At 41.4% G+C, this 142,151-nt stretch overlaps 7 protein-coding genes, 3 long non-coding RNA genes and 2 pseudogenes across 13 annotated transcripts; 4 read left to right on the forward strand and 8 right to left on the reverse strand.

The window, feature by feature from the left end:
• Positions 1-3,030: 3,030 nt before the first annotated feature.
• LOC309516718 (histone H2B 1/2/3/4/6 pseudogene) lies at positions 3,031-3,644 on the reverse strand (annotated as a pseudogene). The gene has a single exon. The product of its transcript is annotated as a histone H2B 1/2/3/4/6 pseudogene (transcript).
• A 149-nt stretch (positions 3,645-3,793) lies between these two features.
• On the forward strand, positions 3,794-4,420 carry LOC309516717 (histone H2A type 1-E). Its single transcript, XM_082195513.1, has one exon. It carries the CDS (start codon positions 3,931-3,933, stop codon positions 4,318-4,320), a length of 390 nt encoding a protein of 129 aa, XP_082051639.1. The 5' UTR covers positions 3,794-3,930; the 3' UTR covers positions 4,321-4,420.
• An 11,917-nt stretch (positions 4,421-16,337) lies between these two features.
• Positions 16,338-17,515, reverse strand: LOC309516904 (vomeronasal type-2 receptor 26-like). Its single transcript, XM_082195861.1, has one exon. The coding sequence runs from the start codon at positions 17,322-17,324 to the stop codon at positions 16,425-16,427; it is 900 nt and encodes a 299-aa protein (XP_082051987.1). The 5' UTR covers positions 17,325-17,515; the 3' UTR covers positions 16,338-16,424.
• LOC309516464 (vomeronasal type-2 receptor 26-like) lies at positions 17,436-25,033 on the reverse strand (the record flags this gene model as incomplete). Its single annotated transcript, XM_082195231.1, has 5 exons — positions 24,604-25,033; positions 20,669-21,556; positions 19,373-19,600; positions 18,367-18,493; positions 17,436-17,449 (listed from the first exon to the last, which is right to left on the reverse strand). The coding sequence occupies exons 1-5, from the start codon at positions 24,892-24,894 to the stop codon at positions 17,436-17,438; spliced, it is 1,548 nt and encodes a 515-aa protein (XP_082051357.1). The 5' UTR covers positions 24,895-25,033.
• Positions 25,034-29,160: 4,127 nt separating this feature from the next.
• LOC309516858 (vomeronasal type-2 receptor 26-like) lies at positions 29,161-38,482 on the reverse strand. Its single transcript, XM_082195807.1, has 4 exons — positions 38,147-38,482; positions 37,265-37,556; positions 35,870-36,757; positions 29,161-31,751 (listed from the first exon to the last, which is right to left on the reverse strand). The coding sequence occupies exons 1-4, from the start codon at positions 38,233-38,235 to the stop codon at positions 31,608-31,610; spliced, it is 1,413 nt and encodes a 470-aa protein (XP_082051933.1). The 5' UTR covers positions 38,236-38,482; the 3' UTR covers positions 29,161-31,607.
• LOC309516935 lies at positions 32,547-35,796 on the forward strand. Its single transcript, XR_014213078.1, has 3 exons — positions 32,547-33,086; positions 34,804-35,262; positions 35,650-35,796. It is a non-coding gene; the product is annotated as an uncharacterized lncRNA (long non-coding RNA).
• Positions 38,483-38,488: 6 nt separating the features above from the next.
• Positions 38,489-47,074, forward strand: LOC309516932. 2 transcript variants are annotated; one of them, XR_014213074.1, is made up of 3 exons: positions 38,489-39,296; positions 42,995-43,136; positions 46,410-47,074. It is a non-coding gene; the product is annotated as an uncharacterized lncRNA (long non-coding RNA). The 2 variants fall into 2 exon arrangements; XR_014213075.1 differs by having other exon boundaries at positions 42,995-43,132; positions 46,403-47,074.
• Positions 47,075-51,546: 4,472 nt separating this feature from the next.
• LOC309516928 lies at positions 51,547-54,653 on the forward strand. The gene is made up of 3 exons (XR_014213070.1): positions 51,547-51,589; positions 52,097-52,191; positions 54,039-54,653. It is a non-coding gene; the product is annotated as an uncharacterized lncRNA (long non-coding RNA).
• Positions 54,654-54,778: 125 nt separating this feature from the next.
• On the reverse strand, positions 54,779-64,540 carry LOC309516829 (vomeronasal type-2 receptor 26-like). Its single transcript, XM_082195771.1, has 6 exons — positions 64,140-64,540; positions 62,352-62,643; positions 60,944-61,831; positions 60,053-60,280; positions 58,237-58,363; positions 54,779-57,685 (listed from the first exon to the last, which is right to left on the reverse strand). Exons 1-6 carry the CDS (start codon positions 64,358-64,360, stop codon positions 56,787-56,789), a joined length of 2,655 nt encoding a protein of 884 aa, XP_082051897.1. The 5' UTR covers positions 64,361-64,540; the 3' UTR covers positions 54,779-56,786.
• A 2,298-nt stretch (positions 64,541-66,838) lies between these two features.
• Positions 66,839-72,808, reverse strand: LOC309516903 (vomeronasal type-2 receptor 26-like; annotated as a pseudogene). Its single transcript, XR_014224593.1, has 2 exons — positions 72,425-72,808; positions 66,839-69,565 (listed from the first exon to the last, which is right to left on the reverse strand). The product of XR_014224593.1 is annotated as a vomeronasal type-2 receptor 26-like (transcript).
• Positions 72,809-90,676: 17,868 nt separating this feature from the next.
• LOC309516465 (vomeronasal type-2 receptor 26-like) lies at positions 90,677-91,623 on the reverse strand (the record flags this gene model as incomplete). Its single annotated transcript, XM_082195232.1, has 1 exon — positions 90,677-91,623. The coding sequence occupies exon 1, from the start codon at positions 91,574-91,576 to the stop codon at positions 90,677-90,679; it is 900 nt and encodes a 299-aa protein (XP_082051358.1). The 5' UTR covers positions 91,577-91,623.
• A 24,292-nt stretch (positions 91,624-115,915) lies between these two features.
• LOC309516466 (vomeronasal type-2 receptor 26-like) lies at positions 115,916-127,074 on the reverse strand (the record flags this gene model as incomplete). The annotated part of the gene is made up of 5 exons (XM_082195233.1): positions 115,916-116,817; positions 118,790-118,916; positions 120,014-120,241; positions 124,583-125,458; positions 126,913-127,074. The coding sequence occupies 5 exons, from the start codon at positions 127,072-127,074 to the stop codon at positions 115,916-115,918; spliced, it is 2,295 nt and encodes a 764-aa protein (XP_082051359.1).
• Between the last annotated feature and the right edge of the window lie 15,077 nt (positions 127,075-142,151).

A 142,151-nucleotide genomic window follows, 5' to 3' on the forward strand; every position in this document is an offset into this window, starting at 1 on the left:
AAACGAAACAAATACCAGTTAGCTAATTATTTACTAAAATAGCAATTTTACATCCTGGTCAGGCTTACTGGAACTTTTTCGTGATAAGTGCCTTCTTAGCGCAGTAGGCAGCGCGTCAGTCTCATAATCTGAAGGTCCTGAGTTCGATCCTCAGAGAGGGCATGATATTTTTCAAAAACAAAAAAGTGTATTTCTAAACTAAGAAATTTATGCGTAGAGTTAATGCCTTCTTCAGAGGCTGCTGAACACGTCTTTTGTTGACCCATTCTAAGCAGCTCAAAAAGAAAGTATAATTTGGGGTGGGGGGTTAGGACGTAAGACGAACCCAGCTGGATCAACCCAATGGGCCCAGCCCATCTATTCCACCATCTTGTTCTCACAGTGGCCAGACCACGTGAATAAACGCACAAGCAAGACCTGAGTGAAGCAACACTCTCCCCTTCTGTAGCTCCAAGAAACTGGTATTCAGAGGCATGTTTGAAACAGCCTCCATGCTTTCTCGTGTTTAAGTGATGTTTTAAGCCTTCCCTGTGCTGAGAGAAGGACCTCCTTTGTCACTTTCACACTAAGCAATAGGTTTACAGAAAAGCTTCTATACAGCATGTACAGATTTAATCCAAGGATGTGGAAAGCTGTTGGCTTTTCAGATTTTGCTTTCCAGATACAATTCCTGCCTGTTGCACATGCTGTTTGGGGTGGATTAGAGTCCCGTAACAAGATGAGAAGGCCACAGGCTCCTCGCCCCTGAACTAAGCCAAACATTTCACTGTGGGACGCATTTACATTTTCTCTGCAAAAAGATTCGTATATATCACCCTAGGTAGTAGGACTAAGCCCCCTTCCACCAGATCAGACCATTGGTCAGCAATGCCAATTCAAATATCTTCATGGCTTCTGGTATGGGAGTCCTTTATTCGTCTAAGCCTGTTGCAGCTTCCCCATCCTCCAAAATTTCCGCCCAACGTGGGGCCCACGACCCTGAGATTAAGAGTCTCATGCTCTACCGACTGAGCTAGCCGGGCTGCTGGCTAATGGGCCTTTTTTCCATCTCCTCCAAGCAGCTGTTTCTCAAAGCAGCTGAAAGATGCCCTTGCTCCCTGTCTCATAAAGGTAGACATGAAAATCACCCATTGAAACTGATCAGCGGTAGATTCAGGGCAAACAGAAGTCCAGCGGTTTGTGTAATTCATCACCATAAATGTGGTGACAGATTATCAGTGGCTTAGACATGCCTGACACTGGCTACCAGTTATGGAAACTAAATGGAACCTCCAGCTTCAGATATGGCATATCTTTTCTTATGGGAGTGGGGCTAGCGAGGAAATACAGTAGCAGTGCTGTTTTAGGAACATTCGCAGGGAAACCAAAAAGCTTGTTTACAAAGCTATTGTACTAGCAACCTTACTGTATGCTTGTGAAACATGGACCACTTACAAATGCCATCTCCAACTCCTTGAAAGATTCCATCAGCCGTGTCTCCGAATTTTTTTACACATATCTTGGGAAGACAGGCGAACTAATGCCAGTGTACTGGAAGAAGCAAATATCACCAGTGTCGAAGCAAGGATTCTTCAACAGCAACTTCATTGGACTGGTCATGTTGTGTGGATGCCTGGTTATTGTCTTCCAAAGCAACTACTCTATTCCAAAGCTAAAAATGGAAAACGTAATGCTGGTGGTCAACAAAAGAGGCTCAAAGACTCTCTCAAGGCAAATCTAAAAAAAATGTAATATAGACACTGCCAACTGAGAAACACTGGCCTGCGAGTGCTCCAGTTGGAGAACAGGCTTTACGAAAGGAGTCATAGACTCTGAAGACGCTCAAACTCTGGACGAAAGGGAGAAATGTGCTAAGAGGAAGGCACGCTTGGCAAACTCTCACCATGATCAACTCCCGCCCGGAAACCTATGTTCCCACTGTGGAAGAATTGGCCTCCACAGTCACTTACGGACTCACTGTTAAGACTGTGTTCATGGAAGACAATCTTACTCAGCTACGAATGATCGCCAAAGAAGACAGTAGCAGTGCTGTTTTAGGGCACTGTTTATTATGGGATTGCTGAATACTTCAGGCTGACCACTGTGGGGAGCAGAATGCTGTGCCAAATAGACCTTTAACCTGACCAGGCTCTTCTGTTATGTCCTCAAGAGCTTTAAACCCTCCCAAATTATATAGTCACTCTGGACCTCTACTAATTTGTATTTACCTCTAAAAACGATTACCCACACATTGGAACTCCTTGCCTATTAACATCAACCAGGTGCCTTCACTGAACTCTTTTCAGCACCCGCTAAAAACATTTTTTTATTTAGGCAAGCCTATTGAGACATGTCAATGTCAAAATTTGTTTTAATTTGGTTTGTTTTTAGCTTACTATTGATTTTAAATATTTGTTGGATGTTTAGATACTTTTAAACTGATAATTTTGTTAATCTTTTTGTGAACTGATTGGATGTTTTACTACAATCAAGTGGTGCATAAATGTTGTGAAATAAATAATTATAATAATCTTGCCTCCCAAAAGAAACCCAGGGCAGCAAACACACAAACGATAAAATAAAAAATACACCTAAAAAGAATTCCAAAACAGTACAGGTGTAGACTGGGGAAGAGCTATACTTAAAAGGCTTGTTGGAAGAGGAAAGTCTTCAGTAGGTAGGGCTCAAAGTCAGAGATGGCAGGGACATTGCTAAGTACTGAAGAAAAAACCCCCAGACCTAGAGTAAACCTATTTGCAAAATTAGGGTGACTTCCTGAGTTATGGGGTAGTTACAAGATTTTCTGGGACCTGTATGTTGAATAAGATGAAACATTCTACAAATCAGTAAGACAGTAAATTTCTGCCTGACAGCATTTCCCACATTGCAGAGTGGGATCTGAAACCGAGCAGCACAAAAAACGCTCCAGAAACTATAGCGCAATTCCTCAAGTTTTTAAAGTAGCACGAAACAGAATTTACCACTACAGATCTACCTTCAAGTCACGTCCCAAGCTATCTAGTCTCTATAGTTAACCAAAAGAGGCGATGCTTAGCAATATCAGCTCATTTTACTGCGAAAGTAGGTGGCTCTTAAAAGAGCCTTTGGTTTTCTTTTTGGGAAGCCCAATAATCAGTTCTCCGGGGAAGCTCACTTGGAGCTGGTGTACTTGGTGACGGCCTTGGTGCCCTCGGAGACGGCGTGCTTGGCGAGCTCTCCGGGCAGCAGGAGCCTGACGGCGGTCTGGATCTCCCGGGAGGTGATGGTGGAGCGCTTGTTGTAGTGCGCCAGGCGGGAAGCCTCGGCCGCGATGCGCTCGAAGATGTCGTTGACGAAGGAGTTCATGATGCTCATGGCCTTGGAGGAGATGCCCGTGTCCGGGTGGACCTGCTTGAGCACCTTGTAGACGTAGATGGAGTAGCTCTCCTTGCGGCTCTTCTTGCGCTTCTTGTCGCCCTTCTTCTGGGTCTTGGTGATGGCCTTCTTGGAGCCCTTCTTGGCCGCGGGAGCGGATTTGGCCGGTTCAGGCATCTTCCAACTTTCTACCGACAACACCGAAGGAAAGAAAGTCGAGTAACAGCCGCGCTGCGCACTCTCCTATTTATAGGACGCTTATGCAAATGAGGTATCGAAACGCTCGTGTCACAATTGGCTACAATCCTTGCTGACGCAAAAGAAAAAGAGAGGGGCGTGGTCCGGAATTTTGATCTGCGCGCCTGTGAGCTCTCATTGGCCAACCGTTTCCCGCGTCCTCTCTCATTGGCTGCGTTTCAGAATTCCTTCTGCCGCTGGCGTCCTGCACGATCATTGGGCATTGAGTTCCAGAGGCTGACCAATCAGAACGTGCAATCTCAAAACCAGGGGAAAGTATATAAGGAGCGGAATCGGGCACAGTTGCTTCATTCAGCATCGGAGGAGTTTGTTTGTGTGCATACTTTCAACGTCATCGCCATGTCTGGACGCGGCAAGCAAGGAGGAAAAGCTCGGGCTAAGGCCAAGACTCGCTCTTCTCGTGCCGGGCTCCAGTTCCCCGTGGGTCGTGTGCATCGTCTTCTGCGCAAAGGAAACTACGCTGAGCGCGTTGGAGCCGGAGCGCCCGTCTACTTGGCTGCTGTGCTGGAGTACCTGACTGCTGAAATCCTGGAGTTGGCCGGCAACGCTGCCCGGGACAACAAGAAGACCAGGATCATCCCTCGCCACTTGCAGCTCGCCATCCGCAACGACGAGGAGCTGAACAAGCTGCTGGGCAGAGTCACTATCGCTCAGGGAGGCGTCCTCCCCAATATCCAGGCTGTGCTGTTGCCCAAGAAAACCGAGAGCCACAAGGCCAAAGGAAAGTAAAGCAATAAGAAAGGTGCTAAAAAGTAAAAAAGCCCAACCAACCCAAAGGCTCTTTTAAGAGCCACCCACAACTTCATAAAAAGAGCTGATTTTTCTCTTACTACTTGCGAGATGTAAAATCCCATGCGAAGCCTTGAGGAAGAGTTAGTAGTTTATAAAATTATGGTCCTCCCGTTCGCGAGTCTCTTGCTAGAAGGGTTTTACGGCCCTTATAGCAGGCTGCGGTATCTTCCCCGAACAATACATTAAATGGGAAAAAGCTTATAGAAATTGGTGGGTGTGATTTTTTTTTTTTAAAAAATACACTACAGTAACAAAAAACTGTACCGGGATCAATGTTTCCAGTAAGAAGGCAAGTTGAATACACTATTACGGACAGGGAGCTTTGTACATTACTGTAACAAGTAAACGCCACAATTGATACCCAAGTAACAATTTTGAATCTGATTCAAGTTTTCAGTTCGGCACAAAAGTTCTGATGATATAATGTAGCAGAATCTTTTTTCCCCGCTTCCAGGAGTAGTACAGGATAAAGAAAAGGGAGCCGAAGCGGCAGGGACTTCATTGGCTAGTATTTTAGCGCGGGAATTTTGAAAACAGTTTGGACCAATCGTAAAAAGCGCGGGACTTTTGAAAAAAGAATTTGGACCAATCACATACAAGTACGGAAGTTTCCGTCAAAGAAATGCGGCAACTAACCAGGAAATCGTCTCTCTCCCCTCCCCCCCCTTCCCCTTTCAGGGAGCACCATAAAGGTTTTGGGATAAGCTTTCGTGGACCTAACTATTTTTCTGTTAATGTCTGAACTTCTAGAATTTGCTCATCTTCTGCCTCTCCCGCAACATGAAGCTTGTCCCTCCCCCCAACATAAATCCTGGCTACGCCCATAGTCATGGTCATGTTGTCCACAGGATCCAAACAAAAAAAGATTGCCTTCGACCTATTCGCCGTCAGCTTTTTAACACAATCTTTATGCGCCATTACCTGGGAGGAAGTCTCTTTGAATTCAGCGGGTCTTATTTCTGAGCAGCCATGTATAGGATTGCTCTGTGAACGTATTAAATAGGACAATAGAGTAATTTAAGTACAGTGTAATCCAGAAGTAAATCCTATTGAATTCAATAGATCTTACTCTCAGATTAGGATTGCAGCCTTATTTAGGCTCCCAAATTGTGCGCTTTCTAAATATAGAGAAGTGGTAATGCATTGTACGCCGTCCTTTTGATGTTTGATTGGCAGCTTTTGTATCCTTTCAGATCGAAGCTGCCTAGTTATTACCAGGTGCCTTCTTAGCGCAGTAGGCAGCGCGTCAGTCTCATAATCTGAAGGTCCTGAGTTCGATCCTCAGAGAGGGCACATTTCATTTATGCCCTGCGTGTGTCCTCGCCTAAAACATTTTTCTCTCAACAAAGAAAGCAGAACACCACGATTTCCCCGGGTAGTTTTCAAACGTTATTTATAAAATACCCTCTTGCCCGCAGTTTTGTAATCTAGAAGACACAACACAAGGAAAAGCAATTGGAAGGAGGTAAACCTCAAATGCAGACACCCTTTTTGTTCGTGTTCTAACACAGACATTGGTCAGCGACTAGGTCACCCACCATACAGCTCAAAAATAACCCTGGATGCTGTGATCTCTTAAGTGGCTTTGCAAAACGCGCACCTCCATTTTAAATGTAATAAAATCCAGAATAAGAGTGGTGCCCGGGATTGAAATAAAGAAAGAAATCCAACCGAAATATACTTCTTGCATAAACTCTCTTTTTTAGAGTAACGCTATATAGATGGTGATTCAAAGCATTGCTTTCAACAGCCCGGCTAGCTCAGTCGGTAGAGCATGAGACTCTTAATCTCAGGGTCGTGGGTTCGAGCCCCACGTTGGGCGCAGAATTTTTCTCTTCCTTCAAAAAAACCTTTGTTTCTTCCAAAGCCAACAACATTATATTTTTTTTTTTGCGTTACACACCACACGTCGATCGTTGCTTCAGTTCATTGTACACTGTATCATTATGGTATCTTTAGAGCTGCTTATACAGTATAAAGGAACGTTAAGCTCCCTTTTTTGGGGGGAGGGGGTGCTTTTTCATACACGGAAGAAATAATGCGAGAGCCAATCAGGTAGCAGGAAGGGAAGGCAAGGAAATTGTACAGCAGAGTGCTGTAAATAAAATAAAAATGCCAGAAACTGTATTTGGGACGAGGGAAAAAAAAATACTGAGCTAGCAGAGGATGGTTTCGATCCATCGACCTCTGGGTTATGGGCCCAGCACGCTTCCGCTGCGCCACTCTGCTGCACGAGTATTTAGCTTTCATTAAGATTCCTAAAAAGACTGCTCCCGTCTGTGCGTTACATTCTGATTAAGGCTGGAGAAACCTTTCTCACGCTCGCCTTGCAAAGACTCCCTGCCTGCTAATTTTGCCTTGGAAGTGAAACGCTTCTGCAGCCACCCGTACAGCGGGACGGGAAAAATAACCCATCTGGAGTTTTGTACGCGCTACGCAACTCTGTATCCTAACCCGCCGCCTAGGAAAGAAACAAGCAAGGAAATCTATTGGGTCAGGGAAGGAATTACAATTCCTTGAGATCTCACCCCAGCGTTTCCTCAGTGAGCTCCAGGAGGCAAGGTTTCGGATTGCACAGGGCAGTTCTTTCGGCTTGAACCTAAACTCTGCTCCTGTTTTGAGGTGAGGGATGATTTGTGGACACGTTGAGACCCGCAGTGGTTTGGCTACTTTCAGACGTGCGTGTTCCCGTGGAACATGCGTGAATACTTTAAAGTGGGTTTCTTGCACTGATCAAACAGTATTGTTTTTAATATTCGGTTGGAAGCCGCTCAGAGTGGCTGGGTTTTAGCTAGATGGGCGTGGTATAAATTCTTCTTATTATTATTATTAATTCTTCTTCTTATTATTATTACTGTATTGTTTTTAAAAGAATCCTGTCATTTGATTCCTGAGAGGGACTACACGATTATTATTACTTTTACTTACTTACTTACAAACCCTGTTGAATCAGATCACGGATCCATTTGACCTAGAATCTGCCCCCAACCTCTTCCACTGTGGGGAGCCAGATGGTTTTGTGAAATCGCACAAGCATGGCATAAAAGAAACGAACTTCTGCGCGCCTATAACTTTGGTTGCTAGGCAGCAGGTATTTAACGAGATACAATTCCTCTGAACATGGAAGTTCCATTGCACTATCAGAGCTAGCAAGAGTTGCTTTAGCAGGAAGATCCTCGTAGCACGCCGTGATCGTATAGTGGTTAGTACTCTGCGTTGTGGCCGCAGCAACCTCGGTTCGAATCCGAGTCACGGCAAATTGAGGGCTGTTTTTTTTTTTTAAGAAGCCAGTTCTGAATAAGTGTTAACATGGCACCCTAATAAGTTTATTTATTTAGCAATCTGTATATATCCTTCAACTGAAAGCAGAAAACATCCTATGAAATTAAAAAAACAAGATAGGGAATATTATGTAAAAATAGTAAGAAAAACCAGACATTCAACAAAATTTCCAAACTGTAGATAAAACCAACTGATTTTAATAGCAGATATACATAACCAGGTTTCTTTTATTTGGTGATAGCACTTTCTTGTTGCTCATGGCAGTCATTTTTTGCTGTCCCCCCAAGGCATTTTAATCAATATTTATGATTATTTTAATACACTCACACAAAACCACTGTACACGGTACAATTATTTTCATCTCCCCTTCCTTCTAGCTATGGAGCTTACTTTTTTTCTTTAGCCCGACCTACATCACAGGGTTCTGGTGAGAATAAAATAGGAGAGGGAGAACCAGGTTGAGTTTGTTGGTGTCAGGGTGTGATAAAAACACAATAACTAGGATATTATTAGTGTGTGTGAATCAGTTTAGCTGGTCAGAAATTATTTACTTGCTACATTTGAAAGCACTTTTTATAAACACCAACTTTTCTTGGGTACCTATGTGAACACTGGCTTGCATATGTTGATCTTTATGTGTAAACTAACATGCATGTATGGATGTTTCTCTTGTTGTTAGTGGGCTGAGCTCCTCTTTCATTACAGAAGGCACAATTTTTGTGACGTGAACAATTATTTTATTTATTTTCCCGATAGCAGTTATCCTTCAGGTTACAGAGCAGTACCACTTTTCAGACAGGTAAAAATGGTAAATGCAATGGGAAGCAAGATCTGTTGCCATCCTTTGTGGCTATCCTTTATGCCATGGGAAGGCAAACTAAGGCCCCGGGGGGGGGGGGCGGATCTGGCCCAATCACCTTCGAAATCCAGCTCGCGGACGGTCCAGGAATCAGCGTGTTTTTACATGAGTAGAATGTGTCCTTTTATTTGTTACGGAAAAATCTAGGTGTGAGGCTGCTCAGTCACCCAGCTTGTCGGGCAGAGCCTGCGGGTCCCTGCGGAATAAAGGAAGGAGTCCAGCCACCAACCGGAGCAAATAGCTGTAGACCAAAGTTTATTGCACAATAGGTTCAAAGAGCAAGTTTGAACCCTGAGGATGGGGTGACAAAGACAACTTTCCCACTATATCCCAGAATACAGTTCACTGCTACATCATTGCTACATCACTGACATGTCACAAAAAGGGAGGGGTTAACCTTGGCAAACATGTCCAGACAAGTCCTTGGTACAAGATTAGCATAAGCAGACATGGCAGGGCAAGACTCAGGTATAATATTAGCATAGACAAATATGTCTTAAGTACCCACCACCCAAAAGTACAATAGAACTTCCTTTGCATGTCTGGACCCCTTGGCAAGTCTGGTGATGAGATTTGGCTTCCCTTGGCTAATGATGAGCCCAGCAATTGTCACCTCTGGTACTTCCTGGAGTCCTTTTTCAAGGGGAAAATAGCTTTGGAATGGAGGGAACTGGCAAAGGAGATGATTTTATATTCTTTTTAAAGCTAGGTAACTTCCCTGAGCTGTCAAGTTGAAAGGATACATTCGGTCATAATATTTGTAATATTTAACTTTAAAGATGTGCCCCCCCCCCGTAATTTCCATAACATATTTAAAATGCATCTCTGGGTGATAATAATAATAATTGTTGTTGTTGTTTAGTCGTTTAGTCGTGTCCGACTCTTCGTGACCCCATGGACCAGAGCACGCCAGGCACTTCTGTCTTCCACTGCCTCCCGCAGTTTGGTCAGATTCGTGTTTGTAGCTTTGAGAACACTGTACAATGTAATAATAATAATAATAATAATAATAATAATAATAATAATAATATACCTTTATTGTCAATGTGCCACCTGTGTACAATGAAATTAACAATTAATTACAATGAAATTATTTGTGGGGCATAGGAATTCGTTCATTTTTTTTCTTTCAAAATATAGTCCGGCCCCCCACAAGGTATGAGGGACAGTGGACCGGCCTCCTGCGGAAAAAGTTTGATGACCCCTGCTTTATGCCCTCAGGAGTTGCCCAACAGTATTAAGGTTTCATTTGTATCTTTGGACTACAATCCCCATCAGTCTCAGCCACTAGACTGGCCAGGGATGATGGGAGTTGTAGTCCCAAAGATCCGGAAGTCAGCATTTGGGGCAACCTTTCTCAACCTGGGGTCCCCAGATGCTCTTGATCTACAACTCCCACCATCCCTGACCAGCCGTGCTAGCTAGGAATGATGGGAGTTGTAGTCCAACAACACCCAGGGACCCAAGGTTGAGAGAGACTGGTTTTTTGGGGGCAAGGTTGAATTAAAGCATTGTTACAAATAAGCTCCCCCGTCTTGTGGGATGAGCAGTTCCAGGGGCAATTCTAAAGGATTGATCTTCCATAGGATGAGAGAGCTCTGGAGTCTCTCTGAGCTATTTGATTTACAGTGGTACCTCGGGTTAAGTACTTAATTTGTCCCGGAGGTCTGTACTTAACCTGAAACTGTTCTTAACCTGAAGCACCACTTTAGCTAATGGGGCCTCCTGCTGCTGCCGCGCCGCCGGAGCACGATTTCTGTTCTCATCCTGAAGCAAAGTTCTTAACCTGAAGCAGTATTTCTGGGTTAGCGGAGTGTGTAACCTGAAGTGTATGTAACCTGAGGTACCACTGTATTTGCAAATTTATGGGCAGATGGATTTTAAGCAGAGGGAGATACGCTCCTCTAAGCAGACGGCACAGTCTGCGTTGCATTAGCAGGAAGCAGCTTGTTCTTCCCTCTGCAAGGCTGGGACGCCGTTTCCAGCAAACACCCGCCTTCCTCTTTGAAACTGTTGTAAACAAAAATTGCCCTTTTCCCTTATGGGGTATCCAAGAGCCCATATAGAGTCCTTACATAGGTTCCATATTGGTAGGAGAAAATAACAGAGGCCAACCAAAGAATATTGAGAAGCAAAGCAACTAGTAAGCCTGATCTTTATTGATCTGTTGCAACAGGGTGCTCCCCTCACCCGCAGGAGAGGAGGAACCCAGAAAAATGGCGCGCAAGGCCTTATAAAGACTTTTGAAATTCCCATCCTGTAGATCAGGACCACCCCCAGAAACATCATACATGCATCACAGAAAAGGCGGTCTTAAAACATAAATTTGAATGTTGTTTTTCTCCTGTCGTTTATCTCCTGTCTGGCAGGTTACTTGATTGGATTGCCTGGGGAGCCTGGCCAGTCTTTTGTAATGATAAATACTTAGTTCCTGGGCCAGGTCACAGGCTCACACCCTCTTCATATCTTAAATGTGCCCCTAAGACAGGATTTGTGAGGAAAGAGACAATGGGGAGGTTTCCCACTTTGACCTTGCAGAGAAAACATTTGCTCAGTTTAGGAATCAAAATGGTTCCAGGTCGGTCTTCCTATGCTGATCTATGTATGTGCTTGGTTGGTACACTTATGAACATTACCATATATCTAAGACCTCAAAATTCCTATCAGAAATCCAAACTGCAAACTCGCCATTTCTGGGCCGCCCCTCCCCAAACCACACATCTAGCAGTTCAGAGCAAGCCGCGGCGGCGGCTCCCCAGTCTGCAGAGTGGTCCTATACTGCCACCTTGTGGCCATAATAGAAAGCAGCAACAGTAAAGATAAAAGGGAATGGGCAGAGACGTGGTTCAGAGGGTTCGCTCCTTTGGATAAACTTTATTTTCATATTTGGAACTACAGCCGATTATGGTAAAGGATTTCCATTTTTTTTTGTATTATAAAATATTTTATTCAAATTTCAAACATAGAATAGAGAATCACATAGCACATATACCAACAAACAATATTGAAAAGAGAAGAAAAGAAAAAAAGAAAAAGAAAAATACAACTGTTCATAATATTTTTATATAACTAACTGGACTTCCTCACATCTCCCTACCCTGCATTCTCTATAATAAAAATACCAGCAAATTATTACCTTGTTTCAATTCTTATTTTATACCTCTCAAATATTATACTTCTAATCTTAAAGTAATTTTTGACAATTAGTTAAAACTCAAGTTAAACATAATATTATTTTAAGTTTCGACCTTTTCTTGCATATCACTTAATTTTCTAAATCTTTCAGACGAGTTGCTGGAACCATGCTTTTCTGAGTCGTGCAATTTCTTAACATTCATACAATTTATATTGTTTTTGTAAATAGTCTTTAAACTTTTTCCAATCCTCTTCCATTGTAAGGATTTCCATTTTCAATGCACATGTGATCTTTATGTAGGGTTGTCATGGGGTTTATGTAGGGTTGTCATGTTTCAGAAGATGAAGATCTGGACACAAAAGCTGTTGAGGTTTTTTTTTTGGCAAAGTTGTTGAGCTTTCCCCCCTAAAAGCACACACAAAAAATTGAAACTCGCCAAAAAACAACAATAACACTTCCAATATGGGTTGCCATACCGCCGGGTTCTCCCAGACATTTTCACCATTTTCCCAGCGGGGAATTGTGCAACGCAGCTATGACAGGCTCCCATTAGATCAAGAATTTCCCGCACTTGGGTCTGTAGCTGTTTCTGGATTACAATTCCCATCATCCCTGACCACTGGTCCTGCCAGGTAGGGGTGATGGGAGTTGTAGTTCAAAAACAGCTGGAGACTCAAGTGTTATAAGAAAAAAACTGCTCTTTTATTCCCTTATGGGGTACCCAAGAGCCCATATAGAGTCCTCTTTTTAGGTTCTCTATGGGTAGGAGAAAATAACAGAGGCCAACCAGGGAATATTGAGAAGCAAGGCAGCTACTAAGCCTATCTTTATTAAAGCTGTTGCAACAGGGTGCTCCCACCACACATGGGGGCGGGGGGCAGGGCAGAGAAGACCGTGAGCACACTTGTGCAAGCCCTTATATAGACTTTTTAAATTGCCCACCTTCAAACTCCAGACCACCCCCAAAAACATTATACATACATCACAGAAGGGGTGGTCTAAAACAGAATCCTGAGTGTGTTGTTTATCTCCTGTCTGGCAAGTTATCAGATTGCATTATCTGGGTTCTGGCTGCTCTTTTGTTATTATAATTGCCCTTAAGACAGGATCTGTGAGGAAAGAGACAATGGGGAGGTTTCCCACTTTGACCTTGCAGAGAAATATTTGAGGTCAATTTGTTCAGGACCTAATCTGTGGGGTTTCAGACATGTGGTTTATATATACAGTTATGAACATTTTTTTTTAAATACATGACCTTAAAATTCTTATGACAAAAGCAATGGGGGGAAATGCACTTGAAAGTGTAGCAGAACACTGGCTTTTGACTTAACATGCCCTAACCTCCCTGCAAACTAATCACTCATTAAATAGCCACCGTCATCCAATCAAATCAGGCTGAATGCTCAATAAACAGGTTGTCTGAAAGTACCTCCATAATACAGTAGTGTCATAACAGGGCATGCACAGACATTGTGACCACCGACATAGCAGTGGCCCAGATCCCTGCAGGAAACACACAAGCAAGACCCAGGCACAACAGCACTCTCCCCTCCCTCTGGAGGTTCCCAGAAAAGGGTTTTCAGAAGCACTTCTGCCTCCTGAATGGTGCCCTCTATCTAGCTCAGGTGTGGGGAATCTCTGGCTCTCCAGGTGTTGTGGAACTACAACTCCCATCAGTCCTGGCCATTGGCCATGTGAGCTGCAATTAAACAACATCTGGAGGGTCAAAGGTTCCCCACATCTGCTCTAGATGTTTTGCACTGCACATTCCAACCCCCCCCCCCCGAGAATCTTGCCATGCTGGTTGAGGTTCGTGGGAGTTGTAGTACGAAAATCCGGAGGGCACCATTTTTGGTACGCCTGTTTTAGACGTCTTGCTGTCATGACTGCTCTATTTGCAGATGAAACAAAGCAAAACAAAACAAATAAAATAAATAAAAAATTCCTTCCAGTAGCACCTTAGAGACCACGAATTTAGTTATTGGTATGAGCTTTCGTGTGCCTGCAGACTTCTTCAGATTTAAGTGCAGAGTATAAACAGAGGAGGGAAATACACTCTGTTAAGCAGACAGCACAGGTCTGCCTTGTTTATTCAGGGAGCGGCTTGTGCATCCGTCTGCAAGGCCATAACGCCGTTTCAGGCGAATCTCAGGCTCCCTTCCACCTCAGATTGCAAACTCCCCGTTTCTCACATGGCCACTCATCTCATGTATCTCATCTCGCAGCTCTCGGAGCAGCGGGGGAGCTTCCTTAAAGAGCGGTCCTGTACTGCCACCTCGTGGCAATAAAAGAAAACAATGATTCAAACCAGCGTTTCTTGCCCTCCCTGCTCGCCCGTTTAAGAAGCCTTCGTAGGGGTTTCTGTACTTTCTGGACAAATTGTGGTGGCAAGTCAACAGGTCTCCCACCCAAATCACTCCACAAAAGCTCTTCAGTTAACTTGCACCCCTGCTCCAGATCAGTTCCTCTTGGATTCATACACACCCACTTAATTTCCCCAAACACCTGCCTCTAAATAAATTAGGTCCAGTCCATTAGGTCCAGTCGTGACCGACTCTGGGGTTGCGGCGCTCATCTCGCTTTATTGGCCGAGGGAGCCGGCATACAACTTCCGGGTCATGTGGCCAGCATGACTAAGCCGCTTCTGGTGAACCAGAGCAGCACACGGAAACGTCGTTTACCTTCCCACCAGAGCAGTACCTATTTATCTCATAGGCGCCGACTCCATGGGGCTTGAGGGGGCTCGAGCCCCCTCAAAAAAAATTTTGGGGGGGCTCAGCCCCCCCAATAATCTCGGGCGCCCTTCAGCAGAGCGCCGCCGCCGTCCCCCGCCTCCTCCCCACCTGCTCCCTCGCCAGCCAGCCAGCCAGCCGCGCGCCCTAGCCGGAGAGCCCCGGCCGTCCCCCGCGAGATTAGGGAATCCCCGGGGGCGGGGGCTCCTGCCTCTAGCCCCAGGTTTCCCGCATATCAGCTGTTCCGGAGCTGATTGATAGGCAGCAGCACGCTCTCCCCTATACGCTCACGAGGGGGCGGCGCCACTTTATTTGCATATTCATGAGCTTATTTGCATATTCATGAGCTTATTTGCATTTCACGAGCTTTCCCGGGCCCCCCCAATATTTTTTATAAGTCCGCGTCCCTGATTTATCTACTTGCACTTTGACGTGCTTTTGAACTGCTAGGTTGGCAGGAGATAAATAAATAAATTTCCCCTTTAATCACGAAACTACCCAGACCCTGAGATTACCTTCTGAGGCCCTCCTTTGTGTGCCTCCTCTGTGAGAGGTTTGGAGGGTGGCAACAGGAGAACGGGGGCTTCTCTGCAGTGGCTCCCTGTCTGTGGAATGCTCTCCCCAGGGAAGTTCACCTGGCACCTTCATTATACACCTTTAGGTGCCTGGCAAAAACGTTCCTTTTTAACCAGGCCTTTGGTTGATCCAATTTACATCCTATTCCCTTTTAAAATGTGGTGGTTTTTTTGAGGGGGGGCTATTGGGTTGTTGTTTTTATTTTTATTGGTATTTTGTGCTTTTATATCTTTATTTTATTCTGTGAACCACCCTGAGACCCCTGTGTATAGGGCGGTATATAAATTCAATAAATAATAGCAATAATAATAATAATGAATCACCATATTTATTTCCCCAAACCACCTGTAGGCAACATACTATTAAATTAATTCATTTCCCCAAAATTTAATATATTCCCTACTTACTAAGATCACCCCTTTGTTTAATTTTATCTCAATTTTACCATCTGCCAAGAAACACCTGGGCCACTCGGAAAAACCCTACAGAGGGGGTGGGAAACTCATGGCCATGCTGGGATTGGCTGATAGGAGGTTCCTCATCCCTGGCCTATAGGCTTACTCTGAGCAATACCCCCAATTGCGGTCTGCGCCTCCTACCATCCTGGTTTGAGATCATTACTTCTGTACACGGAGCACAATCATAGCAGCAAGACATCTCCCCCTCCTTCTTTGCCTTGCTGTAACCTGGATGGTGGTTATCATTGCACACTGAAAGGGGCTGCACCTTTGCACAATGCAAGGATAGGAATGGTTCATCATCAGCTCAAGTTCTGGCACTGTTGATTTCCATAGACTTGTGAAAAATAGAGATACATGTAGCACCCAGCTACTCCAGAAGGCACGCCCCCCCCAAAAAAAATGGAATCAAAAGTAACCAGGAAGTCTCAAATCCAGAAAATGGATGTGTGACTCTACTCTTTTTTTATTATTAAAAAAACCCCAAATCTCTGTGTTGGTCTTTTTGCAGTTGTTTCAGTATTGATAAGTGGATCTTAACATTCGTTGATTTTGTGCCTTGCTTGGAAACTGATGCATTGGACAATGGACACAAGCTTAGAAAGTGTTTTTTGGTTTTTTTTTGGTAAACGCAGTAACAGAAATATTTGTTATGAAGATAATTTTTAGGACCTGCACTCCAAATTTAAATCAGATTCAACAGTTAGCCCTAAGAGAAAATGAAAATAGCGCCAGAAATGTATAGAGATCTACTTAGTCTGGATAGGTTTACTACATAAGTCAATGTATAGCAATAAAGAACAGAATATATCAGAACACCTTTCAGCATTCAGAGTTGAACTTTTGATCCCCATGGCCACTAAAACAGCAACTATTTCATAATCACAAAACAAGAGAACAAAATCCTGAAATAGTATAATTCTATTGCACAGTTCCAGTATATTTATAGTTCTATGCAGATACCAAGAATGTAATAAAACCACAGACTCTTCTATCATTTATGTCTTTCTCCGTATTAGATGTTCTCTGCTGTTCAGCTCAGGCCGCAACACAATAATGTAGCATTTGGGGAAAAAGATGCAGCCCAGCAGGCCAGCACTGGAAGCCAAGATGGAAAAGACTTCAACAGCCACCATATATTTTCCTCTTGTGCTCAGGTAAGTTGGGACAAAGGATACCCAAACACTGCAGAAGACCACCATGCTGAAGGTGATGAACTTGGCTTCATTGAAACTGTCAGGCAACTTCCTGGCTAGGAAGGCCACCATGAAGCTGACCGTGGCAAGGAAGGCCATGTAGCCCAAGACGCAATAGAACATGAGGACCAAGCCTTCGTTACACTGCAGGACTATTTCCTCTGTCATTGTGTGCATGTCTAAATCAGGGAATGGAGGAGAGGTTGCCAGCCACAGAGTGCAGATCCCTACTTGAATTTTGGAGCAAAAGAGGACAACGGAATAAGCCAGTCTTTTATCCACCCATTTCCTTATCCTGGATCCTGGCTTGGTAGCCATGAATGCCAAAACCACCGATATGGTTTTGGCCAAGATGCTGGAGAGGGCCACAGAGAAGACGATGCCAAAACTGGTTTGCCGGAGAAGGCAGGTTGCCTTATTTGGTGTCCCAAGGAACAGTAAAGAGGAGAGAAAACACAAGAGGAGGGAGACAAGGAGAACATAGGTGAGACTTCTATTGTTGGCCTTGACTATGGGAGTGTCCCGGTGCTTAATGAAGATGCCAAAGACTAGAGCTGTGATCAGAGACAACAATAGTGCAGAGAAAGTTGAAATGATGGCCAAAGTTTCATCAAAGGCTAAGAAGTTTGGAATCTTAGGAATGCATTGATTCTTGCCATTGTTTGGATAGTGATCTTCTTGGCATACGAGACAGGTTTCCATTTCTGGACGGGAGGAAAGCAATGCGTCACAATCTCAACCAGTTACAGCTATTCTTAAAGACAACTTTTGTGAAGAGTCCACCTAGCCTAATATTTTTCTCCAGGGAGCCCTTCAAAACTTCATGCCTGAAACATTTTAAACAGTTAAGTCGTGTTATCAAATCTGGACTTTTGTATGTGAAGGACGTATGTTCTTTTTAATTCTTGTTTGCCTCGTTCTTTCCCCACCCCTTTATCCTCATGAATCATTATAGCCAAGTACGTTTCCGAGCACAATTCAAAGTGTTGGTGTTGACCTTTAAAGCCCTAAGCAGCCTCGGCCCAGTATACCTGAAGGGGCGTCTCCACCCCCATCGTTCTGCCTGGACGCTGAGGTCCAGCGCCGAGGGCCTTCTGGTGGTTCCCTCATTGCAAGAAGCAAAGCTATAGGGAACCAGGCAGAGGGCCTTCTCGGTAGTGGCGCCCGCCCTGTGGAATACCCTCCCATCAGATGTCAAAGCGATAAACAACTACCTGACATTCAGAATACATCTTAAGGCGGCCCTGTTCAGGGAAGTTTTTAATGTGTGACATTTTAGTGTATTTTTGGTCTCTGTGGAAGCCGCCCAGAGTGGCTGGGGAAACCCAGCCATATGGGTGGGGTACAAATAATAAATTATTATTATTATTATTATTATTATTATTATTCCTCATGAATCATTATAGCCAAAACTTTGAGAGCCAACCCTGCTAATTTTGACAAGACTTTTCAGCTTCTCTCAATAGCCTTGTTCTTAAAGGAGAATCACAATTTCTATTTCATCTCAAGTAAGTAGAACTTGATGGCAGAATGTAGTAACTTCATTTCTTAAAAAAACATATTCTTCAAACTGGTTGAAACTTAAAATTGTATACATATTATTTATAACCAATGGGGGAAAAATGCATAATGCCATCATTAAATCCTTGCCCCGCTTTAATGAGAACAAAATTGCAAAAGAGCTTCTCAGAGATTACTGCAATGCATTGTACTGTTTGATATATTTTAACATGGCATGCCCTACCCTTCTCATTTGAGACCATCCCATCTGGACATGGAACGCAATCATAGCAGCAAAATATAACTCCTTCCTTCTTTTTCTTTCCGTAACCAGGATGGCAGATGTCATTACATTCTGAAAGCGGTGGCACCTATTCAAATATATTTGAAGAGTTTAATATTCAGAGAACATCTAGGAGCGTTCATCTTACATCAGATAATCTACTAGTAAAGCGGAACACTAATATATATTCTTCCTAATTGCACAGGTAGCACGTTCAGGGCGACAATTACCTGCTGTATTAAACATCATCCAAACAGTAGAAGATTAGAATGTTAATACTTAGAATAACCAAGTAGGTTAGAATTCAATCTAATGCCATAACAAAGCAGAAATTTTAATCTGTTATAGTATTTTGACTTTGGTATGTTTTAAAGTAGCTACCTTTCCCCCCTAGATTTTCTTGTTTAGTCTTCTTGTAAAGCACTTTGAGGTTTATGAAACAAACAGTTTATGAAACAAACAGTTTATGCAGTTTATGAAACAAACAAACCAGCCAGCCAGCAAGCCTGCCTCAGGGATTTCACAGAAGAGAATGATGGACAACATCCTCTGACATTAATTGAGTTTTTGTTAGAGATGTTTTTTTTCTGGATGGTGGACTTTTAATATTGTTGTCATTTGTATATTTACTGGTAGAACTTTCAGTACTTCTTAAAGGACAATATCTTCTGCCAGGTGGCTCACAAACATATCTTCATATGAATGTTGGTACAGTGGTACCTCAGGTTACATACGCTTCAGGTTACATACGCTTCAGGTTACAGACTCCGCTAACCCAGAAATAGTACCTCAGGTTAAAAACGTTGCTTCAGGATAAGAAAAGAAATTAGCTAAAGAACAGGTTCAGGGTAAGAACGGACCTCCGGAACGAATTAACGGAACCTGAGGTACCACTGTATTGGAGAGTAAAGGTAAAGGTAAAGGTACCCCTGCCCGAACGGGCCAGTCTGTGCAGTTATTTCCTCACCTGAGTCAAGCCTCTTTGCCATTTGATTCTGTCCTCATCAATGGTGACTTGTTTCCCAGGAGGTGCCTGAGGATCCAGCCTTCCCACTTTGACCCTGATGAAGGACTGATTTGGGAAAGTGACCAAGTTGGTAATATCAAATTCAGCTACTAATTCTCCATGCTCATTAAATGTAATTTCATCTCCAGCGTTGTTGTTGAATGAGATCCTCTGCAGGAATGAATGGAGCTAGGTGGAGAGGTATTAAAAATGTATCTGAAGTGCTGTGATATTCTTATTAAGATTGATCCCTAGCTTTCCTGGATGTATTTAAGCTCTTTTCCTTTAGGAGGGAACACGCGTCCACTAGAACCAAACATTCTGCACTATTTTCAACAGTTTGGCAAGTAGGAGGTGCTAACATGAGCTAACTGTACAGGCATGAGAAACCACTTTTTTTTTTTTACTATTTTAAGTGCTGCCTCTCTCACTGAGGAAGGGACTGATTGTGCTATTTAATAGCTAATTTATCAAAGTTTATTTTGTTAAGTACTTGCATCTAAAAGTATTTATTTACTTCCAGCTCACATAAAATATCAAAGCAGTGCACAGCATAAGATACTATCAATACTATACAAAAACCCACAAAATGACTGGTTCATTTAAAACTGAATGTGTCCCCCCCCCGCCCGCTTTACTGTCTATATTTTATCTTCTTCAATTGCTTTATTACTTTTTATATAAAGAGTGTGTGTGTGTCTATATTTATATATATATGTGACGCGGGTGGCGCTGTGGGTTAAACCACAGAGCCTAGGACTTGCCAATCAGAAGGTTGGCAGTTCGAATCCCCATGACGGGGTGAGCTCCCGTTGCTCAGTCCCTGCTCCTGCCAACCTAGCAGTTTGAAAGCACGTCAAAGTGCAAGTAGATATATGGGTACCGCTCCGGCGGGAAGGTAAACGGTGTTTTCATGCACTACTCTGGTTTGCCAGAAGCGGCTTAGTCATGCTGGCCACATGACATGGAAGCAGTACGCCGGCTCCCTCGGCCAATAAAGCGATATGAGTGCCGCAACCCCAGAGTTGGTCACGACTGGACCTAATGATCAGGGTCCCTTTACACACACACACACACACACACACACACACACACACACACACACACGAATGAAATGGTAAGAAAAGAAAATTATAAGAAAAAGAAAAGCAAACAACTGAATAGGCCAGTTGGCATAACAGAATGCTTTACAAAATTAACCATTGGCCCGCTAAATTCCAGAACGTGGCCAGGTTTTTTAGAGGAAAAGAACGCTACCTGCCAAGGTTTCACATTTTGAGGAGGCAGCATATCCGCAAGCACCCTTCTTCTGTGGTTGGATCCAGCTGACTGCATGGCATGCAAAGCATGTGCCAAAGCATAGACAGCATTATAGATACTGTAGCTGTGGCCAGTCATGCTCATCTCGAAATATGGAGAAGGGATGCTCTCCAGCATCTCCTCTCCAGTACACACTTTATCAGCGTTCATTGTCTCCGTGGAGTTTGAAACTGAACAAGTGAATGCTTGTTGCCAGAAACTATTTATGAAACCATCTCCATCTGTCCAACCAGGTTTTACATTTTGAATAAATTTTTGGAAGTCTGCAAACTCCTTTGAGTGAATTGTGAAAGAGATAGCACCGTGGAAGATTTGTATATCAGTCCCAAGAGTTTTCTGAATGCTGTGTAATGCAAAATCAATTTGGGCTGTTGTAATCCATACTTTTACTTCAGGGGATTTCTTATATTGAGGAAATAGCCACCGAAACATCTTCAATGCCTTTATAGTACTTGCCAACCATAAAATCGTCCCAGTTTTTCCGTATATAACAATTGCCTTGGCTTTGCTTGTCAAAAAAGCTGATGATAAAATTTTTGTATCTTTCATCAAATCAAATACATAACCAGTGAAACGCAGATTGTTTACAACTCTTTCTGTGAATGCTGAACAGATCCCATTCTCAAAAAGCATTGGCTCTATGATCTGCAAGAAATGTTCTCCACCTTCATTATTCATAGTGATGAGCCCAACCCACTTCCATCTGAAACGCAGAAGTAGTTGAATAATTCCCTGGTACTGAAGGGCTTCATTGGGGACCATGCGGTAAAAGGATGGGAACTTAATTAGATTATTTGCTTGTGATTCAAATGAACCATATGAAATCTGAAAAAAGGCAAACATGTAAGAATGGGAACAAGAATGTGGATCACATTGCCATTTAACTGAATATTTTTTCACAGCGCAATTGTATATACTCCACAATTTTTTTGAGAGCAATGCCCTCTCTGCTTGCACACAAATACACAAACACATATAGAAGAAGAAGAAGAAGAGTTTGGATTTGATATCCCGCCTTTCACTCCCTTTTAAGGAGTCTCAAAGCGGCTAACATTCTCCTTTCCCTTCCTCTCCCACAACAAACACTCTGTGAGGTGAGTGGGGCTGAGAGACTTCAAAGAAGTGTTACTGGCCCAAGGTCACCCAGCAGCTGCATGTGGAGGAGCGGAGACGCGAACCCGGTTCCCCAGATTACGAGACTACCGCTCTTAACCACTACACCACACTGGCTCTCACCACACCATATAGTCTTGCTCAACTGTTTCTGAATATATTGATTCCTGTTGTTGTTTTTTTAAATATATATTACTGTTTCACCATAAGGAGCCCAGGATAATGCACAATGAAATGTCAGTAAAATATAAAAACACCATAGCATTTACAGGAAATATTAAAACATCCAAAACCATCAAAACCAGAGGTCAGCAACCTTTTTCAGCAGGGGGCTGGTCCACCGTCCCTCATACCATGTGGTGGGCTGGACTATATATATATATATATATATATATATGCAGGTTTTGGTGTCTTCGGGTGTCTTCCCGTGTAAGAGTCGGGGTGTCTGTGCGACGTTTCGACGAGGTCTCACTCGTCATCTTCGAAACGTCGCACAGACACCCCGACTCTTACACGGGAAGACACCCGAAGACACCAAAACCTGCATTCCTGTACCCGTGAAAATCTACGAAAGCATATATATATATATATATATATATATATATATATGGGGACGCGGGTGGCGCTGTGGGTTAAAGCCTCAGCGCCTAGGGCTTGCCGATCGAAAGGTCGGCGGTTCGAATCCCCGCGGCGGGGTGCGCTCCCGCTGCTCGGTCCCAGCGCCTGCCAACCTAGCAGTTCGAAAGCACCCCCGGGTGCAAGTAGATAAATAGGTACCGCTTACCAGCGGGAAGGTAAACGGCGTTCCGTGTGCTGCGCTGGCTCGCCAGATGCAGCTTTGTCACGCTGGCCACGTGACCCGGAAGTGTCTCTGGACAGCGCTGGCCCCCGGCCTCTTGAGTGAGATGGGCGCACAAACCCCAGAGTCTGTCAAGACTGGCCCGTTCGGGCAGGGGTACCTTTACCCTTAATATATATATATATATATAATGAACGAATTCCTATGCCCCACAAATAACCCAGAGATGCATTTTAAATAAAAGGACACATTCTAATCCTGTAAAAACACGCTGATTCCTGGATCATCCACAGGCCGGATTGAGAAGGCAATTGGGCCACATCCGGCCCCCGGGCCTTAGTTTGCCTACCCCGGTCAAAAATCATTCAAGCAATGTAGCACAACAGTACAATAGCAGTACTGCTGGATTATTATTATTATTATTATTATTATTATTATTATTATTATTATTAATTTATACCCCACCCATCTGGCTGGGTTTCCCCAGCCACACTCTGGGCGGCTTCCAACAAAAGATTAAAAATACATTAAAACATCAGTCATTAAAAACTTCCCTTAACAGGGCTGCCTTCAGCGCCAGATCTGTCTCCCCAGTGCCAGAAGTACAACAAACAATTTTTTGATTGACTCCTGAACGTGAAGAATGTGGGGAAACTTCCTAGTTTCCCAGGGAGGGATTTTCACAATTGGGACACCAACACTGGAAAAGCCCTGGTCCTTGTTATCACCTATTGGCTATGACGTTTGGTAGGACATTAAGCATGACTCCCCCATCTGATCTCAAACCATGGATCAGTGGGTATTAAGGAAAGTACTCCTTAGTTAATGGGCCCTGAACTGCTTGGGGCTTTGTAAGTTAGCATCAACATAGTAGTAGTAGTAGTAATAATAATAATAGTTGTTGTTGTTGTTATTATTATTATTATTATTATTATTATTATTATTATTATTATTATTATTATTATTATTTTATTTATTTATACACCACCCTCACTGGCCAAGGCGGCTAACACTTAATATAAATACAGTAAAAACATTAAAAACAAAACAAAACAAAACAAAACACAAAACCCCCCACAGTTGATTAAAATATAAGTTAGAATACAGTTTAAAATGCAGCTTAAAATGCAGCCTCGTTTTAGTGGTAGCCTATAGATCAAAGACATAAGGGGAAGAAAACGTCAAATATTCACCGGGGCCAACTATCCATGCTGGTCCTACATGGGCCAGCAAACAGAGCCGAGGGAAAATATATATACAAATCCCATATAAGGGGTTCCATAAAATAAAATAATAATAATAATAAACAAATAAATAAATAAATAAATGAGAGGTGGGGTTAGACTGAAACCAGCCCAAAGGCCAGGCGGAACAGCTCTGTCTTGCAGGCCCTGTGGAAAGGTGTCAAATCCCACAGGGCCGTGATCTCCTGCGGTAGGGCGTTCCACCAGGCCGGGGCCAGAGCTGAAAATGCCCTGGCCCTGGTTGAAGCCAATCTAACCTCCTTTGGGCTCGGGACCTCCCAAGTGTTGTTATTTATGGACCTTAAGGTCCTCCGCGGGGCATACCAGGAGAGGCGGTCCCGTAGGTATGATCCCACCTAGAAGTCCCATTTAGCAATCTGTCACCATCAGAATAATCTTTCAACACATATTCTTGAGATCCTCATACATGTGTATCTGAAGACGTGTGCATGCACACGAAAGCTCATACCAAGAAATAACTTAGTTGGTCTTCAAGGTGCTACTGGAAGGAATTTTTTTATTTTGAGATCCTCACTATTTCATACACATTGTAGGGTACCCATATTATATTCCCAAGACATTTCCCATATATTTCAGCTCCTTTTGCTTTTGCCCAGTGTATCGTTCCATATTTATGAATCAACAAATTCCTGCTGGAAAGAAAGAAGAATGGATTAGAGTGCCAAGTCTCTCTGTCTCTGATGCTCAGGTCTTACCTGTGGAATCTTGTACAGACCCAATATGTCTGCCATGCATGAAGTGGTATCAGAACTCAGTCCCCCGATGACTCCTATTACATTTTTCTGGATGCCACATTGGTAGTTGGGGACAAAGTAATTTGTATTAAAGAGCATGTCCAGAGTGGCCCTGTAGGTCATCCTTGAATCAGTATAGCTGTCATAGATGTGGAACCCAAGAGTGACATTGGGTAGGATCCTGGGATTCTCATTGATCTCATCAACAGCAAAGACCAAGGCCAAGATGTGCTGGTAGAATTTTGTCAGCATTCTGCAAATGAAACGACTTGCTATTTGATGGGAAGATAAGACCAAGTTTCATAAAAAAACTTTGTTGTCTCCATTTATACACCGCCCACAACTGAGTCACACATCCATCTGTGTTGTAATTGAGGTGATTCAAAGCATATTTCAGGCTGATTGCTAAAAGGAAGACTTGTAGTAAAATAGCTGTGATTCCTTGTATTTTTTTGGTTTTATTCGAATTTTATTTACAACATAACATAACCCTCCCAATACACAAATCCACCCTCATTAAACGTGAACATAACATACAATGAGCATAACATACAACAATACAAACAACTAAATAAAAGACTTCCTTTATCCTGTATCTGGCCTCCTTATTTGCTTCTTATAAACTGTTTCCTTTATAAATAATTATTAAGATTTTTCTAATTATAACTTAAATATCCACAAAGTCTGCTGCAGACATTAATCTGCAGGTATGTATTTTAGGGCACTGTTTTGTGAAGTATTCTCTGCATTCTCCCCATGCTTTTTGAAACTCTTGTCTAGTGTGATCTCTAATTGCCTCTGTTAATCTGGCCAGTTCAATATACTCTAACAGTTTGTCTTGCCATTCCTGTTTTGTTGGCACAGTTTCTTTTTTTCCAGTTTTTAGCAGTTTGGATCCTTGCTGCTTCCTGCATAGAGGAATATTTTCTGATCTTGCTATACCTGTGTCCATTATTCCTAGTAGAAAAGCTTCTGTATTTTTCATAAAGGTATACTTAAACATTTTTTAAGCTCATCATATACTGTGTTCCAGAAACTTTTGATTTTTTCACAGGTCCACTAAACATGTATAAGTGTCCCCTCTGTTTTACCACACCTCCAGCACAGATTTGTTTTTGTCTTATACATTTTAGCTATTTTGGTAGGTGTTAAGCACCATCTACAAAACATCTTGATTACCGTATTTTTCGCTCTATAAGACGCACCACACCACAAGACGCACCTAGTTTTTGGAGGAGGAAAAGAAGAAAAAAATTATTCTGAATCTCAGAAACCAGAACAGCAAGAGGGGATCGCTACACAGTGAAAGCAGCAATCCCTCCTGCTGTTCTGGCATCTGGGATAGCTGCGCAGCCTGCATTCACTCCATAAGATGCGCCCACATTTCCCCTTACTTTTTAGGAGGGAAAAAGTGAGTCTTATAGAGCAAAAAATACGGTAGATTTTCCCTCAATAGAGTGCCATCTAGTCTACCCCCTGAAATGTAGGAATGAAGGAAAATAGCTGTGATTCCTGCATTTCAGGGGGTAGACTAGATTTGCACTCTGGAACCCTCCCAAAGCTGCAATTCTATGATTCTAACTCCGGTGGTCTAAAGGGGAGGTTGGGTGAGCAGAGGGGAATTCTCTGGTTTGTCCAGGAACCCACTTCCCTGCACAATACAGAACCTAGGAAAGCTGCAAAAGTCCTATCCTAGAACTACTTTTTTCAAAGCAACTGAAGCACCTTACAGTCAGATAGAAAAATATAAAGATAAATGAAATTTTAATGGACCATTTACTTACAAGGGGTTGTCAATCATGACCCGAGAAGGATGTTCATTGAATAAAACCTTGGGAAACACATAATGGATATGAGACGACATCTCACCAATGAGGAGATCACCTGACTCATACCACTCATGATGAATATGTGAAGGATTGCTTTGGGTGCACTTCAAACTATGCTCTTTGCACCCCAGGTTGGGGAGCAGGAACAGCAGCAGCAGCACCACCATCATCCTGATTTCAAACTTTATTCTATGCATGGGCTTTCCTCCCTCTCTGTCTCTTTCCAACATGGTTGCTATTTTCAGTCTGATTTGAATAAGATGGCTTGGTGGCAGCAGAATCTGCCAAGGGATTTCTCAAGTGGGCATATATCCACTTTATCCTTGATTTCAACATTGTCAGAAAAGCATGCCTTGGATATCAGATAAGTAAACCTGATCTGAAGCTTTAGCTATGTTAGGATTATTATTGATTAAATTTCTATAGTGCCTTTCTTCTAAAGATCACAGGGCAGTTTACAACATAAACACACAAAATGCATAACATAATAATAATAAATACCACTACCCCCACTACAATGAAAGAAGGAACCTGAACAGCTTAACAGAGCCTGATCACTCTTTTGTTCTTTATCTGATCTGGCCATGGATTACTGAAGTGTTTATAATCATTTTAGCCTTGCTTGTTGATTTTCCCCTGTCTCCCTACCACCTTCTGGAGCTTTGGCTGGGTGAATTGATTACTGTAATCTTAATAATTACAGGGGAAAGAATCACTACTGAAATGCTTTGGGATGATGTAATGTGTCATCATTTGGCGCTCTGCCAAAGGAAATTTATTTGTTAGAGCAGAGATTATGGAGGGGACTGCCAAGGATATCTAGTCCAACCCTCTGCTGATAGAAGGCCTCCACAGCTACAAAACCTGTAACACATGACCATCAAATATTGTGGTGAGTGGTGTGAGATTCCAGGGGGTTCCAGGCACTTGCCCAGGGTTCGTGTTTCCTTTTGGGAATGAAGAATGGTTGAGATTGTGGTGTCTTTATGATATATGGTTTATTAGCACATATATACAACCTGACATAAGGGATGCAGGTGGCGCTGTGGGTTAAACCACAGAGTCTAGGACTTGCCGATCAGAAGGTCGGCAGTTCGAATCCCTGCGACTGGGTGAGCTCCTGTTGCTCGGTCCTTGCTCCTGCCAACCTAGCAGTTCGAAAGCACAAAGTGCAAGTAGATAAATAGGAACCGCTCCAGCAGGAAGTTAAACGGCGTTTCCATGCACTGCTCAGATTCGCCAGAAGTGGCTTAGTCATGCTGGCCACATGACCTGGAAGCTGTGTGCGGACAAACGCTGGCTCCCTCGGCCAATAAAGTGAGATGAGCGCTGCAACCCCAGAGTTGGTCACGACTGGACCTAATGGCCAGGGGTCCCTTTACTTTTACCTTTTATACAACCTGACCCTGCAATGGAGCATCATCACCCCCAAAGGGACTTGTTTTGCGCATAGCCACAGCCTTGGATTAGATAGAAATGAAACTTTTTTTTTTTTGGAAAATAATTTTTACTTTATTTTACAAATTCATTCACATTCAAAATCACAGATATTAAAAATTACACAAGATTCTTCCGGATCTCAAGACCTCCCCCCTCCCCTCCGTGGGTTCTTTGTGGTGTCTTTATGATACAGTGGTACCTCGGGTTACATACGCTTCAGGTTACAGACGTTTCAGGTTACAGATTTCGCTAACCCAGAAATAGTACCTCGGGTTAAGAACTTTGCTTCAGGATGAGAACAGAAATTGTGCAACGGCGGTGTGGCGGCAGCAGAAGGCCCCATTAGCTAAAGTGGTACCTCAGGTTAAGAACAGTTTCAGGTTAAGAACAGACCTCCAGAATGAATTAAGTACTTAACTCTGTCGGAACTCTGCTTGACCGAGCCGATAAGGCCTCATTTTCCTCCAAGCCGAGCCTTTGAAGTCGCCTCCGACGTGTTTAATGACCTGAGCCTTTGATAAGGCTCCAAGCCCATTCTATGCAGCAGGGTTCCCAGCACAGGGAAGAATGAGATAGTATGAGCTACATTGTAAAGAGTTTTATTTCTAAACTACGCAGAACAGAAAAGACATCCTCTCTCTATGAAACTGAAACAAAGGAACAAAGGAAACGGGAAACCACTAACGTCACATCCTATCTCCTTTCCTGTGAGACTCCAATAGTATGGAATCCCAGGAATGTAAACAGAGTCCTGTGACTCCACGCAGCTGCTCAGTGAGAAAGAGAAACTAACATCCCCGAGGTACCACTGTATATGGTTCATTAGCATATATATACAACCTGATATTGTATTGTAGGCTTCACAGCATCAACATCCCAAAAGGGTCTTGTTTAGCCCATAGCCTTGGATTAGATACATATGAAACATTGCCCCTCCCCCCATCTCCAGCTTTTCACGTTTTTCCTCCATTTTACATCACTGCCCTCCAAACTCTAAACTCTGGCTTTATCTGTTGAGGGATGGAGCCCCACCCATTTCCCTTCTCACACTGAGCCACTTAATCCTTCTTAATGACTCATCACCCAGGTGATCACCTCATCAGTAAGGGAGCCTGGCTTATATTTGCTGGACCCTGGGGTTCAGGAAGCTAGCCTGGCTTGATTAACTTTTAACACTTGCTGGATCCAGGGATTAGAGGGACCCCAGTTTAGCACTCCAAACTCATAATAATATGAACAGACCCCCAGCTTACACTAGATTTTCAATATTTTTTAATGGGAAAAAATGACATCTTAGGTTAGAACAATGAAAGACAAAACAATGCAACAGAGTATCATGAAAAAAGAACAACACTTTTCTCTATGTGTCTAGTTTTCTACTGCTGGGCTACATCCTTTAACCAATGTAACAACCATAGTTTCATTCCTTCACATGGCTCCTATTCATTAACACCTCTATGATGAGGGTTCATGGTTAACCTACATTTTGTGTTTGTAACTGGATAAGAAGCTCACCAAACCTGCAGTGTACTCTGGGTAATCACCCCCTCTGCTCATGTCTTTCTGACCCTCCCGAGCAATTGCTGTGTGACAGGGGCCTTAATAATTAAATGACTGAAAATGCTGAGTCGCAATGATGATGATAATGAAATACATGAGCAATGGAAACATCCCTGAATGCAGATTTTACAACTTGAGAGCCGTGTCTCCAGAGAGAGGCTAACTCAGTCAAATATAGACACGTAAATTTGGGATGAGTAAAACTATAGCATGCCATGGGGCAAGCCTACCTATGTTCCAACCCATCCTCGTTGCATCACATACATGCCCACTTCTGGTACCCAAAATCCTATAGAGAAGTTCAGATTTTAGCCCTGTTGGTCACTATTCCTATTTCTGGGTCCTGGGTCCAGCATATCCTTTTTCCTTCTTTCCTTTTTCTTTTTATTATTATTAAATATTTATTAGTTAACAAAAGTATGTGCAAAGTCTCTGTTTTCAAGTTACGTTTTCTACAGGTCAGTTTCATTTGTTGAGACTTTAGTGTTACATTAGGAAGGGAAAAAAGGGGGGAGGTGGAGGGGGACCATGGTGGGTGGGGTTGGGGTCTGGTGGCGATGTTTCTCTTTTGCTTAATGTATGTGTGGGGTTTTGTGTTAAAACACCCACCCACCCCACTCACTCACTCATGAAAACAAAGCTCACCACAGCCAATCACAAACAAGCAACCACAGCCTAGGCCAACCCCAACCTCTCTCACCACCAAAGGAACACAAGCGAATAGCAAAGAGAACCGACACAAACGACGATGACATAAAAGTGTCACATCCTTATGCCCACACAGCTGCAGAAGTTGCTCTAGTCAGTGGTTGGATAGGTAAACTCTGCATCGATCACTATCTTCTTGGGAGCAGAGCTGGCCCAAGACATCTGGTGTCTGAGATAAGCCACAAAACGGCATCCCCATCTTCTCCAGGGATACCAACAACATAAGTGAAACTACAAACATGTCTGTTGACTACATATTTCTCTCTATCAGCTGCTTTCTATTGTTGAATTCAGGCCATTCCAAAATAATTTAACTTTTTAAATTTAGCTTTTTAAATTCCTATATCACTTAGTCAAAAAATATACTGTAATACATATATTATCTCTACATCTCATTCATATTAGCTGTCTAATCAGAGTAGCTATAGAGTAATGTTGATGTTTCTCTTTCTCTTTTGGAGTTTCAGTTTGTACCCACATTAGCTGAACATTTGCCTCAGTTGATCAGAAAGGGCTCTTAAAAGAACAGGCAACCATTTTGCAGTTTAGAAACAAAGCACAAAATTGTTGAAATAGTTTCGTTTGGTCACTTTGTCCTCATTCATTCACATTTTTGACATTTCGCTGTAGAATACCAACTTGCAAATCACAGATTCTAATATTATTTATTATTCATCTTTCTTTGTATTAGATGTTCTCTGGTGTTCAACTCAGGCCTCACAAGAATAATGTAGCATTTGGGGAAAAAGATGCAAGCCAGTAATCCAGCACTAGAAGTCAAGATGGAGAAAATCTCCACAGCCACCATGTATTTTCCCCTGGTGCTCAGGTAGGTTGGAATGAAGGAGATCCAAACACTGCAAAAGACCAGCATGCTGAAGGTGATGAACTTGGCTTCATTGAAGCTGTCAGGCAACTTCCTGGCTAAGAAGGCCACAGTGAAGCTGACAATGGCAAGGAAGCCCATGTAGCCCAAAACACAATAAAACATGAGGACTGACCCTTCATTACATAAGAATATAATTTCTTCACTCATTGATTGCATGTCCAAATCTGGGAAAGGGGGAAAAGTTGTCAGCCAAAGACCACAAAGCCCTACTTGAATTTTAGAGCAGGAGAGGACAATGGAATAAGCCAGTTTTTTGCCTATCCACTTCCTGATTGTGGATCCTGGCTTGGTAGCCATGAATGCCAAAACCACTGATATGGTTTTGGCCAAGATACTGGAGAGGGCCACAGAGAAGACGATGCCAAAACCTGTTTGTCGGAGTGGGCAGGTTGCCTCCTTAGGTGTTCCAATGAACATCAAGGAGCAGAGGAAACACAAGAGGAGGGACACAAGGAGAATGTAAGTGAGGCTTCTGTTGTTGGCTTTGACGATGGCAGTGTCCCGGTGTTTAATGAAGATGCCAAACACTAGAGCTGTGATCAGAGACAACAGTAGTGCCGAGAAAGTTGAAATGATGGCCAAAGTTTCATCAAAGCCAAGAAAGTTTGGTATTTTAGGAATGCAATTATCCTGGTCTTTGTTTGGATACTTATTTGCTGGGCAACTGATACATGTTTCCATGTCTGAAAAGACAAATGTTTAGGAGAATTTGAAACTATGAAGAAAATTCTTAAGAATTTTTGTCATCAGGGGTTCACCTAGCTAATGTTATTTACCAGGACAGCTTTCAAAACTTCTAGTCCAAAGACATTTGCCTGAGATATATCAGAAATAAATCTAATGTATCAAATCTGGAATTTCTACATAGAGGACATCTCTATGTGTTAATGGCCTTCCTCCTCCTTCTTAGAATCACAAGGTGCTCTGTAGTGAAAAGAGAGCAACATTACAGCTGAAATCTTGTGAGCCAAGAGAGGTCCACTGAATGAGACATTCACTCTATCTCCAAACTGCCTTCTTCTTAGAGAAGTGACCACCACTTCTATTCCATCATAATCTAGTAGAATTTGTATGTAAAATGCATTACATTCCTTTCTAAAAATGATGTCTTCAGGATGTATTAAAGATTACATTTCAAACAATGAGAACAATGCAGACATCAAAATTGTAGCCCTTTCACCTCCAGAATTTTAACACCAACAAAATTTTAAGGATCTAAGAATTTGCTAAATAAATTGTGCAGTTTGGTCTATCTTAAGATGACATTTCTCACCCTTTTCACTTGAGTACATCCCGCTGGGACATGGTTCACAATCATAGCAACAAAATTTACTTGTCTCCTTTTTTTTCTTCCCATAACCAGGGTGGCAGTTGTCATTACATACTGACAGGGGTGGCACCTATCCAAAAATATAAAAATAATTTATTTTTTAAGAAAATGTCTGGGGGGACTTAATCTAACATCAGGGGGTCTATCAGCAAAAGGAAGACCGATAACATGAAACATGTGATCTGTATGTGCACAGGTGGTGCATGGAAAAGGATAAAAAGCAGTTGTTAAGCATCATACAAGCCCAATAAGGTTCGGGTAAACATAGTTGGCATAGCTAAACATACAACTTTATTAGAATTCAATAAACTGGCTATGCCAGTTGTAGGAACCACAGCTGTTTCCTTCAGGAATGTCACTTGGTGTCCTTATGACGCAAATCAAGGATTTGGGAATTGGAGGTACTATATTATAAGTGTTCTTCTCCTACCTGCAGGGTTGTTACTAGAAAGTAATACTAGGAGGGTATTGCTTAGTTCCATGGCTTTTGGGCTGTGTTGGCCCACGAGGTTTCAGGTTCAGTCATCTTTGTGATTCAGCATTTATATGGAAGAGGGCCTATTTCCTAGGAATCTGGAGAACAGTGTCACTGAGGAGAAGCAGTGAAGGTGGTGCACTGCTATCTGAAGGTTTTGTTGGACAAGATGGTGGCTGAATCCTTATAAGTCAAAAGTGCTTTGGGTGAGTGGTTTCTCTGTGTCAGATTTATGTGTAGGATCCCTTCTGGGAGGGATAGGAGTCACTGTGAAATAAGACGTTTGTATTCTGGAAGTACTTTGAGATTCCAGCTCATTACTAGGGTCTCAAGTGGCTTCTGTGGTTGGGGGCTGCTTATGCCCATCTGAGGGTTATACACTAGCTACAGCTATGCCTAGATATATACCTGCTGCACATAGCATCATACATTTTATTTGAATTATAAGATGTTGATTTTCTTGAGTCAAAACGAGAGTACCCCTAAACCTTTTTTTTAAGAGAAAAAGCACTGCCTAGATATATACCTGCTGTACATAGCTTCATTCAAACTACAGAAGATTATAATGTTCATTCTAAGCCCAAGCGATGCTGTAACAAGCTTGGTATTCCATCTGTAACAAGCTTACTCTTCTATGTTTAGGGAAGCTTTTAATGTTTGATGGACTATTGTATTTTAATATTTTGTTGGAAGCCACCCAGAGTGGCTGGGGAAACCCAGCAGGATGGGTGGGATATAAATAAATTCATCATCATCATCATCATCATCATCATCATCATCATCATCATATTCCAGATTCCACTAACTGGAGATCTGCCTCTAGGACTTCACAAACAAGAATGGCTGACAACTCTCTCTGATAGCCACTGGTCATCCTTAACATGAGATTTCTTCTGTGCATGCTGCTCATTTTGTATTGTGGTTCATTTGTTTATTTAGTGATAGACTTACAGTATTCCTTAAAGTATATTGCTTTCTCTTTGGTGGCTTACAAATATGCAGTAAATAAAAAGGGAATATTCATACCATATAGAATATAATATAACACACCAAACAGAATGCAGTCAACATCAGCTGGGCAACAAGTAGGATCTCTTAAACTAGTGTGCAAGCATGCTCCTACAAGGAAAGCTAATTGTTTAAACAGAGATTATCTCCATTAAAATACTATCCATCTAGATATGGATGTCTTCTTCTTAAAGCCCGCTTTTCTGTACCAGTAAACTTCACATTTAATCAGGTGCTAATTGAAAAAAAGCCTTCTTGCATCATATTTTATGGGATAACCATGAATGCTGATATTAGATAAATTAATTTCCTCACCTGAGTCAAGCCCCTGTGCCATTCAATCTGTCCATCATTAATGGTGAACTCTTTCCCTGGAGGGGCCTGAGGATCCAGCCTTCCCACTTTGACCCTGATGTAGGATCTATTTGGGAAAGTGATCAAATTTGTAATATCAAAACCAGCTGCTAATTCTCCATGTTCATTTAATGTAATTTCATCACCAACAGAGTTGTTGAATGAGATCTTCTGTAGGAATGAGTGGAGCTAGGTGGAAAGAGAATCAAAAGGTCTATAAAGTATTAAAACATTCTGATTAAAATTGTTGAATAGCTTTCTTAGATGCATTCAAGATCTTTATAATTAGGGGTTATAAAGTTTTGATTCAACGTATAGTTTATGACAGTGTAGAATTGGCAGAACCATTCTTGTTTTCTGCAAATGAAGGAATTTATACCACACACACCACACATGGAGGAAAAATTACATGCTGTCATGTTTAAAGACTTCTTTTATGCCCCTTTTCCATTTCACTTTTTAATCAGTATTGTGTGATGATATGTTCTTGGATAACTGGGACCAATCAGCACATACGAAAATCTTTGCAGTTGTTACTTCATGCAAATTTCTCATGTCTAAGAGGAAGATGTTCTAAGGATCATATCTGGAGTGGACATGAGAACAGAAGATTTTTAAAAAGTTAACAGTATTACAAAGCCTCCCAATGATTTATGTTCTGCTTAAGGAGCATAGCCTGCAACTCAGTAGGAATCTTCTTTTAGATTTGAAGAGCCCATTCAAAAGTCTCCATAAAAGAAATCAGGTAGGATATGTTGAAGAAAATTCTTTGTAAGCAGGTATTTCTGTCACTTCCTGCTATATCAAATGACAGACACATCTTCCCAGCAAATAAATTTAAACAATTATGCTTCACCTAAGCAAACTTGCTTGGGATATCTGTTATGACCACCCCATGGTGACTACGCACCTGAAAGCTACAAAAAGTGTCTAATTAAATGCCATTTGAAATATTGGAAAACACTACTTCCAATTCCTTCTCAGCTGCTGTTATTTAGCAGCTATTCAGTCTTCAGCTAGCTGCTAGGTAAAGGTAAAGGTAAAGGTAAAGGTGAAAGTACCCCCGCCCATACGGGCCAGTCGTGTCCGACTCTAGGGTTATGCACTCATCTCACTTAAGAGGCCAGGAGCCAGCGCTGTCCGAAGACACTTCAGGGTCATGTGGCCAGCGTGACGAAGCTGCTCTGGCGAGCCGGCACCAGCGCAGCACACGGAAATGCCGTTTACCTTCCCGCTATAAAGCGGTACCTATTTATCTACTTGCACTTAGGGGTGCTTTTGAACTGCTAGGTGGGCAGGAGCTGGGACCGAAAGACAAGCGCTCACCCCGCCGCGGGGATTTGAACCACCGACCATACGATCAGCAAGTCCTAGGCTCTGTGGTTTAACCCACAGTGCCACCCGCGTCCCTGAGGTAGCTGCTTATAAAAGTCTCTCATCCAGAGTTGGTTTAGTAACATTTTAAGAAATATGCTAAGTCCGATCTTTGATATTGTATCTATTAAAGTTTATTTCTGTAACTTAATATTTTTCATTCTTTTTTTGTAACTAAATACCAACTCACATAAAATATCAAGTCAGGGCACAATAGTGAACACTTTGTAAACCAAACTCTTTGTAATAGCAAACACTACCTTCCAAGGCTCTATATTCTGAGGAGATCGTCTGCCTGCAGTCTCCATTCTTCTGCGGTTGGATCCAGCCAAGTGCCTATGTAAGGCATGTGCCAAAGCAGACACAGCATTATAGATACTGTAGCTGTGGCTGGTCATGCTCATTTCAAAAAATGACGCAGGAAGGCTCTCCAGCATTTCCTCTCCTGTACAATGCTTAGCTTTCTTTGTTGACTTAGTAGAGTCTGTAAGTGAACAACCAAATGTTTGTTCCCAGAAACCTGAGATAAAATCATCTCCCTCTTCCCAGGAAGGATTTACATGTTGCAGAAAATCTCGGAAGTCACGAACTTCCTTGGAATGAATTGCAAAAGAGATAGCACCATGGAACATTTGAATATTAACATCAATAACTTTCTGAAGTTCATATAAAATGAAATCAATCTGAGCTGTGGTTATCCATACTTTTTCTTCAGGTAAGTTCTTTTTGAACTGAGAAAATATGAACTCAGATAACTTCATTAACGTTAGAGTAGTTGATAACCATGTAATAGATGCACTGTCTCCATATACAACAACTGCATTTGCTTTGCTTGTTATGAAAGCTGGGGACAAAATCCTTGTATCACGGACCATCTCAATTATGTTACCAGTGTAACGCACATGGTATTCAATTCTTTCTGTGAATGCCGAACAGATCCCATTTTTGAAAAGCATTGGTTCAATGGTATTCAAGAAATGCTCTCCAGCTTCATTTGCCGGAGTGATGAGCCCAACCCATTTCCATCCAAAATGCAGAAGCAACTGGATAATTCCTTGATACTGAAGAGCTTCTTCAGGAGCCATGTGGTAAAAGGAAGGGAACTTAATTTGATGATTTGTGGCTGCTTCAAATGAACCATATGAAATCTGAAAAAGAAAAAGACAACCATTAGAAAAGGACGGAAGAATTAAAAGCAAACCTCTTTATCCCACACACCCCAAATTTAATGATTTTTTGGGGAAAATATCCACCCCCACTTACATAAAAAATACGCAATCAATCTTGCTCAATTTCCCATTTCATATGGAGAGCAATTCTAGTTAACATGTCCTGATCTTACATGATCCACTGATAATATGTTCCAAGGATATTATATGATCCCATCTGGATATCCCATTTATCAACCTGGCACTTTTGAATCAATCTTCCCTTACACGCATTAAGCACACATCCTTTGTAACCTTGCCCCTGTCATGCACATTGTTGGAGACCCCCATGCTATAACATCAACAAACCCATACATTTCAGTCCCTTTCAATTGTCCCTGTTATACCACTCCAAATTTATGAATCCATAGACTGCTACTGGAAAGAGAGCTGAAGAGTGAATTATAGTGTTACATCTCAATTTTCTGATACCCATAATGTTCCTACCTGTGGAATTTTGTAAAGGCCCAAGATGTCTGCCATGCACAAGGTGACATCAGAGCTCAGTCCCCCAATGACTCCTATTAAATTTTCCTGGTAGCCACATTTGTAGTTGGGGACAAAGGTATGTGATTTAAACAGCAGATCCAGAGTGGTGCGATAGGTCATCTTAGAGTTATGGTAGTTGTCATAGATGTGGAACCCAAGAGTGACATTGGGCAAGACCTTGGGATTCTCATTGATCTCATCAATCGCAAACACCAGGGCAAGGATGTGCTGGAAGAACTTTGATAACACGCTGTGAATAAAGTGGCATTATTACGTGAGGAAAGTAAATAGTGCACAAAATCTGAGAGATACAGCTTTCGGACTGTTAGGATATATAAGGAGTATATTCAAAGGCAGCAAAGTTAGTAATGAATTAAGTCTTATTGGAAAGAAACGTCTAATTTTGTTCCTTTAGAATGTTTGGATTGCTCTTTAGTCCAAATCTGCTTTTTTTTAATTCCTCAGAATTAAAAAGGGTCAGAAAGTTTCTTGATTTTAACTACATCTTCTGCATTTCTGAAAATATTGTTCCTTCTCTCTATACAGTTTTATCTAGAAATATGTACTGTGCCATATGAATGTGCTACGGTTTTTGTAATTATTGCTATATCCGTTTGGCAGCAGCTTTCTCTGTAAATAAAAACTTGCATTAAATGATAATAAAGCTGATGACAGCTGCCATTTTCAATGCAAAGTATCAGGTTTTCGAGAGAATAAAGATACAGCAATGGAGAGTTACACATATTGTACTGTAAATTTCTGTATCAAACTGATCAAACACATGTCAGGGAACATTAGCACACCAACCACACAGCAATGGCGGTGGCAAAGAGTGCTTACTTCTCTGCCACTATTGCACTGACAAACAGCAATATGGAAGAGCCTTTATGAGTAGTGAATGGGTATCTGTCATCTGGCCAAGTTAGCATTTCTCTGACATCAGCCTGCTGTAACAATTTAGGGTGGCACTTTGGGGACAATATCACTCAGAGTCAGACAGTGTTTCATATGACAGTAGAGCCTGTCAAATGATATCTAGTGCACTCTCAGCTCCACCTTCTCCTCAGAAATTTGGGGTGTTGGCATCCAAAATGCATATGTAAAGGGTTAATTTCACGAGCTGTAGAACTCTGTGATGTCATACACTTTGTGGCAGTTATGACAGTTATTGCACGTAATTGAAGAGTCTTAACAGTGAGAGCAACAGCTATGAACTGTTATGCTGCTTTCTGCCTCAGAGTTAGCTAAGTATGTCACAGCTTTATCTAAGTTTTAGCTATTTAAGTCTCAGCTACATGCTTTGTATTTAATCTGCAACTGCAAGTATACTGAGTAAATGTTACTGGCTCTTTAAACTTTAAAAAAGAGAGTTTTGCATAGTTTTTATAGGAGAAAAAAGAGAACTAATTGAAGGATCAAACGACCCAGGGCTGACTTTCGCACACTCTGCAAATGTGAACTAGAGTCTAATTCCCACAAGACGTGCATCTGGCAACTTCACTATGTAGCTTTCAGCAAATACTGAAGAGGCAACTCCAGACTCTCCAAGTGTTCCTATTTTCCAGGGATGTCCCTGATAAATCCCGGAATGTCCCACTTTTCCTTCAGATGTCCCTACTTTCCTTGGAGAAATGTTGTGGGGGGGGGTATGGAGTTATCTGACCCCTGAGCCATCTGAAGGCAGCCCTGTATAGGGAAGTTTTTAAATGTTTAATGTAATATTATGGTTTTATATATGTTGAAAGCCACCCAGAATGGCAACCCAGTGTGTTGGGTGGGAAATAAATAGTAAAATTCTTCTTCTTCTTCTTCTTGAATAGGCCGTCCCTATTTTCATCGGAGAAAGGTGGAAGGGAATGAGTCACTGAGTCCTTGAAAGAATGCTAATAGAAGAACAATTGGCCATTTAGTAAGAAAGATCTTGAACACCAACATGTGTAAACACGTCAGCACTAGTCAAAGTTCATATGGGAGAGTGGAAATCACATAGGTAATTTCTTCTTTTAAAAAGCCACTTCATTTATGAATAACTGAGTAACTAAGACCAACATTATGGCTCATTTTGTTTTATCTTAGCAGCCAGTCGTTAGGCAAGTTCAAGGCATTCTCCATTACCTCTTGGGGGAGCAGATTGCATGGTTTAACTATGCAGTTTGTGAATAATAGCTTATTTTGCTTGTCTCAAATTTTTCCACATTTAGAAGAAGAAGAGAAGAGTTTGGATTTGATATCCCACTTTATCACTACCTGAAGGAGTCTCAAAGCGGCTAACATTCTCCTTTCCCTTCCTCCCCCACAACAAACACTCTGTGAGGTGAGTGGGGCTGAAAGACTTCAGAGAAGTGTGACTGGCCCAAGGTCAGCCAGCAGCTGCAGGTGGAGGAGCGGGGAATTGAACCCAGTTCACCAGGTTACAAGTCTACCGCTCTTAACCACTACACCATACTGGCTCTGATTTAGCTTCATTGGATTTCCCCAAGTTCTAGTATTAGGAAAGAGGAGAAAAACTTTTCTCTATCCAATTTCACCACACCATACATAATCTGGTACACCTATATAATGTCACCTCTTGCTCACCTTTCTCAGAACTAAAATGTTATAACCTTTTCTCATAGGCGAGTTGCTGTATCCCATGCTTTGTATGTACAGATGTTTCTCATACAGTTTATCAAATCTTCAAATAATTACAGGCTGTCAAATCAATGCAGTTCTAAAACTATTTGTTCAAAGCATGCTTCAGTCAAATATAAAAATGTAAAGAATGAAAAAAATAATTTTAAAGACTATTTACTTACTGTGGGTTGTCAATCAAGGCTTCAGAGGGGTGTTTATTGAATAAAACATTGGGGAAGACGTAGCGGATATGAGATGCTATGCCACCAATGACAGGGTCACCTGGCTCATACCACTCATGTGGAATAGGTACAGGGCTGGCTGTGGTAAAATGAGCACTATGCACTTGGCACACCATGTTGGGGAAGAGCAGGAGAAGCAGCAACAACAAGGTTCTACACATGGACTCTTCTTTGCCTCTCTACAATATCATCATCATCATCATCATCATCATCAGCCTGATTTGAACAGCATGGATTTAGAGGCAGCTGATTCTGCCAGTTCAGTGCTTAAAGGGACATGCATGCATCTTATCATTAAACTCTGTCGCAAATACCTGCCTTGACTGGTAAATAAGATGATGTGATTTGATATATGACCTGTACAACCACAGAGCCAGGCCTCTCTCTCCTGCATTATTCTAACTGTCTATGGGACACTGGGAGACTATAAACATTTCAGGCTTGCTTGTTGACCCCCCTCCCCGCCCCATATTCTGCCTTCTGGAGCATTGGCAAGGTGAATTAATTACTGTAATTTGAATAATTACAGGGGAGACAATCACTTCTTGCCATTTTTTTTACGACCCCACATTGCATCATCATTAGCAGAGCTGCCAAGTAAATATATTTATCACCTCATGGAATTATAGTTTAGGAAGAACAAGGTTTTTCTTGCTTCTTTTGTGTGTGTATATGCAACCATGTAATGGAGAAGAGTGAAAATGAGGTGATGTTAGATACTGCTCTGGGTGCTTTCGTGGCTACCTTGTTAGCAAGTCTTCAGTGGAAGCAACTTTCTATTTGTGTGAACAGCAAGTTCTCACCAAGAAACAAAACAATGGTTTCCGGGTAACTAGGTCAACTGTATGAATGCAACGGAGGAGGCAAAGTGGATAATATGTGGGGGGAAATTGTAATTTTCTGTTCCTTGGCATGAGGAAAACTTTGTATTAGATTGGTCTGTAAAATTGAATGTTATTGGTATGTTGAGGAAGTGGGGCCTCACCCATTTGCCATTTCACACTGAGGCCCCTTTGATCCTTTGTTCTCTTAATGACCCGTCACCCAGGCTATCACTTCACGGGAAATTAGCTTGTCTGAATTAGCTTGCTGATTCAGGGGATTAGAGATGTCTAATACACAGTTTAGCGTTCCAAACCCTAATTAAATTCTGACACTTGCTGGTTCCAGAGATTACAATGGTCTGACAACCAGAAGCTCAATATTGCTTCATAAAAATAAATAATAGGTTTAATCATCTCTACTCCTCATTCATATCAGTTGACCATTAAGAAAGTTATTGCATTCTGTTGAGGTTTCTTTTTCCAACTCAAAGTTTCAGTTTCTTCAGTTGAACTTTGGATCTGCATTTGAACTTCTGTCGCGACCATTCTGCAACCCGGAATTAATTTTTTTTTATTTCATAAATAAAATGTTCACCATCTGATCATAAAACCCCCTCATTTTCATTTGGCCACATTGTCCTAATTAATTTAAATATGTTGATGTTTTGGTGTAGAACACAAAGAACGTGTTTGAAGCCACAAAGTCTTCTGTTTATAGCTTTCTTTGTATTGGATGCTACTTGTGGAGGATTGAATGACACGGCGTCTGATGATGTTAAATCAAAGTCTATTTAGATTTTAGTAAAGTTGCCTGTCAGTGTGAAGGACAGATATATCATTCAGAAGTGCAATAACTTCAGGCATAGAATTCCTGTTCCTAGATTCTGGGTCCAGCACATCCTTATGCCCACACAGCTGCAGCAGTTGCTCTAGTCAGTGGTTGGATAGGTAAACTCTGCATCAATCACTATCTTCTTGGGAGCAGAGCTGGCCCAAGACATCTTGGTGTCTGAGGTAAGCCACAAAACGGCATCCCCATCCTCTCCAGGGAAGAAGGAATGAGTGAAGATCTCCATCAGGAACAAGTGGGGAATAAAGATCTACACTGGGATCTGCTGCCCCTGTGGATCTTGCCGCCAGAGGTGGTTGCCTCCCCTTGTCTCATGGGAGGGCCAGCCCTGCTTGGGAATCATGCAACACACTGTTATCCTCTATCCCTTTATTTTCCCCTTGTGGTGTAGGAACTTTTTACTATGAGTTTGAATGCATGAGGATATTACTTTAAATGCACCCATAGTTCTATATATTCTGCACTGTACTAATCAATCTATTATTAAAAGATCATTTATTATTTTGTAATAAACCAACTTTGTGGGGAGCAGTCCAATTTGTGAGAGCTCATTTGTGGGCATGAGATAATTTGGGTCAATTCTCAGAGCTGTGTCCAGCTGACTCTAGTAAAAGATCTCACAAGGGAGTTTGTTTTAGGGGTTAGGTAGGTTGCACACACACATGGGGATTCCAATTTACACTTTTAGGACCTCATGTTCCTACATTGATACCAACAACATAAGTGAAACTACAAACATCTCTGTTGATTACTTATTTCTTTCTATCAGCTGCTCTCTATTGTTGAATTCAGGCCTTTCCAAAATAATGTAACTTTTTAAATTTAGCTTTTTAAATTCATATATCACTTAATCAAAAACTATACTATAATACATATATTATCTCTACTTCTCATTCATATCATCTATCTAATCATAAAAGCTGTAGAATAATGTTGATGTTTCTCTTTCTCTTTTGGAGTTTCAGTTTCTTCAGTTGAAGCTCATGTTTGCCTCATTTGGTCAGAATGGGCTCCAAAAATAACATGCAACCATTTTGCAGTCCAGAAAAAAAGACAAAATTGCTGAAATTCTCATTTTTTGATGTTTCACTGTGGAATACAAAGAAAAACACCATGGGACCTCAAATTCTAATATTATTTAGATCTTTCTTTGTATTAGATGTTCTCTGGTGTTCAACTCAGGCTTCACAAGAATAATGTAGCATTTGGGGAAAAAGATGCAAGCCAGTAATCCAGCACTAGAAGCCAAGATGGAGAAGATCTCCACAGCCACCATGTATTTTCCTCTGGTGCTCAGGTAGGTTGGAATAAAGGCGATCCAAACGCTGCAGAAAACCAGCATGCTGAAGGTGATGAACTTGGCTTCATTGAAGCTGTCCGGCAATTTCCTGGCTAAGAAGGCTACAGCGAAGCTGAAAATGGCCAGGAAGCCCATGTAGCCCAAAACACAATAGAACATGAGGACTGACCCTTCATTACATAGGAATATAATTTCTTCACTCATTGATTGCATGTCCAAATCTGGGAAAGGGGAAAAAGTTGTCAGCCAAAGACCACAAAGCCCTACTTGAATTTTAGAGCAGGAGAGGACAATGGAATAAGCCAGTTTTTTGCCTATCCACTTCCTGATTGTGGATCCTGGCTTGGTAGCCACGAAGGCCAAAACCACTGAAATGGTTTTGGCCAAGATACTGGAGAGGGCCACAGAGAAGACGATGCCAAAACCTGTTTGTCGGAGAAGGCAGGTTGCCTCCTTAGGTGTTCCAATGAACATTAAGGAGCAGAGGAAACACAAGAGGAGGGACACAAGGAGAATGTAAGTGAGGCTTCTGTTGTTGGCTTTGACGATGGCAGTGTCCCGGTGTTTAATGAAGATGCCAAACACTAGAGCTGTGATCAGAGACAACAGTAGTGCCGAGAAAGTTGAAATGATGGCCAAAGTTTCATCAAAGCCAAGAAAGTTTGGTATTTTAGGAATGCAATTATCCTGGTCTTTGTTTGGATACTTATTTGCTGGGCAACTGATACATGTTTCCATGTCTGAAAAGAAATGATTAGGAGAATTTGAAACTATGAAGAAAATTCTTAAGAATTTTTGTCATCAGGAGTTCACCTAGCTAATGTTCTTTACCGGGGTAGCTTTCAAAATTCCTAGCCCAAAGACTTTTGTCTGAGATATTTCAAAATTAATCTCATATATCAAATCTGGAATTTCTACATAGAATATATCTCTATGTGTTAGTGGTCCTCCTCCTCTTTCTTAGAATCACAAGCTGTTATAGTGAAATGAGAGGATTATCACAGCTAAAATCTTCTGAACTGAGAGAGGTTACCTCCCTTTCTAAAAATATTTTCTTCAGGGTGTTTTAAAGATTATATTGCAAACAATGAGGACAATACAGACACCACAATTTTAATCCTTTCACCTCCATGCTTTTAGTGACAACAAAAATTTAAGGACTTAAGAGTCGGCTAAATAAATGGTGTAGTATGACATTTCTCACCCTTTTCACTTGAGTATGTCCCGCTGGGACACGGATCACAATCATAGCAACAAAATTTACTTCCCTCCTTCTTTTTCTTCCCGTAACCAGGATGGCAGTTGTCATTACATACTGACAGGGGTGGCGCCTATCCAAAAATATAAGAATAATTTATTTTTTAATAAAATATTTTATGGGACTTAATCTAACACCAGGGGGTCTATCAGCAAAAGGAGCGACCGATAACATGAAACATATGATCCGAATGTGCACAGGTGACGCATAGAATGGGATAAAATGCTGTTGTTAAGCATCATACGAGCCCAATATAATTTGAGCATACATATTTGACATAGCTATACATACAACTTTATTAGAATTCAATAAATGGGCTATGCCAGTTGTAGGAACCATAGCTGTTTCCTTCACGAATGTCACTTGGTGTCCTTATTAATTTTATAATGAATGATTTTAGAGTGTTGTTTGTGCTGTACTTTTGTACTGTTTTATTGTTGTTAGCCGCCCTGAGCCTGGCTTCGGCTGGGGAGGGTGGGATATAAATAAAAATTATTATTATTATTATTATTATTATTATTATTATTATTATGCAACTAAAGGATGTGGGAATTGGAGGTACTGTAGTATAATGATTCTGCTCCTACCTGCAGTGTTGTTACTAGTAAGTACCGTAAATTTCGCTCTATAACACGCAGATTTTTTCTCCTAAAAAGTAAGGTGAAATGTCTGTGCGTGTTATTGAGCGAATGTGTGGTCCCTGGAGCTGACTCGCCGGAGCGCAGGGGAAAAATAGGCAAAAATAAGATGGGGGGGGCGGGCGGAAGAGGGAAGGCAGAAGCTTTCCTGCATTCTGCCTCAGGGTCTTACTGCCCGCCCGCTTCTGTTGCTGCGTTTGCTCAAACTCAACAAAGAGCAGGGAATCCCCTGCCCTCCTGGCAAGCAGAGGGTTAAGGAAATTATCGCGTCCTTCCTTCTAATCTTCCCTAGTCACACTGCGTGCAGGCTCCAGCCCACCACTTCCTCCTCTCCGTGCTCTAGGGACTCGCAGGCAGCCGAAAAGCATGCAGGTGGGAGAGAGAGAGAGAGAGAGAGAGAGAGAGAGAGAGAGGGCTGGCTTGGGTGGTGGTGGGGGAACAACTTTTGCTTTACAATGGTAGGTTTCTCATTTCTTTTCCAAAAGCAGAGAGCCCTGCCCCCAGGCCCCCTCCAAATTACAGCTTCTCCAAGCAATGTACTGCTGGAGGGAGACAGCATGCTTGTTTGGAAGAGAAACCCTGCTTCCCTGCTTGTAAGTAACAGCAGGCTGGATTGCAGAGTGAGACATGGAAATCTCTGGATTTATATGCTGTATATCAAATATCTTAATCTATACTTTCTACACGCGGCTGGTAAATCAGAATCTCCTGAGCCAGGAGGATTACAGCATCTCTCCTCTCCCCTTCATTAAAAGCCTAATACATGTCCATGGCTACAGTCTGTACCAAAAAAAGCACGCGCCCACTGTTGCCTGGGGCTTCAATGGTGCAAAAACGTGGTTACAAAGCATGGACCCACAGGATCTTTGCATTGGGTCACCCCAAATTCACCATCAGATAACATAGCATGTCCATGGCTACAGCCTGCACCAAAAAAATCACGCACCCACTGTTGCCTAGGGTCGCAGTGGTGCAAAAACGTGGTTACAAAGCATGGATCCACATGGATCCTCAGGATTTTTGCATTGGGCTACTCCAAACTCACTGTCAGATCACATGTCTGTGGCCACAGCATGAACCACAAAAATCATACATCCACTGTTTCATTTAGAATATTTTTTTCTTGTTTTCCTCCTCTAAAAACTATGTGCGTGTTATGGTCTGGTGCATGTTATAGAGCGAAAAATACGGTAATACTAGGAGGGTATTGCTTAGTTGCATGTCTTTGGGGCTGTGCTGGCCCACAAGGTTTCAGGTTCAGTCATCTTTATGATTCAACATTTATATGGAATAGCGGCTATATTCTAGGAATCTGGAGGACAGTGTCACAAGTATACTGATGACCTGCATCTCTGTCTCAGCTTTCCGTAGGAATTAGGAGAACCAGTGAAGGTGTTGAACTGCTGTCTGAAGGTTGTGCTGGACAGGATGGTGGCTGAATCCTTTTATAAGTCCAAAGTTCTTTGGGTGAGTGTTTTCTGTGTCTCAGAATTATGTGAAGGATCTCTTCTGGGAGGGATGGCACTAAATCTGAAGGAAGAAGTTTATAGGTTGGAACTACTTTGAGATTCCAACTCATCATTAGGGTCTCAAGTGGCTTTTGTGGTTGGCTCTTTATGCCCAGCTTAGGTTTATGCACTAGGTGCAGCTATGCCTAGCATCATACAAAATCCAGGATATTATAATGTTCATTTTAAGCCCAGGCAATGCTGCAACAATCATAGGATCCTATCAGATTCCACAACCTGGAAATCTCCCTCTGGGACTTCACATAAAAGAATGTCTGACAACAGTATCTGATAGCCATTGGTCCTTCTCAATGTGAGATGTCTTCTGAGCATGTTGCTCTTTTTCGTATTGTGGCTCATATGTTTGTTTAGTGTTAGACCTTACAGTATTCCTTAAAGTATATTGCTTACTGCTTGTTGGCTTACCAATATACAATAAATAGAAAGACAATATCCCTATATTATTCAATATAATATCTAATTCAGGCAAAGTGCAATCAGCCTCAGCTGGGCAACAAGTAGGCTCTTTTAAACTAACCTGTTCCCACAAGTTAAGCCATTTGTTCAAATAGAGATTCTCACCATTAAAATAGTATCCATCTAGATAGGAATTTCCTCTTCTTCAAGACTACTTTTCTCTCCGAGGAAACATCACATTTAATCAGTGCTAAGTGACAAAAATGCCTCCTTGTTTTCATTGCATTCCATTTTATGGGATAGCCATGAATTTGACAAACTGTGCAGTTATTTCCTTACCTGAGTCAAGCCCCTGTGCCATTCAATCTGTCCATCATTAATGGTGAGCTCTTTGCCTGCAGGGGCCTGAGGATCCAGCCTTCCCACTTTAACCCTGATGTAGGATCTATTTGGGAAAGTGATCAAATTTGTAACATCAAAACCAGCTGCTAATTCTCCACGTTCATTTAATGTAATTTCATCACCAACAGAGTTGTTGAATGAGATCTTCTGTAGGAATGAGTGGAGCTAGGTGGAAAGAGAATCAAAAGGTCTATAAAGTATTAAAACATTCTGATTAAAATTGTTGAATAGCTTTCCTAGATGCATTCAAGATCTTTATAACTAAGGTTTATAAAGTTTTAATTCAACGTATAATTTATGACAGTGTAGAATTGGCTGAATCATTCTTGTTTTCTGCAAATGAAGGCATTTATACCACACACACCACACATGGAGGAAAAATTACATGCTGTCATGTCAAAAGACTTCTTTTATGCCCCCTTTCCATTTCACTTTTTAATCAGTATTGTGTGATGATATGTTCTTGCAATTTTTAAGAGGTTTTGAACAATCTCTCTGGATGACAATATTTAAGCCCACTACCAATTTATTGAGAAGCTGCAGTTTGTTATTCAAGGATGCGCCTCCTACCCTATGTTTTTTTTTAAAAAAGGTATATTTGAACCTTAAAGATACTTTTTCAATACTGATCATTTGAATAATTACGGTAGTTATATTTTGTGCAATGCCAAACGACTCTGCTGCCTCATTTCACCAATCTCTCCCTTCTCCTCTGCAAATCAATAGTTGATTTTTCTGATGCGTTTGCTGGTGTTGGCAGTGCAGAGAATGTTTTTCAAAGTTTGCATGGGTGAGTCAGAAAGTTCTTAAGAAATTCAAAGCGGGAAGGGGATTGCCTATATTTTTTCTATTATTTGTTAACATCACAAGGTGGCCAAGTGGAAAATGTGCTTGATTTTAATTTTCTTTCTCTTTTTGGTTTATGGCATCCCTATACTTTGCTAGAACAGTGTATACAATCAGAAGGTAGCAAAAGAAAAAAAAAAAGACAGGCACACCTTCCTAGCAAATATATTTGTAACAGCAAACACTACCTTCCAAGGCGCTATATTCTGAGGAGATCGGCTGCCTGCAGCCTCCATTCTTCTGTGGTTGGATCCAGCCAAGTGCCTATGTAAGGCATGTGCCAAAGCAGAGACAGCATTATAGATACTGTAGCTGTGGCTGGTCATGCTCATTTCAAAAAATGGTGCAGGAAGGCTCTCCAGCATCTCCTCTCCAGTACAAGGCTTAGCTTTCTTTGTTGACTTAGTAGAGTCTGTAAGTGAACAACCAAATGTTTGTTCCCAGAAACCTGAGATAAAACCATTTCCCTCTTCCCAGGAAGGATTTACACGCTGCAGAAAATCTTGAAAATCATTAACTTCCTTGGAGTGAATTTCAAAAGAGATAGCACCATGGAACATTTGTATATTAACATCAATAAGTTTCTGAAGAAAGTATATTATGAAATCAATCTGAGCTGTGGTAATCCATACTTTCCCTTCAGGTAAGTTCTTTTTGGACTGGGAAAGTATCAACTGAGTTAACCTCATTATATTTAGAGCAGTTGACAACCATATAATAGATGCACTTTCTCCATATACAACAACTGCATTTGCTTTGCTTGTTATGAAAGCTGGGGACAAAGTCCTTGTGTCACCCACTATATTAAATGAGTTACTAGTGATATGAACATGTTGTTTAACTCTTTCTGTGAATGCTGAACAGATCCTATTTTTGAAAAACATTGGTTCAATGGTATTCAAGAAACGTTCTCCAGCCTCATTAGCTGGAGTGATGAGCCCAACCCATTTCCATCCAAAATGCAGAAGCAACTGGATAATTCCCTTGTACTGAAGATCTTCATTAGGAGCCATGCTGTAAAAGGAGGGGAACTTAATTTGATCATTTGTGGATGTTTCAAATGCACCATATGAAATCTGAAAAAGAGAATAGAGAATACTCACTTCCAAAGGGATGGAAGAATTCAAAGGAAACCTATTTATCTCACATATCCCAAATTTAATGATATTTTGGAAAATATCCACCCCCACTTACATAAAAAATACACAAGCAATCTTGCTCAATTTCTCATTTCTTATGGAGAGCATTCTAGTTAGCATGTCCTGGGCTTAAATGAAAATATTATATGATTACAGTGGTACCTTGGGTTAAGAACTTAATTCGTTCTGGAGGTCTGTTATTAATCTGAAACTGTTCTTATCCTGAAGCACCACTTTAGCTAATGGGGCCTCCTGTTGCCATTGTGCTGCCGCCACATGATTTCTGTTCTCATCCTGAAGCAAAGTTCTTAACCCAAGGTACTATTTCTGGGTTAGCGGAGTCTGTAACCTGAAGCACCTGTAACCCGAGGTACCACTGTATATGATCCCAACTGGATACCCCATTTACCAACCTGGCACTTTTAAACCAATCTTCCCTTACCTGCATTAAGCACACATCCTTAGTAACCTTGTTCCTGTCATGCACATTGTTTGAGACCCCCATGCTATAACAATGCTATAACAACAACAAACCCATACATTTCAGTCCCTTTCACTTGTCCCTGTTATGCCACTCCATATTTATGAATCAATAGACTTACTGAAAAGAGAGCTGAAGAGTGAATTATGGTGTGAAATCTCAATTTTCTCTTATCCAGAATGTTCCTACCTGTGGAATTTTGTAAAGACCCAAGATGTCTGCCATGCACAAGGTGACCTCAGAGCTCAGTCCCCCAATGACTCCTATTATATTTTCCTGGGAGCCACATTTGTAGTTGGGGACAAAGATATGTGAGTTAAACAGCAGATCCAGAGTGGTGCGGTAGGTCATCTTAGAGTTATGGTAGCTGTCATAGATGTGGAACCCAAGAGTGACATTGGGCAAGACCTTGGGATTCTCATTGATCTCATCAATCGCAAACACCAGGGCAAGGATGTGCTGGAAGAACTTTGATAACACCCTGGGAATAAAGTGGCATTATATCATGGGAAAATAAAATAGTGCACATAATCTAGATTTGAGAGATACAGCTTTCAGACTGTTGGGATATATAAGGGCTATATTCAAAGAAAGTAAAGTTAGTAATGAAGTAAGCTTTATTGGAAAGATGGGTGTTGTTTTGTTCCTTGTTTTGTCCCTTTAGAATGTTTGGATTGCTCTTTAGTCCAGATCTTTTTTATTTTATTTACTCAAACACATAGATTGTGAAGAAATCTATACAGAATGGGTCAGAAATTTTTTTGACTTTCAGTTCATCTTCTGTATTTCTGACCATGTTGTTCCTTCTCTCTATACAGTTCCATCTAGAAACATGTGCTGTGCCATATGGCTATGCTACAGTTTTTGAAATTATTGCTATATCCCTTTGGTAGTAGCTTTCTCTGGAAATAAAAATGACAATAAAGGCGATGGCAGCTGCCATTTTCAATGCGAAGTATAAGTTTTTTGAGAGAATAAAGATACAGCAATGGAGAGTTACACATATTGTATTTCTACCAAGTATGCCTACTTGTGAACTAGCAATGATGGTTGTCAAAGGCTCTGATCCCATGTTTACAAAGCACTTTGAATACATTCTTCATTAAACTTACCTCTGCTTCTTTCCAATAAGCATTGGACACCACCATTTTATTTTAATAAATATTCTTACCGCACTTCATGAAGGAAACACGGGCTGACTTTCACTTGCTATGAATCCTCACAAAACCCCCTAGAGAAAATGGAGATTTGAAACTGTATCTCCCTAGTGCTAGTCTGCCATGATAAATGACATGTGGGCAATGAAATAGGAGGGCCGAGGACTAGAACGCAGGTGATGGAAGTTTCCATATGAAACAGATCAAACACACGTCAGGGAACATTAGCACGCCAACCACATGGCAATGGAAGAGGCAAAGAGTGCTTACTCTTACAGCCACTATTGTGCTGAGTTCTTATGCGTAGTGAATGGGTATCTGTCATCTGGCCAAGTTAGCGTTTCTCTGACATCAGCCTGCTGTAACAATTTAGGGTGGCACATTGGGGACAATATCACTCAGAGTCAGACAGTGTTTCATATCACAGCAGAGCAAGTCAAATGATATCTAGTGCACTCTCTGCTCCACCTTCCGTTCAGACGTGTGGGATGTTGGCATCCAAAACGCATATGTAAAGGGTTAATTTCAAGAGCTGTAGAACTCTGTGATGTCATACACTTTGTGGCAGTTATGACAGTTATGGCACTGTATTTAATCTGCAACTGCAGGTACACTAAGTAAAGGTTATTGGCTCTTTAAACTTTAAAAGAGAGAGTTTTGCATAGTTTTTATAGGAGAAAAAGGAGAATTAATTAAATGATCAAACGACCCAGGGCTGACTTCTGCACGCTCTGGAAATGGGAACCAGAGTCTAATTCCCACAAGAAGTGCATCTGGCAACTTTACTATGTAGCTTTCAGCAACTCCAGACTCTCCAAGTGTCCCTATTATCCAGGGACATCCCTGATTAAGTGAAGCCTTTCTGGTTTATGATTGTATCCCGGAACATCCCAGTTTTCCTTCAGATGTCCCTACTTTCTTTGGAGAAATGTTGTGTGTGGGGGGATATGGAGTTATCTGACCCCCAAGTCATTGGACGTCAGCCCTGTATAGGGAAGTTTGTAAATGTTTAATGTAATATTATGTTTTTTATATGTTGGAAGTCGCCCAGAGTGGCAACCCAATGAGTTGGGTGGGGAATATATGGTAAAATTATTCTTATTATTATTGAATAGGACGTCCCTATTTTCATCAGAGAAATGTGGAAGGAAATCAGTCACTGAGTGTGTGAAAGAATGTTAATAGAAGAACAAATGGCAATTGAGCAAGAGTAAGTAGAAAATAATTTGAACACCAACACGTGTAAACACATGTGCACTAGTCAAAGTTTATATGGGAGACTGGAAATCACATAATTTTATCTTATTCTTCTTTTATAAACCCACTTTGTTTATGAATAACTGAGTAACTAAGACCAACATTATGTTTTGTTGCGAAGACCTTACTTAACAGGGGGGAAGCAATCAATTAATAATGATACATGACATGAAATAATAGTTTTGCCTAGTGAAATTTATAGGTTCATTTTGTTGTATTTTAGCAGCCAGTCCTTATGGAAATTCAGGGCATTCTCCATTACCTCTTGGGGGAGCAAATTCCACAGTTTGACTATTCAGTGTGTGCATAAGTAGTTTCTTTTGCTTGTCTTGATTTTTTCCACATTTAGCTTCATGGGATTTTCCCATGTTCAAGAATTATGAGAGAGAGAAAAAATTTCACCACACCATACATAATCTGGTGCACCTATATAATGTCACCCCTTGCTCACCTTTCTCTGAACTAAAAAGTCCCAAATGTTGTAACCTTTTTTCATAGACGAGTTGATCTGATCACCTTTTTCCTGCTTTTTCCGAACCATTTCAAGATGTACAATAAATCTTTTTAGATATGGTGAGCAGAACTGTACACAATATTCCATAATTGGTATAATAGCATTATGATTTGTGTAGTTTTGTTTTTAGTTCCTTAAGGATTTAGTGAGGATTCCTAGCATGGAATTTGCCATTTTTACACTTTATATACACCAGGTTAGCATTTTCAATGAGCTATCCATTACTGTTCCAGTAACTCATTTGTGGTCAATCATCAGCAGTTGAAATGCCATAGATTTGTAAGTGAAATTAAGGCTTTTTTGCCCAAAGGCACATCACTTCACACATTGGATTGCATTTTTCATTTTACTGCCCTTATATCCCATTTCAAAAGATCCGTTTGGACCTCTTCACAATCCATTTCTGTTTTAAACACCTTGAAAAATTTGGTTGCATCAGCAAACTTGCCACCCCCCTTCTCCTTCTCTTACTCAATCTTCTCTTTGCAGAATTGGATCACTAAATCTTAAGGATTCCTAATGTCCAAGTGAGAGTTTAGACGTGGCTTGTATGCACAGATGTTTCTCATACAGTCTATCAAATCTTTCAAATTAATGCAGTTAATTAATTAATACAGTTTATTAATACAATTCTAAAACTACTCATTCAAAACAAAGTATATTTCAGTCAAATATAAAAATGTAAAGAATTAATAAAATCCTATTAAGGACTATTTACTTACAGTGGGTTGTTAATGAAGGCTTCAGCGGGGTGTATATTAAATAAAACATTGGGGAAGACGTAGCGGATATGAGATGCAATCCCACCAATGACAGGGTCACCTGGCCCATACCACTCATGTGGAATAGGTACAGGATTAGTTGTAGTAAAATGAGCACTATGCGCTTGGCACACCATGTTGGGGAAGAGCAGGAGAAGCAGCAGCAACAAGGTTCTACACATGGACTCTTCTTTGCCTCTCTACAATATCATTATTATCATCAGCAGCAGCCTGATTTGAACAGCATGGATTTGGAGACAGCAGATTCTGCCAGTTCAGTGCTTAAAGGGATACACATGCATCTTATCATTAAACTCTGTCACAAAGACCTGCCTTGAATGGTAAATAAGATGAAGTGATTTGAAGTATTGCCTATACAATCACAGAGCCTGGCTTCTCTCTTCTGCGTTATTCTAACTGTCTATGAAACCTTTCAGACTTGCTTGCTGATTCTCCCCCACCCGACATTTTGCCTTCTGGAGCATTGGCAAGGTGACTTAATTATTGTAATTTTAATAATTACAGGGGAGACAATCACTTCTTGCCATTTTTTAAGGACTCCATCTTGCATCATCATTAGTAGAACTGTCAAGTAAATATATTTATCACCTCATGGAATTATAGGTTAGGAAGAACATGATTTTGCTTGTTTTTTGTTGTTTTTTTGTATGCAGCCATGTAATGGAGAAGCGAGAAAATGGAGGGAGGTAGATACTGCTTCTTGTGCCTTCATGGGTACCTTGTCAGCAAGGTGTTGATGGAAGCAACATGATAACTTTCTATTTGTGTGAGCAGCAAGTTCTCACCAAGAACAATGGCTTCTGGGTACCTAGGTCAATTATATGAATGTAATGGGGGAGGGGAACTGGATAATTTTGGGGAGGGGATGTCTTTGCCATTTCACACTGGGTTCCCTTTGATCCTTTGACACATCACCCAGCCTATCACTTCACGGGAAATTAGCTTATATTAATCAGCTGCTGATTCAGGGGATTAGAGATGTCTAGTACATAGTTTGGCATCCCAAACCCTAATTAAATTCTGACACTTGCTGGGTCCAGAATTTATAGTGGTCTGGCAACCACAAGCTCTATATAGCTTCATAAAAATAAATAATAAGTTTCTGTTTTCATCTCAAAGTTTCAGTTTCTTCAGTTGAAATTTGGATCCGCTTTTCAACTGTTTTTCACATTTGGTCAGAACAGCTTCGTTAAAGAAGAGACAACCATTTTGCAATCCAGAAATAAAAGATTTTTTATTACATAAATTGATTTACATATGTTGATATTTTGACTTAGAATACAAAGAACATGTATGAACCCAGAAAGTCTTCTGTTTATATCTTTCTTTGTATTAGATGCTACTTGTGGAGGATTGAATGACATAGCCTCTGATGATGTTAAATAAAAGTCAATTTAGATTTTAGTGAGGTTGCTTGTCAGTGTGAAGCCCAGATATATCACTCAGAACTACAATAGCTTCAGGCATAGAATTTCTGGATCCTGGATGCAGCACAGCCTTATGCCCACATAGCTGCAGCAATTGCTCTAGTAAGTGGTTGGATAGGTACAGGTAAACTCTGCATCGATCACTATCTTCTTGGGAGCAGAGCTGGTCCAGAACACTTTGGTGCCTGAGGTAAGCCACAAAATGGCATCTCCATCCTCTCCAGGGAAGAAGGAATGAGTGAATGTCTCCATCAGGAACAAGTGGGGAATAAAGATCAACATTGGGATCTGCTGCCCCCGTGGATCTTGCCACCAGAGATGGTTGCCTCACCTTTCCTCATGGGAGGGCCAGCCCTGCTTGGGAATCATACAACACACTGTTATCCTCAATCCCTTTATCTTCCCCTTGTAGTGTAGGAACTTATTACTTTGAGTTTGAATGCGTGAGGATATGCACCCATGGTTCTATATATTCTGAACTATGCTAATCAATCTATTGTTAAAAGATCATTTATTCTTTTGTAATAAACCAACTGTATGGGGAACAGTCCAGTTTGTGAGAGCTCTTTACTGGGCATAAGATAATTTGGGCCTATTCTCAGAGCTGTGTCCATTTGACTCCAGCAAAATAGCTCACAAGGCAGTGTGTTTTAGTGACAGCGAAGCTCAGATACTGACAGGAGGAGGATAAGCAGGCACAGGGAGAGGACAGTTAACAGCAGAAAGCAGAGAGGAGGGGGAGAGCAGCTGTAATCTGAGCTCTGACCAAAGGGACAGTCAGATGTGTGAGAACTCCAATAGTTGGCAATACGTTGGAATGCAGGAAACACTCTCTGCCAAATCTCAGGATTTGAAAAGTGGCAGAGACACGCGAAAGATACTGGAAGAGAAGATGGGGGCTTCCGTGCTGGGGAACGGGGAGGAGCTCAGTCCGGGCAACTCCATCTTCTGGGGAGGACAATGTGTAGAGGAGCGCCATCTAGTTTGTTGTTTTAGCAATAAATCTGAAATAATTAACAGCCAGAGTCATCTCGTGTTTGTGGGAGAAACCAAGCCGTAATATTTAGGGGTGAGTTAGTTTGTAGACACAAATGGGGATTCCAATATACACTTGACCAACCTCATGTTCCTAAACTGATACCAAGAACATAAGTGAAACTACAAACACACCTGTCATTTACATACAGTGGTACCTTGGGTTATATACGCTTCAGGTTACAGACTCCGCTAACCCAGAAATAGTACCTCGGGTTAAGAACTTTGCTTCAAGATGAGAACAGAAATTGTGCTCCGGTGGTGTGGCAGCAGCAGGAGGCCCCATAGATTAAAGTGGTGCTTCAGGTTAAGAACAGTTTCAGGTTAAGAACGAACCTCCGGAACGAATTAAGTACTTAACCCGAGGTACCACTGTATTTCTCTATATCAGTTGCTCTCTATTGTTGAATTAAGGCCTCACTAATATAACATAGCTTTTTTATTTAGTTTCTTAAATAATTACTATACCACTTAGTAAAAAACAACTCTAATACTTAACTTCATTTACGTTAGCTGTCTAATCAGAACAACTATAGAATAATGTTGATGTTTCTCTTTCAATTTCAGAGTTTCATTGTCTTCAGTTGAAGTTCAGAAGGTTATGTGAACATTTGCCTCATTTGGTCTGAATGGCCTCTTAAAATAACATGCAACAATTTTGCAGCCCAGAAACAGAGCACAAAACAGCTGAAATATTTTCATTTGGTCACATGTCCTCATTCATTCACATTTTTGACATTTCAGTGTTGAAAATTAAGAACAATCATGGAACTACAAATTTTTATATTATTTATATCTTTCTTTGCATTAGATGTTCTCTGGTGTTCAGGTCGGGCCTCACAAGAATAATGTAGCATTTGGGGGAAAAGATGCAAGCCAGTAATCCAGCACTAGAAGTCAAGATGGAGAAAATCTCCACAGCCGCCATGTATTTTCCTCTGGTGCTCAGGTAAGTTGGAATAAAGGAGATCCAAACACTGCAGAAGACCAGCATGCTGAAGGTGATGAACTTGGCTTCATTGAAGCTGTCAGGTAACTTCCTGGCTAGGAAAGCCACAGTGAAGCTGACAGTGGCCAGGAAGCCCATGTAGCTCAAAACACAGTAGAACATGTGGACGGACCCTTCATTACATAAGAATATAATTTCTTCACTCGATTTCATGTCCAAATCTGGGAATGGGGGGAAAGTTGCCAGCCAAAGACCACAGAGCCCCACTTGAACAGTGGAGCCAGAGAGGACAATTGAATAAGCCAGTTTTTTGCCTACCCACTTTCTGATTGTGGATCCTGGCTTGGTAGCCATGAATGCCAAAACCACTGATATGGTTTTGGCCAAGATGCTAGACAGGGCCACAGAGAAGACGATGCCAAAACTTGTTTGTCGGAGTGGGCAGGTTGCCTGCTTAGGTGTTCCAATGAACATCAAGGAGCAGAGGAAACACAAGAGGAGGGACACAAGGAGAATGTAAGTGAGGCTTCTATTGTTGGCTTTGACAATTACGGTGTCCTTGTGCTTAATGAAGATGCCCAACACTAGAGCTGTGATCAGAGAAAACAATAGTGCAGAGGAAGTTGAAGTGATGGCTAAAGTTTCATCAAAGCCCAGAAAGTTTGGTATCTTAGGAATGCAATTATCCTGGTTTTTGTTTGGATACTTATTTGCTGGGCAACTGATACATGTTTCCATGTCTGAAAAGACAAAATGAAATTACAGACAATTCTTAAGAATTTTAGTCCTCAGGAGTCTACCTAGCTAATGTTCTTTGCCAGGGTAGCTTTCAATCTTCTAACTCAAAGACTTTTGTCTGAGATATTTCAAAAATAGATCTCATGCATCAAATCTGGAATTTCTACATAGAGGATATCTCTATCTTTTAGTGGCCCTCCTCCTCTTTCTTAAAATGCCCTGTAGTGAAAAGAGCAACGTTACAGGTGAAATCTTGTGAGCCAAGAGAGGTCCACTGAATGAGACATTCACTCTCTCCCCAAACTGTCTTCTTCTTCGTGGAGTGACCATCACTTCTATCCCATTAGAATTTAGTAGAATTTGGATGCAAAATGTATTATGTTCCTTTCTGAAAAAATATTTTCTTCAGGATTTTTTAAAGATTATATTGTAAACAATGAGAACAATACAGAAATCAATTATTTAACCTCCACACCACAACAAAATTTTAAGGACCTCAGAGTTGGCTAAATAAATTGTGCATTTTGGTCTATCTTAAGATGACATTTCTCACCCTTTTCATTTGAGTACATCCCGCTGGGACATGGTTCACAATCATAGCAACAAAATTTACTTGTCTCCTTCTTTTTCTTCCCGTAACCAGGACGGCATTTGTCATTACATACTGACAGGGGTGGCACCTATCCAAATATATAGGAATAATTTTGTTTTTAAAGGTTTTATGGGATTTAATCTAACATCAGGAGGTCTATCAGCAATAGGAGGACCAATAATGTGAAACCTATGATCCATATGGGCACAAGTGGAACATGAAATGGGATAAAAAGCAGCCGTTAAGCATTATTAGATTTGAGTATATCTTAGCAGTTTTGCTTCTACTTGCAGAATTACATGAATGTTCAGTCTTACTCACAGGTTTTTCAGTTTCAGATTTACAGGAAGGAATCGGCGCTCTCCGTCAATGGCGACGCGGCTTCACCCTGCGGGCTGGGTAGTGACTCTCAGCACCGCGCTCTCCCGATGCCGTTCCGGAGCCTTTAAAAAGGCTCTTTCTGCAGTAAGGGGGGGCGCTTCTGGTGCCCACCGAGTCTCCTTGTTCACAGGCTTCCGCGCCTGTGATTTTAGGGGTCCCCCGCTTGCCGTAGCGGGTCAGACCCGAACTCGCAGAGCAGTCCTCCTCCGGAGCTCGGAAAGAGGACCGCCATTAATGCTGGCGCCGACCGGAAGTCTAAAATGAAACTCGAAACAGGGGCTATCTTCAAGGAATCTGGAGCACAGTGTTCATATGTATACTGATGATGAACACCGGTATCTTAGAATTCCCTTGGAATGAGGAGAAACAGTGAAGGTGCTGCACTGCTGTCTGAAGGTGGTGTTGGACAGGATGGTGGCTGAATCCTTATAACTCCAAAGTGCTTTGGGTGAGTGGATTCTGTCTCTCAAAAGGATTGGGATCCCTTCTGGGAGGGATTGGACTCACTGTGAAGGAAGAAGTTTGTAGTCTGGAACTACCTTGAGATTCCAACTCATCACTAGGGTCTCAAGTGGCTTCTGTGGCTGGTCTGCTTATGCCCCTTTTAGGTTGATGCACTAGGTGCAGCTATGCCTAGATGTATACCTGCTGCACCTAGCATCATACAAACTCCAGAAAATTATAATGTTCACTTTAAGCCCAAGCAATGCTGTAAGAAGCTTAGCATTATATCAGATTCCACTAACCAGAGATCTGCCTCTGGGACGTCACATAAAAGAATGTCTGACAACAGTATCTGATAGCCATTGGTCCTAAATGTGAGATGTCTTCTGTGCATGTTGCTCTTTTTCGTATTGTGGCTCATATGTTTATTTAGTGTTAGACCTTACAGTGTTCCTTAAAGGACATTGCTTACTCCTTGGTGGCTTACAAATAAACAATATATAGAAAGGCAATTTTCCTATCCTATACAATATAATATCACATACAAAGCAAATTGTGATTAACATCAGCTGGGCAACAAGTAGGATCTCAATAATAATAATAATAATAATAATAATAATAATAATAATAATAAAATTATTTATATCCCGCCCGCCCCAGCTGAAGCCGGGCTCAGAGAGACTAACAACAGTAAAATGATAAAACATTCTAAAATCTAAACTAACATGCTAGCGTGTTCCCACAAGTAAAGCCAATTGTTCAAATAGAGATTCTCTCCATTAAAATACTATCCATCTATATATGAATCTCCTCTCTATAAACCCTACTTTTCTCTTTGAGGAAACATCACATTTAATCAGGTGCTAAATGAAAAAAGCCTCCTTGTTTTCATTGCATCCCATTTTATTTGGATAACCATGAATGTTGGCATTTGAGAAATTTATTTCCTCACCTGAGTGAAGTCTCTGTGCCATTTAATTTGTCCATCATTAATGGTGAACTCTTTGCCTGCAGGGGCCTGAGGATCCAGCCTTCCCACTTTGACCCTGATGTAGGATCTATTTGGGAAAGTGATCAAATTTGTAATATCATAACCAGCTGCTAATTCTCCATGTTCATTTAATGTAATTTCATCACCAACAGAGTTGTTGAATGAGATCTTCTGTAGGAATGAGTGGAGCTAGGTGGAAAGAGAATCAAAAGGTCTATAAAGTATTAAAACATTCTGATTAAGATTGCTGAATAGCTTTTCTAGATGCATTCAAGCTCTTTATACTAGGGGTTATAAAGTTTTGATTCAAAGTATAATTTGTGACAGTGTGGAATTGGCAGATCCATTCTTGTTTTCTGCAAATGAAGGAATTTTATACCATACATGACACAGTCAGATTGATAATTATTGAATACATTCGAAAGAAAGGTTACATATTGTCATATTAAAAGATGTCTATTATGCCCTTTTTCCATCTCACTTTTTAATCAGTATTATGTTATTATATGTTCTTGGATAATTGGGACCAATCAATCACATATTAAAATATGTGCAATTGTTTCTCCATGCAGATACTCTAACTCTTAAGAGGAACATGTTCTAGGAGAGCGGAGATGACAACTGAGGGTTGTTGTTTTTTAAGTTAACGTTATGACAAACGCCCTCTTTAATTCATGTTCTGCTATAAGGAGCATAGCCTGCAGTGCAGTAGAAATCTTCATTGTTTGTTTCTTTAACAGGATACCTTTATTTGTTTTATTTATAATTAAATACCAACTCACATAAAATATCAAGGCAGGGCACAATAGTGAACACTTTGCAAACCAAACTTTTTGCAACCGCAAACATTACCTTCCAAGGCTCTATATTCTGAGGAGATCGTCTGCCTGCAGCCTCCATTCTTCTGCGGTTGGATCCAGCCAAGTGCCTATGTAAGGCATGTGCCAAAGCAGACACAGCATTATAGATACTGTAGCTGTGGCTGGTCATGCTCATTTCAAAAAAAGGCGCAGGAAGGCTCTCCAACATTTCCTCTCCGGTACAAGGCTTAGCTATCTTTGTTGACATTGTGGAGTGTGCAAGTGAACAATCAAATGTTTGTTCCCAGAAACCTGAGATAAAATCATCTCCCTCTTCCCAGGAAGGATTTACATGTTGCAGAAAATCTCGGAAGTCACGAACTTCCTTGGAATGAATTGCAAAAGAGATAGCACCATGCAACATTTGTATATTAACATCAATAACTTTCTGAAGTTCATATAAAATGAAATCAATCTGAGCTGTGGTAATCCATACTTTTCCTTCACGTAAGTTCTTTTTAGACTGGGAAAATATGAACTCAGATAATTTCATCAGCTTTAGAGCAGTTGACAACCATGTAATAGATGCACTTTCTCCATATACAACAACTGCATTTGCTTTGCTTGTTATGAAAGCTGGGGACAAAATCCTTGTCTCTCTCAGCATATCAGTTATCTTACCAGTGACATGCACATGGTATTCAGCTCTTTCTGTGAATGCTGAACAGATCCCATTTTTGAAAAACATTGGTTCAATGGTATTCAAGAAATGTTCTCCAGCTTCATTAGCTGGAGTGATGAGCCCAACCCATTTCCATCCAAAATGCAGAAGCAACTGGATAATTCCTTGATATTGAAGAGCTTCATTAGGAGCCATGTGGTAAAAAGAAGGGAATTTAATTTGATCATTTGTGGCTGCTTCAAATGAACCATATGAAATCTGAAAAAGAAAAAGACAACCATAAGGAATTGATGGAAGTATTCATAACAAACCTATTTATCCCACACATCTCAAATTTACTGTTGTTGGGGTTTTTTTTTGGGGGGGGAGGAACCCACTTCCTCTTACATAAAAAATGCACAAGCCATCTTGCTCAATTTCCTATTTTATATGGGGAACATTTCTAGTTAACATGTCCTGATCTTATATGATCCATTGACAATATGTTCCCAGGATATATGATCCCATCTGTATATCCCATTTACCATCCTGGCACCTTTGAATTAATCTTCCCTTAAATGCATTAAGCACACATCCTTTGTAACCTTGCCCCTGTCATGAACATTGTTGGAGACCCCATGCTATAACATCAGCAACAAATCCATACATTTCAGTCCCTTTCAGTTGTCTCTGTTATACCACTCCAAATTTATAAATTCATAGTCTTCTACTGGAAAAAGAGTTGAAGAGTGAATTATGGTGTGAAAACTCAATTTTCTGATACCCAGAATGTCCCTACCTGTGGAATTTTGTAAAGACCCAAGATGTTTGCCATGCACAAGGTGACCTCAGAGCTCAGTCCCCCAATGACTCCTATTACATTTTCCTGGGAGCCACATTTGTAGTTGGGGACAAAGGTATATGAGTTAAACAGCAGATCCAGAGTGGTGCGGTAGGTCATCTTAGATTGATAGTAGCTGTCATAGATGTGGAACCCAAGAGTGACATTGGGCAAGACCTTGGGATTCCCATTGATCTCATCAATCGCAAACACCAGGGCAAGGATGTGCTGGTAGAACTTTGATAACACGCTGTGAATAAAGTGGCATTATTACGTGGGGAAAGTAAATAGTGTACAAAATCTACATCTGAGAGAGAGAACTTTCAGAGGAAAGATGGGTCTTGTTTTGTTCCTTGTTTTGTTCTGTTAGAATATTTGAATGACTCTTTAGCTCAAATCTTTTTTTACTTTATTTCTCAAAGACATAGATTGTGAATATACAGAATTGGTCAGGAATTTTCTTGACTTTCACTTCATCTAGAAATAACTGCTGTGTCATATGACTATGCTACAGTTTTTGAAATTATTGCTATATCCCTTTGGCTGTAGCTTTCTCTGGAAATGCAAACTTGCATTAAATGATAATAAAGCTGATGGCAGTTGCAATTTTCAATGCAAATCATCAGGTTTTCAAGAGAATAAAGATACAGCAATGGAGAGTTTCACATGTATTTCTACCAAGTATGCCTACTTGTATGCTAGCAATGATAGCGAGTGTACTCTCTGCTTCTTCTTCCCCTCAGAATGTGGGATGTTAGCAACCAAAATGCATATGTAAAAGGTTAATTTCAAGATCTGTAGAACTCTGTGAGGTCATACAAGTTGTGGAAGTTATGACAGTTGACAGTTATGGCAGTTAACTGAACAGTCTTAATAGTTGGAGCAGCATTGATGAACTGTTGTGCTGCTCTCTGCCTCGGAGATGACCAGAACTGTACACAATATTCCATAATTAGTATAATAGCATTATGATGTGTACAGTATTCCTTTTTAGATGAGGTGATCGGAACACAGTATTCCAAGTGTAGTCGCACCATAGATTTTTGCTTTTTCTGAACCTTTCCCAGATGTACAATATATCTTTTTAGATGAGGTGACCAGGACTGTACACACTATTCCATAATTAGTATGATAGCATTATGATTTGGGTGGTTTTGGTTTCAGTCCCTTAAGGCTTAAGTGAGGATTTCTAGAATGGAATTTGTCATTTCTACAGTTTCTATACACTGAGTCATTATTTTCAATGAGCTATCCATTACTGTCCCAGTAACTCATTTGTGGTCAATCACCCCCAGTTTAAACACCATAGACTTATAAGTGAATGAAGGACTCCCCCCCCAAAAAAAAAAACATAGATCACTTTACAGATTGAATTACATTCATCATTTAACTGTCTATACATCCAGTTTGGCAAAATATGTTTGGAGCTCTTCACAATTCATTTTTGTTTTAGGCACTCTGAAATTTTTTGTCACGTCAGCAAATTTGGCTGCTTTATTTCTTAGGTTTTTATGCCGCCCTGTTCTATTCTTACTCAATTTTCTCTTTGCAGAATTGGATCACTAAATCTTAAGGATTCCTAATGTCTAACTGACAGTGCAGACATAATCTGTATGCACAGATATTTCTTATATCATCCATCAAATCAATACAGTTCTAAAACTATTCATTCAAAACAAAGTATATTTCAGTCAAATATAAAAATGTAAAGAATGAAAAAAATAATATTAAGGACTATTTACTTACATTGGTCTGTCAATCAAGACTTCAGAGGGGTGTTTATTGAATAAAACAGTGGGGAAGAGGTAGCGGATATGAGATGCTATCCCACCAATGACAGGGTCACCTGGCTCATACCACTCATGTGGAATAGGTACAGGATTAGTTGTAGTAAAATTAGCACTATGCACTCGGCACACCATGTTGGGGAAGAGCAGGAGAAGCAGCAGCAGCAAGGTTCTACACATGGACTCTTCTTTGCCTCTCTACAATATCATCATCATTATCATCATCAGCCTGATTTGAACAGCATGGATTTGGAGGCAGCTGATTCTGCCAGTTCAGTGCTTAAAGGGACATGCATGCATCTTATCATTAAACTCTGTCGCAAATACCTGCCTTGAATGGTAAATAAGATGAAGTGATTTGATATATGACCTGTAAGATCACAGATCCTGGCCTCTCTCTCCTGCATTATTCTAACTGTCTATGGGACACTGGGAGACTATAAACATTTCAGACTTGCTTGCTGATTCTCCCCCACCTCACATTTTGCCTTCTGGAGCATTGGCAAGGTGACTTAATTATTGTCATTTTAATAATTGCAGGGGAGACAATCACTTGCAATTTTTTACGGACTCCATGGCGCATCATCTTTGGCAGAACTGTCATGTAAACATTTGTTGCCTCAGGCAATTCTCAATTAGGAAAAGTAAGATTTTACTAGTTTGCTAGGTAAATCATTGAGATCAGATGCCAGCCTCACAAACTGGCGCAGGGCTGGCAGTGAGGCGTGAATAGCCAAAGTCGAAGCTCCTCCTAAAAAATGCACCTGGGTCCATCATTCTTTAATTGAACCTTTGACCCTTCTGTGAATCCTCACCAACCCAAAAATATATATGGTAAAATGAACTTGAAGGAAAAAGCAGTCACTATACAATCCAAAACAGAAAAGCAAAACAGATGAAAAAGGGCTGATATCCAACTGCATCCATTTATAAATAGGACAAACTTCTACGAGTGGAGAAGAAAGAGAAAAAGAGCTGTTACACAGTGGTACCACATATGGTTCATGTGCAGAGGGTCTGACATTCAATACCTAACATCTCCAGGTATTGCTGGAAGAGACCCCAGTCTGAAACCTTATAAAGCTGCTGTCCATCATTGTAGACAATATGGAACTAAATGCAGTAGTGAATTGGTTCAGTATAATTTAGCTTCCCTTCCTTCTCTTCCCTCTGCAGCTTCCCATAGGAGCGTACCGATGGTGTGCAGGAGAAGCAGAGGAAAGAGAAACGAGGGGTGAGGGGAGACTTTGTGCTGGCTATCAGGCAATGGCTTTTCCCACCTGCCTTGCCCCACCCTTCAGCCCTAGGAGCCTTTCACAAGACCATGACTTTAGGAACAGCAGAAGCAGGCTTTCAGTCATTTGATGTTGCATAGCATCCATAGTTTCATTCCTTCACACAGACCCTATTCATTAACACCTCTATTATGTAGGTCTATTATGCTTGACCTACATTTTGTGTTTGTAACTGGATAAGAAGTTGAATGCGGGTGGCGCTGTGGGTTAAACCACTGAGCCTAGGACTTGCCGATCAGAAGGTCAGTGGTTCCAATCTCTGTGACAGGGTGAGCTCCTGTTGCTCGGTCCCTGCTCCTGCCAACCTAGCAGTTCGAAAGCACATCAAAGTGCAAGTAGATAAATAGGTAGTGCTCTGGCGGGAAGATAAACGGCGTTTCCGTGCACTGCTCTGGTTCACCAGAAGTGGCTTAGTTATGCTGGCCACATGACCCGGAAGCTATACGCCGGCTCCCTCAGCCAATAAAGCGAGATGAGCGCCGCAACCCCAGAGTCGGTCACGACTGGAGCTAATGGTCAGGGTCACTTTACCGTTTAAGAAGTTGGCCTAACCTGCAGTGTATCCTGGGTAACCACCCCCTTTGCCTATTTCTTTTCCAACCCTCTCTAGCAAGTTGCTGTGTGACAGGGACCTTAATAATTAAATGACTGTGTACATGACAAAGTGCAGTCAAAGAAGGTTATCTTAAAGAGAGTCCTCCTGAATGGATTTCCTACCTTAAGGAAGTTTTGGACACCCAACATGACCAGCTATTCTACTCATCCCACATTTAGGTATATATAGTTGACTGAGGAATACTCTCTGCATAGGTTCGGACAAAATCTCAGGTTCTGAAATCTGCATTTAGTGATGTTTCCACTGCTAATATATTTCATTATCACCATCACTGCAGCTCAGCATTTTCAGTCATAAACCAAAACTGTGGGGAACAGTCCAGTTTGTGAGAGGTCATTTCTGGGCATAAGGTAATTTGGGTCTATTCTCTGAGCTGTGCCCAGTTGACTCCAGCAAAAGATCTCACAAGGGAGTGTGTTTTAGGAGTTAGGTAGGTTGTGGACACACATGGGGGATTCCAATTTACACTTTTAAGACCTCATGTTCCTAGATTGATACCAAGAACATATGTTAAACTACAAACTCATCTCTCATTTACATATTTCTCTCTGTCAGTTACTCTCTATCGTTGGATTCAGGCCTCGCAAATATAACATGGCTTTTTTATTTAGATTCTTAAATAATTCATATATCACTTAGTCAAAAAAACCCAACAACTCTAATACTAATACTCTCTATTCTTCATTCATATTAGCTGTTTAATCAGAATAGCTACAGAGTAATGTTGATGTTTCTCTTTCAGAATTTTACTGACTTTTACTGAAGCTCAGAAGCTGAGGTGAACATTTGCCTCATTTGATCAGATTGGCCTCTTACAATAACATGCAACAAACAGAGCACAAAAAGCTGAAATATTTTTATTTGGTCACATTGTCCTCATCCATTAACATTTTTGACATTTCAGTGTTGAAAACTAAGAACAATCATGGAAGCATAAATTCTTATATTATTTATATCTTTTTTGTATTAAATGCTCTCTGGTGTTCAACTCAGGCCTCACTACAATAATGTAGCATTTGGGGAAAAAGATGCAAGCCAGTAATCCAGCACTAGAAGCCAAGATGGAGAAGATCTCCACAGCCACCATGTATTTTCCTCTGGTGCTCAGGTAGGTTGGAATGAAGGAGAGCCAAACACTGCAAAAGACCAGCATGCTGAAGGTAATGAACTTGGCTTCGTTGAAACTGTCTGGCAACTTCCTGGCTAGGAAAGCCACAGTGAAGCTGACAGTGGCCAGAAAGCTCATGTAGCCCAAAACACAGAAGAACATGAAGACTGACCCTTCATTACATAACAATATAATTTCTTCACTCATTGACTGCATGTCCAAATCTGGAAAAGCGGGAAAAGTTGTCAGCCAAAGACCACAAAGCCCTACTTGAATTTTAGAGCAGGAGAGGACAATGGACTAAGCCAGTTTTTTGCCTATCAACTTCCTGATTGTGGATCCTGGCTTGGTAGCCATGAATGCCAAAACCACTGATATGGTTTTGGCCAAGATACTGGAGAGGGCCACAGAGAAGATGATGCCAAAACCTGTTTGTCGGAGTGGGCAGGTTGCCTCCTTAGGTGTTCCAATGAACATCAAGGAACAGAGGAAACACAAGAGGAGGGACACAAGGAGAATGTAAGTGAGGCTTCTGTTGTTGGCTTTGACGATGGCAGTGTCCCGGTGTTTAATGAAGATGCCAAACACTAGAGCTGTGATCAGAGACAACAGTAGTGCCGAGAAAGTTGAAATGATGGCCAAAGTTTCATCAAAGCCCAGAAAGTTTGGTATCTTAGGAATGCAATTATCTTGGTCTTTGTTTGGATACTTATTTGCTGGGCAGCTGAAACATGTTTCCATGTCTGAAAAGACAAAATGAAATTACGAAGAAAATTCTTAAGAATTTTTGTCACCAGGAGTTCAACTAGTTAATGTTCTTTACCAGGGTAGCTTTCAAAACTTCTAGTCCAAAGACATTTGCCTGAGATATATCAGAAATAAATCTGATGCATCAAATCTGGAATTTCTACATAGAGGACAATTGTATGTTTTAGTGGTCCTCCTCCTCTTTTTTGGAATCACAAGCTGCTCTGTAGTGAAAAGAGAGCAATATTACAACTAAAATCTTCTGAACCGTGAGAGGTGCAATGAATGAGACATTCATTCTCTCCCCAAACTGTCTTCTTCTTAGAGGAGTGACCATCACTTCGATTCCATCACAATTTAGTAGAATTTGGATGTAAAATGTATTACCTTCCTTTCTAAATATTTTTTCTTCAGGATGTTTTAAAGATTATATTGCAAACAATAAGAACAATTTAAAAATCCATTATTTAACCCTCCCCCACACCAGAATTTTAACGACAACAAAATTTTAAGGACCTCAGAGTTGACTAAACAAATTGTGCAGTTTGGTCTATCGTAACATAACATTTCTCACCCCTTTCATTTGAGTACATCCCGCTGGGACATGCTTCACAATCATAGCAACAAAATTTACTTTTCTCCTTCTTTTTCTTCCCGTAACCAGGACGGCAGTTGTCATTACATACTGACAGGGGGGGAACCTATCCAAATATATTGGAAGAATTTTTTTTTAAAAAATGGTTGGGTGGTATTAACCTAACACCAGGTGATATATAAGGAATAGAAGGACCAATAGCGTGAAACATATGGTCCATATTTGCACAGGTGGCACATACAATGGGATAAGAAGCAGCTGCATAGCATCATACAAACTCAAGAGGATTATAATGTTCATTTTAAGCCCAAGGAATGCTGTAACAAGCTTAGCATTCTATCTGATGCCACTAACTGGAGATCTGCCTCACGTATTTCACACACAAGAATGACTGACAACACTTTCTGATATCCATTGGTCCTTCTCAATGTTAGATGTCTTCTGAGCATGTTGCTCTTTTTTGTATTGTGGTTCATTTGTTTATTTAATGATAGACCTTACAGTATTCCTTAAAGTATATTGCTTATTCCTTGGTGGCTTACAAATATGCAATAAACAAAAATGGAATTTCTAAATCGTATACAATATAATATCACATACCAGGCAGAATGCAGTCAACATAAGCTGGACAGCAAATAGGGTCTCTTAAACTAATGTGCAAGCATTTTCCCACAAGCAAAGCTAATGGTTCAAATAGAGATTCTCTCCATTAAAATACTATCCATCTACATATTAATTTCCTCTTCTTAAAGTCTACTTTTCTCTCCCAGCAAACTTCACATTTAATCAGGTGCTAAGTGAAAAAACGCCTCCTTGTTTTCATTGCATCCCATTTTATGTATGCTCCTATGTGATGCCAATAAAGGTTACTTGATTGATAACAATGAATGTTGGTATTTGAGAAATTAATTTCCTCACCTGAGTCAAGCCCCTGTGCCACTTAATCTGTCCATCATTAATGGTGAACTCTTTCCCTGGAGGGGCCTGAGGATCCAGCCTTCCCACTTTGACCCTGATGTAGGATCTATTTGGGAAAGTGATCAAATTTGTAATATCAAAACCAGCTGCTAATTCTCCACATTCATTTAATGTAATTTCATCACCAACAGAGTTGTTGAATGAGATCTTCTGTAGGAATGAGTGGAGCTAGGTGGAAAGAGAATCAAAAGGTCTATAAAGTATTAAAACATTCTGATTAAGATTGCTGAATAGCTTTTCTAGATGCATTAAAGCTCTTTATAACTAGGGGTTATAAAGTTTTGATTCAAAGTGTAATTTGTGACAGTGTAGAATTGGCAGATCCATTCTTGTTTTCTGCAAATGAAGGAATTTATACCACACACACCACATATGGAGGAAAAGTTACATGCTGTCATGGTTAAAGACTTCTTTTATGCCCCTTTTCCATTTCACTTTTTAATCAGTATTGTGTGATGATATGTTCTTGCATAATTGGGACCATTCAGGGACATAATAAAATATTTGCAATTGCTTCTCCAGACCAATATCTCACCTCTAGGAGAAAGATGGTCTAAGGATCATATCTGAGTGGACATGACAACTGAGGAGTTTTAAAAAGTTAATGTTATGACAAAACCTCCCAATGATTTATGTTCTGCTTAAGGAGCATAGCCTGCAACTCAGTAGGCATCTTCTTTTAGATTTGAGGAGGCCATTCAAAAGTCTCCATTACAGAAATCAGGTAGGATATGTTGAAGGAAATTCTTTGTAAGCAGGTATTTCACTTCCTGCTAAATCAAATGACTGCTGTCTCATTTTCGGCAAACCATTGCTATTCTAATCTATCACTTGAATACACTCAAAAGCAGATAAAAGAACTTTGGTCAGAAGAATCCCTTGGAAGTGTTAAGTCTGGTGATAAATTGTTAAAATGAGCATGAACAGGATCTCATTATTCACCTGGATAACAGGACATTTTAGAAACAAATTTTCAGAGATTTTGAACCATCACTCTGAATGACAATATTTAACCTCAGTACCAGTTAATTGAGAAGTTGCAGTTTGTTATTCTTGGGTGCTGCCTCTACCCTTTGTGTTTTCTTCGAGGTACATTGTGACCTGAAACATATTTTTTCAAAATTGGTATCATGGATAATTAGCTTTATCTAGTGCAATGTCAAACTGCTCCACTGCCCCATTTCCCCAATGGCTCCCTTCTCCTCTGAAGAACAAAAGTGTATTTTTTTCTTGCTGCTATTGCTGGTTGTGGCAGTGCAGAGAAAGCTGGTGAAAAGTTTGCAAAGTTTGGTTGGGTGAGCTTGAAAGCGCTTAAGGAATTCAAAAAGGGAATGGAATTGCCTATTTCCTTTCTTATGTTAACATCACAAGGTGGCCAAGTGGAGAATGTGCTTGAATTTAATTTTCTTTCTCTTTTACCTTAAGGTACCTAGTTGTGTACCAAATGCAATAATACGAGTAATTTTTCACTTGCTTGATCACCACTTTGTCTTGGTGAGTGGGCCTGCACATTCCTATGACCCTTGTGAACAAAGCTGCTGGGACTCCCAGTAGGGTCACCCAAGCTGGTAAGGTCAAAGGGGAAGAGCTAAACAAAGAATGAACCAAGAAGTCCTCAGTGGCAGAACAGCTGGAAGATAACAAGCGGTATGTTACAATGGCTGTGAAGGCGGATGAAGGTTGCAGCAGATAAGAATCTACGAGTCATCGTGATAATCATGCCATTGGAATAAAGCATTCCTGTGAAGACTGTGGATTGGTCAGCCTGCACTGATCTACACACATAAAACAAATTCACACTCAGGCATCTTCCAAAAACCCATCCCAAACCCCAAAAGTCCCATGGCAATTGGCAAATGGTAATGGGGGCAGGACCTTGAAATCTGGAAGCCCCTAGTCATGAACTGGCACATGGTTGGTGGATACAGATTCAGTCACTCTGACTCAAGGAATGAGGCAGTTGAGCAGCTCAGCAGCTGTATTCATGACTGAGCAGCCCTATTTAGGATCCACTCTGCTCACCCCAAAAAGGGGCTAGAAAAGGTGTCCTAAACATAGTCTGCCTCCCTTTTTCCCTGAGTGAATTACCGTGCCCAGTGGGGTCACCACCCAGCAGTCATAAAAGACAATTGAACATTGGAACATGAAATATATGGACTTTGTCAGATAACACAGATAATGAATGTCCCGAATGCGGAACCATATTCTATTCCATTGTAGATTTTATTCAGATTTCAGGGCATCCATCATAAACCTGCTTGTGCAAAAAGTGCCAGGGAGGATAGAGGAATACTATTTAAATTACCTCCTGTCCAACCAGAATTCTTATGTCACCAGAAATGTAGCTAGATTTGTGAAATAGCCATAAGTAAAAGAAAGCAAAAGATTACACAGCTGCATAAATCGTCATAAACTGGTACAGTTCTTAGTTAAATCTTTTATTATTTTAAACTCTTATGGTGTTTTATTCCACTGGACATGTATTTCAAGTACACTTAACCACTATATTGCTTGTTAAACCCCATACTGATCATTTTTATTGTTTATGTAGAGAATTATCCATAAATTTTGATTTAATATGCTAGCTGTTTGCCATAATAAACATTGATTGAGCTTATGGCATTATCTCCCAGCAAATGTATTTAAACAATTATGCCACACCAAATTTGGTTTGGATTTCTGTTACTATCCACTTCACAGTTACTACCAGCCCCAAAGCTTCAACAATTGTCTAATCAAATGCCACTTGAAATATAGGAACAGCATTCATTCCAACTCTTCAAATATCTGCTGTTATTTAGCCACTATTTATAACTACCGTAAATACCAACTCATATAAAATATCAAGGCAGTGCACAATAGTGAACACTTTGTAAACCAAACTCTTTGTAACAGCAAACACTACCTTCCAAGGCTCTAGATTTTGAGGAGATCGTCTGCCTGCAGTCTCCATTCTTCTGTTGTTGGATCCAGCCAGGTGCCTATGTAAGGCATGTGCCAAAGCAGAGACAGCATTATAGATACTGTAGCTGTGGCTGGTCATGCTCATTTCAAAAAATGGTGCAGGAAGGCTCTCCAGCATTTCCTCTCCAGTACAAGGCTTAGCTTTGTATATTGACTTAGTAGAGTCTGTAAATGAACAACCGAATGCTTGTTCCCAGAAATCTGTGATAAAACCATTTCCATCTACCAAGGAAGGATTTACATTCTGCAGAAAGTATCGGAAGTCATGAATTTCCTTGGAATGAATTGCAAAGGAGATAGCACCATGGAACATTTGTATATCAACACCAATTGAAAAATATTTATTGCGAAATCAATTTGAGCTGTGGTAATCCATACTTTCCCTTCAGGTAAGTTCTTTTTGGACTGAGCAAGTATGAGCTCAGCTACCTTCATTACGTTTAGAGCAAATGACAACCACATAAGAGATGTACTTTCTCCGTATACAACAACTGTGTTTGCTGCACTTCTCATGAAAGCTGGGAAAACAAAACTTGTGTCACGCACCATATCAAGTATGTTACCAGTGAAACGTAGATGGTATTCAACTCTTTCTGTGAATGCTGAACAGATCCCATTTTTGAAAAACATTGGTTCAATGGTATTCAAGAAACGTTCTCCAGCTTCGTTAGCAGGAGTGATGAGCCCAACCCATTTCCATCCAAAATGCAGAAGTAATTGGATAAGTCCCTGATACTGAAGTCCTTCATTAGGAACCATGTGGTAAAAGGAAGGGAACTTAATTTGATTATTTGTGGCTGCTTCAAATGAGCCATACGAAGTCTGTAGAAGGAAAAGTCCAAGCATTCTGAGTGAAAGAATTCATAACAAACCTATTTATCCCATAGATCTCCAATAAACTGATTTTATGGAAAACACCCACCCACACTTACATAAAAAATAAAAACACAGTCTTGCTCATTCCCCTGCCCTGTAGATATTAATTCCCATTATTACGGAATCAAAGCAGATTCCTACATGTAGATGTTACTTTACTTCAAGTATAGGAGAGCATTTACTCTTTTTAAATTTGCTGCTTTCAACACCACAAAATTAAAAAGCAGTAAAATACAAAAATACCATATCAATCACATCCAGCAAAAAACAAAAGAACTAAAATGAAATTAAACAATACAGAACACCATATAATACTGGCACTGCTAGAAGTGTCTCCCAAATGCCGAATGACAGAACAGTAACTAGAAAACATGGTTTTCAATTAGCCGTTGAATGTGAACATTTTGCAGAAACAGCATAGTTCCCCAGAAAAAGAATTTCCCAATTCTTATGGAAAGCATTCCTAGTTAACATGTCCTGATCTTACATGATCCACTGATAATATGTTCCAAGGATGTTATATGTTCCCATCTGGATATCCCATTTCCCAACCTGGCACCTTTGAAGCAATTTCCATTACATGTATTAAGCACATGTCCTTTGTAACCTTGCCCCTGTCATGCACATTGTTTGAGACCCAATGCTATAACAGCAAGAAACCCATACATTTTAGTCCCCTTCACTTGTCCCTGTTATAACACTCCAAATTTATGAATCAATATACTCCTGCTAGAAAGAGAGCTGGAGAGTGAATTATGGTGTGAAATCTCAATTTTTTGATAACCATAATATTCCCACCTGTGGAATTTTGTAAAGACCCAAGATGTCTGCCATACACGAGGTGACCTCAGAGCTCAGTCCCCCAATGACTCCTATTACATTTTCCTGGTAGCCACATTTGTAGTTTGGGACAAACGTATATGAGTTAAACAGCAGATCCAGAGTGGTGCGATAGGTCATCTTAGCATCATAGTAGCTGTCATAGATGTGGAACCCAAGCGTGACATTGGGCAAGACCTTGGGATTCTCATTGATCTCATCAATCGCAAACACCAGGGCAAGGATGTGCTGGAAGAACTTTGATAACACGCTGTGAATAAAGTGGCATTATTACGTGAGGAAAGTAAATAGTGCACAAAATCTAGATCTGAGACTTTTGGGATATAGAAAAACTATAAGGACTATATTCTTTCCTATGAGCCATAGACATGACCAGTTTATTTTTCACATTTTTCATCACCTTTCAGCAATGAAACATAGGCTGGCTTTCTCTGTTCTCTTTGCTCCCCTTGAATCCTCACAACATTCCCTTGGCTGGAGTTGACCCAGAGAATGGAGATTGGAAGCTGTATTTCCCTAGTGTTAGTCTGCTATGCAACTAGAATGCAGGTGGTGTAAATGTCTGTCTGAAACAGGTCCATCAAACGTGTGAGGTAACATTAGCTCACCAACCACATGGCGGCGGCGAAGAATGCTTACATTGTGGCCGAGCTTTTATGAGTAGTGAATGGGTATCTGTCATCTGACCAAGTTACCATTTCTCTGGCATCAGTAATGGTGCATGAATGAGCTATCCCAGGAGCTCATTCCTGGTCAGTCAGCACCAATTCAAATGCCATAGATTTATAAGTGAAATTAAGACTTACTTTTTTTTGCCCAAATTCAAATCACTTCACTCATTGAATTTCAGTTGTCATTTTACTGCTCGTACATCCAGTTTGGAAAGATACATTTGGAGCTCTTTGCAATCCATTTTTGTTATAATCAATCTGAACAATTTGGTCACATCAACAAACTCGACTGCTTCACTTCTTCGGTTTTTATGCCAGCCGCCTTCTCCTTCTCTTACTCAATTCTCTCTTTGCAGAATTGAATCACTAAATCTTAAGGATTCCTAATGTCCAAGTGAGAGTGTAGATGTGACTTGTATGCTCAGATGTTTCTCGTACACTCTATCAAATCTTTCAAGGCTGTCAAATCAATGCAGTTCTAAAACTATTCATTCAAAGCAAAGTATATTTCAGTCAAGTATTAGAATGTATAGCACGAATGAAATAATATTAAGGGCTGTTTACTTACATTGGTCTGTCAATCAAGACTTCAGAGGGGTGTATATTAAATAAAAAATTGGGGAGGATGTAGCGGATATGAGATGCAATCCCACCAATGATAGGGTCACCTGGCTCATACCACTCATGTGGAATAGGTACAGGATTAGTTGTGGTAAAATGAGCACTATGCACTCGGCACACCATGTTGGAGAAGAGCAAGAGAAGCAGCAGCAGCAAGGTTCTACACATGGACTCTTCTTTGCCTCTCTACAATATCATTATTATCAGCAGCCTGATTTGAACAGCATGGATTTGGAGGCAGCAGATTCTGCCAGTTCAGTGCTTAAAGGGACATGCATGCATCTTATCATTAAACGCTGTTACAAAGACCTGCCTTGAATGGTAAATAAGATGCAGTGGTTTAAAACTTGACCTATATAGTCACAGAGCCTGGCCTCTGTAACCTGCATTATTCTAACTGCCTATGGAAGACTGGGATACTGTAAATATTTCGGACTTTCTTGTTGAGTCTCCCCCCCCACCCCGCATTCTGCCTTTCAGAGCTTTGGCTAGGTGAATTAATTATTGTAATTTTAATAATTACAGGGGAGACCATCACTTTTTGCAATTTTTAAAGGACTCCATGGTGCATCCAGAACTGCCAAGTAAACATATTTATCACCTCAGTGAGTTATAGATTAGGAATGTTTCCCCAAAATCATCTAGTCCAACCTTCTTGCTGATACAATACATCCATAGTTATGAAACAATTGATAGACAGGCATCAGCCATTTCCCTAAAAAACCCTCTATCAAAATACAGTATTTTTTAGAGATCAACCAGCCCTAGCTTCCCCCAATTTGCTAATTTGCTACTACTGGGGCTTCTGTACTCTCTCATGTATGTAACTTTGTTGGGACACTTTTACCACCCCACTAACTGGATCTTGGGAACAGAGCTGGAACTGTTCCAGCATGTAGGGACCCTGGGAAATGAAGTAAACCATGACACCTAGCCACTTTAGAAACAATACATTTTTATTGTCTGAGGCAATCTGGTATGCATGGGAACCTCTCTGGCAGTGCACTCCCTACTGATGGGTGGTCCCATCAGTAATAGTGAACACAATGTGCTCCAGGTCTTGCTAAACTTCAGCTCCCATCATCCACCCATTTACATCCATTTCTTAAATGATTCAGTATATTTAAAGGACATGGTTGGATTGGTGATTAACACAGTGCAATTTCTTTATGGGGTTCTTTGATGTCGTAAAAGGCACCTTGAGAGTGTCAGTGGACAAACAATCTGGGTCCTTATTGCTGGATTCTCATCATACTTGGGTACTTTCCTGAACAAAAAGTGAATGTATTTATTGCCAGACTGGCTCCGCTCAACTGCCTTTAACTTCTGTAGCTTCTGGACTGGCACAGCCAACTGTAGGCACTGGTTTGATTGCTAGTGCAATTCGGCACAGGATGAATAACAAGGTCTCAGGCAAAATTAAACTAGAATTCAATATGCTTTACTAAAAGTTTCATTTTCATTTTTTTCATTAGGTTTACACATAATACATTTTAAGGACACCATATGTTAACCATTCTTATTTTTCTGGTTTTTTCCTGTGACTTCCCATATCACTCAATAAGACATTATATCTCCATTCTCTGTACTGTCCATTCGTTTCTAACATTACACAAAGTATAAAATATAAGCCTAAAAATAACATATTCTTGTTGTTCTGTTACTCAAGATATAAATCCATCTCATATTTCCCTCCTTGCCTGTGCTGGTGTGAAAGCCCCTCCCCCATTTTCTGACACTGAACTTCCTCCTACTGGCTCTGGTGGCTTGTAGGGCTCTTCACCATCCCTGACCCCCTGCTCCTTCTGACTAGCCCCATCTCCCTGCTCTGCTTCGTGCTTCAGTTCCCTGTCTTCCTCTTCTGCCAGTTCCTGCTCAGAACCCTCCCCTGCTACTGATGAAACTGCACATTCTGGCTCTTCCCTGACAATAGGGTGCTATCTGTTTGTGTCCATCGATGAGTAGAAAAGACTTCCATATGTATAGAAGTGAAGGGTCTTAGCTCACTGGTATGTTCTTTTCAAGGTTCTCACAGGACCAGTGGTCAGCGATGATGGAAGTTGTAGGCCAAAAACATCTGGGGACCCAAGGTTAAGAAAGGCTGAATTAGAGCATAGTAGTGAGCTATGTAGATGGGAAGAAGCATCAATCCTGTGGGGTGGGATGTCCGGCACAGAGGAGAGTCAGGTCGCATCAGGCTTTTACATTCTCCTGATGCTTGCCTAAGAACTCCCACCTCTGATCAGGAGAGTTTCAGGAGCTCTTGGGGGAGGGGGAGCACATCTGTGGCTGCAACTGAATAAGAGGAAGGGGACATGTAGACATTCATTCACACAATGTTGGATATCACCCACAGTTTCATTCATACACACAGTGTCAATTCATTTACACCTCATATATTACTATGCTACATATCAATAAAAGAAATGATAAGGCATTCTCTTCTGTTATTTAAATCTTTTCAGGAAATTTCATTTCTAGGAAAACCTTGGTAAAATGACAATGCCAACAAGTCTAAATAGCCTAAATCCCAACAAAATGGACTCCCTCGGGAGATAGGATGGCCATCTGTCATGGATAGTTTAGTTGAGATTCCTACATTGCAGGGATTGGACTAGATGACCATTGAGGGCGGAACTCTACAGTTCTGTGATTTGATGAGAAATTACAAACTATTCTGTCATTACATCTTTCTCCGTATCAGCTGCTCTCTGTTATTCAGCTCAGGCCTCACCACAATAATGTAGCATTTGGGGAAAAAGATGCAAGCCAGTAATCCAGCACTGGAAGCCAAGATGGAGAAGATCTCCACAGCCACCATATATTTTCCTCTGGTGCTCAGGTATGTGGGAATAAAGGAGAACCAAACACTGCAGAAGACCAGCATGCTGAAGGTGATGAACCTGGCTTCATTGAAGCTGTCCGGCAATTTCCTGGCTAAGAAGGCCACAGCGAAGCTGAAAATGGCCAGGAAGCCCATGTAGCCCAAAACAGAATAGAACATGAAGACTGACCCTTCATTACAAAGAAATATGATTTCTTCCGTCATTGAGTGCATGTCCACATCTGGGAATGGGGCTGAGGTTGCCAGCCAGAAGACACAGATTCCTACTTGAACAATGGAGCAGGAAAAGACAATGGAATAAGCCAGTTTTTTGCCCACCCACTTCCTGATTTTGGAATCTGGCTTGGTAGCCATGAATGCCAAAACTACCGATATAGTTTTGGCCAAGATACTGGAGAGGGCCACAGAGAAGATGATGCCAAAACCTGTTTGTCGGAGAAGGCAGGTTGCCTCCTTAGGTGTTCCAATGAACATCAAGGAACAGAGGAAACACAAGAGAAGGGACACAAGGAGAATGTAAGTGAGGCTTCTGTTGTTGGCTTTGACTATGGCAGTGTCTTTCTGCTTAATGAAGATGGCAAGCACAAGAATTGTGATCAGAGAGAATAAAAGTACAGAGAAAGTTGATACAATGCCCAAAATTTCATTAAAGCCCAGGAAATTTGGTCTCTTTGAAATGCATTGATCCTGGTCTTCATTTGGATACTGACCTGCAGGGCACCTGACACATATTTCCATCTCTGTAAATAAAATGTACAAGAAAAATGAAAGAACCATGATTATGTTAAAGGATTTTATTATCAAAAGAGGGGGAGATTTTTTGAAACCATACATAATTGTGCATAATTGCCAGTCAGTAAGGGGTTAAGAGACACAGGGCTGTAAATTTTTAGAAAAGATTTTGATATCACATCTTCACTTTTCCAAGAAGGGAGGAAGTATGTATTATTTCCAGATCCCTCGCCACCCCCAACCCCCAATAATATATCAAACCATAATATAAGCATTCTCTCTTCCAGAAATTTAAAGGCAACAAAACTGCCCAGAATTTTCTAAAATAAATTGTATAGTTTGGTTTATGCTAACACGGCATCTCTCACCCTTCTCATTTGAGAACATCTCATGTGGACACGGATCACAATCATAGCAGCAAAACTTCTCCCCCTCCTTCTTTCTCTTCCCATAACCAGGACGGCAGTAGGTATTACATAATGAAAGTGGTGGTTCCTCATATAGGATATAAGATAAGAAAATGTTTGGGGTAAATTAGTCTAACATAAGGTGATCTATTAATAAATAATGTGAAATGTATAATTCATATTTACAAAGGTGACATGTCCTTTGGAACAAAAAAACTTTCCCTTTTCTTCCAGTGAAATACAAATTTAATTATGTATTAAGTGAGGAACTGCTTCCTTCCCCCACTCACACCCCATCTTATTGGATAACTATGAATGTTGCCATTTGAGAGCCAGAGCAGTTATTTTCTCACCTGAGTGAAGCCACTGTGCCATCTGATTCTGTCGGCATTGATGGTGAGCTCCTTGCCAGGAGGGGCCTGAGGATCCAAACTTCCCACTTTGACCCTGACATATGATCCATTTCGGAAAGTGACCAAGTTTGTAATATCAAAGCCAGCTGCTAACTCTCCGTATTCATTTAATGTGATTTCATCACCAGCACTATTATTGAATGTGATCTTCTGCAGGAATGAGTGGACCTAGATGAAAAGAGAACCACAAGGTCTATAAAGGCAGGGGATGGATGGGTGTGTGTGGGACTCCCTAGTCCTGAATGGAGTAATTGCTCCCCTAAAGGTTGGGTTGTTAAGAATTTCCCAGACATATCCAGAATACTGCAGTCGGAGGTGCAGATAAATTCTGTGATACAGGTTACTGCAGCAGCTCCATCTCTGTCTATGTTTCCTTGGTTCTACATACACCAAGAAATAGCACTCCAGGCCTTCTCCTTAAACGTCACTGCTAAATGCCCCTGTTTGCAAGTCCTGTTCATGAACTTCTGCTTATGAGCTGCAAAAGAGACTGCAAGCAGTTAAGCAGAACTGAGTAGAAGTGCTTGTTTTCTTATCCATCACTGTCACTCAGACCTTCTCCCCACCTCCCTCTGTGGTTTTTTTGTGGTATGTTGTATATTGGGAACAAGGTTACTCTTTCAAAAATGGTAACTCCTGCTTTTGCTTTTGAGGGTGATGGTAGCAGAGAGGCTGGTTAAAGGTTTGCAAGGCTTGGGTGGTTAAGGCAGACATTTGTGTGTTGGGGAGATTGCATATTTTCTTCTTTACCTGAGTTTAATATCACAAGGCAGCCAACTGGAGGATGTGCTTGACTTTCATTTTCTTTGCCTCCTGGAATCCCTGCATTTTACTAGTTCACTGTAGCATGACCCCCCAACCCCCATAGTCAAATAGCCTGGCTCTGTGTGCTGGAGTTACCGTGGAAACCAGAAATTTCCATGGACACTGCATCTGGTTTTGAGAAACTACAGAAAGTCACAAGGGTCATTTCAGACAGTTTGACGTGCACTCGACTTGGCCAATTTGTGCTGTTAACAGTAGGTAAGAGGAAAAACAGACAGGCACACTTAAGCCACAAGTTTCTTAACAAAATCTGTGTCCCCAACCAAAACCTGGTTCAGATTAATGTTACTGCCCACTGCCCCTATCGTATAACAATTGTCAGTTTAATTGCCACTTGATATTTAGGACGACCCTTAGTTCTAACTGTATAAATTGCAGCTGTTATTTGAGAGCATCTTAAAAAGCAGAGGCATCACCTTGCTGACAAACATCCGTATAGTTAAAGCTATGGTTTTCCCAGTAGTGATGTATGGAAGCGAGAGCTGGACCATAAAGAAGGCTGATCGCTGAAGAATTGATACTTTGGAATTACAGTGCTGGAGGAGACTCTTGAGAGTCCCATGGACTGCAAAAAGATCAAACCTACCCATTCTTAAGGAAATCAGCCCTGAGTGCTCACTGGAAGGACAGATCCTGAAGCTAAGGCTCCAATATTTTAGCCACCTCATGAGAAGAGAAGACGCCCTGGAAAAGACCCTGTTGTTGGGAAAGATTGAGGGCACAAGGAGAAGGGGATGACAGAAGACGAGATGGTTGGACAGTGTTCTCGAAGCTACTAACATGAGTTTGACCAAACTGTGAGAGGCAGTGGAAGGCAGGAGTGCCTGGCGTGCTCTGGTCCATGGGGTCATGAAGAGTCGGACTCGACTAAACGACCAAAAAACAACAAGTTCTTCAAGTAGTTGCTGTTATTTTCTTGCTTATGAAAACATATGTAATTTAAATTATTTTTATTCATTTTCTAATACCCATTTGGATACCACAACAAGGTTTAATTTTAGTTCTCAAGGTCTATTCTTTTATTTCTTTACTGATAGTAAATTGCCAATTCACATAATATACTCAAGGCAGTGCACAACAGTGAACACTCTGTAACCTGAACACTTTGTAACAGGAAACTCTACCTGCCAAGGTTCCAGATTCTGATGAGAGAGTCTTTCTCCACTCTCTGCTCCTTTGTAGTCAGCTCCAACCAAATACATGATCTGTAAGGCATGTGCCAAAGCATAGACAGCATTATAGATACTGTAGCTGTGGCCAGTCATGCTCATTTCAAAAATTGGTGCAGGAAGGCTTTCCAGCTTCTCCTCTCCGGTACATGTGCCATCTACGTATTTTGACACAGTGGAGTTTGAAACTGAACAACGAAATGCTTGTTCCCATAAATCGTTGACAAAACCATCTCCATCTGCCCAATAAGGGTTTACTTGCTGAAGAAAACCTTGGAAGCTGTGAGTCTCCTTGGAGTGGATAGCAAAGGAGAGAGCACCATGGAACATTTGTAAGTTAAAGCCTAAATCTTTTTGAAACATATCTAATATGAAATCGATTTGAGATGTTGTAATCCATACTTTTCCTTCAGGTAACTTACTATATTCATGATATAGTAGCAGATTTATCTTGATTGTCATTGCAGCACGTGACAGCCATGAAATAGACTGACTTTCTCCATATATAATAACAGCAGTGGCTTTGCTCATTATGAAAGCTCGTGTGACTAGCTTTGACCTACGCTTCATATCATCTATCATATCAAGCATGTTACTGCTGAAACGCTGATGGTACTCAATAGTTTCCGTGAATGCTGAACAGATCTGATTCTTGAAAAGCATTGGCTCAATAGTCTGCAAGAAACGTTCTCCAGCTTCATTATCTGTGGTAATGACCCCAACCCATTTCCATCCGAAATACAAAAGTAACTGGATAATTCCCTGATACTGAAGTCCTTCATTGGGGACCATGCGGTAAAAGGAAGAGAATTTGATTTGATTATCTGCGGTTCGTTGAAATGAACCATATGAAATCTGAAAAAAAGGAAAGAACCAAACTGTTCAAGTGGAAGCAAGAACTCACAACACACCCATTTATCTAAATATAAATCTTTTTTAACCAAATGTACTCATTTTAGGGACAACACCAATCTCTTTACATAGAAAAATGCACACAAATAATTGTGCTTAATAATTTCTGTAGCTATTCATTCTTAATATTATTGAGTCATCGCATTTGTACACATTGACTGTCTCCAAGTATTTGGTGCATTTATTATTGCTGGTTGTTACTGCTTTCTGCACTAATTGCAGATTCAACAAAACTCCAGTGCGGAGCTGGAGCAACAGAAACTCGCAATAGCCAATACCTGGATGTGGAATTTGGTTTGGACATTTGGGTCTGAAAATTGGGGAAATGCTGCTTTTCAGAATGAAGAACAACTGGAAGTCATTGCAGAGTGAATAATTTGAATAATCATTTTCATGACAGGTGGGCCTTCCTCTTTTATTTCATATCTCTCTCTCTCTCTCTCTCTCTCTCTCTCTCTCTCTCTCTCCTTCTGCTTTGGGCCAGTATTGGGAGTATACACAAATGAAAGTGATGGTTGGTTGGTTGGTGAACCATCCTATATGAAAAGCAAAGAAGGGAAGATCTCCAAGGGTGGAAGACTGGAATAAGAAATAGCTCATAGTTGAGAGCTGTGAGGATCCACCCCTTTCTGTTTGAGAGAAGGGTTATGATTTGAGCCAGCTGAGCCAAGCAACAGCTAAGGATCCAGGAATACCCGCAAGCTATTAGCTGCTCCTTCAGAGAGAATGTAACCCCAGCAAGAGCAGGCCAGCTCCCATTCATCTGGCCAGTTCATTGACTCTCAGCCAGTCTATTACTGAGGCATGACATTGGTCCAGAACACCCACTGCAGTGTAAAGAGAAGTAGAGCAACGTGTTATCAGTATATTGCTGACAACGTACTCCAAAACTCTGGATGACCCCACTCAGTGGTTTTGTGTAGATTTTAAAGAGTTTGGGATATAAGGAACCCAAATTGAAGGCTCCACAAGACTCTGGAAATGACCACCCAAATAGGACTGGAACCGCCTCAAAGAAGTTCTGTCCACCCACAATTCGGAAAGCTGTTCCAGAAGGACACCATGCTTGAGGGTATTGAAAACCACTGAGAGGTTGAGGAGAATTAACAGGGACACGTTTCTCCTCTCTCTGTAGTCAATGTGTTCTGAATTATTTATGCCTCTGTAAGCCAATACTGACTTCATGAATTTACATGGGCAGCTCACAAGCAGCAAGTGCAATGCTTTCAGGATTGTTGAATGCATCTAGGTGCCCTATTTACCAACCTGGTGCGGGGTGACAAGTCTCATAAAACCAGCATGCTGAAGTCTAATTAATGCATGGAGGGGTTAATGCTATAGAGCAAGTTGTTCTGCCAGGCTGGGTCCCCCACCTCACATTGGGGGGAGGGTAATCAAGCCTATTTTTGTCCTTCAGTCCACCTGAGAAGCTTAGCATGTAGAGAGGTCTGAGTTAGCTCACATCACATGGATCTAACAGGCCATACAAATTTAGGGACTTTGACAGCTGAAACGAAGCCAAGTTACTACCTGTGTTTTCTGACTTGGGGAAAAGGGGACTATTTTGGAACTCACAAGGTCATACTTTAAAAGTCTTACAGCTTATATTTCAATGGTTTACTTTGCTGCATGTTTTGTTATTTTAATTCTCTGTTGGGATTCTCTCACTAAAGAGTACTTGCCCCAAACCTGCATCTTGCCATCCAGGGAATCCTCCTTTCTATATTTTATTTCTTACCTTGCCACCAACACCTGGAACCTTTCAAGCGATCTTCCATTACATGCAATAAACATGCATTCTTTGGAACACTTTTGGACACCCCTACACATTGTTGGTTGCCTATGTTATACCTCCCCAATATATGCATATATTGCAGCCTCTTTTACTCCTTTGATTTCACCAGTCCATATTCAGGAAGCAGCAGATCTCTAGCAGTAGAAGAAGGGAATAGTTTCTCTTTTTTTATTCCCATATTCTACCTGTGGAATCTTGTGAAGACCTAAATTGTCTGCCAAGCACAAGGAGGTCTCTGAGCAAAATCCCCCAATGACAGCTGCTCCATTCTTTTGGATCCTACACTACCCTTTTCCATTACCCATTTCAATTTAACCAATAAATTTATGCATCAACAGATTACTAGTGGAAGGAGAAAAAAGTGAATTCTGGCATGAAATATCAGTTTTGTGAATACCCACCTGTGGAATCTTGTAAAGACCTAAGACATCTGCCATGGATGAGGAGGTGTCAGAGCTAAGTCCCCCAATGACTCCTACTACTTTTTTCTGAATGCCACATATGTAGTTGGGGACAAAGTGATGTGATTTAACGAGCAGATCCAGAGTGGTTTGGTAGGTCATCCTTGAATCAAAATAGCTATCATAGATGTGGAATCCAAGAGTGACATTGGGCAAGATCTTGGGGTTCTCATTGATCTCGTCAACAGCAAACACCAAGGCGAGGATGTGTTGGTAGAACTTTGTTATCACCCTGCAAATCATAGAATCATAGAATCATAGAGTTGGAAGAGACCACAAGGGCCATCGAGTCCAACCCCCTGCCAAGCAGGAAACACCATCAGAGCACTCCTGACATATGGTTGTCAAGCCTCTGCTTAAAGACCTCCAAAGAAGGAGACTCCACCACACTCCTTGGCAGCAAATTCCACTGTCGAACAGCTCTTACTGTCAGGAAGTTCTTCCTAATGTTTAGGTGGAATCTTCTTGTAGTTTGGATCCATTGCTCCGTGTCCGCTTCTCTGGAGCAGCAGAAAACAACCTTTCTCCCTCCTCTATGTGACATCCTTTTATATATTTGAACATGGCTATCATACCACCCCTTAACCTCCTCTTCTCCAGGCTAAACATGCCCAGCTCCCTTAGCCGTTCCTCATAAGGCATCGTTTCCAGGCCTTTGACCATTTTGGTTGCCCTCCTCTGGACACGTGAGTTACCATTTCATGAGGGAATTAAACAGTGCATGAAATTCAAAACTGAAAGATTCACCTGCCTGCCTATTCATCTCTATCTTGGCTTCTTAAAACAAGCTGTAGGCAATTGACTGAGGAGGTGTGGGGATCGATCAAAGCCTTGTTGGAGGATGGAGAGACACTATCTTCCTTGAAGCAGGAAATGGTGTCCCCTCCTTCAGAGACTTGCCCAGAATCAAAAAATGTTAAACAACTGTTGCCAAGTGGCAAATATTCCACTTTGGGATGCTTGGCAGAGATTGAATCCTTTATCTGGACCCTTTTTCAGTCTGGCTTCTAAGAAGTTTTAAGGGCCTTCTCTTAAAACTTAAAACTTAAAACCCCCCAAGGTATGGAATCCCCTCTCCACATAAGTATGTCTGGCAAATTCACTATCTAGCTTTCAGTAAACACTGAAGATGTGTCTCTTTACCCTAACATTTGAGACCTGTGAAATGTGTTTCCAGGATCGACTATCTTCCTATGACACTATTGCTTTAACTGATTTTAATACTGAAATTTAAAATGTTGTGGCCCACTCTGGCTCTTGATTGACTGTTTAATGAACACTGCCTAATTAATTTCCTTGAGTTCTAGTATTCCGAGTGAGGGAGACAACTTTTCCCTACTGACTGTCCCCACATCATGCATAACCTTAAACATATTGATCATGTCACCTCTTGCATGCCTTTTCTCTAACTTAAAAAGGGGAGATGTTCTATCCCTTTTATCCTTCTGAATGTAATTTCTAAAGTTTTTCCAGCTCTACAATATCGCCTTTTAGGTGAAATAACCACAACTGTACATTGTGTTCCAAGTTCAGTCACACCAGAGATTAGTAGAACTGCATTATGATATTGAAGTTCTGTTTCCAGTCCATTGAGGGCTGCTTGCTACAATGAATTGGCCATTTTCACAGCTGCTGCACACTGGGTGCACATTTTCACTGAGGTATCCACTCCAAGGTCTCATTCCTGGTCAATTGCCACTAGTTCAAATGCCCCATGTTTATTTGTGAAATTAATAATTTTTTTTGCTTGAATAAACCTCATCTTACACTTGTTTATACAGTGGTACCTCAGGTTAAGTACTTAATTCATTCTGTCATGCCGCCGGAGCACTATTTATGTTCTCATCCTGAAGCAAAGTTCTTAACCCGAGGTAATATTTCTGGGTTAGCGGAGTCTGTAACATGAAGCGTATGTAACCCGAGGTACCACTGTACTTTTCCAGTTTACTGCCTTTTCCAGTTTACTGCCCCTGCCCCTAATCTGCAGCCTGGAAACTGCTTTGTGCTCTCTCTCTCTCTCTCTCTCTTTAACAACTGACCATTTGGGCATTATCAACAAACTTGACTACCTAACTGGTTGGCTATATGTTACAGGGCATTTTTTGTTTTTTTGTTATGCACTTTTTCTTTTCCTGCTCTCTCTTTTCTGTGTCTTTACAGAAAAATGTGAAACACCTTCCATAAAAAACCTTTTTTTAAAAAAGTTCTAAAACTAGCTCCCCCCCAAAAAATAAGTGATCAAAGTACTATAAAGAACACATAAAATAATGTTAACCACAATTTACTTACACTGGAATGTCAATAAAGACCTGAGAAGGGTGTTTCTTGAAGGAAAGCTTGGGGAATAAGTAACGGATAAGAGACACTATTCCACCAATCACAAGGTCACCTTCTTCATACCATTCATGTGGAATATCCACAGGATTATTTCTACTGCAAACAACAGTATGCACTTGGGGCACCATGTAGGGAAGCAGCAAGAGAAGCAGAAGAAGTAACATATTGATCACAAATATCCTTCTTCACATATATTCTCCTTTATCTGTCTACAATGTTGTGACTATCATCAGCCTGACCTGAATAGGAAGGATTTGGTGACAGCCAACTCTGTCAATGCAGTACGTAAATGGACATGTATCCACCTTCTCATTACCTTCAACACTGTCACAAAAAAATCCGTGAATCCTAAATAAGCTACAGTGATTTGAAATCTGTCCTTTACAATGAAAGAGGGGGAAAGATTGAAATAGCAGAGCTTATTTTGATTTTTTATTTCTCATTCTGCCTTGTGAAGCTTTGCCAGGTGGATTGATTATAATAATTTTAATAATTACAGGGGAGATAACCATTTGTGCAATGCTTTTGGACTATGGTGCATCATCAGTAGGAGAACTGCCAAACTAAACATATCTGTCACATCACAGAATCATAGACTAGGAAGAGACCTCCAAGGTCATCATAGTAAAAAACCCCATTTATGGTCAGGCATAATACCCATTTATGGTCTCCCTATAATACCTTGCTTTACACACACTCTCCTATGTAACATTGATCAGACACTCCCATCCACCCTACTAATAGGGATATTTTGGGGAAATGTGGGAGAGAGTCATAACCATGTCCGGATCTCTGGATCCAAACGAATACAGTCTAACCCCTTTTGAAAAAACAAAGAATGAAGCAATGTGACATGCATGAGGACATCCCTGCCATTATTCTCTGTGGTAAAAAATGTAGTTCAGAAGAATGACAGGATGGTCCCATCCATATAGACAATGTTGTTCCCTCTGGATTTTGCTGCATTACAGCTTCCTTCCTCCCTGATAATAATGGTTTGTTGTAAACGGATGGGAGTTGTAGTCCAGCAACAACTGGAGAGGAACAGATTGGCTACCTCTGGTGTAAGGGAAAGTGTGGTTTGGAGATAGGCTTCATCTCTGATGTGATCTTTATCTGCCAGGGATGTGTCATATAATAGATCCTTTTGAGTCTGGCGCACTTGCTAAGGCAAGAACCATGATTTCCCGACTCCTATGCAAACCTCACATCAGTCTAGAAATGAGATTCAAGGTGTTCAGATGTCCTGGTTCACCCTGAGAGCTTTTAGATTGGTTTGAGGTGCGTCACATGATGCGTCATGTGATGCTGCCTGGCATGTGCTGAGTAGGGGCGGAACACACAGAAGGCAATCTCTGTGCTTGCTCGTCCCAGCTGCAGCCCGGCTATTGGGCTGCCAGACTGCTGGGCTGCGGCTGGGATGAGTGAAGCAAGATCATACATGCTTCTCCCAGTTACCACGTGGCTCCTGGACTGCCAGGCAGAAGCTGGGGCTGGGGTGTGTAGAGAGCGCCCAGCCGTGGTGGGGCGTGGCATCCCCCTAAACATTGGGGAAGCTGAAGCCCCCTCTGCCCCCTATACCTGGTGCCACTGATTGTTCTTGAGTCCTTACCAGAGAATAAAGTGAATCTCTTCATTGCCTAATTGCCTCCACTTAGTGGTCTTTAACTCTAGTTTCTGGACTCACACAGCCAACCATATACACTGGTTTAGTTGCTAGTGCAATTAGGCAGAGTGTGGATAACAAGGCTTCAAAGTTGAACTAAAACACAATTAGCTTTTAATACAGGGTGCTTTTGTAATGTGGCAATAGAAACAATGACTGTGAAGAGATCTTTAAAAAAAGAATTTTATTTTAAAACAGTTGAGCACTTAAACTGAAGAGCACACAAATATAGCAAGACTCTTCCCAATAAACAGTGCTTAGATCTGTTCCTCGAATCAGACAAACTACTCTGCCTCACACTGCTATTTATCATATTTCTCAACCTTCTGACCAATCAGAAGCATAGTAGAGTTCTGCTTAGGTTCCCATTAGTCCAAACTATAGTTGGCTCTCTTGTGTATTTTTATGTATCTCATAAGAAGAGTTTCAAGGAAACAATCATTATCCGAAAAACAAACACAACAAGATAGGTGACATCCATTCATGAGTAGAAAACACTTCCATGACAAGAGAAGGGAAGAGTCATAGCTCACCAGCATCTTCTTGTGCTGATGATCAAGCTACAGGTTGAGATATGAGTACAACGCAGCTGCAAACTCGCAGCTCGATGTTTACATCACGTGGTGGAGCTGACCATGGGAAAGGAAGTTCCAGTGAATTCATGGGAAAGGAAGTTCCAGTGAATTCAGAGGAGACTGAACTGAACGGACATGTTTTTGTACAGCTGTAAAGTCAGAAATAAACTGTAGAGATGTTATAGACTTTCTGACTATCTTCTTTCTCTTGCTGGTATGCAAGGGGGGAAGGGGGCGTACATCTCCCACGCTGGGAGATGTCGCCTATCAAGATATTCCTGGCGCAGCGGGGATGCCAGCCAGGGTAGGTCACCAGAGATAAGCCCCGGGAGCCTGGGAGAGGGGTCAGCCTCTCCCGAGGGGGCATATTTTCCAACAGAAAGAGACATCAGTCTTGTGGTGTGGGGTACAAGGCAGGGAGGAGACTCAGGAGGCATCCGGCTTTTACATTCTCTGGGGAAGACATACCCGATGATCAGATATGTTTCAGAGTAAACACAGCTTTTCTAGCCTGATGCCTGCTTCCAATTTTGCCTGATATCCGTCTCCAACAACCCCAGATCAGTTTGCATCATACCACACAAACCAGAGCAACTCAACACGAGTGATCCAAAATCCTCCCAAATAGATTGAGCAACACTCTCACTCACTATAAGGCAGATTCTGATGTTCTCCTTTCCCTTTCCCCCTCTCTGCAGTTTTCTAAGAATTCCCAAAAACTGCTCAAGAGAGTTTCAGAACATCTTGGGAAAATATGGGGGTCACTCTGGGTATGCAGGAGAAGGAGAGTATAGAATGGTTATTGTACAATCAGACTTTCACTCATGCAATGCTGGGTATCACATATAGTTTTATTCCATCACAGAGTGTCAATTTATTTACACCAAAAATGTTTGTATGCTGAATACAAAGAACATGATAAAAAATATCTCTTATATTATTCATCTATTTTCAGATATCATTTCTTAGACAAGCGCAGTGAAACTGAACCTGGCCAGAAAGACTACAAAACCTAAGTCTCAAAATAAATGACAATCTCTTCTACCATTTATATCTTTCTCCGTATCAGTTGCTCTCTGTTGTTCAGCTCAGGCCTCGCCACAATAATGTAGCATTTTGGAGAAAAGATGCAACCCAGTAATCCAGCACTAGAAGCCAAGATGGAGAAGATCTCCACAGCCACCATATTTCCCCCTTTGGTGCTCAGATAAGTTGGAACAAACGAAAGCCAAACACTGCAGAAGACCAGCATGCTGAAGGTGATGAACTTGGCTTCATTGAAGCTGTCCGGCAACTTCCTGGCTAGGAAGGCCACAGTGAAGCTGACAGTGGCCAGGAAGCCCATGTAGCCTAAAACACAGTAGAACATGAGGACTGACCCTTCATTACAAAGAAATATGATTTCTTCTGTCATTGAGTGCATGTCCACATCTGGGAATGGGGGAGAGGTTGCCAGCCAGAAGACACAGATTCCTACTTGAACAATGGAGCCGGAAAGGACAATGGAATAAGCCAGTTTTTTGCCTACCCATCTCCTGATTGTGGATCCTGGCTTGGTAGCCATGAATGCCAAAACCACTGATATAGTTTTGGCCAAGATACTGGAGAGGGCCACAGAGAAGACGATGCCAAAACTTGTTTGTCGGAGAAGGCAGGTTGCCTGCTTAGGTTTTCCAATGAACATCAAAGTGCAGAGGAAACACAAGAGGAGGGACACAAGGAGAATGTAAGTGAGGCTTCTATTGTTGGCTTTGACGATGGCAGTGTCCCTGTGCTTAATGAAGATGGCAAGCACAAGAATTGTGATCAAAGAGAATAAAAGTACAGAGAAAATTGAAACAATGGCCAAAGTTTCATCAAAGCCCAGGAGGTTTGGTCTCTTTGAAATGCATTGATCCTGGTCTTCATTTGGATACTGACCTGCAGGGCACCTGACACATATTTCCATCTCTGGAAATACAATGTACAAGAAAATGAAAGAACCATGATTATGCTAAAGAATTTTGTTATCAGAAGTGTGGGAGATTTTATGAAACCAAACATAATTGTGCATAACTGCCAGTAAGTAACTCCTGTTAAGGGACACAGAGCTGTGAATGTCTATGAAAGACTTTGAAATCACATCTTCACTTCTCCATGGTTCTGTTTGAACCATGCAACTGACCACACACATTAGGTTGGAGCTTCCTAGCTCAGACTACATGCTCGAGTATACTCTCTGTATTTTGTAACCAAGAATACCTTGCCTGTGTTGCCTCTGCTGTTGCATTAAACGATGCAAGAGTAAGACCAGTGATTTCTGTAAGTAAATCATTTCAACAGATTAATGGTTGTGTTCCATTCACTCCAAGAGGCATTGGGGAGAATTCTTAGCACTTAAAACTGGGACATTTAAAAGTCTAACAACCTATCTTTCCTATGATTTGCAAATATTGCATAGATCTGCATTTTAAATTCCACGAGACACTGTTTTGGCTAAAGAGTGAGTCAAGTCCTTCACATTTTCTTCAATTCAGGCAGCTGTTTTTTCCCTACACATGTCCTACACATGTTGGACTTTATTCTTAATTGGTATTCGGTAGTTATTACCCAACAAGAAGTCCACTTTGCATACTGTTTTTCACCCGGAAAAACTTCAAAACTCCTAGCCAGAATGCTTTCGCCCTAGATGCTTCACAAATGAACCCATGTTACAAATGTGGATAAGCTACGTTATATATTTTCACTGGTGCTTTTCTTTTTTTCTCAGAACCTCCAATACTGCATAGTTAAATGATAGAAATATTACAGCTGAAATCTTGGGAGCAAGAGAGGTGATTTTGACAGGACTTTCACCTTCACTCCCCCAAATCCTGCTCCTAAAGAAGGAGTCACCACTTCTATTCCACCCTAACTTCGTCAATGTTGGTGGGAAAAGTCAATACCTCCCTTTCTAAAATATGTTCTTCCAGATTTGTTAAGGATAACATTATATTGATTTTATCTATAAACCATGAGAATAATATATCAAGCCATAATTTAACCTTTTTCTCTTTCAGAAATTTAAAGGCAACAAAATTGCCCAGAATTTACTAAAATAAATTGCATAGTTTGGTATATGGTAACATGGCATCTCTCACCCTTCTCATTTGAGAACATCTCATGTGGACATGGATCACAATCATAACAGCAAAACTTCTCCCCCTCCTTCTTTCTCTTCCCATAACCAGGACGGCAGTTGGCATTACATAATGAAAGTGGCGGTTCCTATCCAAAGATATAGGATATAAGATTAGAAAATGTTTGGGATAAATTAATTTAAAATAAGGTGATCGATTAATAAAGAATGTGAAATGTATAATTCATACTTACACAGGTGACACGTCCCTTGGAAAAAAACTTTCTTTTCCCTTCCAGTGAATTACAAATTTAATTATGTATTAAGTGAGGAACTGCTTCCTTCCCCCACTCACACCCCCATCTTATTGGATAACTATGAATGTTGCCATTTGAGAGCCAGTGCAGTTCTTTTCTCACCTGAGTGAATCCACTGTGCCACTTGATTCTGTCGGCATTGATGGTGAGCTCCTTGCCAGGAGGGGCCTGAGGATCCAGGCTCCCCACTTTAACCCTGACATATGATCCATTTCGGAAAGTGACCAAGTTTGTAATATCAAAGCCAGCTGCTAACTCTCCGTATTCATTTAATATGATTTCATCACCAGCACTATTATTGAATGAGATCTTCTGCAGGAATGAGTGGACCTAGATGAAAAGAGAACCACAAGGTCTATAAAGGCAGGAGAAGGACAGTTGTGTGTGGGACTCCCCAGTCCAGAAGGGAGTAACTGTGTCCCTAAAGGTTGGGTGTCCAGAATTTCCGTAATCTCTAAAAATGTCCAGGGAAATCCGTACGTATGGCAACCCACATTGGTATTGCTGTAATATTTTCTTTTTGTGCGAAATTGGCAAAAAAGCTCAATAACTCTTGGTAAAGCTTTTCTGTCTGGATCTTCACTGTTTGAAATATAGCAAACTTCAGTTCCTAAGTATTACTATTATTATTATTTCATCTTATACACTGCCCTATACCCGGAATCTAAGGGCGGTTCACAACAAGACCACAACATATAAAATCAAACCAAAAGCACATAATACAATTATGGCACACTTAAGCCACACGTATCTAAACAAAATCCCTATCTCCAACCAAAACATCGTTCAGATTTATGTTACTGCCCACCGCCCCTAGCATATAACAATTGTCAATTTAATTGCCGCTTGATATTTAGGACGACCCTTGGTTCTAACAGTTCAAATAGTAGCTATTACTTGAGAGATATTAGTGTTTCAAGTATTATTATTATTATTATTATTATTATTATTATTATTATTATTATATAAAATCAAACCAAAAGCAATAACCCAATAAACCCAACAGGAGTTGCTGTTAGTTTCTTGCTTATGAAAGCACATGTCATTTAAATTATTTTTATTCATTTTCTAACACCCAACTTGGATACCACAACATTAATTAAGGTTTATTTTTATCGAGGTCTATTCTTTTATTTCTTTACTTATAATGCATCTAGCAGGAAACTCTACCTGCCAAGGTTCCAGATTTTGATGAGAGAGTCTGTCTCCACCGTCTCTTCTTTTGTAGATGGTTCTAGCTGAATACATGATCTGTAAGGCATGTGCCAAAGCATAGACAGCATTATAGATACTGTAGCTGTGGCCGGTCATGCTCATTTCAAAATATGGTGCAGGAAGGCTTTCCAGCTTCTCCTCTCCGGTACATGTGCCATCAATGTATTTTGACACAGAGGCGTTTGAAACTGAACAACCAAATGCTTGTTCCCACAAATCTTTGATAAAACCATTTCTATCTTCCCAATAAGGGTTTACTTGTTGAAGAAAACCTTGGAAGCTGTGAGTCTCCTTGGAGTGGATAGCAAAGGAGATAGCACCATGGAACATTTGTAAGTTAAAGTCAAAATCTTTTTGAAACTTATCTAATATGAAATCAAATTGAGCTGTTGTAATCCACACTTTTCCTTCAGGTAACTTAATATATTGATGATTCATTAGCAGAATTATCTTCATTGTCTTTTCAGTCCTTAACAGCCATGCAATAGTTTGACTTTCTCCATATATAACAACAGCATTTGCTTTGCTCATTATGAAAACTCGTGTGAATAGCTTTGAGAAATGCACCAAATCGTCTACCATATTAAGCATGTTATGTTTGAAATGCAGATGGTACTCAATTGTTTCTGTGAATGCAGAACAGATCTGATTCTTGAAAAGCATTGGCTCAATAGTCTGCAAGAAACGTTCTCCAGCTTCATTATCTGTAGTGATGAGCCCAACCCATTTCCATCTGAAATACAAAAGTAACTGGATAATTCCCTGATACTGAACTCCTTCATTGGGGACCATGCAGTAAAAGGAAGAGAATTTGATCTGATTATCCATGGCTCTTTGAAATGAACCATATGAAATCTGAAAAAAAGAAAAAGCCAAACTGTTCAAGTGGAAACAAGAACTTACAATGCACCCATTTATCTGAATATAAATCCTATATACCCAAATGTACTCATATTAGGAGCAATGCCAATCTCTGTACATGGAAAAATGCACAGAAATAATTGCACTTATTAATTTCTGTAGCTGTTGATTCGTAATATTATTGAGTCATCACATTTGTACACATTGATTGTACAAATCCGAGTATTTGGTGCATTTATTATTTTTGATTGTTACTGCTTTCCGCACTAAGTGGATGATTTAACAAAACTCCAATCTGGAGCGGGAGCAACAGAAACCACTGATCCTGCTCTTTTGTTCTATAACCCTTATAGCAGGGGTCGGCAACACTGTATGTTGTAGCAGGACTGGTATCTGAGAGCAGCAAGGAAGTAAAGAATTTCCCTGAGCACCCTGAGTACTTATGAAGTAGTGGGGAAATCAGGCTAATACAAACGCCTCTGTAATATAGGCACTGGAGAAGGACACGCTCTACTGTTTCTATTTGTCCTGAGTCACAGGGGCATTGCCTCTCCAGGTATTCAATCTTCCTGTATTGACCTTCAATAACAGCCGAGGGGAGGGCATGACATCGAGCCAGGTTAAAAGCCCTTCTGTGTTTAGGGATTTCGAGTTTAGTTAGATATGCCATAGGGGAGGCAAAGTACCTGGTGGATTCCTTGGCAAGAAAAGTCCTGGCTAGATCCAATTGACTCTCTGTGTCTACTACACATGTTTAAAATGAGTGCTTTAGCCTGAACATATCCCATGCTAAGTAGAAGACCTGGAAAGAAGCCTAGGGATGAGATTTTAGTTGCCACTGCCTGTTTCCATGTGGATTGAAAAATCATCATTCATAGATAGTGGGGCAAGGCCATGGGGAAATAAGGATAGTTTAAGCCAATCATTGAGTCTGGTCACCCACACTCTAGCCTCCACTTTTGTGAAGCCTGTCTCTAGTCTCAGAGTAGCATTAGAGACACATTTTGGGACTTGAAGGACTGACCTTAGAAATTTGGATTGCACAAGTTCTAGTGGTGCAAAAGTGGAAAAGAGACCCAACTGGGCACCATAGAGAAGTTGTGCTATAGGCTTGGCTTCAAAAAATCTGAGTGCTGCTGGTATAAAAAGACAACCTCTTGTTTTAAAAAAATTAAGAATTGCTGGTAAGCGTCTCTGAGCATTTTCAGCAGCATAGTCCCCATGGGCTTTCCTACTGACAGTAGAATGGAAGACTAATCCCAGGTATTTGAAGCAGGAGACCTGCTCAATCTTGTGGCCATCTATGCTCCAGGAGCAGCTCCTAGGCCTTTTGGCAAATGCCATGATTTTAGTTTTCTGATAATTAAGTTCTAGCTGGTCCTCCTTACAGTACTATATTACTGTTCTCAGAGCACTTTTGAGGCCAATATGTGTTCTTGAAAGTATTGCTGCATCATCTGCATAGAGCAGGAGAGAGATGTGTCTTTCAGCTAGTTTTGGGGAGTGGAAGTTTATGTTTTATAGATGGTCCACCATGGAGATGATATAGAAATTAAATAAGAGTGGGGCCAATAGGCAGCCTTGCTTGACACCTTTCTCAGTTTCAATGACATTGGTGAAATGGCCCCGAGGGTTCAATAAACATGCATTGAAAGATTGTTGGACACCCATACACATTGTTGGATGCCCATGTTATACCTCCCCAATATATGCATACATTGCAGCCTCTTCTACTCCTTTCATTTAAGCAGTCCATATTCATGAATCAGCATATTAATAGAGGAAGAAAAAGGGAAGAGTTTATTTTTGCGTGAAATCTCTCCCCCCGCCCCCCAAATTCTACCTGTGGAATCTTGTGAAGACCTAAGATGTCTGCCATGGATGAGGAGGTGTCAGAGCTAAGTCCCCCAATGACTCCTACTAGATTTTTCCGAATGCCACATATGTAGTTGGGGACAAAGTGATGTGATTTAAAGAGCAGATCCAGAGTGTTCCGGTAGGTCATCCTTGAATCAAAATAGCTATCATAGATGTGGAATCCAAGAGTGGCATTGGGCAAGATCTTGGGATTCTCGTTGATCTCATCAACAGCAAACACCAAGGCCAGAACATGCTGGTAGAACTTTGTAATCACCCTGCAAATGAAGTGAGTTACTGTTTCACGAGGGGATTAAACAGTGAATGAAATGTAGATCTGAAAGATACCCCTGCCTGCCTATAATGAAAGGGCACAGCCAGAAAGTTTAGTCATAAATGAAGTCTTATTAATATTATTTATTATTATTATCAAAATTTCTATTTGTCCTTAATCTGAGGATCAGAGGGTGGTTTGCCATAAAAAATAACAGCACCAAAATAGGCATGGCCACTTATTTACTATATTTTTATACCATTTTTTTTTATCAAGGAAGCTCAGGTCCCTTTATCCTTGAATCCTAACAACAACTCCTACCCTGTAGGTGGCCCAAAAAATGGAGATATGAACCAAGAGCTCTTGTGTGCAGGTCTGTGTCTGAAGAAACAGAAGGACTGGTGGTTGGAGCACAGCCATGTAAATCATGGCATCGATCATGTATGTGTGAGACTGTATTAGGACACTGCAATGTGGTAGTAGTGTTGGCACAGAAAGCTTACCTTTCTACCATGACTGTGTCCACAAGTAGCCATCTGACAGAGCTTTTCCAAGTGGTGAATGGAAAACTGTCATCTGGCCAAGAGGAGTGTTTCGTTGACATCTTCAGAAGCCTGGTGTAATGATTTTAAGGCAATTCTTAAAATCTGTCAAATTTAGGCAAGTCAAATGGTATGCAGTGGGTTGCCTGTTCCAACTTTACAGCCACTTCCTCTCCAGCCACTTTCGAGCTGGAGAGGAGGTGGAAGGAAGCGCCATCACCTTCCCCCAATGAAAAAGGGTAGTACGGTAAAGGACTCCGGGGGGGGGGGGTTGCCTTGTCCGAAACCTAGGGAGGTGAGGGCCTCCGGCACGCCCCCTAGCGGTGACACCCATGGGATCCTAGTTGGCATACTTCAACAGGACTCCCACGGCTGCTGGATAACCCTTCCCGGTCTCCATGCTGGGTAGTCGATAGGAGCCAATGCCTAAGGCCAATACCTTTCAATTCCTGTAATCAATAAAGTTGTGGCCTTTTACGCCCATTAACCTTAAATAATGTGTCCGTTGTCTTCATTTCACATGGGGGGAGTAGACTTGCCACACAATGCCTATTGCTTCTTATAAAGAGGTTCTAAACCCACTCCACCCCCACCCAAAAAGCACACATAAAATAATGTTAACGACCATTTACTTACACTGGGATGTCAATAAATTCCTGAGAAGGGTGTTTCTTGAAAGAAAGGTAGGGGAATAAGTAAAAGATATGAGACGCTATTCCACCAATGACAAGGTCACCTTCCTCATACCATTCATGTGGAATATCCACAGGATTATTTCTACTGCAAACAACAGTATGCACTTGGGGCACCATGTAGGGAAGCAGCAAGAGAAGCAGAAGAAGTAACATATTGATCACAAATATCCTTCTACACATATATTCTCCTTTATCTCTCTACAATGTTGTGACTATCATCAGCCTGACCTGAATAGGAAGGATTTGGTGACAGCCAACTCAGTCAATGCAGTACGTAAATGGACATGTATCCACCTTCTCATTAACTTCAACACTGTCACAAAAAATTCCGTGAATCCTAAATAAGCTACAGTGATTTGAAATCTGTCCTTTGCAATGAAAGAGGGGGAAAGATAGAAATAGCTGAGCCTATTTTGATTTTTTATTTCTCATTCTGCCTTGTGAAGCTTTGCCAGGTGGATTGATTATAATAATTTTAATAATTACGGGGGAGATAACCATTTGTGCAATGTTTTTGGACTATGGTGCATCATCAGTTGGAGAACTGCCAAACTAAACATATCTGTCACATCACAGAATCACGGACTAGGAAGAGACCTCCAAGGTCATCATAGTAAAAAAAAACCCATTTATGGTCAGGCATAATACCCATTTATGGTCTCCCTATAATACCTTGCTTTACACACACTCTCCTATGTAACATTGATCAGACACTCCCATCCACCCTACTAAGTGGATATTTTGGGGAAATGTGGGAGAGAGTCATAACCATGTCCGGATGTCTGGACCCAAGGGAATACAGTCTAGCCACTTTTGAAAAAGAAACAAACAATGAAGCAATGTGGCATGCATGAGAACATCTCTGCCACATTCTCTCACCCTGGTAAACAATGTACCGTATTTTTCGTCCCATAGGACGCTCCGCCCCATAGGACGCACCTAGGTGTTTTTTTTTTTTTGGGGGGGGGAAATAAAGGAAAAATGTTTTCCCTTTATTTTCCCCCCAAAAGCAGGTCGGGGAAACTGAACCAGGTCGAGGAACAGCGGGATGGCGGCGCTGCACCTCCCTGCTATCCCCTGAGCTTGTGGGGCTGGCCGATGTCTGCCCGGCGCACGGGGCGCTCTGCTTCAGCGGACCCCGCCCGCCAGGTGGCAGGCTGCTATCCGCAGTGTGGGGAGCCCTGCGGGGAACCCGTGCAGGGCTCCAACACGCTGCAGATGTCTGCCTAGCGCGGGGGCGCTCTGCTTCAGGGCGCCTAGCCCACCGGGCGGCAGGCTGCTATCCGCAGCATGGGGAGCCCTGCGGGGAACTCCCGCAGGGCTGCCTAGGTTGCGGATGTGTTCCCGAAGCGCCGGGCGCTCTGCTTTCAGCATGCCCGGTGCTCCGGGAAGCAGGCTGCTATCCGCAGCCTAGACAGCCCTGCGGGAACTCCCACAGGGCTGCCTAGGCTGCGGATGTCTTCCTGAAGCCTGGAGAGCGAGAGGGGTCAGTGTGCACTGACCCCTCTCGCTCTCCAAGCTTCAGCGAAAGCCTGCATTCGCCCCATAGGACGCACCCAGATTTCACCTTCATTTTTGAGAGGAAAAAGTGCGTCCTATAGGGCAAAAAATACGGTAGATCAGAAGAATGAGAAGATGGTCCCATCCATGTAAACCAATTGTTCCCTCTGGATTTTGCTGCATTACAGCTTCCTTTCCTCTTCCCTGATAATAATGGTCTGTTGTAAACGGATGGGAGTTGTAGTCCAGCGACAACTGGAGGGGAACAGATTGGCTGCCTCTGGTGTAAGGGAAAGTGTGGTTTGGAGAAATAGGCTTCATCTCTGACATGATCTTTATCTGCCAAGGATAAGTCATATAATAGATCCCTTTGAGTCTGGCACACTTGCTAAGGCAACAACTGTGATTTCCTGACTCCTATGCAAACTCCAGATCAGTCCAGCAGTGAGATTCAAGGAGTTTAGATGTCCCAGTTCACCCTGAGATTTTTTAGATTGCTTTGAGGTGTGTTTTTGAGCATTGAGTTTCTAGTGGAAGACCCATGTGATTTCCAATTTGGTGCACTTTTGAATGCTCCACTCCCATTAGTTTGTGGAGATGAATAACACTTTTTGCCTTATTTGGGGAAATTCCTAATACAGCTCAAAAGCTCAACTACCTTTGTGTCCAGATTTTTACTTCTTGAAATATGGCAACCCAAGCAGACCCTCTTGTAGATTTTTATCCACTTCAAAAGAAGTGTACTACCGGGCTATAGCTCAGAAAAATCTTATTTTTATTAAAGATAGTAGTGATCAACCAGCAGATTGGAAGAGGCATCAATCCCGAGGTGTGGGGTACAAGGCATGGAGGAGACTCAGGAGGCATCAGGCTTTGACCTTCTCCATGGAAGACATAGTTGATGATCAGATAGGTCTCAAAGTACAAACAGGTTGTGCAACGTGGTGCCAGCCTCCACTTCTTGCATGATATAAGTCCCCCAAATCCCTAGATCATTCTGTGCCATACAACCCAAACCAGAGAAAGCCATGGCTACTCCAACTCAATATGACTGATGCCCAAATCCTTCCAAATAAGCATAATTTGGATGGAGACTTGGGTGAATTTAGAGCATGGTCCTGATAGACTGAGCAATGCTCTCACTCAGTATAAGGCAGCTTCCAATGTTCCGCTTCCCCTTTCCTCTCTCTCCAGATTCCTAAGGACCCCCACTTCTGCTCAGGAGTTTCAGAGCCTATTGGGAAAGTGGATGCGGGAGAAGTAGAGTGAGGAAGGTGTAGAAATTCAATACAACCCATAGCTTCTTTCATACATGTAATCACAGTTCATTTACACCTTATATGTAAGTATGCTGAATACCAAGAACATAAATGACAGGACAATCTCTTCTGTTATTTTGATCTTTTCAGGTGACCACCTTTCTTGGAAAACCACAGTTAAATTATCATACCAACAGTCTACACACAGAAACAGCAAACTATTCTGTTAGTTACATCTTTCTCCGTATCAGCTGCTCTCTGTTATTCAGCTCAGGCCTCACCACAATAATGTAGCATTTAGGGAAAAAGATGCAACCCAGCAGCCCAGCACTGGAAGCCAAGATGGAGAAGATCTCCACAGCCACCATGTATTTTCCTCTGGTGCTCAGGTATGTGGGAATAAAGGAGAACCAAACACTGCAGAAGACCAGCATGCTGAAGGTGATGAACTTGGCTTCATTGAAGCTGTCAGGCAACTTCCTGGCTAAGAAGGCCACAGTGAAGCTGATAATGGCCAGGAAGCCCATGTAGCCTAAAAGGCAATAGAACATGAGAACTGACCCTTCATTACATGAGAATATAATTTCTTCACTCATTGAGTGCATGTCCACATCTGGGAATGGGGCAGAGGTTGCCAACCAGGAGGCACAGATTCCTACTTGAATCAAAGAGCAGGAAAGGACGATGAAGTAAGCCAGTTTTTTGCCTACCCACTTCCTGATTGTGGAATCTGGCTTGGTAGCCATGAATGCCAAAACCACTGAAATAGTCTTGGCCAAAATGCTAGAGAGGGCCACAGAGAAGACGATGCCAAAAGCTGTTTGTTGGACTGGGCAGGTTGCCTTATTAGGCATTCCAATGAACATCAAGGAGCACAGGAAACACAAGAGGAGGGAGATGAGGAGAATGTAAGTGAGGCTTCTGTTGTTGGCTTTGACGATGGCAGTGTTCCAGTGCTTAATGAAAATGCCAAGTACCATAGCTGTGATCAGAGAGAATAAAAGTGCAGAGAAAGTTGAAATAATGGCCAAAGTTTCACCAAAGCCTAGGACGTTTGTTTTCTTGGGAATGCACTCATTCTGCTCCTCATTTGGATATTGATCTGGAGGACATCTGGCGCAGGTTTCCAACCCTGGGAAAAAAAAAGATTTTATGACTATTGGAATCAATCCAGAATATATTTAAGAGTTTTTTTAAAAAAAATCTGGAGTCTCCTTAGCATATTGTTTCCATGAGGAAATGTTTCACAACTTCTAGTCCAAATGCTTGTGCCCTTGATAATTTGATTATAAAGTCATGCATGAAATCTGACATTTCCTATATGGGGAAAATATGCTTTTAGAGGTCCTCCTCCATTTTCTTAGAAGCACAGATTAAATGAGAGAAATATTACAGCTGCAATCTTGGCAGCAAGAGAGGTGATTTTTATCAGATTTAAATCCTGTCCCCAAAGATCCTTGTTCTTAGAGAAATGTCCACCACTTCTATTCCATCCTTCCTTCCCCAAAAGTAAGAGTCTTGTGTCTTCTAGGACAGAATGCATGTACAAACCAAAGGGTGGATCTATACTTATGGTGTATATTGTCAAAATGTGTTATTAAACTGTGGCAGCACAGCTGTGAGCCACCGTCAACGAGAAACTTCATTAAACATTAGGGAATAGTATATGCAGTAATGTTTAGAATAGGAATGTATGTAGAAACAGCGATGGAAAAGCTTTACATTACAAATCTTCATGGTATACTCTCTTGAAGGTTAAGATAATTTCTTCATAGTGGCAGCTTTTACAGAGACAGAAGGGAGATAATTCTACTATTGTTAATAAAAAGGTAAAGGACCCCTGACAGTTAAGTCCAGTCACAAATGACTCTGGGGTTGCGGTGCTCATCTCGCTCTATAGGCCAAGTTAGCCAACGTTTGTCCGCAGACAGTTTTTCTGGATTATGTGGCCAGCATGACCAAGCCGCTTCTGGCGAAACCAGAGCAGCACATGGAAAAGCTGTTTATCTTCTCACTGGAGTGGTACCTATTTATCTACTTGCACTTTGACGTGTTTTCGAACTGCTAGGTTGGCAGAAGCTGGGGCCGAACAAGGGGAGCTCATCCCGTCGCAGGGATTCGAACCGCGACCTTCTGATCAACAAGCCCTAGGCTCAGTGGTTTAGACCACAGTGCCATCCGCGTCCCAATACTATTGTTAATAAACAATATTAATTGAGACCCTACAGAGCAAACCTCATTGCCGATTTGCTCAGAATTTACTAAAATAGCTTGTATATGGTAATATGGCATCTCTCACCCTTCTCGTTTGAGAACATTCCATGAGGACATGGATCACAATCGTAACAACAAAACTTTTCCCCCTCCTTCTTTTTCTTCTCATAACCGGGAAGGCAGTTGGCATTACATAAGGAAAGGGGTGGCACCTATCCAAAGAGACCCGAAGAAGTTAATATTAAGAAAATGTTTTAGGGGATTCATATAACATCAGGTGACCTACCAGTAAGAAGATTACAATGTTCATTCCTAGATTGACCATTGCTACAACCATCAGATAATTTGATCTAATACACTACTGGATATTTCTTTTTATGGAACTACAGCCTCCTGCTCTTTGCTGCTGTAATTTCACTTGATGTCCCCTTAGTGAGCTTCAAGGAGTTGGGATTTGGAGGTCGTAAATTACTGTGGTGCTGCTCCTATAACTTATACCATTGGAAAAAAGAGAGGCAGCGAAGATGGTGCGCAGATGTATGGGGTTGTGATGGACTGGCTTTATAAAACCAACTTCATAAAAAACAGGGAACTACAATACAATGTGTACATAAAATAAGTTGGGACTTTTTTAAGATCACAAAGAAGTATATCCAACATTTTTCCAATGACCTTTTTAAAAAATATATGATTTTGTAGGCAACTAATGCTGACAAGCCTTGGACTGAATAAATCAGAAACATTTGTTAAACTATAGCAGCAAAGATCCTTTTAATACTCTCAATATATGCAAAAGAATATCTTGAGACACAAGAAATTGGGAATGGGATTTAGCAAATATTTGGTTAACAATTCAGGAAGGAAAATAGATGTGGGCATTAAAACGTTCCAAAGGTGTTTATTAGTGTGAATCTGAAAGAGAACACTCTTAAGTTACTATCCCAATGGTACTTAACTTTACACAGAATTGATTGATTGATTGATTGATTGATTGGTTGATTGATTGGGGTATAATGGAATTCAGTAAGATCTAATACATATCTTTTGCCTTTTTAAAATAATAATGCCTTTCTGGACCGAAGGACTGAATATTTCACCTTCAGAAGTCAGCTGCTGTTGAACTTTTCCCAGTGCTCTTTTTCTCTACCAATATATATTCTCAAAACAAGAACAATCATATCACTACCTTTAGTTCTCGTAAAACTCAGAACTGCTTGTGAGGATATTGATGCCTTCTATGCAGTGGGGTACCTAGGCTCCCTTGTGCCATTGGCAAGGAGATATATCAGTGCCTCCAAAGTCGGGAGGACCATGGAAGACTTGGCTGGTTGGCTGGCTTCTCCATCCACTGAGCTCTGCCATGGCTGGCAGCACAGGACAATGACAAGCAACTGGATTCCTGTACTGAGGCATTGAGAGGAGCCTGCATGCCTTGTCCACAGCCGATGGAGTATATGGATGAGCAGCCAGGCTAGTAGCCACTCCGAGTAAGGCATGATTTGGGGGGCTACCCCTGGGCCTGGGCCTGTGGCAGGGGCCAACCTGACAAACAATTACGGACATGCCGGCTTCTATCATTTCATCTCGATGCTAGAGTGTCAAGAGGCACCAGTAGATTACAATGTTAGCAATCTGTCTAATACTACTAACTGGAAAACCACCTTGGACCAACAAGCATGTTGAACACTGTCTGATAGCCATTGGTCCTTCTTGGTGTGACATGTCTTCTGTGCATATTGCTCCTTTTGATGACGTGGTTCATTTGTTTAATTATTAGAACAATTATTAGTAGCAGCATTATTAGTAGTGGCAGCAGCAGTTGGGCAGCACCTCCTTTTTCACCTCACGTGGCAAAACTACATGCCCTCCCACCTCCCACCGTGATTTCCTTACCTGAGTGAAGAGACTGTGCCATTGGATTCTGTTCCCATTAATGATGAGTTCTTTGCCAGGAGGGGCCTGAGGATCCAGCGTCCCAACTTTGATCCTGACATATGAATTATTTGGGAAAGTGACCAGGTTTATAATATCAAAGCCAGCTGCTATTTCTCCATGTTCATTTAATGTGATTTCATCCCCAGCACTGTTGTTGAATGAGATCCTTTGCAGCAGTGAGTGGACCTAGGTGGAAAGAGAATCAGAAGGCCTAGGAAATGTTGTAATAGTCTTAAATAACAGAAGGATTTTCCTGCAGGAGTTAACCAGTTCAGTTCCCAATGGAGAGCATCCAAATTTCAGTAGCAGATACAGAGAGAGAGGGAAATCATGAATCAGCACAAACCCAGCAGTCAAGAGGCCTCCAGGAAGATACCTAATGGAGGCATAAGGCTATAGGTGTTTTTGACACTGTCAACCATGCTATCCTCATGGACCATCTTGGAGGGCTGGGGGTTGGAAGCACTGCTATGCAGTGGTTCTGCTCCTTCCTCCTGGGTCATGTCCAGAAAGTAGTGTTGGGAGTTGAGTGTTTGGACCCCTGGGAGCTCATTTGTGGGGTGCATCAGGGTTCTGCCCTCTTTCCCATGCTTTCCCACTTCTCATTTAAACTATAACCAGTGAAGGCAGTAAAAATCCTGTTTGGGTGTCTGAAGGCAGTTGGTGGGTGGGTGGTGCCTAATGGATTGAGATTCAATGCCAACAAGACAGAAGTACTGTTTTTGCGGGACAGGGGGAGGGTAGGTGTGGGGGATTCCCTAGTCCTGAATGGGGTAACTATCCCCTTAAGGACCAGGGGAGCCGTTTTGGACTCACAGATGTCCATGAAGCTGCAAGTCAATTCTGTGTCCAGGGCAGCTGTCTACCAGCTCTGTCTGGTATTCCAGCTGAGACCCTACCTGCCTGTGCACTGTCTCGCCAGAGTGGAACACGCTCTGGTTATCTCCTGCTTGGAATACTACAATGCACTTTATGTGGGGCTACCTTTGACTTTGACTCAGAAACTAAAACTAATCCAAAACACAGCTGCCAGACTGGTGACTGGGAGTGGCTGCCAGGACCATATAACACTGGTCTTAAAGGAACTACATAGGCTCCAAGTATGTTTCCAAGCAAATTTAAAATTTTGATGCTGAGCTTTATAGCCCTTAACCTCTTTGGTCCCGTATATCTGAAGGAGCAGCTACACCACTATCATCCAGCCTGGAATAATTAACTGCCGAAGTCTAGTCGTGGGGGTGGGGGGGTGGGGAGACACCAACCTGGCAGGTTTTTTATTGAACAAAGTGCATATAAAAAAAGGTTAGGGAGGGTAAAAAGAAATAAATTCTGGGAGAACTGAATAGAAATGAAAAGGAATTGATTTAAAAACCAGGAAAAAAGATTCAGTAAAACAGAATATAAAATTGTTACAGACCGAATTCTCAATGGTAGTGAATCAAGAAATCGAATGGGAGATTAAAATGCTAAGGCAGAAAAAAATTGAATTTGCAAACAAACCAGGAAAACTCCTTACTTGGCAATTAAAAAAAGAAACAGGGATTGAATGTATCCTTGAAAAAGACTAATGTAAAAAGGGAATGGGCGACCTATAAAGGGTTGCTAAGGGAAGTAGAAGAACAACTAATTCCGAAGACATTTAGTATCAGACTGGTTGCAATATCACCAATTCAATGATGTTTTTTAAAAATTGATTAGTAAAATGGGTTTAGTAAGGTTTGAAAAAGAATTATTGGAAAACAATGTGAAGTTGCCTTCCAAAATGTGTAAGTTATTGCTAGAGTGGCATACTAAAGATGAAGAAATTAAATCGGTAATGAGACAAGGGGCAAAAGATATTGGGCACACTATCCAATTTTCATCTTGGGAAAAGTTATGGAGGGAGGATTTAAAATTTGCAGCATGCTGTGCATTGAAGGAGAACTAGATGAAATTGATGTATCATTGATATTTTACACTTACAAAATTAGCAAAGATGTATAGAACGGCTTCAAATGAGTGACTGGGTGGCATGTAAATGATAATTTTTGTTGTTGTTGTTGTATATTCTGGAATCCCTGCACTGTGTTGAACACTGTAAAATGACATCATTTCCCTCTCTAGTCAAACAGCCTGGCTCAGTTTGCTCAGATTACCATAGACATTTTCATGCACATTATCAGATAATGAGAAACTACAGAAAGCTACAAGCACAGGCACCATCTCTGGGGGCCCCGGGCCCCAGGCCCCCACACATTCACTGCTACAGCAGTGGGCTCCTACGGAGCAGTGGGAGGGGGTGATGAAGCCCCTTAGAGACTCTGAAGGCCATTAGGAGATACCCTAGAAAGGCCCACGGAGTGGGCAGCTGGGGCTCCTCCCAGCGCGTGACATCACAGGAGCGCGTGACATCACACATGTGCACGGGACACCCACAATGTGGGGAGGAGCATGGTGCAGGTGGCCCCAAGCTTCATTTTTGACAGCTTCAGATACATTCCACTTGGCCACTTGTTGTCATTAAACTCACACAACAAGTTGTTTAATTCCGTGGCTTGCTCCATGGGGTGGGTTCACGTGCTTTTCATTATATATATACTGGAACAGTGCCAGTTTAAATAGCAGCGTATTTTTAGAACAATTATTAACCTTTCAAATAGTTGCTGCTATTCTGTCACTTATGAAAGTCTGTGTAATCTAAAGTCTGTTTAGTGTAGGAAATAAAATAATTTAAGGTTAATCTTTCATGTATTTATTACTATTAATTATTTACTTATAGATGAATGCCAACTCACATTATAGATCAATACAGCGCACAAAACTGAATACTTTGCAAGGTGAACACTTTATAAGAGGAAACGTTACCTGCCAAGGCTCTACATTCTGAGAAGAGAGTCTGTCTCCACCCTTTATCCTTTTGCTGATGGCTTTAGAGGAGTACCTAATATGTAAGGTATTTGCCAGAGCATAGACAGCATTATAGATACTGTAGCTGTGACCGGTCATGCTCATTTCAAAATATGGTGCAGGAAGGCTCTCCAGCATCTCCTCTCCAGTACATATGTCTGCTGACCCAGTGGAATTTGAAAGTGAACACATGAATGCTTGTTCCCAGAGATCGTTGGTAAAACCATCCGCATCTGCCCAGGAAGGCTTTACATTTCTCAGAAAGTCTGAGAAGTCTTGAATGTCCTTGGAGTGAATGGCAAAGGAGAACGCACCATGGCATATTTGTATATTTATTTCAATAGGTTTTTTAAAAAAAGCTAATGAGAAATCAGTTTGGGCTGTTGTAATCCATACTTTTCCTACACGTTGCTTCCTCTTAGATGGAGGCAATAGCAGCTGAATCATATTCCTTGCCTCTATAGCAATAGTTACCCACAAAATAGATTCTGCATATATAACAACCACATTTGCTTTGCTTGACATGAAAGCTGGGGTCAAAATCCCTGTGTCATCCAGCATATCCAGTATGTTACCAGTGAAATGCAGATGGCATTCAACTTTTTCAGTGAATTCTGAACAGATTCCATTCTGGAAAAGCATTGGTTCAATGATCTGCAAGAAACGTTCTCCAGCTTCATTAATTGGAGTGATGAGCCCGACCCATTTCCATCCAAAATGCAGAAGTAAGTGGATAATTCCCTTGAACTGAAGATCTTCATTGGGGACCATGCGGTAGAAGGAAGCAACTTTGATTTGGTCATTTGTGGCTGGTTCAAATGAACCATATGAAATCTGAAAAAGGAAAAATCCAAACCTTTCCATGCGAAAACAAGACTTCAAAACACACTCATTTATCTGAATATACATCCTGTATATCCCATATTTACTAATCTCCGCCATGGCGAACCCCCATATATTGCTCAAAAACCAAACAAACAATATTTTTCATTTAATTTTGTAGATATTAATTCCTATTATTATGGGAGTCATCACAGATGCATACTTGTACACAATGATTCTCTCCAGGAACAGGAGAGCTTTTATCCTTGCACTGCCTTCAACAATACTCTAAAGTGGACCATGAGAAAGACAAGCAATTGATGAGGATCTTAGTGTCTATAATCTTTAAAACACTTGTAGAGAGAGGTTGATGGCATTTGTACTAAGAACTCTCCTGGATCTCCTGGAAATCCTGAAGATTTCCTGGCCATTATGTATTTTATTATTATGTGACCACAATAAACCATATCCTAGAAAAGTAAAATATCAACAAATATTAAGGCAACTAAACAGAAGTCTAGTAATGCAGCAGAAGAACACCATATTGGTAACACTATATCCCTCCCCAAATGCCTCAAAAACAAGAAGAAATTTGTTTTCGATTAGCCTCTGAAAATGGACAGTACTAAACATTATCATACGTATACAGGGAAGGGATCTGATGATTCCTAGGGAGAAGGACATTGTTGTCTCAAGTTATTTATGGCTTTGTAAGCCAGCTTCAGGGGGATGTGGGTGGGGCTGTGGTCAAAACCACTGAGCCTCTTGGGCTTGCCGATCAGAAGGTCGGTGGTTCGAATCCCCACGACGGGGTGAGCTCCAGTTGTTTGGTCGCAGCTCCTTCCAATCCAGCAGTTTGAAAGCACGCCAAAAAGTGCAAGTAGATAAATAGGTACTGCTCCGACGGGAAGGTAAACGGTGTTTCCGTGCAGTGCTCTGGTTTCGCCAGAAGCGGCTTAGTCATGCTGGCCACATGACCCACAAAAACTGTTTGTGGATAAACGCTGGCTCCCTCGGCCTGTAAAGCAAGATGAGCGCCGCAACCCCAGAGTTGTCTGTGACTGGACTTAACTGTCAGGGATCCTTTACCTTTACCTTTTTTTAAAAGCCAGCTTCATCACTATGAATGGGGACTGGTATACCTCTCATGCAGCTTTCAGGAATGATGTAATGTGAAATTTATCAAACTGGAATATTCAAACAATTTTCCATTAAATATACTGTACACACATTCTATAGAACCTGGGTCATTTCATGTACATTGTTGGGTACTAATATTATACCCCCCCAAATATATCCATATATGGCATCCCATTTCCCTTCTCCATTTTACCACTTCATATTGATGTATCAACAAATTCCTATTGGAAGGAGAAAAGAGTGAATTATAATATGAAATAACAATTTTTCAATACCCATATTCTACCTGTGGAATCTTGTAAAGACCTAAGACATCTGACATGGATGAGGAGGTTTCAGAGCTAAGTCCCCCAATGACTCCTACTACATTTTTCTGAGTGCCACATTTATAGTTGGGGACAAAGTGATGTGATTTAAAGAGCAGATCCAGAGTGGTTCGGTAGGCCATCTTTGAATCAGAATAGCTATCATAGATGTGGAATCCAAGAGTGACATTGGGCAAGATCTTGGGATTCTCATTGATCTCATCAACAGCAAACACCAAGGCAAGGAGATGTTGGTAGGCTTTGGTCGTCACTCTGCAAATAAAGTGCCTTATTATTTTATGGGTGATTAAACAGTGCACAACACCTAGATCTGAGGGATACAGCTGCCTCAATTAAATTGTGTTGGAAATATAGAAATTGTTTTCTGCCTTTAGAGCTAATGTTTGGATCTCTCTTCCATCCGAGAAAGATTTTTTTACTTTTCTGATCACATAGATTGAGAAGTGATCTTCACTTGTTTTTCTAACCATGCTGCTTTTTATCACTAGCAACATGCCCCGTTGTTGACATCATTACTACACCCCTTTTGTCAGTTGTTGTCCCTAGCAAAACAAACTGGTATGAAATGAAAATAATTTAGATATACCATCCTTCAACAAAGCAGCTCAAGCTGGTTTTCATAGATTTTCTCTCTCCACTTGCATACTCATGAAAGCCCCTAGGGTGTAGCTGGCCAAGTAAATGGAGATTTGAACCCAGATCTCCCCAATGCAAGGCTGCCATGTGATATTACTGTGGGCAGGAGGATCAATGACTAGAGAGCAAGTGGTGGTGAACTGAAACAGAATCAGCTCAAACATGGTTGAGGTTTCATTTCTGTACCTGGTAATGGAAGGGAAGGGGCAGTGGTAAAGACAGCCTACTTCTTCACCGCAATTGTGTCCACAACTAGCTGTCTGGAAGAGCTTTTCAATGCAGAATATACACTTGTTATCTGGCCAGGAGAGCATTTTTCTTATAACGTTAGCAACCTGCTATTATAACTTTAGAAACTGGAATCAATCAGATTCAGAGTTGCATACCATGATTAGATTCAGGGATGGAATCAATCAGATTCAGAGTTGCATACCATGATTAGAGCCAGTCAAATGGTATTCACAAAAAGTGTCCTCTTTGTTCCATCTTTGCTGGATCAGTTTAGATTATCGTGGCCTGAGGATGTAGTGAATGGGATTCGAGAAATGAAGCTGCCCAATGGACCCCATGACCCTTGCCTATCTTGGCTTTTAAAAACTAGCTATATGGGATTGACCGACAGTGGCAGACTTTGGTACTATAGCACCCTGGGCAAGGCCAAAATTTTGCACCCACTTGGCCCTTCCTAAAGGTGGGCAAAGCTGTGCCAGGCTTAAGGAAGGAGACACAAGGCTCGCTTGGGTAGGATCCAAAAGTCCCCTCCCCCCTGGGGTTCCCAAAGCTGGGGAAGTGCTAGCTAGGCTTTGGGAAGGAAGCAGGAGGACTCCAGGACCTCGTCAGAGCCCATGACTCCTTCCCAAAGCCAAGTGCCTTGCTTACCAGGTTTGGGGACAGCAATCCAATGGCTCTGTGTCCAATGTGTGCACACTGCTCGCAGATGCTAAACATCACCCTTGTGACTACTGAGGTCTAGCAAGTGATCTTTGCTTCATTGGAGGATAGAGAGATACCATGAATCTTGAAGCCGGTTATAAAATAGTCTTATAAAATCTTACTATTGGGTTTCATCTTACTTTGGGTTTCAAAGCAAACCAAGTGCTTTATAGTCAGATATAAATGTAGAAAGAATAAATGAAATGATCTTAAGAGCCATTTACTTACATTGGGCTGTTAATAAAGGCCCGAGATGGGTGTTCATGGAAGGAGATGCTGGGCAATAGGTAATAGATATGAGACATTATCCCACCGATGATAAGGTCACCTTGTTCATACCACTCATGTGGAATATGCACAGGATTATTTCCACTGCAAAGAACAGTGTGCACTTGGGGCACCATATTGGGCAGCAGCAGGAGAAGCAGCAGCAGCAACAACATCCTCATCACAACCATCCTTCTACATCTGGAATCTCCTTTACCTGTCTACAATATTGTAATTGTCATCAGCCTAACTTGAACAGGATGTATTTTGTTACCACTGACTCTGCCAATTCTGTACTTAAAGGGGCAGGTATCCACCTGCTCATTAACTTCAACACTGCCAAAAAAATTCATTGAATGCTATGATTTGAAATCTAACCAATACAATGAAAAGCAAACCTGGCCTCACCTCTCCTTAGCTTACCTTAGCTCTCTATGGAACACCGGGGTGCTTTTAATCATTTCAGATTTAATTATTTTTTTATTATTTCCCATTCAGCCTTCTGGAGCTTTTCCAGGTGAATTGATTACCATAATTCTAATAATTATAGAGAAGATAATTACTTTTGCAATGTTGTTGGACTTGTAGTGTTGCATCAGCAGTAGGAGAACGGCCAAAGTAAACATATTTGTCACATTGCAGAATCAAAGGTTAGGAAGAAGCCTCCAAGGTCATCTTGTCCAATCTGCTTGCTATTGCAGGACATCCAGAACTAAAAACAAAGCGAGAAAAAGAAAAACATTCTACCTGCTGACAGGCATCTATATTTCACCTAAAAACTTCTCTATCAAAATGTGTTTATAGGTGAGCCAACTGCATCCTTTCCCCATTTGTCTAATTTCCTACTGCTATTGGCCCTGACACTCTCTGACATATGTAATATTGATTCTAGTTGCTAGATCTTGGAAACAATGATGGAAATGGTCCAAACCATATCAGGATATAGAGACCCTGGATAATACAGTCCAGCTACTTTTGAAAGAACATGTATATACTGTTTGAAGCAGAGTGACATGCTTGGGAACACCTAAGACAGTGTCAGGGCCTGGATGGACGAGGAGAGTAGTGTCAGCCGGTGGCCCAGGAGGCACCTGAGAGGGAAGGAGACTTTGAACAGGTTCAGACAGGTGGGACAGAGAGGAATCATCAGCAGAGACTGAACAGGAAAGGGAGAGGCTTGAGGTAGGGACGGAGGTGATAGAGAAGGAGTAGGGGTTGTCTTCTGCTCTGCCATACAGAACTGATTCATCTCCTTCCCCTTCCCCATTCTCAGTGCAGGAACAAAGAGTTGAGAAAAGGCTGGAACAATTAAGAATGGAGGTATAAATAGGGGATGAAAGGGACAGGGATTTACTTTCTGCAACTGACCTGCTTAGCTGATGGAAGTGCCATGTGATGTCTCGTTGGTTACTGAGCTATGAAGTTGATTAGTCTCAAGCCCTGCCTTTTTCTGCTTACACGTTGAACCACAAATGGAAGGGCTTTTCTGGCAGCCTTACAGAATGAGGCTTTTGAGTCCATGGGTCGCTTCTGCAACTACAATCTTTCTGTGGTACCCCTGTGAGGCTCAGGACCCCAGTTATGTTACCCGTTGCCTGCAGAGCTGGCAGCCTCCCACCTTTTTTTTAAACACCCGCCCTTGTGGTGTTTTCCCTCAGCCTCCACTCCTCTGCCCTCTCCTTGGGAGTCCTCCAGGAAGCTGATGCTGCTGACCCTGGTTTCTGAGCTGCCCCCTTACCCCAAACAGGGGTGCTTCCTAACACTGCCCTACTGCTGGGAAGCACCCCCTGGCCTGTCACAGAGACACCATTCATCTGGAGAGCATGTAGCCAAGGCTGTGGAACCCTTTGGGGGACCGAGTCACAAGAGGGCATGAGAGGAGGGACGGAAGGAAAGAGGAACAGAGGCCGGTGTTGTCCGCAGCACCCCTGACCATCATTCAAGGCACCCCAGTGTAAGGCACTGATTAGCACTGTTATGGCATCCCGATGTTTTTGGTTTACAGCTTCCACCATCCTTGATAGCAATGGTCTGTTGCAAGCTGGTGGGAGCTGCAATTCAGCAACATCTGGAGGGCCACAGATTGATGACCCCTGGTGCAAATAAGAGTGGGGTGTAGAATAAGGCTCCATCGCTCGGGTGATATTGATCAACTAGGGGTATGTTAGGTATTAGAGACCTCTGGATCTGGAGCAGTCTCTACATATGGCAAGGTGAGTCACTTCCTGGCTCCCTGCACAGTCTTATGCCGATTGAGTTAAGAGATTCCAGAAATGTGGAAATCCAGGTTTATACTGGGAATTCTAAAATTGGTATAAAAAGAGTATCTAAAAGAGGTGTCTTTTCGTGCCTGGAATTTCTAGTGGAATGCCCATATGATTTTCGGTTTGGAGCACTTTTAAATGTTCTGCTTCCACATATAATGAACATTGTAAATGAATTCATACATAAATGTAGACTCGTCAAAATGAATCACACAAAACATGACCCATGGTTTAATGGAACTACTGTTACCATGAAATTCTCACTTTCCATTCATTTCTTAAAATAATCAATACATGTAGGGGAATGGTTGGGTTGGTAATGAACATAGAGTCATTTCTTGATTGGCTTCCTTGAGGTGTGATGACACAAGCTGGAAACTGAATCTTGAGAGTGGCAGTGGGCAAACAATCTTTGGTTGTTACTACTGGATTCTTACCTTCTTCTTCATCCTTCCCTAAACATAAAGTATCTTTATTGCCTGGCTTCCTTCATTGACTTGCGCAAATTTTTTGAAATGGCTCAGCCTCTTTGCTAGTGCAGTTAGGCATATAGTGAAGCCAAAGTATCTCAGATACGATCTGCTGCAATTTTATGGCTGTCTAACATGAACTTAATAGACGGTCACCCAAAATAGGGACATTATGGCTTGGGGCATGGTCAAATCTGGAGCACAGCCCTGCTGGATAGACTCATGGACTTATTATAAGACAGCTTCTCAAATTTTTTTGTTCCTTTTCATCTCTTCTGTCTGAACCCCATCATCTCCTCCTCAGGAGAGGTTCAGGGCCTCTTGGGAAGATAGGGGGCATTTCTTTGGATGCAGGAGAAGAAGAGAAACGGAATGTATAGGCATTCAAAGTTTTTGCGTATAATCCATGGTTTCTTAAATAAACATAATCCTGTTTCATTTACATCTCATACGCAACAATGCTGGATATCAAGAACATAGATGATAACACCAGTGATCCCCCTCCCCCGAGGGGACGCAGGGAGATGCATAACCCTAAACATTTTGTGAATCTAAGTTTGGCCTCATTAAGGGGCAGAATTTCACTATGAGTAGGAAACTGAGAGTACCACTAAACATTTTCTCTCCTTTTTATAAAATAAGCACTGGATAAGACAATCTCTTTTGTTATTTTCATCATTTCATTTCACTTCCCTTCTTGAAAAAAAAACACAGTGAAATTATCATGCCAACAAGTCTACAGAGTCTAAATACAGAAATGACAAACTATACTGTTATTTACATCTTTCTCCGTATCAGCTGCTCTCTGTTATTCAGCTCAGGCCTCACCACAATAATGTAGCATTTAGGGGAAAAGATGCAACCCAGCAGCCCAGCACTGGAAGCCAAGATGGAGAAGATCTCCACAGCCACCATGTATTTTCCTCTGGTGCTCAAGTATGTGGGAATAAAGGAGAACCAAACACTGCAGAAGACCAGCATGCTGAAGGTGATGAACTTGGCTTCATTGAAGCTGTCAGGCAACTTCCTGGCTAAGAAGGCCACAGTGAAGCTGATAATGGCCAGGAAGCCCATGTAGCCTAAAACAGCATAGAACATGAGAACTGACCCTTCATTACAAAAGAATATGATTTCTTCACCCATTGAGTGCATGTCCACATCTGGGAATGGGGCAGAGGTTGCCAGCCAGAAGGCACAGATTCCTACTTGAATCAAAGAGCAGGAAAGGACGATGGAGTAAGCCAGTTTTTTGCCTACCCACTTCCTGATTGTGGAATCTGGCTTGGTAGCCATGAATGCCAAAACCACTGAAATAGTCTTGGCCAAGATGCTGGAGAGGGCCACAGAGAAGACGATGCCAAAACTTGTTTGTCGGAGAAGGCAGGTTGTCTTATTAGGCATTCCAATGAACATCAAAGTGCAGAGGAAACACAAGAGAAGGGACACAAGGAGAATGTAAGTGAGGCTTCTGTTATTGGCCTTGACAATGGCAGTGTCCCGGTGCTTAATGAAAATGCCAAGTACCATAGCTGTGATCAGAGAGAATAAAAGCGCACAGAAAGTTGAAACAATGGCCAAAGTTTCACCAAAGCCTAGGACGTGTGGTTTCTTGGGAATGCACTGATTCTGCTCTTCATTTGGATATTGCTCTGGAGGACATCTGGCACAGGTTTCCAATCCTGAAAAAAGGTGGTATGACAATTGGAAACAATCCAGAATATGCTTGAGCGTTGTTTTTTTAAATCATGAGTTCCCTTACCGTAGTGTTTCCACAAGGATAAGTTTCAAAACTTCTAGTCAAAATGCTTGTGCCCTAGAAGCTTTGAAGATAAAGTCCCCTAGGAACATTGTTCTTTGAATAAAGACTCCTATTCTTTTCCATCCCCCCTTCCCCAAAACCTTGGTTTCTTCCAGGGCAGAATGCATGTACAATTTTTATGTCTTTTTGCATCAAAACAGAGGGGCGGATCTGCACTCATGGTGTATATCATTAAAATGTGTTATTAAAATTTGGCAGCATAGCAGTGCGCCACCATCAATAAGAAACTGCATTAAACATTAGAGAATATTACCTAACAACAAGGAAACTAGCGCTAATACACCCAGGAACTTCACCAAAATGCTGAAGAGGGTGCACCTCCACAGGCACATACCTACACATGTGGTGGGAATGCCCCAAAATCCAACTATTCTGGACAACAGCCATACAAGAAATGTAAAATAACTAAGCAAGTATTAGAAATCACCCCAGAACTGGCCCTACTAAACATATTCCAAGACAACAATGCCCACTCGCATCACAAAGAACTCATAACCCACCTACTCTCAGCAACCACAAACATCATAGTCAGACACTGGAAAGACCTGTCAGGAGTAAGCATGGACCAATTGTACCAAATAGTATGGGAAACAGCGCTACTAGAAAAATTAACCAATAAACTGAAAGTGACACAATGACAAATAGAAGAAGATACCTGCACTCCGGTATGGCTCCCCTTTATCACATACACAGCCCAACAAGACAATGACAAGAATCCACCAACAGCATATGAATCAATATGGTTACCTGATCCAAAACACCCACCTACTCCCACTCACACACGAAAACAAAGTTCACCACAAGCAACCACAAGCAAGCAACTGCACCCTAGGCCAACCCCAATCTCTCTCACCACGAAAGGAACACATGTGAATAGCAAAGAGCATCTGCACAATCTACGCTGACACAAAACCCCACACATACATTAAGCAAAATAGAAATATCGCCTCCCGACCCCACCGCCACGCACCATGGCCCCCTCCACCTCTTCCCCCCTTTTCTCTTCCTAATGTAACGCTAATGTCTCAACAAATGAACTGACCTATGGAAAATGTAACTTGAAAAAAAGAGACACTGCACATACCTTTGTAAACCAAGAAAACTTTAATAAAAATATATTTTCTCAAAAAAAATAGAGAATATTGTATGCAGTAATGTTTAGAATGGGACGCGGGTGGCACTGTGGGTTAAACCACAGAGCTTAGGACTTGCCAATCAGAACGTCGGCAGTTCGAATCCCCGCGACGGGGTGAGCTCCCCTTGCTCGGTCCCTGCTCCTGCCAACCTAGCAGTCCGAAAGCGTGTCAAAGTACAAGTAGATAAATAGGTACCACTCCAGCGGGAAGGTAAACGACGTTTCTGTGTGCTGCTCTGGTTCGCCAGAAGCGGCTTAGTCATGCTGGACACATGACCCTGAAACTGTACACCGGCTCCCTCGGCCAATAAAGTGAGATGAGCGCCGCAACCCCAGAGTTGGCCACGACTGGACCTAATGGTCAGGGGTCCCTTTACCTTTACCGTTAATGTTTAGAAACCTGAAACTGTTCTTAACCTGAAGCACCACTTTAGCTAATGGGACCTGCTGCTGCTGCCACGCCGCTGGAGCACAATTTCTGTTCTCATCCTGAAGCAAAGTTCTTAACCCAAGGTACTATTTCTGAGTTAGCGGAGTCTGTAACCTGAAGCGTATGTAACCTGAAGTGTATGTAACCCAAGGTACCACTGTATTGTTAATAAACAATATTAATTGAGACCATACAGAGCAAACCCCATTGCCAATTTGCTCAAAATTTCCTAAAATAGCTTGTATATGGTTATATGGCATCTCTCACCCTTCTCATTTGAGAACATCCCATGAGGACATGGATCACAATCATAACAACAAAACTTCTTTCCCTCCATCTTTTTCTTCTCATAACCGGGAAGGCAATTGGCATTACATAATGAAAGGGGTGGCACCTATCCAAAGAGACACGAAGAAGTTAATATGAAGAAAAAAGTTTAAGGGGATTCATCTAACATCAGGTGATCTATCAGTAAGTAGGAGGGCCAGAAATGTTAACTATAGGTTTTCTATGTGCCAAAGCAGCACATACACAGTGGGAGAGAAAAGTTATAGTTCTAAGCGTCATACAAACACAAGAAGATTACAATGTTCATATCTAGATTGACCATTGCTACAACCATCAGATAATTTGATCTAATACACTACTGGTTATTTCTTTTTATGGTACTACAGCCTCCTGCTCTTTGCTGCTGTAATTTCACTTGATGTCCCCTTAGTGAGCTTCAAGGAGTTGGGATTTGGAGGTAGTGAATTACTGTGGTTTTGCTCCTATTTACCATTGGAAAAAAGAGAGGCAGCGAAAATGGTGCACAGAAAATGTAGGTACACTGATGGAAAATGTATTGGGGTTGTGGTGGACTGGTTTTAGAAAACCAACTTCATAAAAAGCAGGGAACTACAATAAAATGTGTACATAAAATAAGTGGCGACTGTTTCAAAAAGACACATTTCCAACATTTTTCCAATGACCTTTTTAAAAATATATATATGATTTTGTAGGCAACTAGTGCTGACAAGCCTTGGATTGAATAAATCAGAAACATGAGGCTTTGAGAGGAGCCTACACGCCTTGTCCACAGCCGATGGAGTATATGGATGAGCAGCCAGGCTAGTAACCACTCCGAGTAAGGCATGATTTGGGGGGCTCCCCCTGGGCCTGGGCCTGTGGCAGGAGCCAACCTGACACACAATTACGTACACCCCGGCTTCTAGCATTCCAACTCGACACTAGAGTTGCAAGAGGCACCAGAAGATTTCAATGTTAGCAATCTGTCTAATGCTACTAACTGGAAAACCACCTTGGACCAAGAAGCATGTTGGACAACACTGTCTGATAGCCATTGGTCCTTCTTGGTGTGACATGTCTTCTGTGCATATTGCTCTTTTTGATGACGTGGTTCATTTGTTATTGATAAAATTACTAGTAGCAGCATTATTAGTAGTGGCAGCAGCAGTTGGGCAGCACCTTCCCCCACAGTGATTTCCTTACCTGAGTGAAGAGACTGTGCCATTGGATTCCGTTCCCATTAATGATGAGTTCTTTGCCAGTAGGGGCCTGAGGATCCAGCTTTCCGACTTTGACCCTGACATAGGAATTATTTGGGAAAGTGACCAGGTTTGCAATATCAAAGCCAGCTGCTATTTCTCCATGTTCATTCAATGTGATTTCATCCCCAGCACTGTTGTTGAATGAGATCCTTTGCAGCAATGAGTGGACCTAGGTGGAAAGAGAATCAGAAGGCCTAGAAAATGTTGTAATAGTCTTAAATTCCAGAAGGATTTAAGTTATTTTTCTACAAGAGTTATCCACTTCAAGCAATCTTTTTTTATTACCTTCGTAGACGAGCATAAGTAGGGTGGGGTACTGTCATTTAAAATCTGTAAAATGGTTTGGAAAGCTAAAAAGTATTTAAACAGAAGGTACCATATTTTTCCATGTATAAGACGATAAGCATATGCCCATGCACCCACAAATTGTTCAATGAGGGGGTCAGACCCCCCTCAATATTCTGCAGCCAGAAGGGCTCTGGTGGGCTTGCCTGCCACAGCAGTGGGCTCCTATGGAGCAGTGGGAAGGGGCGACGAAGCCCCTTATAGACTCTGAAGGCCATTAGGAGATACCCTAAAAAGGCCTCTGAAAAGCCCGCAGGGGGCAGCTGGGGCTCCTCCCAGTGTGTGACAACACATGGAGCACGTGACATCACACATGTGCATGGGACACCCACAATGTGGGGAGGTACATGGTGCAGGTGGCCCCAAGCGTCATTTTTGACAGCTTCAGATACATTCCACTTGGCCAATTGATGCCATTAACCTCATACAACAAGTTGTCTAATTCAGTGGTTCGCTATTAGAGGTCTGGGGACCCCAGTGCTTCCACAGAACACACCCAGGGGGTCTGCAGTACCATCCCCTGCTGGGGTACTCACTTTTCTTGTTAACTGCACAGGGAAAACCTTCCACGGATCATTTAGCCTCTGCTTGCGGCCAATTCCTGCTTTCTGGCAGGGGGAAAACTTGTGAAAGAGTCGCTGGATGGCAAGCGAGGTGGGATTTGGGGAAAAACCTCGGACACATTTTCTTAGTGCTCTTTAAACTGGAGAGTGGGAGGGAGAAAAAGTTTTGTAGTTCTTTATCTCCTTGACCTCTGAAGGGCAGGTGTTACCCAGGGAAGGCGTCACTACCAAGAAGGCCCTCTGCCTGTTTCCTACTTAGATAGATGATAGATAGATAGATAGTAGATAGGTAGCCGTGTTGGTCTGCCATAGTCAAAATAAAAAAAAATCCTTCCAGTAGCACCTTAAAGACCAACTAAGTTAGTTCTTGGTATGAGCTTTCGTGTGCATGCACACTTCTTCAGATACACTGAAACAGAAGTTGCCAGATCCTTCTATATAGTGAGAAGGTGGGGAGGGGTGTTACTCAGAAGGGTGGTGGGAATGGGAGATAGGCAGATAGCTGGGAGAGCCTGTTGACAACTCTTAACGACTGTAATAGGTCTTACAGGAAAAGGCAAGGGGTGAGGAGGTGAGAAATGGTTTAGTCATGTATAGTGAGATAAGAATCCAATGTCTTTGTTAAGCCCAGGTTTTTCCATGGTTTTAAGTTTGGTAATGAGTTGTAATTCAGCAGCTTCTCTTTCCAGTCTGTTTCTGAAATTCCTTTGTAGTAAAACAGCTACTTTGAGATCTTGTATAGAATGTCCTGGGAGATTGAAGTGTTCTCCTACTGGTTTCTCTGTTTTGTGATTCTTGATGTCAGATTTAAAGAATAATTAAAGAAGCAGACAAAGGTGGAGCTGTCGTCATCATGAACAAAACTGACTACATTCAGGAGGCTCACAGACAACTTTCCAATACCGCCTTTTACACAAAATTGGACTCAGACCCCACACAAGAATACAAGAAAGAACTAAACAAGATTGTTAAGGAGCTACCCCCACACATCCAGGAACAGATCCTCACCAACACACCAACAGAACCTCGACCAGGAACTTTCTATCTTCTACCTAAAATACACAAACCAGGAAATCCAGGACGCCCCATCATTTCAGGTATTGGCACTGTTACAGTGGGTGTCTCCGGTTATATGGACTCTGTTCTGAAACCATATGCCATCAGTGCTCCCAGCTATGTACGTGACACCACAGAATTTCTGAGGAAAATACAATCTTTAAATAATCTTCCCAACAATACTATACTAGCTACTATGGATGTGGAATCTCTGTATACCAACATCCCACACAACGATGGTTTACAAGCTATAAGGAACACCATTTCAGATAAAACCACAGCGGACCTTGCCACCAAACTCTGCCAATTTGTCCTTACCCACAACAACTTCAAATTCGGTGATGACCTGTTCCTTCAGATCAGCGGCACAGCAATGGGCACCCGCATGGCCCCACAGTATGCCAACATCTTCATGGCAGATTTAGAACGTTTCCTGGACTCCTACCCACTCAAACCTCTCTTGTACCTGCGATACATTGACGATATTTTTATCCTCTGGACACATGGTCAACAGACCCTGGACACCTTTCACCAGAAATTTAATGATTTTCACCCCACAATCAACCTTACAATGAATCAATCTATGCAAGAAATACATTTTTTGGACACTACTATAAAAATACAGGATGGGCACATAGACACCACCTTATACCGCAAACCAACTGACCGACAAACATATCTACATGCCTCTAGCTACCATCCCAAACATACCAAAAAGTCCATTGTATATAGCCAGGCACTACGTTACAGCCGCATCTGTTCCAATTCTACAGACAGAGACTCTCACCTAAGAGATCTACAGCAAACCTTCTCAGAACTAAAATACCCAGCAGATGAAGTTAGACAACAGATCAACAGAGCCAGACTGATACCCAGAGAGAACTTGCTGCAAGACAGACCCAAAAAAGGAAATAACAGAACACCTCTAGTCATCACATACAGCTCCCAAGTTAAAACAGTACAACGCATCATCAGAGATCTACAACCTCTCCTGGACAATGACAGTTCTCTTTCTCAAGCTCTGGGAGGAAGACCTTTCATTGCCTACAGACAGCCACCCAATCTTAAACAACTCCTAACCCACAATAATACTACAACCAGACTTAACACAGACACTGGCACCAGAGCCTGCAATAAACCCAGATGCCAACTTTGCTGCCACATACACCCGGACAACACCATTACTGGCCCCAACAACATCACACATACCATCTCGGGACTATTTAATTGCTCATCGTCTAACATTGTGTATGCCATCAAATGCCAACAGTGTCCTTCAGCTCTCTATATTGGACAAACAGGCCAAACCTTACGCCAAAGAATAAACGGACATAAATCTGACATCAAGAATCACAAAACAGAGAAACCAGTAGGAGAACACTTCAATCTCCCAGGACATTCTATACAAGATCTCAAAGTAGCTGTTTTACTACAAAGGAATTTCAGAAACAGACTGGAAAGAGAAGCTGCTGAATTACAACTCATTACCAAACTTAAAACCATGGAAAAACCTGGGCTTAACAAAGACATTGGATTCTTATCTCACTATACATGACTAAACCATTTCTCACCTCCTCACCCCTTGCCTTTTCCTGTAAGACCTATTACAGTCGTTAAGAGTTGTCAACAGGCTCTCCCAGCTATCTGCCTATCTCCCATTCCCACCACCCTTCTGAGTAACACCCCTCCCCACCTTCTCACTATATAGAAGGATCTGGCAACTTCTGTTTCAGTGTATCTGAAGAAGTGTGCATGCACACGAAAGCTCATACCAAGAACTAACTTAGTTGGTCTTTAAGGTGCTACTGGAAGATAGATAGATGATATAGATAGATAGATGATATAGATAGATAGATAGATAGATAGATAGATAGATAGATAGATAGATGATAGATGATAGATAGATAGATAGATGATAGATAGATAGATGATAGATAGATAGAGCAAGATGTATGGATAAAGGTTTCGAAGCTGCTAGAAATGTCAAAATTTGTTCATTTGTACTAAGCTTTAATAAAATTGAATTGGTCTCTGCTCCAACTAAATCTTTGTCATTTTTGCATGGTAAAATCACAAATTTTATGGTCTGTTTTTTAGTAGACTAAAAATCCTCTGCTTATTTGGGGCTACCCCACATTTTCTTCGAAAAATTGCTTTGCTACCTTACAGTTATCAAAATTTTCAAAAGCAGGGGATCCATGGTTTAGCTTTTGAAAAATAGTGGATCCTCACTAATTAGCTAATTAGGAACCACTGGTCTAATTAAATGCCAGTTGAAATACTGGAACAGTGCCAGTTTAAATAGCAGCGTATTTTTAGAACAATTATTAACCTTTCAAGTAGTTGCTGCTATTCTGTCACTTATGAAAGTCTGTGTAATCTAAAGTCTGTTTAGTATAATTGTAGGAAATAAAATAATTTAAGGTTAATCTTTCATGTATATATTACTTTCAGTTATTTACTTATAGATGAATACCAACTCACATTATATATCAGTACAGCACACAACACTGAATACTTTGCAAGGTGAACACTTTATAAGTTACCTGCCAAGGCTCTACATTCTGAGAAGAGAGTCTGTCTCCACCCTTTATCCTTTTGCTGATGGCTTCAGAGGAGTACCTAATATGTAAGGCGTGTGCCAGAGCATAGACAGCATTATAGATACTGTAGCTGTGACCGGTCATGCTCATTTCAAAATATGGTGCAGGAAGGCTCTCCAGCATCTCCTCTCCAGTACATCTGTCTGCTGACCCAGTGGAATTTGAAAGTGAACACATGAATGCTTGTTCCCAGAAATTGTTGGTAAAACCATCTGCATCTGCCCAGGAAGGCTTTACATTCCTCAGAAAGTCTGAGAAGTCATGAATGTCCTTGGAGTGAATGGCAAAGGAGAACGCACCATGGCATATTTGTATATTTATTTCAATAGGTTTTTTTAAAAAAGCTAATGAGAAATCAATTTGGGCTGTTGTAATCCATACTTTTCCTACATGTTGCTTCCTCTTAGATGGAGGCAATAGCATCTGAATCATATTTCTTGCCTCTATAGCAATAGTTACCCACCAAATAGATTCTCCATATATAACAACCACATTTGCTTTGCTTGATATGAAAGCTGGGGTCAAAATCCCTGAGTCATCCAGCATATCCAGTATGTTACCAGTGAAATGCGGAAGTTCTTCATTTTTATCTGTGAATTCTGAACAGATTCCATTCTGGAAAAGCATTGGTTCAATGATCTGCAAGAAATGTTCTCCAGCTTCATTCTTTGGAGTGATGAGACCCACCCATTTCCATCTGAAATGCAGAAGTAACTGGATAATTCCCTTGTACTGAAGATCTTCATTGGGGACCATGCGGTAGAAGAAACCACGTTTGATTTGATCATTTGTGGCTGGTTCAAATGAACCATATGAAATCTGAAAAGGAAAAAGTCAAACCTTTCCATGTGACAACAAGAATTCAAAACACACTCATTTATCTGAATATACATCCTGTATATCCCATATTTACTAATCTTAGAGATGGTGAACTCCCCATTTACATAGAAAATATATTTCTCAAAAACTAAACAAACAATATTTCTCATTTAATTTTGTAGATATTAATTCCTATTATTATGGGAGTCATCACACCTGCATACTTGTACACACAGATTCTCTCCAGGAACAGGAGAGCTTTTATCCTTGCACTGTCTTCAACAATACTCTAAAGTGGACCAGGAGAAATACAAGCTATTGATCTGGATCTTTTTGTCTATAATCTTTAAAACACTAGTAGAGAGAGGCTGATGGCATTTCTACTAAGAACTCTTGTGGGAGGATCTCCTGGAAATCCTGTACGTATCCTGCATATTGTACATTTTATGTTTTTTGACCACAGTAAACCATATCCTATAAAAGTGAAATATCAGCAAAAATTAAGGCAACTAATATGAAGTCAAGTAATGCAGCAGAACAACACCATATTGATAAGAATACATCCATCCCCAAATGCCAGAAAGATAACAGGAAATTTGTTTTTGATTAGCTTCTGAAAATGGACAGTACTAAACATCATCATACGTACACAGGGAGTGGATCTTATGATTCCAAGGGTGAGAGACATTGTTGTCTCAAGTTATTTATGGCTTTGTAAGCCAGCTTCAGGGGGACGTGGGTGGCGCTGTGGTCTAAACCACTGAGCCTCTTGAGCTTGCTGATCAGAAGGCCGGTGGTTCGAATCCCCGCAACGGGGTGAGCTCCAGGTGTTTGGACCCAGCTCCTGCCAACCCAGCAGTTTGAAAGCATGCCAAAAAGTGCAAGTAGATAAATAGGTACTGCTCTGGCGGGAAGGTAAACAGTGTATCCGTGCACTGCTCTGGTTTCACCAGAAGCGGCTTAGTCATGCTGGCCACATGACCCGGAAAAACTGTCTGTGGACAAACGCTGGCTCCCTCGGCCTGTAAAGCAAGATGAGCGTCGCGACCCCAGAGTCATCTGTGACTGGACTTAACTGTCAGGGGTCCTTTACCTTTTTTTAAAAAAGCAAGCTTCATCACTATGAATTGGGACTGGTATACCTCTCATGCAGCTAGGGCAGTGCTTTCAGGAATGATGTGATGTGAACTGATCAAGATGCCCCATTTATCAAACTGGAATATTCGAAGAATTTTCCATTAAATATACTGTACACACATTCTATAGAACCTGGATCATTTCATGTACATTGTTGAGTACTAATATTATACCCCCCCAAAATGTAGCCATATATGGCAACCCATTTCTCTTTTCCATTTTACCACTTCATATTGATGTATCAACAGATTCCTATTGGAAGGAGAAAAGAGTGAATTATAATATGAAATAACAATTTTTCAATACCCATATTCTACCTGTGGAATCTTGTAAAGACCTAAGACATCTGACATGGATGAGGAGATTTCAGAGCTAAGTCCCCCAATGACTCCTACTACATTTTTCTGAGTTCCGCATTTGTAGTTGGGGACAAAGTGATGTGATTTAAAGAGCAGATCCAGAGTGGTTCGGTAGGCCATCTTTGAATCAGAATAGCTATCATAGATGTGGAATCCAAGAGTGACATTGGGCAAGATCTTGGGATTCTCATTGATCTCATCAACCGCAAACACCAAGGCAAGGAGATGTTGGTAGGCTTTGGTCGTCACTCTGCAAATAAAGTGCCTTATTATTTTATGGGCAATTAAACAGTGCACAACACCTAGATCTGAGGGATACAACTGCCTCAATTAAATTGTGTTGGAAATATAGAAATTGTTTTCTGCCTTTAGAGCTAATGTTTGGATCTCTCTTCCATCCGAGAAATATTTATTTACTTTTCTGAGCACATAGATTGAGAAGTGCTCTTCACTTGTTTTTCTAAACATGCTGCTTTTTATCACTAGCAACATGCCCCACTATTGACATCATTACTACACCCCTTTTGTCATTTGTTGTCCCTAGCAAAACAAGCTGGTATGAAATGAAAATAAAATAATTTAGATATAGCTATATGGGATTGACTGGCAGTGCAGACTTTGGTACTATGGCACCCTGGGCAAGGCCAAAATTTTGCTCCCACTTGGCCCTTCCAAAAGGAGGGTATAGCTGTGCCAGGCTTAAGGAAGGAGACACAAGGCTCGCTTGGGTAGGATCCAAGAGCCCCCCCCCCCGTTCCCAAAGTTTGGGAAGTGCTAACTAGGCTTTGGGAAGGAAGAAGGAGGACTCCAAGACCTCGTCAGAGCGCATGACTCCTTCCCAAAGCCAAGTGCCTTGCTTGCCAGGTTTGGGGACAGCAATCCAATGGCTCTGTGTCCAATGTGTGCACACTGCTCGCAGATGCTAAACATCACCCTTGTGACTACTGAGGTCTAGCAAGCGATCTTTGCTTCATTGGAGGATAGAGAGATACCATGTATCTTGAAGCAGGTTATAAAATAGTCTTATAAAATCTTATTATTGGCTTTAATCTTCCATTGGGTTTCAAAGCAAACCAAGTGCTTTATAGTCAGATATAATTGTAGAAAGAATAAATGAAATGACCTGAAGAGCCGTTTACTTACATTGGGCTGTTAATAAAGACCCGAGATGGGTGTTCATGGAAGGAGATTCTGGGCAATATGTAATAGAGATGAGTCACTATCTCACCAATGATAAGGTCACCTTGTTCATACCACTCATGTGGAATATGCACAGGATTATTTCCGCTGCAAAGAACAGTATGCACTTGGGGCACCATATTGGGAAGCAGCAAGAGAAGCAGCAGCAACAACATCCTCATCACAACTATCCTTCTACACATGGAATCTCCTTTACCAGTCTACAATATTGTAATTGTCATCAGCCTAACTTGAACAGGATGTATTTTGTGACCACTGACTCTGCCAATTCTGTAGTTAATGGGGCAGGTATCCACCTGCTCATTAACTTCAACACTGCCACAAAAACGTCATTGAATGCTATGATTTGAAATCTAACCAATACAATGAAAAGCAAAAGCTGGCCTCACTTCTCCTTAGCTTACCTTAGCTCTCTATGGAACACCGGGGTGCTTTTAATCATTTCAGATTTAATTATTTTTTCTTATTTCCCATTCAGCCTTCTGGAGCTTTTCCAGGTGAATTGATTACAATAATTTTAATAATTATAGAGAAGATAATTACTTTTGCAATATTTTGGACTCTGTGTTGCATCAGCAGTAGGTGAACTGCCAAAGTAAACATATTTGTCACATTGCAGAATAAAAAGTTAGGAAGAAACCTCCAAGGTCATCCTGTCCTATCTGCTTGCTATTGCAGGACATCCAGAACTAAAAATAACCCAAGAAAAAGAAAAGCACACTACCTGTAGACAGGCATCCATATTTCACCTAAAAACCTCTCTATCAAAATGTCTTTATAGGTGAGCCAACTGCTTCCTTTCCCCATTTGTCTAATTTCCTACTGCTATTGGCCCTGACACTCTCTGACATATGTAATATTGATTCCAGTTGCTAGATCTTGGAAACAATGATGGAAATGGTCCAAACCATATCAGGATATAGAGACCCTGGATAATACAGTCCAGCTACTTTTGAAAGAACATGTATATACCGTTTGAAGCAGAGTGACATGCTTGGGAACATCTAAGAGAGTGTCAGGGCCTGGCTGGACGAGGAGAGTAGTGGCAGCCGATGGCCCAGGAGGCACCTGAGGGGGAAGGAGACTTTGAACAGGTTCAGACAGGTGGGACAGAGAGGAATCACCAGCAGAGACTGAACAGGAAAGGGAGAGGCTTGAGGTAGCCATGGAGGTGATGGAGAAGGATAGGGGGTGTCTTCTGCTCTGCCGTACAGAACTGATTCATCCCCTTCCCCTTCGCCATTCTCAGTGCAGGAACAAAGAGTTGAGAAAAGGCTGGAACAATTAAGAATGGAGGTATAAATAGGGGATGAAAGGGGCAGGAATTTACTTTCTGCAACTGACCGGCTTAGCTGATGGAAGTGCCATGTGATGTCTCCTTGGTTACTGAGCTATAAAGTTGATTACTCTCAAGCCCTGCCTTTTTCTGCTTACATGTTAAACCACAAATGGAAGGGCTTTTCTGGCAGCCTTAAAGACAGAGGCTTTTGAGTCCATGGGTCACTTCTCCAACTACATTCTTTCTGTGGTACCCCTGTGAGGCTCAGGGTCCCAGTTATGTTGACCGTTGCCTGCAGAGCTGGCAGCCTCCCACCTTTTTTTAAACACCCACCCTTGTGGTGTTTTCCCTCAGCCTCCTCTCCTCTGCCCTCTCCTTGGGAGTCCTCCAGGAAGCTGATGTTGCTGACCCTGGTTTCTGAGCTGCCCCCTTACCCCAAACAGGGGTGCTTCCTAACACTGCCCTACAGCTGGAAAGCACCCCCTGGCCTGTCCCAGAGACACCATTCATCTGGAGAGCATGTAGCCAAGGCTGTGGAACCCTTTGGGGGAACAAGTCACAAGAGGGCATGAGAGGAGGGAGGGAAGGAAAGAGGAACAGAGGCCGGTGTTGTCCACGGTACCCCTGACCATCATTCAAGGCACCCAGTGTAAGGCACTGATAGGCACTGTTATGCCGTCCAGATGTTTTTGGTCTACAGCTTCCATCATCCTTGATAGCAATGGTCTGTTGCAAGCTGGTGGGAGCTGCAATTCAGCAACATCTGGAGGGCCACAGATTGATGACCCCTGGTGCAAATAAGAGTGGGGTGTAGAATAAGGCTCCATCGCACGGGTGACATTGATCCACTAGGGGTATGTTAGGTATTAGAGACCTCTGGATCTGGAACAGTCTCTACATATGGCAATGTCGATTGAGTTAAGAGATTCCAGAAGTGTAGAAATCCAGGTTTATACTGGGAATTCTAAAATTGGTTAGAGGTGTCTTTTTGTGCCTGGAATTTCTAGTGGAATGCCTATATGATTTTCAGTTTGGAGCACTTTTAAATGTTCTGCTTCCACATATAATGAACATCGTAAATGAATACATACATAAATGTAGACTCCTCAAAATGAATCACACAAAACATGACCCATGATTTAATAGAATTACTGTTACCATGAAATTGTCACTTTCCATTCATTTCTTAAAATAATCAGTACATGTAGGGGAATGGTTGGGTTGGTAATGAACATAGAGTCATTTCTTGGCTTCCTTGAGGTGTGATGACACAAGCTGGAAACTGAATCTTGAGAGTGGCAGTGGGCAAGAAATCTTTGGCCGTTACTACTGGATTCTTACCTTCTTCTTCATCCTTACCTAAACATAAAATATCTTTACTGCCTGGCTCCCTTCATTTACTTGCGCGAATTTTTTGAAATGGCTCAGCCTCTTTGCTAGTGCAGTTAGGCATATAGTAAGACAAAGTATCTCAGATCCAGTCTTCTGCAATTTTATGGCTGTCTAACATGAGAGACGGTTACCAAAAATAGGGACAATATGGCTTGGGGCATGGTCAAATCTGGAGCACAGTCCTGCTGGATAGACTCATGGACTCATAAGATAGCTTCTCAAATTTTTGTGTTCCTTTTCATCTCTTCTCTCTGTACCCCATCACCTCCTCCTCAGGAGAGGTTCAGGGCCTCTTGGAGGGCATTTCTTTGGATGCAGGAGAAGAAGAGAAACAGAATGTATAGGCATTCAAAGTTTTTGCATATAACCCATGGTTTCTTAAATAAACATAATCCCGTTTCATTTACAGCTCATATGCAACTATGCTGGATATCAAGAACATAGATGATAACACCAGTGATCCCCTGCCCTGAGGGGACACAGGGAAATGCATAACCCTAAACATTTTGTGAATCTACATTTGGCCTTATTAAGGGGCAGAATTTCAATATGAGTAGGGAAATGAGAGTACCACTAAACATTTTCTCTCCTTTTTATAAAATAAGCACTGGATAAGAAAATCTCTTCTGTTATTTTCATCATTTCATTTCACTTCCCTTCTTGAAAAAAACACAGTGAAATTATCATGCCAACAAGTCTACAGGGTCTAAATACTGAAATGACAAACTATGCTGTTATTTACATCTTTCTCCGAATCAGCTGCTCTCTGTTATTCAGCTCAGGCCTCACCACAATAATGTAGCATTTAGGGGAAAAGATGCAACCCAGCAGCCCAGCACTGGAAGCCAAGATGGAGAAGATCTCCACAGCCACCATGTATTTTCCTCTGGTGCTCAGGTATGTGGGAATAAAGGAGAACCAAACACTGCAGAAGACCAGCATGCTGAAGGTGACGAACTTGGCTTCATTGAAGCTGTCAGGCAACTTCCTGGCTAAGAAGGCCACAGTGAAGCTGATAATGGCCAGGAAGCCCATGTAGCCTAAAACGCAATAGAACATGAGAACTGACCCTTCATTACATAAGAATACAATTTCTTCAGTCATTGAGTGCATGTCCACATCTGGGAATGGGGCAGAGGTTGCCAGCCAGAAGGCACAGATTCCTACCTGAATCACAGAGCAGGAAAGGACGATGGAGTAAGCCAGTTTTTTGCCTACCCACTTCCTGATTGTGGAATCGGGCTTGGTAGCCATGAATGCCAAAACCACTGAAATCGTCTTGGCCAAGATGCTGGAGAGGGCCACAGAGAAGACAATGCCAAAACTTGTTTGTCGGAGAAGGCAGGTTGCCTCCATAGGTGTTCCAATGAACATCAAAGTGCAGAGGAAACACAAGAGAAGGGACACAAGGAGAATGTAAGTGAGGCTTCTGTTATTGGCTTTGACAATGGCAGTGTCCCGGTGCTTAATGAAAATGCCAAGTACCATAGCTGTGATCAGAGAGAATAAAAGCGCTGAGAAAGTTGAAACAATGGCCAAAGTTTCCCCAAAGCCTAGGACGTGTGGTTTCTTGGGAATGCACTGATTCTGCTCTTCATTTGGATATTGCTCTGGAGGACATCTGGCACAGGTTTCCAGTCCTGAAAAAGGTGGTATTACAATTGGAAACAATCCAGTATATGCTTAAGAGTTTTTTTAAAATCATGAGTTACCTTACCGCAATGTTTCCACGAGCATAAGTTTCAAAACTTCTAATCGAAATGCTTGTGCCCTAGAAGCTTTGAAGATAGAGTTCCCAAAGAACCTTGTTCTTAGAATAAAGACCCCAATTCTTTCCCACCCTCCCTCCCCTAAAAACCTTGGTTTCTTCCAGGGCAGAATGAATGTACAATTTTTATGTCTTTTTACATCAAAACAGAGGGGCGGATCTACACTCATGGTGTATATCATTAAAATGTGTTATTAAAATTTGGCAGCACAGCAGTGCGCCACCATCAATAAGAAACTGCATTAAACATTAGAGAATATTACCTAACAACAAGGAAACTAGCGCTAATACACCCAGGAACCTCACCAAAATGCTGGAGAGGGTGCACCTCAACAGGCACAATACCTACACATGTGGTGGGAATGCCCCAAAATCCAACTATTCTGGACAACAGCCATACAAGAAATGTAAAATAACTAAGCAAATATTAGAAATCACCCCAGAACTGGCCCTACTAATCATATTCCAAGACAACAATGCCCACTCACATCACAAAGAACTCATAACCCACCTACTCTCAGCAACCACAAACATCATAGTCAGACACTGGAAAGACCTGTCAGGAGTAAGCATGGACCAATTGTACCAAATAGTATGGGAAACAGTGCTACTAGAAAAATTAAGCAATAAACTGAAAGTGACACAATGACAAATAGAAGAAGATACCTTCACTCCGGTATGGCTCCCCTTTATCACATACACAGCCCAACAAGACAATGACAAGAATCCACCAACAGCATATGAATCAATATGGTTACCTGATCCAAAACACCCACCTACTCCCACTCACACACGAAAACAAAGTTGACCACAAGCAACCACAAGCAAGCAACTGCACCCTAGGCCAACCCCAATCTCTCTCACCACGAAAGGAACACATGCGAATAGCAAAGAGCATCTGCACAATCTACGCTGACACAAAACCCCACACATACATTAAGCAAAATAGAAATATCGCCTCCCGACCCCACCGCCACGCACCATGGCCCCCTCCACCTCTTCCCCCCTTTTCTCTTCCTAATGTAACGCTAATGTCTCAACAAATGAACTGACCTATGGAAAATGTAACTTGAAAAAAGAGACACTGCACATACCTTTGTAAACCAAGAAAACTTTAATAAAAATATATATTTTTTTAAAAAATTAGAGAATATTGTATGCAGTAATGTTTAGAATGGGACGCGGGTGGCGCTGTGGGTTAAACCACAGAGCTTAGGACTTGCCGATCAGAACGTCGGCGGTTTGAATCCCTGTGATGGGGTGAACTCCTGTTACTCGGTCCCTGCTCCTGCGAACCTAGCAGTTCGAAAGCATGTCAAAGTGCAAGTAGATAAATAGGTACCGCTCCGGCGGGAAGGTAAATGGCGTTTCCGTGCGCTGCTCTGGTTCGCCAGAAGTGGCTTAGTCATGCTGGACACATGACCCTGAAGCTGTACACCGGCTCCCTCGGCCAGTAAAATGAGATGAATATAATATAAATTGAGATTATACAGAGCAAACCCCATTGCTTATTTGCTCAAAATTTCCTAAAATAGCTTGTATATGGTTATATGGCATCTCTCACCCTTCTCGTTTGAGAACATCCCACGAGGACATGGATCACAATCATAACAACAAAACTTCTTTCCCTCCTTCTTTTTCTTCTCATAACCGGGAAGGCAATTGGCATTACATAATGAAAGGGGTGGCACCTATCCAAAGAGACACGAAGGGGTTAATATTAAGAAAAAAGTTTAAGGGGATTCATCTAACATCAGGTGATCTATCAGTAAGTAGGAAGGCCAGAAATGTTAACTATAGGTTTTCTATGTGCCAAAGCAGCACATACACAGTGGGAGAGAAAAGTTATAGTTCTAAGCATCATACAAACACAAGAAGATTTCAATGCTCATATCTAGATTGACCATTTCTACAACCATCAGATTATTTGATCTAATACACTACTGGTTATTTCTTTTTATGGAACTACAGCCTCCTGCTCTTTGCTGCTGTAATTTCACTTGATGTCCCCTTAGTGAGCTTCAAGGAGTTGGGATTTGGAGGTAGTGAATTACTGTGGTGCTGCTCTTATAACTTATACCATTGGAAAAAAGAGAGGCAGCGAAGATGGTGCACAGATGTATTGGGGTTGTGGTGGACTGGTTTCAGAAAACCAACTTCATAAAAAGCAGGGAACTACAATACAATGTGTACATAAAATAAGTTGCGCTTTTTTCAAAAAGAAATATTTCCAACCTTTTTCCAATGACCTTTTAAAAATATATGTGATTTTGTAGGCAACTAGTGCTGACAAGCCTTGGATTGAATAAATCAGAAACATGAGGCTTTGAGAGGAGCCTACACGCCTTGTCCACAGCCGATGGAGTATATGGATGAGCAGCCGGGCTAGTAACCACTCCGAGCAAGGCATGATTTGGGGGGCTCCCCCTGGGCCTGTGGCAGGAGCCAACCTGACACACAATTACGTACATCGCGGTTTCTAGCATTCCAACTCGACACTAGAGTTACAAGAGGCACCAGAAGATTACAATGTTAGCAAACTGTCTAATGCTACTAACTGGAAAACCACCTTGGACCAACAAGCATGTTGGACAACACGGTCTGATAGCCATTGGTCCTTCTTGGTGTGACATGTCTTCTGTGCATATTGCTCTTTTTGATTACGTGGTTCATTTGTTATTAATAAAATTATTAGTAGCAGCATTATTACTAGTGGCAGCAGCAGTTGGGCAGCACCTCCCCCCACAGTGATTTCCTTACCTGAGTGAAGAGTCTGTGCCATTGGAGTCCGTTCCCATTAATGATGAGTTCTTTGCCAGGAGGGGCCTGAGGATCCAGTCTTCCAACTTTGACCCTGACAAAGGAATTATTTGGGAAAGTGACCAGGTTTGCAATATCAAAGCCAGCTGCTATTTCTCCATGTTCATTCAATGTGATCTCATCCCCAGCACTGTTGTTGAATGAGATCCTTTGCAGCAATGAGTGGACCTAGGTGGAAAGAGAATCAGAAGGCCTAGAAAATGTTGTAATAGTCTTAAATCCCAGAAGGATTTAAGTTATTTTTCTACAAGAGTTATCCACTTCAAGCAATCTTTTTTTATTGCCATCGTAGACGAGCATAAGTAGGGTGGGGTACTGTCATTTAAAATCTGTAAAATGGTTTGGAAAGCTAAAAAGTATTTAAACAGAAGGTAGCGTATTCTTCCATGTATAAGACGATGATTGTCTTATATGCGGATAGGCATATGCCCATGCACCCACAAATTGTTCAATGAGGGGGTCAGACCCATTTTCTTACTGCTCTTTGTGGGAGTGGGAGTAAAAGTTTTGTAGTTCTTTATCTCCTTGACCTCTGAAGGGCAGGTGTTACCCAGGGAAGGCGTCACTACCAAGAAGGCCCTCTGCCTGTTTCCTACTTAGATAGATGATAGATAGATAGATGATAGATGATAGATATATGGATAAAGGTTTCGAAGCTGCTAGAAATGTCAAAATTTGTTCATTTGTACTATGCTTTAATAAAATTGAATTGGTCTCTGCTCCAACTAAATCTTTGTCATTTTTGCATGGTAAAATCACAAATTTTATGGTCTGTTTTTTAGTAGACTAAAAATCCACTACTTATTTGGGGCTACCCCACATTTTCTTCTTAAAATTGCTTTGCTACCTTACAGTTATCAAAATTTTCAAATGCAGGGGTTCCATGGTTTAGATTTTGAAAAACAGTAGATCCCCACTAATTAGCTAATAAGGAACCACTGGTCTAATTAAATGCCAGTTGAAATACTGGAACAGTGCTAGTTCTAAATGTTTAAATAGCAGCGTATTTTTAGAACAATTATTAACCTTTCAAGTAGTTGCTGCTATTCTGCCACTTATGAAAGTCTGTGTAATCTAAAGTCTGTTTAGTGTAATTGTAGGAAATAAAATAATTTAAGGTTAATCTTTCATGTATATATTCCCTTCAGTTATTTACTTATAGATGAATGCCAACTCACATTATATATCAGTACAGCACACAACACTGAACACTTTGCAAGGTGAACACTTTATAAGTTACCTGCCAAGGCTCTACATTCTGAGAAGAGAGTCTGTCTCCACCCTTTGTCCTTTTGCTGATGGCTTCAGAGGAGTACCTAATATGTAAGGCGTGTGCCAGAGCATAGACAGCATTATAGATACTGTAGCTGTGACCGGTCATGCTCATTTCAAAATATGGTGCAGGAAGGCTCTTCAGCATCTCCTCTCCAGTACATATGTCTGCTGACCCAGTGGAATTTGAAAGTGAACACATGAATGCTTGTTCCCAGAAATCGTTGGTAAAACCATCTGCATCTGCCCAGGAAGGCTTTACATTCCTCAGAAAGTCTGAGAAGTCTTGAATGTCCTTGGAGTGAATGGCAAAGGAGAACGCACCATGGCATATTTGTATATTTATTTCAATAGGTTTTTTAAAAAAAGCTAATGAGAAATCAGTTTGGGCTGTTGTAATCCATACTTTTCCTACATGTTGCTTCCTCTTAGATGGAGGCAATAGCAGCTGAATGATATTCCTTGCCTCTATAGCAATAGTTACCCACAAAATAGATTCTCCATATATCACAACCACATTTGCTTTGCTTGATATGAAAGCTGGGGTCAAAATCCCTGTGTCATCCAGCATATCCAGTATGTTACCAGTGAAATGCGGAAGTTCTTCATTTTTATCTGTGAATTCTGAACAGATTCCATTCTGGAAAAGCATTGGTTCAATGATCTGCAAGAAATGTTCTCCAGCTTCATTATTTGGAGTGATGAGCCCGACCCATTTCCATCCGAAATGCAGAAGTAACTGGATAATTCCCTTGTACTGAAGATCTTCATTGGGGACCATGCGGTAGAAGAAACCACGTTTGATTTGATCATTTGTGGCTGGTTCAAATGAACCATATGAAATCTGAAAAGGAAAAAGTCAAACCTTTCCATGTGAAAACAAGAATTCAAAACACACAGCAACAAAAGATTAAGGAAAATTAAAGGCCTCTATTAGACTGGATTTATGAAGTTAAATATTATTAAAACAACCAAATCTGAAGAAACCGGCAAGATGGACTGAGAAAAATTTGGCTGTGGACTTAAGATCTCCAGGCCGACAACATACAGACAAATGGACATGGGGAATCAAAACCGGGGAAGGGAGGGGGAATCCTAGAATCCAAAGGCTTTGTAACCAATTTTTTGAACTTTTCTATATATTCTATCTTATATTCTTTATAACTTTGATCTTATATGTTTTCGTTTTTTCCTTTTTTAGAAAGGGGGAACTCGTGGAAGGAATGAGAGCTGATCTTGGGGGGAAAATTTTGTTTTATTATAAGACGAGGAGTGATGTTAAGATTGTGTAAATTTAAATTGGTTTATGAGTAAAATATATTAGGCTTAAATTTGGGGATGAGAACTTGTGGAACCAACTTAGGGAAAGGGGAATACAGTCGGGAGGGGAAGGAGGAAGTCCCAGAAAGAAGGCTATGAAAAGAAGGGTCTAAGCTAGTCTCTCTTTTTCTTTCTTTTCTTTATCTTTTTTATCTTTTCTATTCTGTTATTATTGGAAATTTTAATAAATATGATTATAAAAAAAAAAAACACACTCATTTATCTGAATATACATCCTGTATATCCCATATTTACTAATCTTAGACATGGCGAACCCCCATTTACATAGAAAATATATTTCTCAAAAACCAAACAAACAGTATTTCTCATTTAATTTTGTAGATATTAATTCCTATTATTATGGGAGTCATCACAGCTGCATACTTGTACACACAGATTCTCTCCAGGAACAGGAGAGCTTTTATCCTTGCACTGTCTTCAACAATACTCTAAAGTGGACCAGGAGAAATACAAGCTATTGATCTGGATCTTTTTGTCTATAATCTTTAAAACACTAGTAGAGAGAGGTTGATGGCATTTCTACTAAGAACTCTTGTGGGAGGATCTCCTGGAAATCCTGTACGTATCCTGCATATTGTACATTTTTTTTTGACCACAGTAAACCATATCCTATAAAAGTAAAATATCAGCAAAAATTAAGGCAACTAATATGAAGTCAAGTAATGCAGCAGAACAACACCATATTGATAAGAATACATCCATCCCCAAATGCCAGAAAGATAACAAGAAATTTGTTTTTGATTAGCTTCTGAAAATGGACAGTACTAAACATCATCATACATATACAGGGAAGGGATCTTATGATTCCTAGGGTGAGAGACATTGTTGTCTCAAGTTATTTATGGCTTTGTAAGCCAGCTTCAGGGGGACGTGGGTGGCACTGTGGTCGAAACCACTGAGCCTCTTGGGCTTGCCGATCAGAAGGCTGGTGGTTTGAATCCCCGCAACGGGGTGAGCTCCAGGTGTTTGGTCCCAGCTCCTGCCAACCCAGCAGTTTGAAAGTACACCAAAAAGTGCAAGTAGATAAATAGGTACTGCTCCGGCAGGAAGGTAAACAGTGTTTCCATGCACCACTCTGGTTTTGCCAGAAGCGGCTTAGTCATGGTGGCCACATGACCAGCAAAAACTGTCTGTGGACAAACGCCGGCTCCCTCGGCCTGTAAAGCGAGATGAGCACCGCAACCCCAGAGTCGTCTGTGACTGGACATAACTGTCAGGGGTCCTCTACCTTTACCTTTTTTTAAAAGCCAGCTTCATCACTATGAATTGGGACTGGTATACCTCTCATGCAGCTAGGGCAGTGCTTTCAGGAATGATGTAATGTGAACCGATCAAGATGCCCCATTTATCAAACTGGAATATTCGAACAATTTTCCATTAAATATACTGTACACACATTTTATAGAACCTGGATCATTTCATGTACATTGTTGAGTATTAATATTATACCCCCCCAAAATGTAGCCATATATGGCAACCCATTTCCTTTCTCCATTTTATCAGTTCATATTGATGTATCAACAGATTCCTATTGGAAGGAGAAAAGAGTGAATTATAATATGAAATACCAATTTTTCAATACCCATATTCTACCTGTGGAATCTTGTAAAGACCTAAGATATCTGCCATGGATGAGGAGGTTTCAGAGCTAAGTCCCCCAATGACTCCTACTACATTTTTCTGAGTGCCACATTTGTAGTTGGGGACAAAGTGATGTGATTTAAAGAGCAGATCCAGAGTGGTTCGGTAGGCCATCTTTGAATCAGAATAGCTATCATAGATGTGGAATCCAAGAGTGACGTTGGGCAAGATCTTGGCATTCTCATTGATCTCATCAACAGCAAACACCAAGGCAAGGAGATGTTGGTAGGACTTGGTCGTCACTCTGCAAATAAAGTGCCTTATTATTTTATGGGCAATTAAACAGTGCACAACACCTAGATATGAGGGATACAACTGCCTCAATTAAATTGTGTTGGAAATATAGAAATTGTTTTCTGCCTTTAGAGCTAATGTTTGGATCTCACTTCCATCCGAAACAGATTTTTCCCCCTTTTCCGAACACATATATTAAGAAGTGCTCTTCACTTGTTTTTCTAAACATGCTGCTTTTTATCACTAGCAACATGCCCCGTTATTGACATCATTACTACACCCCTTTTGTCAGTTGTTGTCCCTAGCAAAACAAACTGGTATGAAATGAAAATAATTTAGATATACCATCCTTCAACAAAGCAGCTCAAGCTGGTTTTCAGAGTTTTTCTCTCTCCACTTGCATACTCATGAAAGCCCCCAGGGTGTAGCTGGCCAAGTAAATGGAGATTTGAACCCAGATCTCCCCAATGCAAGGCTGCCATGTGATATTACTGTGGGCAGGAGGATCAATGACTAGAGAGCAAGTGGTGGTGATCTGAAACAGAATCAGCTCAAACATGGTTGAGGTTTCATTTCTGTACCTGGTAATGGAAGGGAAGGGGCAGTGGTAAAGACAGCCTACTTCTTCACCGCAATTGTGTCCACAACTAGCTGTCTGGAAGAGCTTTTCAATGCTGAATATACACTTGTTATCTGGCCAGGAGAGCATTTTTCTTATAACGTTAGCAACCTGCTATTATAACTTTAGAAACTCTTTAGGGATGGAATCAATCAGATTCAGAGTTGCATACCATGATTAGAGCCAGTCAAATGGTATTCACAAAAAGTGTCCTCTTTGTTCCATCTTTGCTGGATCAGTTTAGATTATCGTGGCCTGAGGATGTAGTGAATGGGATTCGAGAAATGAAGCTGCCCAATGGACCCCATGACCCTTGCCTATCTTGGCTTTTAAAAACTAGCTATATGGGATTGACCGACAGTGGCAGACTTTGGTACTATAGCACCCTGGGCAAGGCCAAAATTTTGCACCCACTTGGCCCTTCCTAAAGGTGGGCAAAGCTGTGCCAGGCTTAAGGAAGGAGACACAAGGCTCGCTTGGGTAGGATCCAAAAGCCAGGCCCCCCCCCCTGGTTCCCAAAGCTGGGGAAGTGCAAGCTAGGCTTTGGGAAGGAAGCAGGAGGACTCCAGGACCTTGTCAGAGCCCATGACTCCTTCCCAAAGCCAAGTGCCTTGCTTACCAGGTTTGGGGACAGCAATCCAATGGCTCTGTGTCCAATGTGTGCACACTGCTCGCAGATGCTAAACATCACCCTTGCTACTAGTGAGGTCTAGCGAGTGAACTATGCTTCATCGGCGGATAGAGAGATACCATGAATCTTGAAGCCGGTTATAAAATAGTCTTATAAAATCTTACTATTGGGTTTCATCTTACTTTGGGTTTCAAAGCAAACCAAGTGCTTTATAGTCAGATATAATTGTAGAAAGAATAAATGAAATGATCTTAAGAGCCATTTACTTACACTGGGCTGTTAATAAAGGCCCGAGATGGGTGTTCATGGAAGGAGATGCTGGGCAATAGGTAATAGATATGAGACATTATCCCACCGATGATAAGGTCACCTTGTTCATACCATTCATGTGGAATATGCACAGGATTATTTCTGCTGCAAACGACAGTATGCACTTGGGGCACCATATTTGGAAGCAGTAGGAGAAGCAGCAGCAACAACAACATCCTGATCACAACTATCCTTCTACACATGGAATCTCCTTTACATGTCTACAATATTGTTACTATCATCAGCCTAACTTGAACAGGATGTATTTTGTGACCACTGACTCTGCCAATTCTGTACTTAAAGGGGCAGGTATCCACCTGCTCATTAACCTCAGCACTGCCACAAAAAAGTCATTGAATGCTATGATTTGAAATCTAACCAATACAATGAAAAGCAAAAGCTGGCCTCACCTCTCCTTAGCTTACCTTAGCTCTCTATGGAACACCGGGGTGCTTTTAATCATTTCAGATTTAATTATTTTTTTCTTATTTCCCATTCAGCCTTCTGGAGCTTTTCTAGGTGAATTGATTACCATAATTTTAATAATTATAGAGAAGGTAATAACTTTTGCAATGTTGTTGGACTTGCAGTGTGTTGCATCACCAGTAGGAGAACGGCCAAAGTAAACATATTTGTCACATTGCAGAATCAAAGGTTAGGAAGAAGCCTCCAAGGTCATCTTGTCCTATCT

The sequence above is a fragment of the Podarcis vaucheri genome, assembly GCF_965113315.1.
Source record: "Podarcis vaucheri genome assembly, chromosome: 13".
Lineage (NCBI taxonomy): Eukaryota > Metazoa > Chordata > Lepidosauria > Squamata > Lacertidae > Podarcis > Podarcis vaucheri.

Bases quoted from the DNA above. Each gene is read 5' to 3' on its own strand.
- LOC309516717 (XM_082195513.1), top strand. From the start codon at position 3,931: ATGTCTGGACGCGGCAAGCAAGGAGGAAAAGCTCGGGCTAAGGCCAAG.
- LOC309516904 (XM_082195861.1), bottom strand. From the start codon at position 17,324: ATGGAAACCTGTCTCGTATGCCAAGAAGATCACTATCCAAACAATGGC.
- LOC309516858 (XM_082195807.1), bottom strand. From the start codon at position 38,235: ATGCTAACTTGGCCAGATGACAGATACCCATTCACTACTCATAAAGGC. The intron at 37,557-38,146 runs GTAAGCACTCTT...CTTTATTCACAG, and splicing joins AGTGCAATAGTGGCAGAGAA to CGTGTTATCAAAGTTCTTCC. The intron at 31,752-35,869 runs GTAGTGTTTGCT...TTGTCTTTTCAG, and splicing joins AGAATATAGAGCCTTGGAAG to ACATGGAAACATGTATCAGT.
- LOC309516829 (XM_082195771.1), bottom strand. From the start codon at position 64,360: ATGTGTAGAACCTTGCTGCTGCTGCTTCTCCTGCTCTTCCCCAACATG. The intron at 60,281-60,943 runs GTAATGTTTGCG...CTTTCCACCTAG, and splicing joins AGAATATAGAGCCTTGGAAG to CTCCACTCATTCCTACAGAA. The intron at 57,686-58,236 runs GTGAGAAATGTC...TTGTCTTTTCAG, and splicing joins GATGTACTCAAATGAAAAGG to ACATGGAAACATGTATCAGT.